The sequence below is a fragment of the Aulostomus chinensis genome, chromosome 9, assembly GCF_037954235.1.
Source record: "Aulostomus chinensis isolate RoL2024-O1b breed Wild chromosome 9, RoL_Achi_v1.0, whole genome shotgun sequence".
In the NCBI taxonomy this organism is placed as follows: domain Eukaryota; kingdom Metazoa; phylum Chordata; class Actinopteri; order Syngnathiformes; family Aulostomidae; genus Aulostomus; species Aulostomus chinensis.
The window spans coordinates 11,049,043-11,183,680 of record NC_141328.1 but is presented as its reverse complement, the minus strand read 5'-3'; the positions used below and the strand labels follow the sequence as shown (position 1 = coordinate 11,183,680).

The following is a 134,638-nucleotide window of genomic DNA, read 5'->3' as shown; positions in this document are numbered from 1 at the left end:
AGCATAAGACATTTGTTTTGGCCATGAAACACAAGGAATGGACACCAAACCAGTGGAAACCTGTGCCTTGTTCAGATGAGTCCAAAATTGGGATTTTTGGTTGCACATGCCATGTCTTGTGACAAAGAAAAGGTGAACGGTTGGTCTGGTTTCCACCATGAAGCATGGAGGAGCAGGTGTGATGGTGTGGGGGTGCTTTGCTGGTGACACTGTTGAAGATTTATTCAAATTGAAGGCACTCTGAACCAGCATGGCTATCACAGCATCCTGCAGTGACATGCCATCCCATCCAGGTTTGCATTTAGCGGGACCATCATTTATTTTTCAACAGGACAATGACCCCAAACACATCTCTAGGCTATGTAAGGGCTATTTGACCAAAAAGGAGAGTGATGGAGTGCTGCACCAGATGACCTGACCTTCACAGTCACCTGTCACCAAACAAGATGGTTTGGGATGAGATGGACTGCACAGTGAAGGAAAAAGGGCTAACAAGTGCTCACCATCTCTGGGAACTCCTTCAAGAGTGGCCTTCAGAGTTGCAGGGCCAACACATATAGACAGACAACCATTCACTCTCATAGCCACACCTATGGTCAATTTAGAGTATTGGATTAACCTAGTCCCCTCTTGCATGTCTTTGGACTGTGGGAGGAAGCCGGAGTACCCTGAGAGAACCCACTAAGGCACAGGGAGAACATGCAAATTCGACACAGAATGATCCCGTGCTCAAGCCGGGACTCAAACCCGGAACCTTGATGCTGATTTCTAAAAATGTCATTGTGTTGATGTCAATGTTCAGATTTAGTGGAGCCTTTCACATGGGCCTCCTCAGATCTCTGGTGGAGAACCTGTGAGTTGACTTTCCCCTTACTTCTCGCTGAACAACCAGTGTTTGTTTTCCTATTGATATGTTTCCCCTTACCTTATCCTGCACCAAAGTCTGACCTTAACATCACAACCCTTTCCCTGATGAACCTGACGCCAACTTTACCCTAACCTCAACCAGAAATCTCAGCTGCATGCAAACCAACCCCCAACAGATATCTAAAATGTGTTTTTAGTGATGCTAAAGTCATGCGCCCATGTTGCTGTGTGTTAGCTTGCTACTAGCTTTTTCTGCTAGTGATTGCACTTACACTTAAAAAATCTCAAAAATAGATTTGCGACATCAGACACCCATCAGACACAGACACCCTCTGTGCATATAAGAATAGGCTTAAAAGTGTACTTTTTAAAAATAATAATAGCAATAATAGGGTCTTCACCTGAAGTACCTTCAGGCTCAGGCCCTAATAATAAAAGGTTACAGTCAGGGCAGGCCCATACTAACCCCTACCTATACTGCTATAGATTCTCTCTCCTCTTCTCTCTTTCTGTTCTCATTCATATCCCACAAATGCATATTATTAATTTCCCCGGAGTCTTTGTGCTTTCTTACCTCACAGATTGCTAACTGATGATGCTGTTGGAAGAGGCTGCAGACCTGCAGTGGCTCAGACTGCCAGCCTTATAATCAATATTAGTCGAAGCACTATTAGTATTCATATCAACCTTCTTAGAACAGTGCTAGCATTAATATCATCATCATGTTTGAATAAGTTTTAGGACTACCACATTATGAATACTCTTACTTTAATGCTCGTAATATGTTCAAGTTTGTTGCTAGTAGATGTGATAATTTATAGCAATTTTTCTATTCTTACTGCTTTCATTATTGTTTGTTATATCTCCCCATGCCCCTACCCTCTGTCTCTCTGTCCTTGTCTATCAGCTGCTGTTTCTTGGTCCCAGTTTATCTGTTTGTCAGTCTTTCTCCCTCTCTGTGTCTCTCTGTCTTTGTCCCTGTCCCATCTCTCTCTCCTGCTCTCTTTCCCCCAATGGATCAAAGCAGATGGCTGCCCCCATAGAGCGTAAGTCTGCTGAATGTTTCTGCTTGTTGAAAGGAAGTTTTTTTGTTGTTTTTTTTTTTGTCTCTGCTGCAGATGTGCTTGCTCAGGGGAATTGTTGGATGTAAATAAATTGAAAGATTATGGTTCTTCACCTACTCTATCTGGAAAGTAAATGAGATAACTTCTGTTCTGATTTAGTGCAACGCAGTTAAAAGTAACTTCACTTGACGGGATCATCCTTCTGAACAAGACATGTAAGTATCATGTTATTACTTTCTGCTATTATCCAAAATTCAGTGTAAAAACCCTATTGATTGGCTTTGGGTTGAGAGAACCCATGACACATTAATTTCTGTGTTAGTCTAAACAAGATGAGGGGAACCTTGCATATTGCTAGATGCATGGTGAGGACGCCAAAATGTAGACATATTGTTGCACAGATAAGTTTGGAGGTGGGTCCACTATGTGTATTCCTGGATACTATATGTTCATCTGTTATTTGTAGTGGTTCATTAGCATTGGTCTTTGAAAAGAAGCAGTAAAACACATAACATGGTTTAATTAAAGGAGTTGTAAATGTTGTTTTGATGTGTATATTAAAGTTGGGTTATAACTATGTATCATGAAATCATGACATACAGTGCTTATAATAATGTTTCTCAGAGAGTAGAGAGCTTTTAAATAAACCTGTCAGAGGGTACCACAGGAGGCTGAAAGATGACAGGTACACCGCTGGGTACCAAAATATCAGTCACAGAATAGATTGGGGGCTGCACGGTGATGCAGTCGTTAGCACTGTGGCCTCACAGCAAGAAGGTTCCGGGTTCGAGTCCCGGCTTGGACACGGGATCTTTCTGTGTGGAGTTTGCATGTTCTCCCTGTGCCTGCGTGGGTTCTCTCCGAGTACTCCGGCTTCCTCCCACAGTCCAAAGACATGCAATTTGGGGACGAGGCTGATTGATTCTCTAAATTGACCGTAGGTATGAATGTGAGTGTGAATGGTTGTTTGTTTCTCTATGTTGGCCCTGCGATGGACTGGTGACCTGTCCAGGGTGAACCCTGCCTCTCAGCCGTTGACGCAGGGATAGGCTCCAGCCCCCCCCCCCCCCCCCGCGACCCTTAATGTAGGAATAAGCGGAAGACAATGGATGGATGGATGGAATAGATTGGAATAATATACCCTTTGTAACATATAGCACAGAATGGTAGTCTTAAATGAGAATGTTTTATGGTAGGATTACATTATATTCTGCTTTCATGTCCAATAATGAATTTATTTTTTCATGGACAACAAGTTATTTTTCATTTGTTCCATATTTGAAATGATGCAAATAGTAATGAAACCAAAGAAAATAGAAAGAAGGTCAAAGGATTTTCAGCAATCACTTTGCCTACATAAATCACAGGTGAATTGACATTCATTTGATGCTTTCTATTCATTTTTAATGACTGGTACATAATTTTTACTAAAAGCAACCCTTTCCCCAAAATACTGCAAAGACAAAACACATTAATACCAACCGCCTCAATCTCTTGGTTCACTCTCCATCCTTGTTTGTCAGTCACCCCAGTGCCCTAAAAATGTCTGAAATAACTTAATCTAGTGGGTGACAGTCCTCTTGAGTCACTGGTGAGTGAGGACAGTCTCTGTGTGCTGTAAGGGGATTGCAGTAATTACTGGGATCTGTGCACCGTATTTATCTTTTCAAGGGATGGGTGATCCTGCCATAAAAAGCCCAACATTTGGCAGTTAACTAATGCACACCATTAGATTGATTGTGCTGGATTTGTGTGTAAGCATGTGTTTGTTTGTGTGTGTGTGTGTGTGTGTGTGTGTGTGTGTGTCCCATATTTCCCAAGTGCAGTCATTCTCTGTGACGTCTGTTAAATTATGCTTGGTTGTTCGCTGTAATCCTGATTAAATAGGGGTTAATGTGTGTCTGTAATACTTTTTTCACAGACTCTCCCACAATGACCTTTTACATCAAACACTTTGCATAAATGAACTAGCCTTTGAGACATGATTATATGGAAAGATAAGCACAGGCTTCAGGTAGCATCAAAGTGTTGGTTTGCTGTGTCTATGTTGCACATCATGGGAACTAGAGAGAAAATGAATGTCATTTGAATGCAGAATCAATTAAAATAAATAATGTGATATTCTCTTTTCTTGAACATAAACTCCAGAAGCTTTCAATGTCTGACATTAGGAGTAAAATATAAGGACAGAAATAATGAAAGAAAATGAAATTATCACTCTTCTTGGATGTGGCAGAGAAACAAACAGATTGACCACACTCCTCTTTCCAAAATCCTCCCCCATGCAGGCAACATGTTCGTCACGTCCATCTTGGCTGTTTTTTCAGATATTTGGTGTCAGTGAGTGTGTCTGAGTCCGTCTGTGTGTATGTATGTGTAAATGCGTGCTTGGCTTTGTGTGTGTGTGTGTGTGTGTGTGTGTGTGTGTGTGTGTGTGTGTATGTGTGTGTGTGTGTGTGTGCGCGCGCGTGTGTGCGCGTGTGAGTGTGTGTGAGTGTGCGGGTTGTGAAGACGGAGGCTGCACCAGGCTGTCCAGCCTACACACAAACCGTCCCGTCGTTAAATCACCTTACTGTTCCATCCACCATCAAATGCCCTGAGCATGTTTTTCATTTGTCTGTTTTGTTTGAAATGAAAGACACTGGGAGAGGAGAATGAACATAAAAATGAAGCAGTATTGAGGGAGGATGCATAAACATTGGATGTCAAAGTAACTTAAGACAGTGTTCTCTTCACTTCATTAAAACCAACTTTTGCCATCTTTGTCGCTTCAAACACACACATTCACTCTCATTTAATCTCTTTTCTCTGTCCTCTTTCTCCCTCTTGTTCCTTATTAATTTTTATGTTTCTGACCTCAGAAGTGGACATGAGTACACAGATATATTACAGTAATTATCTAATTTTACAGTGCCATTAAATGTCATACTAATTCAGAGTTATGACATTAATACAATAAAGAGGGTTCGGGCCAGAAGGATGATAACTTAGTACTGGACCAAGCTGTGACAAACTGTCTTCTGTGGATCTTTGCCAGTTCTATTCAGTATCTTAAGGAGTTAAATTGGCACTACATGCATGATGAAAATATTTATTTATTGCACTGAGAGGAAGCCTCACTTTTACAGGAATGCCCCGAAGACAATTTTGATCTGTTTGGCTCCTAGCAGCTCAATTGGCGCATTTCAGTGTAAGGGCCTTGCTAAGGGCAGTCAGTGGTGGTAATGAGGATGGGGCTGCTTCTTCACATTTCCCACTGAAATACAGGTATAACATTAGGTCTTGTGTATGAACTATTATCCATTAAAAAGGGCACAATTGGATTTTGGCGATTTTGTACTGTTCTGAAGTAGATTGGGCATTGTACAGAACACCCAGTGTGAGTTGGTCCGAATAGGCTAAGTAAGCTCATAAATCATTCAGATAAATCTATGTTTAACTGTTTGAATTAGATAGAAGGACTGAATGAATTAAAGAAAAAACAAGATACAGCATAAAATGGCGGAACCCCATTTAAGCGTCCATGTCCAGCTCCATACGATTGACGTCACACACATGTGCCTGACACCGCACATGGTAGCCAACAATAAAATGTGTGCAGCCTAAGCAAACATTCCTCAATCCATTCATTTTCTACAGCTTATCCTGTTAAGGGCCGCGGGGGGGCTGGAGCCTGTCCCAGCTGCTTTCAGCATCACAGGGCCAACACATATAGAAAGACAACCATTCGCTCTCACAGCCATACCTATGATCAATTTAGAGTATCCAAGTAACCTAGTCTCCTCTTGCATGTCTTTGGACTGTGGGAGGGAGCCAGAGTATCCAGAGGGGGCTCGTACCTGGAACCTTCTTGCTGTGAGGCAACTGTGCTACCTACTGCACCACCGTCCTGCCCGCCTGAGCTAACAGCAAAGATTAAATACACATTTGGCTCCTAAATCTAATAGGGAGTTCAACCTAATATCTGCAAATAATAGGTTAAAATATCTGAAAATAATATTTAATATTTGTCCAGCATTTTTTGAGACATTTTTTTTCAAAAATGTTTTTATTATGTTATGATCATAGTTTAGAATTTTCATTCCTGAATTCAGGCAACTGAGTTTTCCACAAGAATTATGATTAATAGCAGATTATATTTAGATTCTCATCATTTTCCAGGATTCTGGTCGGCAGTCATGTTATTTACTGTGGCTCTGACTGAGGCACTTTTGGGTGTAGTTCAAATTCAAAGCTGTGCCAATCTACTTGATATTTTTTGTCTTTTTTTCACCACCACCCCCCTCCATGTTCAACTAGTCTTCTCACTCACTTTCCACTCATTTCTGTGTATCTCTGTCCCAATAGATGGAGATGTGAAATATTCAAACACACTTTGTTGTTTGGGGACAATACACCTCAGCAGATGGGCCATCACTGCACAGACCCCAATGTATGCAAATCTCCATACAAAGCAGCCCAGGATGTTTTCAATATAACACAAGTGCCTCAGGCCCTGTTTTAATCCCTCTTTACCCGCAGCCAATGCACTGTTTCATCCAGTCAAACGCCTTAAGCACTATGTCAACTTGGACATCTGGCCACGTAACTGAAACAAAAAAGCGCGCATGTGTGTTTGGGTGACAGCATGTTTATTGAGGGTTACTGAGAGAAATAAAGGTGATACAGTGCATGCTGCTGGACTAGATATATGCAGAGATAAGCTGACCAGTGATGTCATTAGTAGCAGAATAAATCAAAGAGCAAGGAATAATAGAGGTGGATGCTTTGCACTGCACATCAGGGGAAACAGGTGCCAGTGTTGCTTTCTTCATTTTCTCTTAACTTGCTCTGCTGTTTTCTCACTTGTTTTTCTCACCCCCACCCTCTAGGAATGAGCACCCACAAGTACACGTATACACACACAAACATGCACAGATGCACTAACACACACATATTCATTTACACAAACATGGCACTGTAGTGCACACATGCTGCCTGCAGACTTTGTGGTCAGAACACTGATTTCTTCCGTTGTGACATCTGTAGGGTGCTAGAGCACAGCCAGACACCTGGATACACATGGCATCATTCACCACTGTGTGTCAAAGTCTGCGTGTGTGTGTGTGTGTGTGTGTGTGTGTGTGTGTGTGCGTGCGTGCGTGTGTGTGTGTGTGTGTGTGTGTGTGTGTGTGTGTGTGTGTGTGTGTGTGTGTTTGCGTGTGCCTGTTGGGGGAGGGGGGGTGCCATAGAAAGCTAAAACTCCTGAGGGTACCTCATCAGCTTTTCCTGGATGGACCACAAGTTCAGTTGCTTGTGGCAATGTTGCATGTCCTCACTGACCCACATGATACACAATAAACATGCTTGGAGATAGTGTTTGCTGCCATGCAAACATACATGCACTCTCATATTGATTTAATCATACATATCTATGTCTTCATTTGTGAAGGTCAAACTATTTCAAGAGGTTCTTTCCAATTACATTTACCTGAATTACTGGTCAATAAAGACTAAAGGAAAAAAGACCCCATCTAGAAAAAAAAGTTTATTATTACAAATTAGCATGAAGATGTGTCTGTCTTTCAAAAAAAAAAACATAGAATGAAAGATCAATTTTAATAACTACTATAAATGTAAACATGTTGCAAAATTACCTTTTCTTCTTCTCATAATTTTTTTTTATAAAACATGTTAGAAAAAAGCTTTTACAAAGACACATACAAAGAAAGAGCAGGACACCTGAAATGCCTTTGAACATAATGTAATTTTCATGTTTGTTTGTTTGTTTGTTGGAATTTATTTCTATGTCATCCGGTAACTATGAAAAATATCTAATTACCTCTATTTAGCTTTTTACAGATTAATAAGGAGTAGCAGCATGATTCAGAGGTCGAGTGGCTGTCTAGCAACTGAATGGTAGCTGGTTCAATTCTCACTGCCCCAGTGACCATGTTGAAGAATCCTTGAGCAAGATACTGAGCCCCTAATTGCTCCTGATGGCCCTATGACCGACTGCCAACCTGTCCAGTGTGTACCCCGCCTCTCACCCAATGTCAGCTGCGATAGACTCCAGCCCCCCCTCATGATAAGCAGTATAGAAAATGGATGGACAGAGTAATAAGACAGCATGGTTTACTGACTCAATTAGGAATTTTGATGGAAAAAGTAAATTCAAGCAGGTTGTACTTCAGCATCCTCTGTTTGTGTTTTCTTATCTCCATCAAACCGTACAAAATGTGTTAAGGTTATGAGTAGCCATCATATATTGGAGTTCTGTAAGCATATTCCTTTTGCAGCATGTTTGTAGCTGGCATGAGAGAGACTGCCTGCAGCTTGTGTGATGGTCTGTGGATATGTGTGTGTGGGGGGGGGGGGGGGGTGGAGGGGGCCAGTTTTGTGTGTTCATGTGTGCTTAAACCTCAGGCCATGATAGTGTGTGTCTGTATGTGTGCCTGTTTTTGTGTATGTGTTTGCATGTATCATTGTGTTTGTGTGTTTGAATGTATTATTGTGTGTGTGTGTGTGTGTGTGTGCGTGTGTGTGTGTGTGTGTGTGTGTGTGTGTGTGTGTGTGTGTGTGTGTGCGTGCACACGCACACACAGTGGAAGAAAGAGTGTAGGTGAGTGCAGAAGACAAACCTGTCAGTTTCACAGCTGGTTACTCTGGCTGCAGGGCTCTGGCTGGAGCAGGGTGACACTCGGCATCACAGCACAGCAGCACAGGGCCTGAGGTAAACACACTATCATATACTGTGGGTTGACATACACGCATAAATGCACTTTCACACACACATACCTTACATGGCTGCTCTCACCCAAAAGACCAAGAGACCAGTGAAACAGACAACCTGGACAAGTCATCATATCTTTTCAAAGATTTTTTTTTCTTTTTTGGCTCAGTCGTGGTGTGAACAACATCACAGACCAGATTGCCTGGCAATGTACTGACCATCATGTTGTAAGGAAAGGGTGGGGGTGGGGGTTGAGAGGAACACAGAGGAAAAGAAATAACAAGAGAAAAGTATAATGGAAGACAAGAACTGCTTTTTTATCAACTTAACTGAGGATGGAGCTGACTTATCTCCTTGCATCATGAACTACAGTTGTGCGACTGGGACTATTACGGTCACTCTTGACACATTATTGATGATGAAATTTGACGTGGACTATTAGCTAGATGGTCCCCTCCTGCATCAAGAAGAGATGCTGTCCCCATCCTTTGGTCTCATTTCGGGATTCACTTCATGGTGTGGTGTGTTCCTGAGTGGAAAGGACTCCGTGGAGCTAAGAGCCTCAGGCAGTCCACCCCCCTGCCCACCTTCATCACAAACCCTCCCTATCCCCACACATTTCCATTTCTACTAAGATGGAAGTGATGGCAATTTCTTCAGGCTATCCAGAGGATGATGGCCTTTTTAGCGATATGTAATAAGCGCTGTTAATATACACATCAAGGTAAGACATAAAAAGAGCAGTTTTAACACTGAGGTTAGGAAACACATTGTGTGTAATATTCAAGGTGACAGCTCAGGTTCTATAGAGAGCTCATGAGTAATATAAAATCAGGTATAGTCAGAAAAATAAACATTCATGCCATGAGTGTAGTTGACATTTGGGGGAGAAAGAGTGAATTCAATTATAAACACAAAGTTAACATGTTGACAGGAGAAATGAAACTGAGTTGTGACTGTTGCTGTCAAGAGAGGTTCCCATGTCCAAAGTTTACACAGCAAATAATTATGCCTCAGTGATTCTGCCCTAAATGTGTATGAGTATGTGTGTGTGTGTGTGTGTGTGTGTGTGTGTGTGTGTGTGTGTGTATGTGTGTGTGTGTGCACTCAGTGATCAACTTCTGCTAAATACTAATTACTGAATACTTAGTGTGGATGCCCTTTCTATTGGGTCCCTTTAGTATAAACATTCATTATTGCTCTTTTTCTCCTTTGTAGCTCTGTCATCATTATTCCAGCGCATCCCCCGAGGAGTGAGACAGAGCTGAGGCCGGGGCCGGGGCCGGACCAGGCTGGGGGAGAAAACACTGTAGAACCAGAGCGCCAGGACCTGGGAATGCACACAAGTGATATTTGTGTGATGAGATCAAAAGCATTTACCTTTAGATGTTTCCTGATATGAATATTCAACATCCTTATTGAAATCTAATTTGGGTCTCCTTGTCTCAGGGGTCTTTTCATCAGTGCCTGTTGCCTGAGGCTATGGCTGATTGACAGCCAAACTTTTGTAAAGAGCAAGCAGGAAAAAGGGGAGATCTGGTGGTGTTGGAGATGTGAGCAATGTGAAGCTGGGGAGAGCTCGAGCAGATGAGTGGAGGGGTACTGTGGGGGGATGGTGGTTATAGGGGTGACGGGGGAGGGGTATGCTATTTAACCTCCTCACATGCATGCAAAAACATAATGCTGCAGAATATAACGAGCTTCTGGCTAACATAAGTATGATTTAAATGTGTTTCATGATTTCCGACAATTTCCTCTGCAAATCTAAATAGTTTAAAAAAGACAATCAATTATTTTTTCCTTATTTACATGAATTAGGGAATAGCATGTACCTCTTGTTCACCAGGTGGAAGGTTTTTTTAATAGTTTAATTTCAATTTAGCCACAGTCTTTTAGGCATTATCAAATTCAATGGGTTTATAGTCAAATAGAACACATCCATCCATCCATCCATTTTCTATACTGCTTATCTGTTAAGGATTGTGGGGGGGCTGGAGCTTATTGGGTGAGAGGCGAGGTACACCCAGGGAACAGGTCGCCAGTCCATCATATATCAGGAGCAATTAGGGGTTCAGCATCTTGCTCAGGAAACTTTGACATGGTCACTAGGGGAAGTGATGATCGAAACAGTGACCCATCAGTTGCTCAATGGCCACTCTACCTCTCTGACCCATGCCACCCCTCCTTTTAACTCTGTAAAAAGCCCCACCCCTTCAAACAACACACATAGGAGTTTAATATAGTTTTGCTTGAAATGGCATTTGAAATAGTCCTCTTGAAAACAGTGCAGGAACTTCTAACAACAGCGTGTTCACCAAGATAAAACACAATTCTTTCATTTTAGACGGAATTGAAAAGATTTACGGTTTTTACCCAGTTTTGAGACTTATTTGTCTCTTCGTTTTACCAAGTGTCTGATGCTCCCTGCCAGGGGCATTTCTCTGTAATGTTTTCTAAAATTGGAAAAAAGAGTATTTCCTTGCTTACACACATACATGTGTGTGTGTGTGTGTGTGTGTGTGTGTGTGTGTGTGAGTGTGTGTGTGTGTGTGTGTATGTGTGTGTATGTGTGTGTATGTGTATACATACATATATATATATATATATATATATATATATATATATATATATATATATATATATATATATATATAAGCAAGGAAATGCTTACAATGAGTAGCACTTCTCCTGGTGCTGTACTGAATTAAGAACATGTTTGTTGTATCACAAAAACAAAAACAAAAGCAAAAAAACATACCAGTACAGCCCATGTCATCAGATTGGATATCACTTCAGTCTTAAGACCATATTCCTATCCCTGATGAGCTTACATAGAAAAAATACTGGGTGCACATACACACACACACAAACATACACTTGAAGTACAACTCTGTCCTCATCTGGCCAGTGGGTTGAGCATGTTTTAATGTTATTATTGCACAGGTGTGGGTCCTGTCCCTCAGGGTTCCATTAAAACGATGCCCCTCTCAATGCTGGCTCCAATTGGCTCTTTCGATTTAACATAGGCCATATGTCTAGCAGGAGGCAAACAGCTGATAGGGTTTAATTGACAGAAATCAACATATTTGTGTTTGTGTGTATGCTGGTGTGCTAATATTCGATGTGCTTTGGCATTAGGGAACCCTATATATCGTCAATTATATATCAGAAAAGGGCTTGAAAGAAAAAGGTGCCCAGTTGAGGCAGAGAAAAATGTTGATACGAAAGAAGAGGAAATCAAAATGAATACACAGAAAACTGACACGGACTGCCTGGTCCCATCATTAATATGAACATTAGCCTTACTCAAATTAATGAACAATGAAATACTATGTTTAAAGAATAAAAGTTCAAATAGAAGTTAGACAAACATAAATGTTCATGAAATGTTTGGTAAACACCAAGGACTTCAGAAAAGCATGGTAATCAGCTGATCTGGATCAGCTTGGGGTTTAGCTTGCACTGAAGAGTCAAGGCTGAGACAGAGCTATCAAATTCTGGATTATTATGGGAAAAAAAATCCTAGAGACAAGAGGATGTGGTTACAAAAATGTGGGAAATATAGCTAGCTAAGTCATTGTGACAATGAAGAAACAAAAATCTTTGAGATAAGCTTCACACTCTAGTCGTGATTGTGCAGTGTAGATCAGGGTAGATGCAGATTGTGCATGCTATGACATTAACAAAGAAATATAAGCTTTGTAAATAAGCTCCAACCATATAGCTTGATGAAGGCGATCTGTTATAGAACATATTTAGGCTTAGGAGGGGATGCAAATGAAGTGATTGCAGCCACTGCTGGGCCCCAAAACTCAATGATACCATGCAAAGACAGTGAGGTAATGACATTTAACATGCAAAACTATTGTTTGATACATTTTGAAAAAGAGAATGATTTAAAGTAGGTTTAAGTCACAAGGGATATCCGAACACTAAGCTAACAGGCACAGCGCAATTAGCACATAAAGCCTGTCAATGGCCCTCACCATCACAGCACTCTAAGGACTGGCAAGCGTATAAAGCCTCCTGATCTATTACTACAAAGTGATTAATCCTCCCTACACAATGACCACTCTTAAATAGGCCTCTATATTATTAGGTGGCCCTATATGGCAGTTTAGCATTGCACTAATTAGCATTCAGATCAGGGAGTGGAGAGACAGCCCCTCTACCAGAGAAAGGACATAGGATGAGATGGCAACACAGTGAAATGTCATTAACTTGATGTTAATTACTAATTAATGGGCCTATTTCATTTACATGTATCTCTGGCTCTGTGATGAGGCCTGCCTTTACTGGGTTACAACTTGAACCAGCCGTCAAGTAGGGGGAGGGTTTATCTCTTCTCTCCTCTGCACTCTCCTTACAGTGTTTCATCTCTGCTAATTAAATAGTGTGCCGCTCATCATCATTATGTCTGCTTTTACAACACCATTTTCTGCCAGGAAGATCAGTCCAGTAAGTGATCAACCACCTCTTATCACCTAGGTTGGTTTTGTGTGTACTGTACATCAAAAGCCAAATTCACTGCACCTCTGACTTCTATCTGACTTGTTACTTTCAGTCAGTTATGACTCTTCCTTGCCTTTTTCTTGCCACGCGGCTGTCACAAGCCACCTGTTTCCATGGCAACCTGAGCCATTCAGTCCCATGAGAAGGGGTGGGTTGGGTTTACTAGCGTCTGGCCATTCACACATGGGCAGTGCCAGCTAGCCAACATGGCACACAGCATCCTGCCATATGGTGCCACCACATACGTCCTGCTGGCCCTGTCTCGGGATTTGGGCTTTCAGTGAGCCACTAGTGTGAACAGGACTTCCTCTGGAACCTGTTCTGCAGCTGATCCAAATGCAAAATTGGCAATAGTTGAACAAGAAAAAAGTTACATCTCATGGTGGGGAAAAATTCTCTGTCTTCTAAGTCATGTCAGAGAAAACTTCATGAGTGCATTATGTAGCTGTAGAAAAGGCCCCCATTCTTGATCACAGACAATGTTTGTAATGTGTTTGTCTCTGGAGGATCATTGTGGAACCATGTATGTGCCAAATCCCTGGCACTGTGCTGCCTCTCTGTGGTAATACACAGAAAATACATCCACCACTGCAGACAAACAACTTAACAGCGTTGACAAAATATATTTTTATTCAAGGTTAATATATGCTTTTAAATACAACATATTTTAAAAGCATTAGAATGCTGCATTTTCTTGCAGAAATATGTTGTTTTATAATACATATTTTACATGTGAAAAACAGTCTTTCAGGAACCTACACTGAGATACATTACTTTAGTTATAAGTTTAACATGTTGCGGGATGTCATTTCAGTAATGGAACTGGACAAACAAATAAATTAAATATATCAGGTGCAAAATCTCATGAATATGGAGCTCTTGTTTGACAGAAAGAAATATCATTTTGTATTTTAAACACTGGTCTTATGTAAATAATATTTTATGTATGATAAGTAAAAACCCAAAACTACAGATTCACAATAATGTTTGGAGTAAATTTCATGGCATATATCAAAATAATTATTCTATATTGTCAGTACATAGGTTTATGTGACATTGCAACACACAACTACCCTAATGTACTTGATTAAAAACAAAATTAATCATCACCTTGAAAGACAGTGCAATGGTCTCAATTAATCCCAATAATTTCTTGTTCCCCCATTTCCATAACATCATTATAGTATAAGCAACATTTCTACAAATGGACAATACATCTATAAAAATGATACATTTCAAAGTGTCTATGCAATTTCTGATTAAACATACTGTGTGCTGATATGTTGTGTGACATAACAAGTGACACTGTTATCGATGACACTGTGAACATCATATCAAACAAGAAAGTATTTTCTTCTATTGTTTCAATCGGGTACAAAAATAATAAGTGCATAGATTTTAAACACAAGTGAGCATCTAGAATGGTTATGAGATCTAAATGTAAAACAAAAACTGTAAACTTTGCTGTGAAAGCTGAAGATAAATGCTGACATTTTAACATTCAACCAAAAGTATGCTGCTACATTTGCAGTAATAAAATTACATTAAATGTTTTCCAGTTCTAAAATAAACCCAAAAATGATCTTACATCCTCTCCCATATCCTGCAACATTCATTATGCCAGTGTGTACATGTGTGTTACACATTAAAAGAGGAGATGTTATAATAAATTGTCTTGTTGAGACAGAAGAGAGACGGACTACATTTCCTGTTTGTTGCCTCATTGATATGTGTGTGTGTGATATTGCAGGTAAATCTGTAAACATAAATTGTTGATCTCCTTGTCTGTCAGTGCAGGTTTCACCACTACTAAAATAAAGACTACTTATAACCAATTCTGGTCCAGGAGAAAATATGTCATGAGAGAAGACTGGGGAGGGAAATCTGCAAAAATGTCAATCAGATTTACTTCATCATACTTTTGTAATTTAAAATTATTTCCAGTCATCAAACCTAATATACTTCTTCAAATCTATTCAACTTGATATGTTTATTTTATCTTGAAAATATTGCAAAACAATAAGCCATATAAATATATAAGTACTCAAAATATTGAGGTATTCATATTACAGTCACAAAAAGAAAAATAACCTTTGGTCTTCCAACTCAATCACAGCAGACAGCAAAGAGATCTAATCTGGGGCCTCATTTATAAATATGTACGCACAGAAGAAGGAATTTGCTGCTTTCTACGCAAACTTTTAAGATTTATAAAAAAAAACATGTGATGGCAAAATAGAGTCCTCCACTGAAGCTCTGACTCATGCGCAAGAACATTTTGGAGACAAGGGAATTCAGCAATACTGACTGATGGCGTGAACTTACGACAGATAATAAAATTGACCTAACAGATTTAATTTCATTTAACATCATTCATATATGTGTTGGGCACATGCACTATTTAGTTGGCTGTAGAGAACTGCTCCATTAAACACTGTTGGATTTGAAATATGTAGAGCATCTAGCTCTTAGTTAAAGTCTGCACTTGTTATTTTGGGCTGTTAAATCCAGTAGAGGTATCAAAATCATATTAAAGCACTAAAGAACATATCTTCACTTTTTAATACTACTGTCTAATATTGTGGGCATAACCAAGTAATATTGTAGTTTTCATGTAGTTTTAATGTGTAAAATAGCTGCAGTGAACATGAGCTGTCAAGACACACCGCATCAACACTGCACACTCACTCATCACACACATATGAATTGTGTTAACTACAAAGTGTGTAGATAAAGCCAGTAACAGATCTTTATCTTGACACTCATCATCTTCTTATCAGTGCAGCCAAGTTCACCATTACAAAACTTTGGTGTAAAAATTAAATGCCTTCAAACTTCCATTTTTAAACACTGCGACTGATGTGTTACTGTTGTAAAGTGTGATGTCATCAGTCTGGTTGGTTACACTCATGCACACTGATGCATGATCCATTTTTCTGTTTTTTCCTTGCGGTTGCTGCTGTGATTTACCATGAAAAAACACTGATCAGCTGGCTTGTTTCATTCATTCAGTAATCACCAGCTGCTTTTTGTCGACCATTTATGGTTGAATATTGTCGTGTTGATAGCAGGATGTGAAGCAGATTTCACAAACAAATACTTCCAGGTAGACCGTGTTTTATAAAGGCAATCAGTTGTAGGACATGCGTGCACTGTATTATAAATATGGATATTTTTGTGTGCACGCAGTTTCAGTGTTTTATCCATACCCCATCCATAGTCAGCTTTCCTGAGTACGGTTTTATAAATGGGGCCCCTGAACTGTAACAATAAGAGGAACTCGTTACCATGGTGATAGGGACTAAGGACGCTAAATTGTACAGGGCAATAGATCAACTGCCATGTTATTGGCATCTGGGTAATGGTGTTTCATTTAGGTGATGATTGAGTGGGGCATACAGTTAAAAAAAAATTTTAGAGACTGGCTTGTCCTAGTGATGTACACAGTTCAACATTGCCTCCCACCATCATAGCAGTGTATTAACAAACCCTCCAGGCTCTATCAAAGCTGTCAGAACACCAGAATAGTAACCACAAGCTCTGACATATCACATTTTGTAATCAATGGAAAGTGTAAGATCAGGCCAGCAACAAGTAGTACACTTTTTTCCTCCTGATATCTTTTACTTGTCTATATCCTCGCTTAACAAAAAAAAAACAAAAAAAACAAAACCTGAATCCTGCAGTGGTATTTTAGGATCAAGGCTGGAGATCCACAAGATGTTTCAGTAACCATCCACCAACTCTGGTGTGCTTTTCAGTAACTATTGCAGTACTTCTTCAATCTGACACAGAGTATCAAGAGTATTATCAGTGGACCACCTGCTATTTGTAGCAAGATGTCCAGTGTGGATAAGTCCTAGCTGCTGTTGCCCAAAGTGGCATCGCCACTGGGTTACGGTCCCATTTATGTCTGATCATTTAGATATGGTTGTGGATGTTATGATGGCGGAGCTTGCTTTCAATGTCCATGCGGTGAGCCTCAGCAAAGGCCAGGAATGTGCAGAGGCCAAGCAGATTGACAGTGGTGATGAGGGCAAACATGGAGGCCCATGAGCCAGTGGTCTCGATGAGATAACCCGAGAAGTACACCATCAGGACCCCTGCACAGAAACACACGTAGACAGTGTCACCATGAATAAGATATTATCTCCATAAAGTTCACATCCCACGCAGGATCACCCTGTCTGTCACCCTCTGTTCCGTCTATTATTCATCTAACACAGACTCCATTATGTTGTCTTGATGAAATATGCATCACAAATGGGAGCCAACATGACTGGCAGGAGATATGTGAGCTGAGATTTTTGATCATAGGTTGTTAAAAGCAAAAAGAATAAATTTAGCAACTGTTGGTGAAAGATTCATCACAGATATTTTCTTAATGACTCAAAGGACAGAAACTCACCTGAGAAAGCGCCGCAGGTATTCATGACACCTGTGTAGAAAATGTAGATATACGCATGTAAAATTTAAGGGTTTATTAAAATTTCAAAATAAAGGACTTGTATGGATGATAATTTTTGTATGTTTTCAGATATACTGAACTTTTTTTTTTTACACTTACCAAACAATGCTCCAGCACAGGATGGAGCAAGATCTTGAACATTGACAGACACACCACTGTAAAAACAGTGTCTGCAGTTATTTCATTATGTAAAAAAGTAGCCCACTGAAATTTTGTATCCTGCATGAAAACTGATCAATGAAAATTCAGCCATAAAATGATTAGAATCATATGAGAAGGTTAAAATATACTGATCAATTTGAGCTTAAAAGAGGACAAACCCTAAAAAAAAATGCTACTGCAACCTACTCAATGTAAAACTGAGGGTTCTATTGTCTGATAACAAAGGAATGTAAGTAGCCGTGTGGGCCATAGATATTCCATCGATTTATGCTCTTTGTAAATTGATTTCTTGGTATAAATGGGCAGAGCAAATAGGATTTTTTTTTTTTCTTCTTTCTGTTCCCTTTCATTCAAGTTTTGGAAATTTTTTGTGTTCATATTATATTGTTCTTTTTTTCTTTTGCAAATAAATGAAATAACTATTAAACAGCTCAGGTAACTTGGCACAGCGTAAAACAGGAGTTAGTACTAGATTCAAACCAAAGCAGTGTTCATTTTTTTTCTCAGCGCCCACGTTGTCCAAATTTCAAAAGTACTTGTGCTCTTAAAAAGAAATGCAGTCAGGTGCACTACTATCTTAGTGCAGTACAGAGTTTTTTCTCACTACAGAAAAATCCAGTATTAAAGTCACCTGTACAGTATTTTTCCTGCTGTTCAAAGGGTGCATTATTCAGCACCTACTGTATAAAGATAGGCACACCACACGACTTCACACTTGGACACAGGGAGAAGCACAGCAGCACAACATTCAGATGATCACAACTAAAATGCTGTTTTATTATGTGGATCAAGTTCGCTTCACCTCAGGGAGTTTTGGTGAATTCCTGCTGGTCTCTTGGATGGTCTGCATACTGCTTTCACGTCAGCAGTGACCTCCCCACAGCCTATGTTTCATTAAGAGATACTGCATATTCCCGCACGAGACACACTGGGTAGCTTCACTGATTACTTACATCTCTGACAGATTAGGTATGTCAGAAGTCTTTCTTCTCAGATGATTATTTTGAAGTATAGTTATTTAATAATTTATTTCAAAAGATTTGAGAGGCTGCTTTCAGTCATTGTAAACTTTTTTATGAGCACTATAATAGCTCACCAGAGATGCCACCTTGATAGAAATGGACCAAGGTGGAGGCATACCCAGCTCTTAAAGGTAATGGAAGACACTTGTTACATTAACGTTCACGCCACGCAATGTTATGTTATATTACATTACATATTATCATATCAAACACACAGAATATGAGAAAAAAAACATGATGGAAAATATGCCATATCCCAAAAAATATTATTAAAAGAAACTAAATAAGAAATATTACATACACAATATCTACATTCTAAAAGGCACAAGAAAGCAAGGAAAAAAACACCAAATGAGAACATCATAAGTTAAGAAATTGATGCAATGAGTTTATCATTTCCTATATTTTGATACCTTCTCAAGTTTTGTGGGCTCATCCTCACCTGTTCCCCTCAACATTCTAATTATTTAGTCCTACATTTGTCTTGGCATTATGTTAATAACACTCTTGTTGGTCTAGTGTTCTGTATATTTTTTTGTAAACAAAATAACATGGAAAGACCAACAATGATTTGAACACACACACACGCACGCATACACACACATGCTTGACACAAAACTGACAATGGACCCTTCAGAGGGCCAGAGATAGAGTGGGGGAACACTGCGGGTGCCACTACCTGTGACTGAAGGTGGTGAGGCCCATGGTGGCAGACACAAATGCTACAGCCCAGGGGAACGTGGTTTTACCACACAGAAGAAGGGTAAACACACTGGAAACACCCATGGAAAAAAACTAAGAGGGATGAATGCACACATAAACAAATAAATCAAAAAAATCTTACAGAGTCATTATATGCAACTGACTGACATAATATTCATAACGATGACTTATGTGACAACACACTTAGAAGGGTTTACCTGCATTAACTTCCTCACTGAGACCGTTTCAAAGCCTGTTCAGAGCAGTGGAGAAAGTAGGCTAAACATTTACAATGCTTTTTATCAAAGACAGAGTGATTTTTGGGGAAAAAAAACAAAAACATTTAAATGTAAGACTAGAGGTTTGTCCTATCTACCTTGACTGATGAGGTGGTCAGATAACATGCCACTGAAGAGGGACATGGGAATGGCCACCAACCAGGGAATGACATTGAACACCCAACCCTACAGGGGTACATATTTTGAGGGTATGAATGAACTTACAAGGACAGACAGTCTAAGATCAAGGATGAAATATCTACCAACAAGTGGATGAATTGCTGAATGTTAAATATTTGCAAATTAGCATTGTCAAGCCCTGCCTAGCAGAAATTATATCATACCTGTAAATTCTTGTTAAATGATGTGATAAATGCCCCCCCCTCCGCACATTACAATTATGATAACTGTTTTAAAATAACAATAGGATTAACAAAGGTGGCGAGGTTACCTTGGCTTCAGGGAAAGTGTCTTTGAAGAATGTTGGCAGCCATGACAAAAGCGTGAAGAAGGTGCTCGCTGTGCAAAGGTGTGTGACGATCACAGCACTGGTTAGAGAGCAGCAAGAGAGAGACAGACAGACAGATCTGAATAAAATGATACATGCACATTTCTTCAGGTTACACAATGTTACTCTATGTCTTAATTTGAAATGGCACTAAATTGCAACTTGCATGCCAACGATTTGTTTTCTTTTTGAAATCATGCAGCAGTCACATAGCTTGTGATGGTAAGTATTGCAAATCCAAGAATATTTTAAGCTTCTAACCAGTAAAAAAAAATCTGATTTATTGCTCCAAGATAAATCGGATAATAAAATAAAACAACAGAGGTTCCTCCGATCAACAAAAATGGAGCTCATCCGTTTAGTTTAATGTGTGTATATGTCACACCTCTGCCTCAGGTATGGGTAGTGGAAGGCCACTGACCCAGGTTAACATTAAGAGGATGGCAAAACACGCTTAAGGTTTACAACATTTATTCACCCAAGTGGTTCAGTGAACATTAACAAAGGATACCAACATATTCTCCTCAGAGATAGTCGTGGGCCCACTTCTGAGCACCTCAACGGACTGGCAGCGCAGAGAGAGTCGAGCCTCAGCTCATCCCCTTTTAACCACTTGGCCCCTCCCACTAAATGGGCCACTTCACTGACGGGGGGGACGGGGATTGCAAACAATCCCTGTCTTTAAATATTTGTTATGCAAACACGATAGCAACAGCATGACTTTAAATACAGCATATGAAGTTCTCTTAATGTCTTGTGTAGTGTTTTCTTGACATCTTTTGCACTTCCTTAGCAAAAATAGAAGTACACAGGGTGGCACAACCAGTCTCAGGTGTGTCCCCTTACCCCTGTGTGGTGACTGTGAAGCAGGTGGAGAGGACACCTTTGTTGCTCATGTTCTCCTCACAAGTGTGCACCCTTGTTAGGAGTCATAGGTCAACAAAGTCCTTCCAGTGACAGTGAGGGCTCACACTGTAACAGTGTATCAATATACAGTGAGGGGAGACATGGGGAAAGAGGTTGAATCTTTGGGGAAAAAACTATCTCACACACACGCTTTAGATCAAGAGTACAATTTTTGGTTGTGAATTTCTAAATGCTTTTATTCAAAATTATATTCTCCTGAATTTCTTGCTTCAATATCAGCCCCTTAGAGTCTGGGACATAAGGTCAAACAGTCAACCTAGTCCACTGTTGCAGCTAAAAAAAAAAAAGCAGATTAATTGTTTTGAGTGTCACACAACCCCCTCAAAATGACTTGTTTCATTTTGAGAACTGAATCCATTTGGTTTGATAACATTTGGAAACTCTAGAGGAGATTAAAATATTTATCCACATACAGTTTAGCAGAGGGTCAGACAGAAGAAGCAATCTTGCCCAAAGTCTCTTATATTTGCCCTCCTGTAATCTTGGGATTGTTGGAACTCCATATACTGTGAAAAGCAGAGGTTTATTGAGTGTTGTTGACCTTAATGGGCATGAACACTCATTGGACTGCTAAAAATATGATGACTTTAACTGTTACTTCCAATGCTGCAAAACATAAAATGTCATTTGACACTCAAGAATGTGGACATTGCAGTATTACATACAGGATTATCGCAGAAATTCCTGACTAAATGTCTGCAGCATCTGCAAAATTACTGCTGCTCATTCATCTGAATATGAAAATATGGCAGAATGAGCTACACAGGGCTCAAAAGGCATGCATACACACATAATTGCACAAACTCTCAGCCACATGCTCTCTCCCTTTATCTTTGCTTTACCAGACTGCAGGTTGTTTAAAGAGCCGCAACCAATGTCTTTTGGTCAGTTTGGACTGGGGCCCACTATTTCCCAGGGACTCTAGGGTGATGACAGGCCCTGAGAGCACAGAAGAACACAAGCACAAGGAGGAAACAAACTCCAATTACAGAACTAAACAGCTACAAGAAGGAAATTGCAGACTATGGAAACAGTGAGAACCTTCCTGACCTTCTCCTTTGAGTAGGTATTTCCACATGCAGTAAGCCCACAAGACTGAAAGGAGACCTGCTGCATAGAAAACACTCTCCCAGCCATACCAGTCCAACATTAGGGAGCCAGCCCCTCCAATCACCAGCGTACTAAAAAAGGTCACAAAAACAACACAAGTCACACATCATGGGATGTTTAAAGAAAATAGGTACTTATTTAGGCACATAAATGTATTCCGCCTAATAATAAACAAATATCCCTCATAACTATGGAACCCTAGATTGGTTGTAGAGATACAGTTTTTTTTGCCATGAGATATAACCCACAACCTCAAGTGATTTATTATGAGGCCACAAGATAAATTATTGCATTTATTGATTTTTTTAGGTCTCCCAAGTTATAGCTTACTTTAATTCCAATTAATTCAAGGCCACAAGATAGAACTATTTCCTCAATTTGGTTCTTGTATATTTTTGAAAAGGTTACATCTTGTAACCACAAATTAATTCAATTGAGGGAACAACCTATATCTTGTGGCCTTAAAATGTCCTCTTCTCCCTCAGTGCTCACATAATTAAATAAATAAATGTCTCTGTGGCCAATCCAGGGCTCAGTACATTTTCAACAATTTCACCTTTATTACATAGAACTTGACTCACCCCAGATAGGAGCCACTACCCACAGTGCTCATGAGGAAGCCTCTCTCACTCTCCACAACTTTTTGAGAGCATAGACTGGCTAGAGAAGGGTAGTGAACTCCTAAAATCAAGAAAAAAAAATTAATCACCACTTTAAAAGAAATTCCACAAATAAAAGAGAGGGAACCAAAGTATATTCTTTCCTTTTCTACTCCCTTAATAAGATTTGATACCATCAAGCTTTGTTTTGAAAGTGAAAGCAATAAAAACATATTTAGTGTTCTGGAGAGAATACCTTTGGAGCTATCCCCATTCAAAGAGCACCTCAAACAACCTATATTCAAGAGTCCAGGGAGACATTAGAGAGGCACTCCTACCCAAACATTATACAAACAATTACTGTTAGTTACTGTACCACTTCCTAATGCAAAGCAAACGTCAGGGTATATTTTAGCAGGTTTTGGTTCATTAAAAATCTTGAAACATAAGTAACTGTCTTTTATAGTATGTGGCTGCATCCAAGTGTAATTTCAAGACACTCCTGCATCACCCCACTTTTGGCAAATATTAGTTTTTATTCTGAACTCCTGCATTCAGTCATAGGTTTAACAGTCATCAATTTCTTTTGAGGGTAAGATACAAAATAAAATAAAATTTTTTTCTTGGTTAGGACTGCAACACTACATTAAACTATACTGTTACCAAATCAGACTTCACTGTAAAATCAGACTAGCCAGGTGTGAGCATTAAAAAAGTACCTTAAACTTATATTCTGTGTAATGCCCAAATTTCTTGCCCAGCAAGAAAATAACTCTCATTCAATTTATTTAAGCAAACAATTTCTTAAAATATCTCAACTGCCAGTTTCAAGTCTTCTTCAAAACAGTGTGATGTTCTTTATGCAAAAGATATGGTCCCTTTTAGAATATAAGAGATGATAATGCAGGGTATGCTAAAGGTATGCTATCACCGTGACGTGTAAGACCATGGCACATAGAAGCAAATCACTATCTGAACGCTGACCAACAAAATACCATACTCAAGGTTTTCACATCAGTACTTTACAAACCAACAAATGAGCTCACAGTGTCAATGTTTTCACCTCAACTACAATTACATCTCATTTTACACACACTGTTACCTTGCAAGAGGCCCATAAGGAACCGGGCCAGTGTCATGGAGAGAATGGGCTGGGAGCAGAAGTGGGCCAGGAGGGGAGTGAAGGCTGTCATTGATCCCCAGGCAGCTGCAGATAGCAGGAGGACCCTCTCACCTCCCACCCTGTGAATGCACAATACAAGCTGTGTGAACTTGTGACTTGGCAAAACGTGGATGTCTTGGTTGACTTCTGAACTCCTAAACATTAATTTTATAAATGTATCACAGCAGCTCTGAGCCATGGATTAGAACTGATACTGACAAACTTTTGAGGAATCACTTTGGGCTAATCATTTTGAGACTGCAAACGAGCAGCAGCAGGACACTAGGACCCTTCAATAGCAAACAAAATAGTAATACAGAGCTTCTAGCTTCAGTACCACAGAGTAAAAAAAATACTTAAGTGAGTGCCACACAGGCAGGATCTAAAAAATGTTGAAACCTATACAGCTGACACAGAGGTATATAATGGGGACTAAATGTTGCATATGTCTTCTATTATAGATAAATAGATCTATCTTCTATTATAGATAGATAGATCTATGTCACAAAGAAGTCCACAGGATTGCCCACCGGTCACTGACGTAGCCTCCGAGTACTTGAGTGAAGCAGTAACCCCAGAAGAAACTACCCAGAACCATGCCGGACTCCCTTTTACTCCACTCAAACTTCTCTGCCATACTAACAGCACAGATGGGCATTGCAACACGGGCACAGTAGAGCAGGCATGTCCCAAGGAGCAGCACCACTGTCCATATCCTTGCCACCGGCCTGCAGGGAGGGAAACAGGTATTTCAACATCTGGGGTCAAACTTTGGACGTAGTTATCTAAAAAGGGGAGGGATTTGGATTTATTATTATTTAAAATAGGCTGAAATGAACAACAAATGTGATGGAGTCAGCTGAGCTAATGGTTTTGATTATACTGCAAAGTAAAGACAGTAAAATACATCAAGGGGTTTCAGACAATATGATTGTTTATGAAAGGAGCAGAACGAATTACTTCCGCCTTTCGAGACCATTTCATCTGTGTGGCAAAACGATTAAGCTAGCTGAATTTTGAACTATTAAACGTTTAGAAACAAAGGATAAAATAATGAAGCCAGAGAGAGAGCTCAAATAGCCTGGATACTGAGGCTTGTGGAAGATTTACATTCCTACTTAAGTTCATATTGAGCTAGCTGATGGGTAAACTTAGCTAATACATGAGTGAACACATTCGCGCTGTTATTAAACATCTCTGGAAAGGTTTAAAATGTTACCTTGACCAGTTGGAGTTCTGTTCAGGCCACTTCTTGTGACATCCAGGCACTCCGACCTTACCGGGTGAATGGTTTTCCTTGATACAGACCAAATCTGGACCACAGCTCTTGCCATATTTTTGAATAACTGCCATTCAACGCGAGGTAAAGGCAGCCTCCTCTCTAAACCGCCTCGGCTATTTATCGTACTCTAGGCCCGGTCGATCGCAAGGAAAAGTAAACGTTTTGAAAAGACTATTCAATCATTCAGTGGGAGTTGAACCAAGTCTTAAAATATAAACCTGAAAAACGAGACTAGCAAGAGGTAATGATCAGAAATCTGAATGGGGGGGGGGGGGCGTCTGTTTTTCCTGATGCTTTAAGGAGGAGGAATCCACGTGTCATTTTTTTTTCTCCCCAGCCTCCTCCGGCCACGCACTTCTTATGCTAGAATCAGGAAGTGGTGTGAAACCAGCTTCGACTGTCTAGTCAGCTGGTTACGTTGTATTACAACACACCAGAGGTAACTGGCTCCGGTACAGCTTCAGTCATGACGATGCAATACAGAAAATGTCACGATGGGAGCGCTAGCATGCGCAGCTTTCCTTTAGCTTAGTTCAGGCTCGCTGGTCAAATTATAATAGCTCGTTATAAGTAAAGAACTTTAAAACAAAAAAAATAACCCAAGTAAACGTGCTTAAGTGTTTCAGCATGATGTTAAAGAACAGTAACAGAATGGGGGTTGAGGAGGTTAGGGTTAGGGTTAGTATTTACGGAGAAGTATTTGATAACGAGTTTACCAAAGAATCAACAATTAAGAAATAAATATTTTCACGATATTGTTGGCAAACCATTGACCTCTATGTTGAATTAGTGTGTTGCAGAAATGCCGTTATTCTTGTGTTCTCTTAAAATGCACTGTCTTGAAAATCTAAAGAAAATAATTGCCATCAAATTATGCAAAATCTTTTCCTTCAGAGTTAATAGTAATCAAGGAGTTCTGATAAATGTAGTGTAGTCATAAGTGTAACCGTGCCTTTGAAAAGCATAAAATACTCAAAAAAGTTTTTTTAACCACACTAAATGTACAGGCTTTAACCATTTTTACACTGTCCATAAGTTTGTTTTATTGATGTTTGAAAAGCATTTACTGAACAGTAACACAAATGAAAATATGTTACATAGAACCCAAAGGTAATTTTTGTTTTTAGGTTTTATTTAATGTTTCTATCTACATATGCAGAGAAATAAAGGATTTATTAGTTAAGTGGCAGTGAGGTGGAGGGGAGGAAATGATTCAAAAAAACACACAAGCAACTCATTCTTCTATGTTCATTTGCTGCGACTGAACTTCAAACATATTGTGAAAAATCTAAACAACTGGGAGAGGGATTGTCTGGGAGCTTTTGCAACATCCTGTATCAGTAATAATCCAGAGTATAACAATCACAGGACACACAACTGTGTTTTTTTGCATCACAGATATGTACACATTTTTGAGTTAACCCATGGCCCAATTAAATATTATGTCCATTTAATCCTGCTTATGTTTATAAAAGTATGAAATAAAACATATATTCAAATTTAAGACCAGGAAGGCTGCATGAAACTCCTTGGAGTTACAAATAGCCAGGCTTTGCTTCCTTTTTTTATATATTTACATTACAGGATATACAGCATCCTAGCATTTATGGTAATTTCTTGAATAAGACTCATTTTGAGTAACATAAATATGTGATATGAAAAAATATGTCACTGTGATTGACTTCAATGCAAAACATGTGTTGCAAGTATTTCATATTTGTCCATGGGTGCAAATGGTATAAAATGTGTTTACTTTCAACTTCTGCTTAAAATATTTGTAGAATTAAAGAGATTCCCAAGGTCATTTATGACTTGCAAACTTTAAAATTCAGTTTTAATGTAAAGTTATATTCTAGCAGAAAAAAAAGCACAACAAATTTTGCCAAACACCTGCTTACAAGTAGATAATCTATCCAAGAGTTCCGATGCCTAGACAAAATGACAATAAAGGCTTCACCTTCTATTGAATTCATATCTGTTCATATAACTTGCAATATTGCTTCCTTTCAACTTGAACACTCACAGTATATTTAGCTGTCAAGGAATCTTGCCTCATCTCATTTGTGAATAATTACCATCACATTCCAATTTAAAGTGATATCTTTGTCACCTTTCAAGCTCTAATACGGTAAGATGAATTTAACTTTCACAGTAATTTGTAACATGCCGAGTGGATTGTTTTAGCTATGAATGTCACACAGTCTACCAGTTGAAATGTGTATGCTTTTTGTGAAGAAAAAATATGTTTATTTGTGGCAGTGCACACTAAGCCAATGATGTTCTCTGGACATCAAAGTTAGTCTCTTCTAAGTGGTCACACACAAAGTGAAAGCCTAATTTAGGCTTTATCCACACCATCTTATGTCAAATTTCCCTGCCAACAGACAGAAAAAAAACTCATATATTTGAAATATGAAAACCTGTACTACTTTACATTCACAACTACATAAATCATAACTAAAATGGTCAACAAGTCTATTGAATATGAGAGGTCATTTTTAAATGCCATAAATCCAGTTTGCACATTATAAGTTAATAAAGTATCAAAACGCAACCCTTACAAAAAAAGGTTACTATAGATGAATCAGCTTGTTGGGGTATAAATAGATAAAGGAAACGTGTCCATTTTGTAATGCTCTGCTATGCTGTCGCCCTTGGAATTATTTTGGGTCTTCAATAGTTCCCTTACTGAGGTCTGTCATTTTGGGGTACTTCACTTTCTTCTGATCAAGTTCATTTTGAGCCCACAGCAGTAGCTTCAGGAGCTTGGCCAACTTGGGGGTTGACTCTCTGTTTTCATAGTCCAACACAGATTGATTGACCTCACTCCATACCTAGAAGATCAAGAAATAGGTGAAATTCTGACATCCAAACCATTCATTACCAATATGTTGCCCAATAGTGAGGAAGGACTCACATGAAAGTGCCAGACAAGATTTACCCTACCTTTTGTCTCTGCATCATATTAAGAAGATCTCCGAAAGGTGACTCTTCAGGGTTGTCAAATGCAAGTAACGCCAGTGTCCTCTCCATCTCAATCAGACATTCTCGGCTCTCCTCCCCCTGCTCTGCTAACTGAGACTGGGCAAATTCAAGCGCAGCTTCTGTCTCCCTCAAACGTATCAGCTCAATGAGATGCTGTTGCTGCAAGCGCAAAACACATGGATACAAAAGGGAATGACAAGTCAGGGTATGAAATTAAGAAAATATTTTGGGGACAATTTTGGTCCCCACGGTCTAAAAAAATGGGTCATTTTTAAAATGATTCAGGGCCATGGAAAATATTGTAGTTAGAGCCTGTTTATTTTTAGGGCCCGATCCATTTATCGGCTCGCCGATTTAATCAGCCGATGATAGCCATTACAGCATAATCGGTAATCGGCCAACTTCTTGTCAATTGACGTCGATTTTAACACGTAATTTTCAGTAATAAAATGCCGTTAAGATGTTTTTTCTTAGAAATGATGTCCTTGTGTATCCAGTAGAGGGCGCTCCGACTCCAAGGGAAGTCAGGCTCCACAACAACCCCACAGAGTGAAGCAGTGTACAGTACTGACAAGCCAACCGCGCACACTAGACTAAAACAGAGCAGTTTGCCTCAATGGTGAGTTTATAATTACTAGTTTGTGAAATAAAATAAGAACTAAGTTTCCAATTTCCCATGACGTCCCTCGGGGCAAATTAGTATAACTTCGGCGTGGGGCCAGTCGAGTTTCCAGTTCAAAATCGTTGTTGGCAGGGTACATCTCTTCGTCGATGTGTTTAAGGGAGTTTCGGGACAATCTGGTGGAGGAACTGTGACTGGTTCATTTTGGTGGGTAGGTGGCTTATTGGCTTAACGGAGTAGCGGTCCATGATCTACCGCAGCACGGCAGTTTCAGGTAGTGTATATATAGTGAGGAGCATTGTCTGTGTGTGAGGCAGGGGCGCGCACTCTCGCGTTCACGCAATCAGCGCAACATTGTAAATAACGCCCGAAGAATAAGAAGTTGTTTGCAAAAAACAACAACAACAAAAAACTTTGGGCAATTTTGGCCTCTGGAACGTGGTTTTTGGAAGCATTCTTGGCTAAATCGGGGGGCCAAATGGCCAGTGGCTCTCGCTAATTTCCGATACTGAAAGTAGTAACTCTGTAAAATGCTGGGATGCTTGAATGAACATGATTTACCTGTAGGTGAAAGTAGAGGTAACGGTTAGTATCCAGCAGTTCTGGATGCAGACTGTTAATCAGTGCAATGGCATCCTGGATCTGTCCCTTCAGGATCATTTCTCGTATTTTAATTCTCTCATCGAGTGAATCCAAATCCACACTGGGCTCTATTCCAGACTCCATCCTGAACTTCTCTGCTGCTTCCTTGAAGCCCTCTGTTAAACATAAACTGCTGTGACATCCCACACCTTCAGAAACATGAGGTTTACATGCCAGCAAAAACACATTTGTGTAAAAGACAAGCAACTCACCTGTCACCAAGTAGTTCATAATGAGCCTGTTCATATCAGCTCTCTGAATGTGGACATTGTTGAGTTTGTCCATCCACTCTTCCCTTGTTATGTCGTCCGGCTTCTCTGCATAACTCATTATGATAATATCCTAAAGGCAGAGGAAATACATAACTGGTATTAGTGTTGACATAAGGACGTCTCGAACAGAGATATTAAACGTTACAATTATTTGAATGATAAGCTCCTCAGTTAAACTACAGGATTACACTGGAACTTCAGTCACAACAGTTCGGGCCTTTCATGAAAACAACATTCATGCCTGATTTTCGTCGCCACGAATCAAAACAAACAGGACTTCCGCCTTTAGATGCATTCGAATCAGTCACACCCGTCTAGAACGATAGTTATTGTATTTCATTGCCTTCTGTAAAAAATATACAGTCCTTTGCGAATATCATGTTTACTTTATTGACAATACCTGGAAAATATGTCGCTACTTCCCAGCAGTAGCTAGTTGGCTAACGGCTGGCGGCGAAGGGAAGCTTCTTCTTCTACGTTTGCTTTCTACTTCCGGGACGGTCATCTGCTCACTTCACTCACTGCGTTTTCTTTCTTTCTTTCTTTCTTTCTTTCTTTCTTTCTTTCTTTCTTTCTTTCTTTCTTTCTTTCTTTCTTAACCTTTTACACATCTGCTTGATTTAATGACGTAACACATACATTGGCACGTCTTTTAACATCTAATAATAAATACTGCACAACTTCTCATATTAAAAAAAAAGATGACATTAAAAAGAAAAAAAACAACAATATATATAGCACATATTTATCAATTTCCCTAGGGGAATAATCAAGTGTTCCTGATTCTGATGTAGACTACGGGAACTTGATAGGCCCCGCCTACCCATTGTTTAGCTCTACTGTTTCTATGGAAACGACACTGTAAACTTTAAGTTACTCCGCCCGAAAGCCTGAAAAGCCTAATAATGTAACTTTAAATTAATCTCAAAGGAATCCCGAGGATGTCGTATGAACGAGCAGGCAAGTGATAGTGATATTTAGTTAAATTTGTGATAACATTATATTAAACGGACTGTGATTAGCTCGTGTTATTTGTAGCAGTGACTTTTTTAGCAAGATATGGCCACTTTTGGAATTTCTAAAAGCGAGTCAGAGTTGCCAGGTCTGCCCCCGATTGTAGAAACACAGCGTCACGGAGGAGAGGATCGGCAAACCGAAGCTGCAAAACTGCGCAGGATGATTCCCGAGAAACTGCTGAAGCATCAGCGGAGCAAAGACATTTATGTAAACCCGCTCAGGTTGAGGTAAATTTAAGAAATATTAACCATTGCCATATTGAATGGAAGTTTGTTTTGCATTCACGTACCATTTTTGAGCTTCAAATTTGTTTGTTTTTCAGTGTCTATTTGCCAGACATGGTGCCCTCTCCTGGAGTTTCCACAGTTAAAAGCCCATCAAAGTGCCATGTTCTGCCTCCAATTGATGCAAGAAAGGTGGTCAGTGAGGTTGGCAAGAAACTCCTGAAGCACAAACAGAGTAAAAAGCAACAATGGCAACTCAATAAAGTCTTGAGGTAATTGTTCTTTATTTGAATATTTATGTTGTAAGTGAATTTGTACCTTTAATCAACTACATTCCAGAGGAAATGTTGTGCTTTTTACTTCACTGTATTTATATAAACTTGGATTGCAGTAACTTTAATATTTAGAGTAAGATTTTGTCAAAAAAACATGGCAAAGCAGGATAAAAATGATAAACATTAACATTTGCACCCTGCCAACCTCAAGAGGACATAACCAGATCAGTACAACTGGAACTCACACTACTTTAACATAACCTTTAAAGGTTATTTGTTCAAGGAGTGAATGCTTCCAAGCACTGAAAAAAAATGGAATATGTAGTTATTTTTTAAGCTAAAGTAAAAAAAATAAGAAATAACCCTCTACTATTGCTTATTTTAAATGGAGAATTTTACTTCTTCCAGAGTACTATTTTATCTAAATATTTCTTCTTCAGCTTAGGTACAGGAATGTCTACTTCTGCCACTGAGTGCTAATGTTACAGCTTGTTGACTGGATTGTTGCAGGATGTCTCAAACAATGAGGGCTTATCAACAGAGCAAAGAGAGGAGAGGACTGAAAAGCTCATCACCAGAGCCACAGTATCCACTTTCTGTATGACATCTATCTATGCACACATCTATGCACTAACGCTCTTCCCAGTAGAATTATGTTATGTCTAAGTATATAATGCATTATGGTATAATTCCTGCTTTACAGATATGTAGTGAGAAGAGGAAGCGAAAGGTGAGTTTACTTTTTCAGTGAGTTTGTTTAACTCAACCCTGTTCATGAAATGCCTCACCAGATTTATTTGTCTCCTTCCGCAGTTGAACTACATGTTCATGAAGCAGTGCATTGAAAGTCAGCCCTTTGCTTCAATGCAGCAGCAGTGGACAGACTCAATTGTTAACCGAGTCCCCTCTTACCTTAAAGATAGCCCTGAGAAAATAAAACTTCTCCAAAATCTGTGCATAGAAGTCAGGGACAACTTCCACAGTGTGACTGTCAAGCATGCAGGTACACACACACACACACACACACACACACACACACACACACACACACATATATATATATTGCATGGAGACCACAGGTCAACTGTGTCTTATGGCAAATCTACCTTCTTTTCTCAAGTGGGCACATTTCTAAGGAACCCAGATACCGAGGGAACAATCTCAAAAGAACAGATAGCTACCCAATTGAAGTGAGTTTCTAATGTAAATGTACACATAGCACATTGTGTATTTGTTATTTTGTAAAATACATTCCCTTTTCTTTTGAAGAATTTTTGATTTTCCCCAAGCATGGCATGATCACTTTATCAGAAACCGGAAGAGGATGGAAACAAAGTTGCACATTCTTCATCCGGTAATGCAAACTATCTTGGATATTTGCTACATGACCTTTTCTCCATTGGTTATGGTTGATATTTCAGGATACAGGTAAGGGAAGCCACTTTGAACAGAACACGGTACTGCAAAAATAGGTATTCTATGTACGGATTTCCGAAGGTTGTTTTTGATATAATCTTGGCTTCTGTTTTTTTAGGGCTTTAGGACCTGTTGACTGTAAGAGCCTACAGAACAAAATAGCTGTGGAGTGTAAGAGGACAGAAGACCGTATCATGAACTCCTGGTTTCCCAAAGTCATACATCTATTAACAAGTCAAAAAATATTGAAGGAAGTTAAAGAGGAGAAATTGGGTGCTTTCTATGCCTGTGCATCCACCCTCATCTCCAGTCAGGTGGGATTACGCTCTTGTTATTAACTTGAGAGTGAATATTCACAAACATGCTGGCAACTGAAACTGCTCATAAAGTAAATAGAATTTGTCAAAGAGGATGATTTTTAAGATTAAAATCTCATTTATGTATGCAAATGCTGTGAGGACAATTATAATGTGCTGCATTAAGGTCATATTTCTGTGTGTCGTTACGACGGGCTGTAGGCAACGGAGGAGGTGCAGCAAAACTTAGTAGTGGCAAATCACATTTATTAAAGTAAATAATCAGCCATATGAGGTGTGGAAGTCAGTATCAGTAGTGGAGGTGAGTGTGTGGATGTGACTGTCATTGTGTGCTGCATGTTATTAGTGTAAAACAAGGAAAACAAAAAGGAAAACAACAGCATGCTGGCTGCGTGCAAAAGGGAGAGAGAAGTGCAGAGAGAGAGAAGGTTAAATAGTGCTCCAGTCAACCTAATGACCTGGCTGCTTCAGACCTGCAAAGACACACACACACCAACAGTACCCTGCACACAGAACACAACATAGGACCCAGTCCTGGGGTGGTCACAGTGATCAGTTCAATTAACTCAACAACTGTTCCATCCATCCATCTATCCATTTTCCACTGCTTATCCTGTTAAGGGTCACAGGGGGGGAATGGAGCCTTGCCGGGGTACACCCTGGATGGGTTGCCAGTCCATCTCAGGGCCAACATATATAGAAAGACAACCATTCACAGTCACAGTCACGCTACACATTATGGTCAATGTTGATTATCCAGTCAGCCCAGTCCCCTCTTGCTTGTTTTTGGACTGTGGGAGGAAGCCGGAATCCCGGGAGAGAACCCACTCAGGCAGGACAGGAAGAACATGAAAACTCCACACGGAAGGATCCTGTGCTCGAGCCGTGGCTTGAACCCGGAACCATCTTGCTGTGAGGTGACAGCACTAACCACTGCACCACCGTGCCGCCCTCAACAGCTGTTCATTGAAAGTGAACAGTGGAGAGCACATTGCTGGTGCCCCAGTTTTTGTCATGTACTGTGGCATTCTATGTTTCAATGTTCATTCACTGCAAGTTGAGGCTCATGGACATTTTTGCTTTCTACATCCCCAGTTGAAATGCTTGCTTCAGAGAAGTGTGGAGGAGTTTGTCACCCTGTTTGAACCAAGCAATCACCTCCGCTTGCCTATCTTTCGAATGGCCTTGACATTTGATGACGAAAAGATGGAAATTTACCCCACCTTTAAAGATCTGGAAGCAGCTGTTTTTGAAATGCTGAATTCTATCACAAATACACTACAGGTGAGCTCATATGTAACAGCAACTTATAGAAAATTAAATCATCAGTAAACTCTGGGACATCAGAAATTATTTTAAAAGTTGTTACCCCAAGTGAGCGAGTGGCCTTACCATTGCAAAAAACCTTTGCCCTGTTTATCTACCGTGCTCACAATATCTTGAGTCACCAGCCCTTCATCAGGTAGAATTATGGTTTGAAATTAGCACAAATGTCACATTTGGCAGGTGCATGTCAAAGGACTGATGTGTGTTCTGCACTCATTGGTTATGTTATAGTTTTTAAGTGTATTTTGAGATGATATTGACATGATCCAATTGGCATTGATCCACAGAAAGTGCAGACAGTCATGTCATGGCTGGCACAAGCCCCATCTTCATTTGTGGATGCCAAGGTCCCTGTTCACATCCTTGCTTGGGCTCAAGTCACTGTGAAGGCTGCTGTATGCACAAATCTAGAAGAACCTGACAAACATTTCCAAAATTATGGTGATGCTATTTTAAGCCAAAAAAAATCTTCATCAACCCCTTTCATTTTAATGCTGTTTATTGCTGACTTTTCTGCTTTATTTGCAGTGGAAAACTATGACTGGTTAATCAATGGAGCAGCGCAAGCCCAAGTACAGAAGTTCATGGAAGAAAATCACTCATTTGATGAATATGCTGAGGTGACAATTTATTTGTGTTATAAATTTCTCATGGCCTGTGTTCCTGTTAACTGGCAGTATGGAATCTATTTTTTAAGCATGTGGAGGGGTTTCGTGCACTGTCAAAGGAGATTCTCAACCTCCCTGCCAAAGCCCACTTCATGATGATCCATCTAGACTGTGAGGAACTGAAACAGGGGCTGTTTAACAAAGCCAAAAACTATGCTGAAATACTTCTTAAGAAACTGATTATCAGCCACCGTCAGGAAAATCTACAGTGAGTCACATGTATTAAATTGAACTGTCCCACCCTCTTTAAAATTCTCACATTTTATATGATTTCATTTTTTGTTCATTAAAAGGATCTGCTCTGAATTTGAAACTATCAGAGAGAAAGCTCTGAAAGAACCAACAAATACAGAGGACATGATCCAGATGATTGATTTCATAGATTTCACGAAGAGAAAGAGTATTGCACATCTTCATGAAAAAATAAAGGTGAATAGTTGGATGATTATTGCATTTTATGTTGTATTTTACAGATAAATGCATTTTAATCAGTTACCTTCAGATGTAGCTTCTTTTTTTCTATGACACCAACAGGAAACTTGCTGCAGACTGATGTACCTCTTGGATGTCCACATCTTTGAGCCTGAAGATATCAAGCTGAATTCAGCTGTGTTTCTCTGGCCACAGAAAATCCTTCATGTCTTGGAACTCAATGATGAGGTGACACCCCTGAGTGGTCTTAAAATAGTATATGATGGTTGATTTTTTAAGGATGAGCTTGATAGCTGTTATTTTTCAGGTTATGCAGAGGGCCAAGCGGAAAGCGGAGGAGAACTTGGTTGCTAAAAGAGAAAGAGTAATGGTACAGCTTGTGAAGTTGGAATGTAGGACTGCAGAGTTCTCATATTGTTCTGAGCTTGACATGATGCAGCAGGTACTTTGTTGTGTGCTTTCAGAGAAAAAAAAATGTTTTTCCTCCCCTTCTTGAACAAGTTTTGTGGCTATAGACAGGTCAAAAAAAGGGCAGCCGTGAGGGACTAAACACAGAGAATAACGCACAACAAAATGGAGTTCTACTACTGGGATCCATACTTAAAGATTTATTCTCCCTCCACTGAGCAAAACCATATTAACAAACATATCAGATATCAGTTTCCGAAAATGGGTATTTTTTGCATGTATAAATATCCATGATCACCACCTCTCTTTGTGTGAATGCCAAAAAACAGTTGAGCATTTGAAGAATGGTATATATAACCACTCCTGTTATGCACGAAAACCCCAGTGAACTATAACATAATTAGTACATTATTATTATTAACCACGACCTACAATAGTGCAGTCAATAATATTGGACCATGAAAATTAAATAGACAATACAAGGGGCTTACATATTGCTCCCTCATTCCAGCCCCTTAGTTACTACTAAATAGTTGAATAACTGCACATTATGTAGGAGAGAAACTATACAATTTTAAGAATTAAAAAGAGTCCCCTTTTTCCTTAGGCCTAAAGAAAGTTCCTTAGAGTGATGTTTACTGTCCCTCAGTCATTCAGGAAGAAACAAAATTAACATGGAAGTCCTCGTGTCAAAGTCTATAAAGTTCCAATTTCAGCTTAGCACAATGTCCTCTTGGCTCCTCATCTTCCTGTACGAGGCAGACCATTGTAATAGGTCTATCCAGACATGGTCTATATTTTGATTCCCAGCTGACGCTTGAGTCCTCTTCTGTCTGGGATAGTTAGTATGTTCTTTACTGTAATTCGTGAGTTGTGAGGGGCTGTATCATCCACTATTATCACAGTATTGCTAGGAACAATGTTGGCTGGACTCTTGACCAATTCTGACCCTCCTGCATCAGAGATAGGTATGCTTTGATCGATTGTTTCCATAACAAGTTAGACATACTGCATACCAAACTTGTTTCCATCCGCGCCGAGCATGAGTGTCCTCCTTTTTAAACTGTCCTGGTTGTAAACATAGTGTAGTTTTAAACAGCAAGAGATTGTTTGGCATTAGGGCTTCTCAAAGAAGGATGTGAAGACCCTCCTCATTAAGGTTTTGCAACTTGAAGATGGAATTAAGGACTTTCTCACAGACTTTTTCATCCTTTCATGTCTTGCTTTTTGATTTGGGCAAGATTTACAAGATAACCTTCCATGAAGTCACACTCTGCTTCCACAAAGTTGGTGGCATTATAGGGTGTAACTCCAATACTTGTTCAGGCCTGGTTATGAAGCATTGAAGAGCATTCATACGGGAATCTACGTCCAAAGAAACACTGACAGTGTGAGCCCAGAAAACTTTGCATCTTTCTTTTCACTTTTCTTTCCTGTTGCCCCTTATCCAAATTGGACCGGGCAAGTTCCTCAATCAATTGCTCCCTCCTCCAACTAAGATTCAGTTGCAGGCTCATTAATCTAAGGTTCCAATCAACCACCCTCTTCAGAGGGGACCAAGTGATTGATTAGACAGAATACTGCATCAGTGTACTGTTCAGCCTGCATAGCATTCACCATCAAGCATGTTGTGACCTTAGTATCATCAGAGAGACATCTTCACAGAGCCATCAAGATCCACCAGTCACTCATCTCCAGGCACCATGAGGGACTAAGGTCTTGACAACCATTTGCCATCTTTTAGAAAGAATGCCCCTTTCACTCCTCTTGAAGCAGGACTGCTTGTGAAATTGATAAATTGCCACTGAGATGGATCCAACACCCTGAGCATCTATGAGACCCGGTGAGCCACAAAAGTTCTAAATCTTACAGTCTCATTCCTGATGTACGTTAATACAGAGGTACTATCTGTCCAAAAAAGTTGCATCTGCAGCACCTTTCTCCACATCTCATCCATCTGACCTTCAACCATGGCAGCTGTCAGCTCCATACAAGGTAGGGTAATTGGTTTCAATGAGGTGACTATGGCTTTTCCCTTTATGAAGGCAGAGTGCACTTGTCCATGAATGTTGTGCAATCACAAGTAAGTCACTATTCCACTTTCACTGGCATCTACAAAATGCTACTGACATCTACAAAATGCTGCTTCCCCCAAATCCTCTGGTTTCAATCATCTGTTACCTTAAAGAAACCTCACGCTGACAGAGCTCCTTCAGCCAACTTGTCCATTCTTTTGCAACTGAGGCTGGTACAGCATCTTGCCAGCCAAGTTCCTTTCTGCATAAGTCTTGGAGGATCCTTTTGGCAAATAGAACTGTAGGTGCAAAGATTCATAAGGTGTCTAAGATCAAACTGACTGTGAATAGGATTCCTCCTCTGGTCAAGGGTCTGTCTTTGATCATGATCTTAACACACCACTATATATATATATATATATATATATATATGTGTGTGTGTGTGTGTGTGTGTGTGTGTGTGTGTGTGTATATCTCCGATAGTCTTTACACCGGAAGTATGTCATTGTTCAAGTCCAGATCCCTTACCTCCTCAGCTCAGAGACACCTTTTGCAGTCTTTACTTGTGGCCAATGCATTCTCTTAAGAATGAAATATTCTCGTTATGCGCTTTTCTCTATTTTCAATCCACGTTCTGTTTTTCTTTCTACTGTTCCAATGTTGGTAGCACAAATGCTGTCCTTTGCCGTGGAATGAAGTCGAAACTTTGAATTCCTCACACCCTTTGTTGTTGCAACTGAGGGAGCATCCTGTATATTGCTGAACAATGAACCACTTGCGATCTTCACTTGTCTTTAAGTGAAATCAACAATATCAGTAAACATTGCTCTCCAGCAACATCTTGCCTACAACTCAGAGGTCAAAGTTCTCAAACTGGCTCTGTGTCTGTAAGGTACCTCTTTGATGACAGTTAGCATGTTGGTGGACATATCCAACTCATTCAACCTCTCCCATGGTGTTGCAACACATGCTCAAAAAGAGACTGTATGCCTGAAAAGATCTTAAACCTTTTGCTTTTATTGGCTGTCATGAAAGAGCCTTTTCCATGTTGTTATGGCACTAACACAACTGTTGTCTCGTTTTGTTTTTCCAAGACTGTAATAATGTGACTCAGATCATTGCTGCTTAGCTCCACTGCTGCACCATGCTCTGGTTGTTGCTGAAACTGGAGAGGACTGAACTGTTAGGGCTTTGATGACTCTTGTCCTCAAAGCATCTTGATAAGCCAAGTTGTGGTGAAAATCCCAGTCTGTATGTTTCACTTTAGGTTTTGCTCCAAAGGTACAGTATGTGGGCCCTGCTGATTGGACTTGTTATCCTCCTCTCTCAACATGAGTACATGCCATCCAATTTAGCAGATGTATCACTTGCTACACAAGATCCTTCAGTGCCTGTATTTCCACTTCATGTTCAAGATGCTTCTTCCTTTTCCTTAGTTGTTCCTCTTGTTCTTTCTTTTTGTCAATCAGAGCAGCCATGTCTGCTTCAGCTTTGATATGTGCTGAAATGATTGTAGAGAGACTGGGCCTGGTTCTAGCAGAGCAACACCCACCAGACCCTCTGTTTCTGATGTTTGATACACTATCACTCAGTTGACTTAATCTTGTATTACAGAAGAGTCAACATTTTTCTAGAGTGCTCTGAGACATTGGGTTTCCATTTCATCATGTAAATTAAGTATGTGAGATGATCCTGGTCATGTTATGGGGATGATATCATCATGATGAGCAGTGGTATGCATTTTTCTTCAAGTTTCAGATACCCATTGCTTTATATTCTCAATAAATCCATTGTTGCGTTTGAGAGCATTTGTGAACCAATGGTTTTAATTATCTTGTTTGTCTTCAGGAAGAATATGAGTCACAGATTCATTCAACCATTTGAATGAAGTTATCCAATTGAGCTTGTGCTTGTGGGGCATTGTCATGACATTGCATGTGCTCCTGGACCTAGAATCGTTTTAATTGTTTGGCTGCCGCTCTCTCTGCATTTTCAATTTTATTCACCAAAGACTTTGTCCAATCATTTGAGAGCTACTGACATCAAATTGCCATTTCTTGTGGGGAAAAGAATGCATCAGATCATAGAACACACAATTAGCCATCAAACAACTAACCATCAAACATCCAGAACAGCTTGGCAGGCTACAGCCAGCAACCCCAACGCCAGCAAACAAGCCGCACATAACCAATAGACCAGCAGTGGCAACAGTGTTACACTGTGTTCCATGTCATAAGCAATGTCCACAACTTATTAATAATGTGTAAAAACAAATCTTACACAGCACCCACAAAGTTACTACATACCACTGCCGCTGCTGCTGTTGCTGTGTGATTGCATCCTGCTCTTCCTTTTGTAGCAGAAATGAATGAACCGCTGTCTCACCTACAATAGTGCAGTCATTAATATAAGCTCAGAAACATTCAGAAAATACAGGAGTCTTACTTATTACTCCAACACCCAGATTAAACAAAGTTAGAATTAAGAATTAAATTGGCTTACAGGAGGATTTTGTAAAGAAGGATTTACGAGGCACTATGTTGTTATGGATAAGAACAAGAGTACTCTGATGCATTTATGTTTTGGGTATACACTTGAGAGGTAATTGTCTTGTTATTTCTTTTTCGGCAGTATGTGTCAGATGTCAGAGCTGTTCAAAAAATCCTCCAAGAGACAGAGGAGGCAATCATTGACATTAACAAAGAAGAGGCCTTTTATAAACTGGACCAGACATGTTATCCAGAAGCTGCAGTTGTAAGAGCAAGTGTTGAGCCATACCAGAAGCTGTTTGGACTTGTATTGAATTGGCAGCGCACAGAGAGCAGGTCTGATTTCAGTTTGATTGGAACTGTGAATGAATTAAAAAAAGGTCTGGTGATAACCTTATATTTTCTTTGTGTAAAGATGGATGGATGGTTCCTTCCAGGATCTTAATAGTGAGAGCATGGATGTAAAAGTGGATGAGTTCTTTAGGGAGATCTCCAAGATGCAGAAGCTTCTCCAACAGAAACAGAGCAAGGTTGAGCATGAGATGGAGACCTTTGCTGGGAGGATGAGTCTGCAACATGGAGAGGAAAGCAAGCAGGAGAGTCCCACAACAATTTTGTGTTCCACCATAATGGATCAAATAAACATGTTCAAGGTATTGTGTAAATATTATTTGAAAAGATGCTCATGAATTTCGGTCTTGTGTTATCATTCATTACCATTATGTGGCTTGGATTTGTGTCAACAGGACTATATCCCTGTAGTGTCCATCTTGTGCAATCCAGGAATCAGAGCTCGCCACTGGGACCAGATGTCAGAGATTGTTGGGTATGATCTCACCCCTGACTCTGACACGACACTACGCAAAGTTCTCAAGCAAAATCTGGAGCCTTACCTGGAAGCATTTGTGTCCATCAGCACGGCTTCTAATAAAGTGAGGACTTTAGATATAGTGTTTCATCAGTTTCAGTATTAAATCTCTGTTTAAAACTATAGTCCCCCATTATGTGTCTCTATAGGAATTTTCCCTGGAGAAGGCCATGCAAACTATGGTGAAAGTTTGGGATGGTGTTTCTTTTAACCATCAAACATACAGGGAGACTGGGGTGTCAATTCTGACAGCTCTTGATGAGATTCAAACAATGCTGGATGACCAGATAGTGAAGACGCAGACTATGAGGGGCTCACCGTTCATTCAACCCTTTGAAAATGAGATCAAAGTCAGTTTAAATTTTTTATACTTCATGATAACAAAAACTTTTAATGGATAGTTGCTCTTTTAGCTGCCTGCATAAAGTGTTACAGAGATTTAAGTATTTGTTCTGTAATTTAGCAATGGGAGGAGCGTCTGCTTCTCATCCAGGAAATTATCGATGAGTGGCTAAAGGTGCAGGCTCAGTGGCTCTACCTAGAGCCCATCTTCTCCTCTCCAGACATCATGCAGCAGATCCCAGAAGAGGGGCGTCTCTTCCAAACCGTTGACAGAAATTGGAGGGAGGTCATGAAGCACTGTGTTAAGGACGCCAAGGTAGTTGTCAACAAAAAAAAACTCATTCACCTTTGGGGGAAATTTGTTTGGAAATATAGAAAATCTGGCGGCATGGTGGCGCCATGGTTAGCACTGTCACCTCACAGCAAGAAGGTTTGAGTCCCAGCTCGGGCACAGGATCTTTCTGTGTGGAGTTTGCATGTTCTCCCTGTGCCTGTGTGGGTTCTTTCCGAGTATTCTGGCTTCTTCCCACCGTCCAAAGACAAGCAATTGGGGACTAGGCTGATTGGATGCTCTAAATTGACTGTAGGTATGACTGTGAGTGTGAATGGTTGTCAGTCTATTTGTGTTGGCCCTGCAATGGGCTGGCGACCTGTCCAGGGTGAACCCCACCTCTTGCCCGAAAGCCAGTGATATAGGCTCCAGCCCTCCCGCAACCCTTAACAGGAATAAGCGGAAGAAAATGGAATGGAATGGAATATTGAAAATCTGACTGAAACACATTTTGGATTAACTGTGGTGGCTTGTAACTGTAGGTTCTGCCAGCTACCTCACTGCCTGGTTTGCTAGAGAAACTTCAAGATTCCAACAGCCTCCTGGATAGCATCATGAAAGGACTGAATGCTTATCTCGAGACAAAGCGTTTATTTTTTCCAAGGTAAATTGAATGATTTAGCAGTGTTCATATTCTCCAATTAGATGTTAAGATCATTTTGATGCTACTGGTAGGTTCTTCTTTTTGTCCAATGATGAAATGTTGGAGATTTTGTGTGAGACCAAGGACCCACTGCGAGTTCAACCCCATCTCAAGAAGTGCTTTGAGGGTATTTCCAAACTAGATTTCCTGCCCAATCTTGACATCCAGGTAAGAGCCACACATATTCTATTTTTTACTCATCTTAAAGGTAGATGACTCAACTAAATTGCATCCATTCCTTGCTAGGCTATGTATAGTAGTGAAGGGGAGCGTGTTGAGCTAATCCAGCATATTCCCACCTCTGATGCCCAAGGAGCTGTGGAGAAGTGGCTGGTGCAGGTGGAAAATACAATGCTTCGCAGTGTCAGAGATGTAGTGTTTTGTTCCAGGAAGGTGAGATCACTTTTTTTCACAGAACTGTGATTTCTTAACTTATACTAATACATACAGTATATTTTCCATTGATAATGGATAATTTAAGGTTTTTAAACTCAACACTCAAAAATGGATGTACGAGACATGAACAGTTCTGTACTAATGGGAATACTTGAAAAATGTTCCTTTAAAGGTACATTGTATCTCCGAGGTACAATAATAGTCTTCAGATGGCAAGAAGTGCACCTTTTGATGAACATAAAGGGCCCTATCTTACACCAGTGCAAAGCAAAACACAATATTTCACAATTGGGACACAGTAGGCAAAACTATCTCATACCTAAGCTGCCATTTTTGACAGATCTGCAAGATGACTGATGCAAAGGACCTTGGTCTCGGGGGGGACTTTCTTATTGGTTAGCTGCATGTTCACCGAAAACACACCTATGAATTAATGAAGGCACATATAGTATACACAGCTTATAGGTGAATCCCTCAGCATCACCAGCAGTGCAGCTGGTATCCCCCATGCACCTGTCACAGGAAACACAAGGTGCAATTGGATCTGCCTTGAGTGTATTAAAGCCATTTTATCTTGTGCTTCCCATCTGCACTCAGATGAGTTTAAGATCTGCCCTAAGTGTAAAAAGTGAATTGTTGTTACACAATTGCCTTCAAAAGAAAGCTGAACATGGTTGTACTGAAAGGCATATGCTGAGACCCCGCGGAGCCAGTGGGTGATGGAGTGGCCGGGACAGGTGGTACTCTGTACCTCCCAAATGTTCTGGACCTTTGAAGTGCATAAAGCCATCAGAACAGGGGCCCATGTAAGTTTTATGTTTTTTGTTTCAAAATTTTGCAATACTTTCCCCCTGAAAATGTAAATTATTACATAGAGATACAGAGAGGTAATCTGTATGGGCTGTGTTAGGCATGACACCTTGACAGTTTCACTTTGGGAACAAAAAATAAAATCTATGTTCTGCCTTTGTTTTCTTTAGGGATTAAATATCTATCACCAGCAACTCAACAATCAGCTGAATAACATTGTGGTGCTTGTGAGAGGGAAACTGTCCAAACAAACACGGATCACTTTAGGTGCACTGGTTACAATTGATGTCCACGCCAGGGATGTAGTCATGGAGCTAATTGAAAAAGGTACAGTACACCACGGTGTTCAATATAATAGAGAATTTTTATCACTACAGATGCAGAAAGTAATGCTTGTAAAGTAAAATAAATTTCCATGTATAATAGGTGTATCAGATGAAACAGACTTCCATTGGCTAGCTCAGCTTCGATACTACTGGAGCGATGACAATGTCTGTGTTCAAATAATAAATTGTGATATTAAGTATGCCTATGAGTACCTGGGGAACTCTCCACGTCTGGTCATCACCCCACTTACAGACAGATGCTACAGAACCCTGGTAAAAAAATAGATTGAAAAAAAAAACCCTACTTAAACATGAATGTGACTTTTTTTATTGCAGTAATGCTGAGTAATCTGACATTTAACCATCAAATTCCAATGCCCTCCCTCTGGTATAGATTGGGGCTTTCAACCTAAATTTGGGAGGTGCACCTGAGGGTCCAGCTGGGACAGGAAAGACAGAGACCATCAAAGATCTAGCCAAAGCTCTAGCTGTGCAGTGTGTGGTCTTCAACTGTTCTGATGGACTGGATTACCTCGCAATGGGCAAAGTAAAGCAAGCATGAAATGTCAAACCTCTATTCATATTTCTAACATTACTGTTAAATTACAAAATGTATTCAATATTAACATGTACACTGGTGCAATCTCATAGTTTTTCAAAGGTTTGGCTTCATCTGGTGCCTGGGCGTGCTTCGATGAGTTCAACCGTATTGAGCTTGAGGTGCTGTCTGTGGTGGCCCAGCAGTTACTCTGTATCCAGAGGGCCATTGAGAGGAAGTTGGAGTACTTTGACTTTGAAGGGACCCTGCTCAAACTCAACCCCAACTGTTTTGTGTCTATAACTATGAACCCAGGCTATGCAGGACGCTCAGAACTCCCAGACAACCTAAAGGTCCTTGAATTTTTTTTATCAGATAATGTGAATTGACATTTGATTGATTTGATATTGATTTGATGGATTAAAAACATATTCATGTGACACTGATCCTTCAAGTGTCCTTTCTAATATCTGATTATCCAAAATTTGACACACACTGTGCTTTTATATACCTTCTTTATGATGTAACACACTAAAAAGCAATGTGTCAATGTTCATTAACTTAAGATTTTCTTAAATTTGTTAATTTGTCTGTGTTCTTCAGGTGTTGTTCCGCTCAGTAGCGATGATGGTCCCAAACTATACATTAATAGCAGAGATCTCACTGTATTCATATGGATTCCTCAATGCCAAGCCTCTTTCAGTAAAGATCATCATGACCTACAGGCTCTGTTCAGAACAACTTTCATCTCAGTTCCATTATGATTATGGCATGAGGGCTGTCAAAGCTGTTCTTGTGGCTGCAGGAAACCTCAAACTCAAGTATCCTGATGAGAATGAGGATATACTGGTATTTCAACTGAAATGAATGTTTTTGCACAATGTTGTGGACTTCTTTGGTTTGTTAGCCTGAAGTTTTTTTCTGTCACCTTTTTCCCAGCTTCTGAGGTCCATAAAAGATGTTAATGAGCCCAAGTTTCTTCCACATGATCTTCCGCTGTTCAATGGAATCGTCAGCGATTTGTTCCCCGGAATTTCACTTCCTGAGGCAGACTATCAGGTCAGATCTAACAATGTACACATATTAATATTAAATATTTCACTGGAGACTACAATCTGTGTTTTATGCATTTCTTCTGCAGTTGTTTCTGAAAGCTGCTGCAGAGTGCTGTAAAAATCACAATGTACAGCCAACAAAGTTCTTCTCACATAAGATGATCCAAACATATGAGATGATGATTGTCAGGCACGGGTATGTTTTATCTAAATAAACATGTAGCCAAAAAAATTGGGATAACGTGTGAAGATTTTTTTTTTTTATATTAGGTTCATGCTGGTGGGAGACCCATTCGCAGGAAAGACGAAAGTGTTGCATGTTCTAGCTGACACACTGACAACCATGAATGAGAGAGGATATGGTGATGAACAGAAGGTCATCTTCAGGACATTGAATCCAAAATCTATTACCATGGGACAGCTCTTTGGACAGTTTGACCCAGTTTCACACGAGGTAGTACTGTGCTTCTGATCCTGATGTTTCTATACTCATTGTATCACAAGTTGGGTTTGAATCCAAATATAAAACATGCTTTAACCACATTGCTGTAAAACTGTTAAAAAGAAAATGCTATGTCTATCCTCTCTCCTGTGCTCATGCCCATTTCCCTTTTAGTGTGCAATATATGTGCAATACTTAAACTGTATAATACTCTTGTTACAACTACTGTGCTTTGTAAATAGTGAATTATTTCTCAATGTGCATAAAAATGCTTGATGGATCCTCTGAAGGAGTTATGTCAACAGGTACCCATGTCTTCCTCTCCTATTCTGTTCTCATTATTTCCCCATAATTAGTGGACAGATGGGCTTGTGGCCAACACATTTCGTGAGTTTGCATCGGCTAATACGCCAGACCGTAAATGGGTGGTGTTTGATGGTCCCATAGATACACTGTGGATTGAGAGCATGAACACTGTGCTAGATGACAACAAAAAGGTACATAACAGACAGTAAAGATATTTGATATTTTCCGATTTCAGAGTTTGGTGCAACATTAATACATTTTTTTCCTCATTCTAAAAAAGATTTTTATTGTTTTGCACCTCCTCCACAGTTATGTCTGATGAGTGGTGAAATTATTCAGATGTCCAGTGAGATGAGTCTGATTTTTGAAGCAATGGACCTATCACAAGCCTCTGTAAGTTAAGTTTTTGGAGTCAAATGCAATGTTTGTTTGATTAATAATTGCTCGTATGTTAATTATGTTTAGACTATTAGACAACTTAAACCTGAACAGCTTAACTGTGCTTGATATGATCTTGAATGTTTGAGATATTTGGTTATTTTGTGCCACTGTAGCCTGCCACAGTCAGTCGATGTGGTATGATCTACATGGACCCATCCTTGCTGGGCTGGGAGCCCTTAGTGATCTCCTGGATGAACAGTCTTCCCAATGTGATGCAGAGCCCAGAAACCCGCACCTTACTTCTTGAGCTCTTCCACTGGGTGCTGCCTCCTGCCTTCAGGTTGCTACGTAAACACTGCAGAGTGAGTGTTGCTTGAATGAACCACAGTCAGATATCAGTAAAACAGTAATTGCTGATGTTGACACTCATTTATATATAAAAAAAACATGTTTTGTCAGCCTGGATCACACTTTTGTTTACAGGAGGTTGTTGCCACCAGCAACTGCAATATAGTGGTGTCCTTATGTCGATTGTTTGGAATGCTGCTCGCTGAACCCTTAAAAATGGATCGTGGTGATAGAAATGTTCGCACTTGGATCATGGTAAAAGGACTTCACTTACTTTGCTATAAATTTAAATCCTTTTCAAGACTTTTGTTTAGAGCTGCACTTATTTGTGTTTTATATTTGCACTTTGCATTTGACATTATTTTTGTATGACACTTCCTCTTCTCTGTTATTCTCAATGCAGGCAGCCTTTACCTTCTCCCTGGTGTGGTCTCTGGGTGGCATCTTGGATGCAAACAGCAGAGAGACGTTTAGTGAGTTCATCAAGGTGATTTTGTCTGGAAAGAACGAAGATCATCCAGTTCCTGCTACTGTGGGGAAATGGGAGTGTCCGATAGATGAGAAAGGCCCGGTGTATGACTTCTTCTATGAGGTACCTAGTCATCACATGACTATGATGGGTTTCGCTTGAGTTTAAGTGTGAAAATCATGCTTACATTTCTGGTACAGTTTAAAGGAAAAGGCAAATGGATTCACTGGAATGATGCCATCAAAGATGTCAACCTGGGTGACAAAAATACTAAAGTCCAGGAGATCATTGTTCACACCATTGACACAGTTCGCTATAGTTACCTCATGGACCTTTGTATCAGATATGGAGTGTGAGTATTCCAGTTGGTCACAGTGGCATAGATAAACAAATGCCACATTTCATATGTGACAAAAATATTGTCTGACTTAAGCCTGTGCCACATATAAATGATTTGTATTTATTTAAACAAAACTTATTCTCTCATCAGGCCCTTTCTGCTTGCGGGTCCTACTGGCACTGGAAAGTCAGTCTATGTAAAGGAGAAACTAATGAATGATCTGGACAAAGAGCACTATCTACCTTTCTTCCTTAATTTTTCAGCCCAAACTAGTGCCAACCAAACGCAGGTCAGCATCTGACTAGAATTTTCACAAAAGAAAAAAATGACATGATTTATCTTAGCTGTGAAAAAAATGCAAAATTATGCATGTTTTTTTTTGTTTGTTTTTTTTGGTTTTTTTTACATCCTCTAGAATATCATTATGTCCAGGTTAGATAAGAGAAGAAAGGGGGTGTTTGGACCACCTATGGGAAAGAAATGTATCCTCTTTGTGGATGATCTCAATATGCCAGCACTGGAACAGTTTGGAGCACAGCCTCCTGTGGAGCTTCTTCGGCAGTACATCGACCATGGACACTGGTAATAAATCTGACACCATTAGTTGACAGATTGATACTAAAACAAGAGAGGGAAGATGTTGGAAAGGACAAAATGAACTGACATAAGCTTAAGCATTGTCACTGATCTGAGTTTATCTGCTCTGGCAGGTATGGCTTGAAGCTTACTTCGAAGATCACGCTTGTCGACCTCCAGCTCATCTCAGCTATGTGTCCTCCTGGTGGTGGAAGGAATGCTGTGACATCTCGCTTCCTTCGGCACTTCAACATTTTTTGTATAAATGCCTTTAGTGATGACACCATGGTTCGCATCTTCTCCACTGTGGTAGCGTTCTATCTCAAAATCAATGAATTTCCATCTGAATATTTCACCGTTGGTACCCAAATAGTGACAGCAACAATGGAAGTGAGTTCTCATGAGAGATACATGCATTTATCCATGTGTCAGATGCTTATCTATCATTTATTTTCTTCTCCAATGCTGCTGTTTTAAAATTGTGTGCTTTTGATTCTTCAAGGTTTATAAGAAAGCCATGGAAAACTTGCTCCCTACTCCAGCCAAGTCTCACTACACCTTCAACCTGCGAGATTTCTCACGCGTTATTCAGGGCTGTCTTTTGTTGAGGAAGGAAACTGTGGAGAACAAGAACACTCTGATTCGCTTATTTGTCCATGAAGTCTTCCGCGTCTACTACGACCGTCTTGTAGATGACGAAGATCGAGCATGGCTCTACCAGCTGATGAACAGTATCCTCAAAGAGCACTTTAAAGAGTCTTTTGATCAGGTGTTTGATGACTTGAAAAAAGGCAAGAATGTAAGTTGTGATTTGGTTATGTTTACTATGCAGTTATTTGATTTATTATTTAAGACAGCAGATTTACAGTATAGACACAGGAAAGAGGAGCTGGTTTGGCCTTTTTATTTATTGCTGCCCAAGATATTTTTTTGGCTTCTGTTTTATTCTAGGTTCAGAAAAACTTACAGGAAACTCACTTCATTTAACATGTGCTTGCATTTTCAGCTGGTTGAAGAAGACATGCAGAAATTACTGTTTGGTGATTACATGAGCCTCGACCTGGAGGATGAGGAACGCTTGTATGCTGAAGTGCCCTCCATGGAGCAATTTGCTGAGGTGGTGGAGTCACGTCTTCATGAATACAACCAGATTCACAAGAATCATATGAATCTTGTCATCTTCGGGTAAATTGCTTGGGTATCAATAGAGCTGATTCAATGACATGAGCTGCACAAATAGCATTTTCATGAAATTAATTATTAAGTAGAATGGCACTTAAAGTCTGAATTTATATCCAGTGGCAAGACATTTTCTTATCTTGAGAAAGATAAGATAAGATATATGGAATGCACATTTATGTACACAGTTTTTACCTGGAAATGTTCTGACATTGTAGCTATGTCTTGGAGCACCTGTCCCGAATCAGCCGTGTGTTGAAGCAACCTGGAGGGAATGCCCTGCTAGTAGGCGTGGGAGGGAGTGGACGCCAGTCCATCACACGTCTGGCCACATTCATGGCTCACATGACCATTTTCCAGCCTGAGGTCTCGAAGAGCTATGGCTTGACTGAATGGAGAAATGACCTTAAGGTCTGCTTTACAATTCACAGCCATCTGTCCTCCAAATATATAGTATTCTTTTCATATTATTTTCATCTCTGGCTGTGATTCCTTCACAATGTCTTCATAACTTACTAAGTTCTAATACCCTGTCTCCTTCCCTTTTCTGATATTGTAGATGCTGCTGAAAAATACAGGGGTGAAAGGTCAAAAAACTGTATTCTTGCTAACTGATGCTCAGATCAAAGATGAGGCTTTTCTAGCAGACCTGGACAGTGTCTTGAATACAGGGGAAGTGCCCAATCTGTTTGCCATTGATGAGAAACAAGAGATCATGGAGGTAGGATATTAGATATTGTGACCTTGTGTAAAGCCCATATCCATATATAGTTAGCATTAATCATACTTTGTCTTCTTTCTCCAGTCAGTACGACCCATTGCCCAGGCTAGTAATAAAAATGTGGAGTTGAGCCCTTTGACACTGTTTGCCTTCTTTGTGGCACGCTGTAAGCAGAACTTGCACATAGTTGTGGCCTTCAGTCCAATTGGGGATGCTTTTCGAAATCGGCTGCGTCAGTTCCCGTCTCTTATCAACTGCTGCACCATTGACTGGTTCCAGGTACTTAGCAAGCATGATAACTTGTGTTGTGTATTCTTCCATAGGACAACTAAATACACTCTACATGTCTTTGTGTCATTCAGTAAGCCACCTGGACACACGGGTTAGCTCATAGAAACTATTCCTGGCAGTGTCAGTAGTGTCAGATTGCATGCTCCTATGTTTGTTTCTATACTCACTTTTATGTTCATCTCTCTCTGACCTGACAGCCCTGGCCAAAGGAGGCTCTTGAGCGTGTTGCCCATTCTCTCCTGAAAACACTGGAAATGCATGCAATTGAGAGGCAGGAGGTCATACCCATCTGCATAACATTCCATACCTCTGCCAAACAGCTCTCACAGAGGTATAACATGAGAACACATAAAACATGTATTATCAAAGGAAATGTACACTTAGACGCTATTAATTAGATTGTTCTTGTGTACTCAGATTCCTCTCTGAGCTAGGTCGGCACAATTATGTTACACCCACATCCTATCTGGAGCTGATTGCAGCTTTCCGTCTGCTCCTCACTCAAAAAAGAGACGCTGTCATGAGGGCTAAACAGAGGTACACTAATGGTCTGGACAAACTAGCATTTGCTGAATCTCAGGTATACAGAGCACATTTCCCCTTAAGTTTCTAATTATTACAGTTGTGTTCAAAATAATAGCAATGTGTTTGAAAATGTGAGAAAAGCTCAAAATCCTTATAATAATATTTATTTCCATGCACTGGCAACACTGCAAATTATGTTCAAAATCAAAACATGAAGAAAAATGTATAAATTTTTTAAATTACTTTTCAGAAAATTAAGAAAAGTGAATGATTGCTATATGAGTGTTCAAAAAATGGCAGTGTCTGCCTTTATCCTTGCAAACTCAAATATTTACTGTATGAACTGCAAAGTTTTTAGGATTTAGTCTTCCTATGAATCACTGACCTAATATTTAGTTGTATAACCACTGTTTCTGGGCACTGCTTCACATCTGTGTTGCATGGAGTTAACGAACTTTCTGTGAACAGGTATTCCAGCCCAGGATGATTTGACATCATTCCACAATTCCTCTGCATTTCTTGGTTTTGCCTCAGAAACAGTATTTTTGATGTCATGCCACATGTTTTCTATCAGATTAAGGTCCAGGGATTGGGCTGGCTTTTGTTTGTTGGTCTGTAACCAAGATACTGCTTGCTTACTGGTGTGTTGTGGTTGTTGTCTTGTTGAAACACCCATTTCAAGAGCATTTCCTTTTCAGCATAAGGCAACATGACCTTTTCAAGTATTTTGATATATGCAAATTGATCCGTGATCCCTCTATTTTTTTCACAGAATGAATGATCTCACTAATTGAACTCCACACTGCTATTATTTTGAACATGACCCTTTCAATTAAGTATTCAGTTACACGGACTCAGGAACATGCATTTCATAAATGTTGTGTCTGTTGGTTTTCTATGATTCTACTACATATTCTGATAAATTGTTTGACATGTAATAATATAATTTCTACCAAAAACAGTGATTGATCTGGTTAGTCATGTTGGACTGCGATTATTTTGAACACAACTGTATGTATTTTTTAATCAACAAATGTAAATATGAAATACCTTTGCCAAACCTATTATAAGAATATCTCTCTAGGTTAGTGAGATGAAGAAGGAACAAGTACAATTACAGCCCAAACTGGAACAAGCAAAAATTGACAACATCAAAATGATGAAGGTGAATATATCTTACCTGTCAAAACGTAAACATGGTGTAAGAATAATCTATGTAAATAGTAATTAAGTAAAATTTGTTTATACAGCACCTTTCACAGACACAAAATCATAAAGTGCTTCACAGCAATAAATAAAAACATGAAATAAACACAATAAAAACATAACTGCTGGCAGGCAACAGCAGCAACAGTCCCTTTTAGGCAAAGTGCCAAAATTAACACAGGGCAGCCTATTTAGGGACTGTCAGAACCAAAAGCCTAATTAAGAGTACACCATATACTCTATATATGAATTGATGTGATGACTTTCAGGTTATTGAAGAGGAGTCTGTAGAGGTGGAAGCCAAAAGTAATGTTGTGCGAGTAGATGAGAAAGCAGCATCTATCAAAGCTGATGAAGCTCAAACTCTAAAGAATGAGTGTGAGAGGGAGTTGGCTGAGGCCACCCCTGCCCTGGAGGAGGCCCTATCAGCTTTGGACACTTTGAAGGTGAGTACCATCTGAAATCAGATCACTGCAGTTCAGAAAGCTGAGTAAGTTGTGCTTTCTTCTTCATTGAAGCCCTCTGATGTCACAATTATGAAGTCGATGAAAAACCCACCACCCGGAGTGAAGCTGGTGATGGAAGCTTTGTGTGTAATGAAGGGTATAAAGCCTGATAAGAAAACCAGTCCTGCTGGAACTGGACAAAAGGTTGGTTTTTAAATAAATTATATCTACTACTTATTTTTGTGTCTAAAACACTAATTAAATGTTATAATAAAAACAAAAATCCCAGTATTTTGTTTTAATGCATAGGTTCTGGACTACTGGGGTCCGAGTAAGAAGCTACTGGGTGACATGAACTTTTTAAGAGATCTTAGTGATTATGACAAGGACAATATTCCTGTGAGTGTCAAAAAACATAATTTTTAATATATTCAGAGGAGAGAACTGTAGTTTATCTTTTTTATTTCTCCATTACAGGTTCCTGTGATGCAAAAAATACGCAGTGAGTACATGACTAATTCTGACTTTGACCCTAGTGTCGTGGCCAAGGCCTCTACAGCAGCAGAGGGCCTTTGTAAGTGGATTAAAGCAATGGAGGTGTATGACAGGGTGGCAAAGGTGCATGGGCTTTTTTTCTCTTGACATGCCCTCCGAATATACATGCTTGCTTCCATTTATACTTTGATCTGTGTATATAGGTTGTTGCTCCTAAAAAAGCTGATCTAATTGAGGCCCAGAAGTGTTTGGCTGAAACCATGTCCCTGCTGGATCAGAAGAGATCTGAGCTAAGGGAGGTTGAGGACCGTTTGGCATCCCTTCAGAAAAACTTTGAAGAGAAGACAGAAAAGAAATCCAAATTGGAGCTCCAGGTTGATGTGTGCTCTAGGAAGTTGGAGAGAGCTGAGAAACTCATTGGTGGTCTGGGTGGAGAGAAGGCCAGGTGATATATAAGACACAGGTCCTAATTTTCTGTAATTAAAAGGATTACAATGTGCCATTAACAAAAAAAACAAAATGTCTGCTTAGATGGCAAAAGGCAGCTGATGATCTGCAGAACACGTTTGACAACTTGACTGGGGATGTTCTTATCTCTGCTGGTGTCATCACCTACCTTGGGGCTTTCACTGCTGCTTTCAGACAGGACTGCACCAAATTATGGACCAAACTGTGTCAAGTAACCATCCTCTTTTTCTTATTTAAATTCTTTTCCCTGCTCTATTTGAATTTAGTCATATTCATTGGCTTCAAATCTTTGTTTTTACCTGCCCTTACGTATATCTCTAGTCTAAGAATATTCCAACATCAGACAGCTTCTCTCTGAGTAAGACCCTGGGAGATCCCATTATGATTAGGACCTGGAACATTGCCGGCCTTCCCAGTGACACCTTCTCGATCGACAATGGTGTTATTGTCAGTAATTCACGTAGATGGTGAGTCTGTATTGTGGAAATGTCTTGATACCAGAGTTGCTTAAGTTGTGTTCTTCATTTTAAGATCCACCTAATGTATTTATGTTTTCTTTTAGGCCCCTGATGATAGACCCTCAGGGTCAGGCCAACAGGTGGATAAGGACTTTAGAGAAAGACAACAACTTGAGTGTAGTCAAACTAACAGATGGGGACTATATGAGAGTGTTAGAAAACTGCATTCAATTTGGAACACCCTTGCTGCTGGAAAATGTAGGAGAAGAGTTGGATCCTTCACTGGAACCTTTGCTTCTCAAACAAATTTTCAAACAAGGTGCTGGGAAAGTGAGAGGGATGCCAAAGAGCCGTCTCAGATTTAAATAAGGTTACTTGGGAAAATCTAAATTTTTATTTTTTTCCACTAAGGTGGAGTGGATTGCATCCGGCTGGGGGAGAGTGTGGTTGAGTACTCATGTGATTTCTGGTTCTACATCACCACTAAGCTGAGGAACCCCCACTATTTACCAGAGCTCGCCACCAAGGTGTCCTTGCTCAATTTTATGATAACTCCAGAGGGTTTGGAGGACCAACTGCTGGGGATTGTGGTTGCCAAGGAGAGGTAGCTCTCATAAAAAAAGTTTTTATAGGTTTCCTCAGAAATGTATGATGGATTACAAAGAATTTCTTTTTTACTAAAGCCTGTTCTAAAGTACAATTTCCCTAATTGGGCATTTTGTAGGGGTAGTAATATGTATTGTTTGATATGTTCTCAAAAGATTCACTTTAATTCAAAATGTCAAGTTTATTCTCAGAATTTTGTCTTACTCTTGAAATGCTCAATGAAAACAAATTTTTCCTCAACTGAATTAGTTTGACTTTATTTCTGGCATTTCATTTTTTTTTCCTCAACATCTGCTCTTTTGTCTTCAAGTGCATAATGGAAAAAAGTCTGTCTGATTTAAAACTTGTGGCATTTTGTTTTTTTACTCAGCATTTTTACTTCTTTCTTTAAGTTAATAATGAAAAACCATCCTAATTTCCCTGGTTCTAATATTCCTTGTACATGCATTTTCACTTCAGTAAAACATTATTTAAACTTCGTCTGCTTCATAGGCCAGAGCTAGAAGAGGAGAGAAATGCACTAATTTTGCAGTCAGCGGGAAATGTCAGGCAGCTGAAAGAAATTGAGGACAAGATCCTTGAGACACTGCAGTCATCTGAAGGAAATATCTTGGAGGATGAGAGTGCCATTCAGATTCTAGACTCAGCAAAGATCATGTCCAATGAGATAACTAAGAAACAACAGGTATGCATTGTCACAATATGTAATTTAGATGGTGAATAAGATAGGTGTTATATATGATTTTCTTCTGGTTATGTGTTTCCCAGATTGCAGAGAAGACGGAGATCAAGATAGCAGAGTCTAGAGAAGGTTACAGAGTCATTGCTGAGCACTCCTCTATCTTGTTCTTCAGCATTGCTGACCTGACAAACATAGACCCTATGTACCAGTACTCCCTCAGCTGGTTTGTCAACCTCTTTGTAAAATCTATCCAAGACAGGTTAGTGATTACCATGATTTAAACTGTCAACCAAAAAAACAATGAAATATTTTCACAGACAATGTAATCGGATATTGGAACAGGAAGCACAAACAAACTGCAACTTTCTTGATTATATTACGTGTTATTTGTTCTGCTTGTCTTTGTAATACTCTCCCTGACCCTCAAAGACACTAAAGATTATTTGCACTTTTAAAAAAGGATTGAAACCTTCCTCTTTAACAGAGCTTTCTCCCTTCAGCCTTGGTTCTATTGCTCTATGGCAGGGATTTGCAAGCTTCCACTAGAGGGTGTGCAAGATAAGAAATGTGATGGCGGTTTGGAGGGTTTTTAAGTGGAATTTTCCCACATAATAAAGACTTAAATAAACATTTCCTTTGTAAAATTCCAAACCAGGGCAGCACAGTGACACAGGAAGAAGGTTCCGGGTTCAAGCCCCGATCGAGCACGGGATCTGTCTGTGTGGAGTTTGCATGTTCTGGGGTGTGCAGCCAAAAACTTATGGGAACTGCTGCTCGATGGGATATTTTTTGTTGTTATCGTCTTTTTTAACTGTGCTATTGTGTGTATGTTTATTAATTGTTGTGCTTATGCTGCTGTTTTACCCTGTGGCACTATGACATTTAGTTCAATTGCAAAGTTTTTTACAAATAATATGTTCTTATTCTTCATACAAGAAGCCATTGTAAACACTCAGTATAGTCTTCACCCTTTGCCTTAAGCACTGTGGCTGGTCGAGGGTAGAAACTGAACTCTTTATTTAGTCTGTAATCTTTCTTTTAGATTTGGGATATCCTGAGTAAAAGACTAATGCAGCACTGTGACATTTAATGTAAAACTTAAGCATGTGCCAATGTTCATTTTGTGACTTGGTCTGTGTTAATTTGAAACTTCTGTTGTTTTGTCTTTCATGTAGTAACAAGTCCAAGATCCTAGGAAAGAGACTTAGTTACCTCATTGATCGCTTCACATATAACCTGTACAGCAATGTCTGTCGGTCTCTGTTTGAAAAAGATAAACTCCTCTTCTCCTTTCTTTTGTGCTGCAATCTACTTCTGTAAGTTATACTCACTTGGATATAGTGATTAATCTAATTAGGTTTGTAGCAATAGATACCATCTTTTGTACATATACATTTTTTAGAGATGAATTTTATGTTCTTTTATATTCTATTGATATTTTGATTCAGGGGGAAAAAGGAGATTCAATACTCTGAGTTCATGTTCTTGTTGACTGGAGGAGTGGGATTGCAGAATACTATTGCTAACCCTGATCCTAGCTGGCTGCAGGACAAGAGCTGGGATGAGCTTTGTAGAGCCAGTAATCTGGCTGGTTTACAAGGAATCAAGTAACAAAAATTCAAATATTTTTCATCATTGTCTCTTGTATAATGCTATACTTTGTTCTCTTTGAGTAATAATATTTTTGACCAAAGTGTAATTTCTTCCACAGAGATGCTTTGATCAAAAGCCCAGGAGACTTCAAGCCTATTTATGACAGCAAAGAGCCATGGAAAACTCCTCTGCCCTCACCTTGGAGTGAAAAACTCAATGGACTGCAGAAGATGATCATTGTTCGTTGTCTTAGACCTGATAAGATAGTGCCAGCTATGAATAAATATGTAAGTGATGAACTGGGGAAGAGATATGTACAGCCCCCTCCCTTTGACCTGAGGAAGAGCTACCTGGACTCCAGTGCCACCATCCCACTGGTGTTTGTGTTGTCTCCCGGAGCTGATCCCATGACCAGTAAGTCCCACTGTCCCAATATTACACTTTCAAGGCTTATATAATTCTCACTGTGACAATATGTATGAATAACTATATTGCTCAACAGGCTTAATGAAGTTTGCAAAGGACAACAACATGATAGGTGACAAATTCCAGTCCATCTCACTGGGGCAGGGCCAAGGTCCCATCGCTGCAAAAATGATATCCTCAGCCATGGCCAAAGGGACATGGTTGTGTTTGCAGAACTGTCACTTGGCTGTTTCCTGGATGAACACCCTTGAGAAGATCTGTGAGGAACTCAGTTTTCAAACATGCAACACAGACTTTCGCCTTTGGCTCACAAGCTACCCTTCACCCAAGGTAAAACACGACAGGTTTAGTCTGAACCTAAAAGTTTGAGCTTTCATCTAATTATTGACCCTAAACTATCTTTCTGATATCAGTTTCCAGTGGCCATTCTGCAAAATGGTGTTAAAATGACTAACGAGCCACCTACTGGACTTCGACTAAACATACTAAAGTCTTATTCATCAGATCCTATTTCAGACCCAGGCTTCTTTAGTAACTGCCCCAAGAAGGAGTTGGTAAGCTGGGGGGGCAGCCAAAATATTATATCTTTAATTGATAAATCCAAGGTCTCTACATAATGCAGACTCTCTGATTTCTCCATTAGGTTTGGGAGAAGCTCTTGTATGGCTTGTGCTTCTTCCATGCTCTTATTCAGGAGAGGAAGAAGTATGGTCCTCTGGGCTGGAATATTCCATATGGCTTCAATGAGTCTGACCTGCATATAAGCATCAAGCAGCTACAGGTATTAAATTTCTACAGAGACAGAGTGCAATGTGCCATATTTTGAAAACCACGGTCACCAGAAGGGAAAACAACCCAAGCTATATTATGCAACCAAGGGCTGAAACTAGGAGCACTCAGATTGATCTCAGCGCTGATCATAATTAGATCAGCCTTATTGAAACAGCCGGTCAGATGATACTAAATATAAGAGACAACTGTGTTGTGACAGCTGAGTCTCCTTTGAGTTTATTAAAGGTGTTTAAAAAGTGACATTGCTATTTGCAAGGTGTGTTCAAGGGAAAAGGAAAGATAACACCAAAAACCTCATTAGACTTTTAAAGGTTGGTCTCATTAATGAACTTAAGAGAGTGATGTTATGCTACAGCACTGTTGAAATCTGTCCCAAGCATAGCCCACTGGAAGTATTTCAGATGTGTTTTACTCCCATGTTACCATAACTTGCTCAGAGCTGTTAATTTGGGCCTTTTTCTTTTGGTGTATGTGTTTATATCATGTTTACTTAAAGTAGTTACATTGTGTTTTTTTCTGTCTGATTCAGCAATTAGGAGTCTGCACATGGTGTTTTATTTCAAAGATTGACTGAATTCACTATATCATTCATGTAGGGAATTCCTGTCTAGCTCAATAGGGTCTGTGCAGCTTGCTGTGCCCTCTGTTTAAGTTAGACTTGCTGCTTTTTCTACACAGAACCGATGAGTACAGATGTGTCAAGCCAATGCACCTTGTTGCACTTCTCATGTAATCAGATGTGTTGTCAAGAGTAACTGCATTTTTTAGAGAGTTAGAGTTAGAGTCTGTTCTGAAAGACATTAAAATCAATCAGCTTCACAAGTGACACTTACAGTATGGTTGTCCAAAAGTGTTGGAAGCCTTTAGGGCTTACTTCAAACAATAATTTGGATAGCCTTTTGTTGTTAATGCAGTATTAATATCTGCTGTAGTTGGAGTAAATGGAAAAATGTTCTATCTATGGAAATTGATCTTTTTTTATTTGGTAAATCTAAGTTGTGCTTTGCACATTTAGCATTTTCCTTCAATTTACTCTGTCCTGTGATTTAATTTGTTTAATTCCCCAGGAAAACTAACTTTGCTGACTAAGCTGTAAAATATTAACCAAGCATAGGCTTAGGCATAGGCTAGAGAAAGAGAGAGAGAGAGAGAGAGAGAGAGAGAGAGAGAGAGAGAGAGAGAGAGAGGAGGTGCTGCAATGCCTGCCATTAAAAAACAGTTGTCAGTTTCTCATTTATTAATTTCAATACTTAAACCACAATGTGAAGAACATTAAAACATTAAATATTACTTAATGATAAAAAAAATTATAACAAACCTAGTGATTAGCATTGGCAGGTATTGCTTTCTGTGATCTGTGATCGGCTGCAAAAATCCTGATTGGAGCTCCTTTAACTGAAAAGCCCAATATGATAAATGAAAGATCCAATTATCAAGCTGAAAACATCAGATTTCACCATATCACTAGAATATTAAGGTTATCAGCTGTTTGAAAGCTAAATGCACTGTATTAATACAGTGGTTTTGTACGTTAATTGCAAAGTGTATAATAATGTTGTCAATCATTAGCAGTTACACAGACCGAGTTCATCATTCAGCTGTGTGTTAGCCAACATACAGCTTGAAATTTTATTCATTAATGACAAAATGCTCATTGCTCACATTGGTTTACTGAGTGTCATGTTAATGTAGTCCTGCTGAATTGACAATGATAGACCTCCATGCAATAAAAAGTCAGTGTACAGCAACTCACTCTTTTCCCCTCCCCTTAGGGCTGGATATAAATATACTCTGTCTATGGCCATCTCGTTCCTTTAATGTCTAAAGTGCAATTCATTTTTATTTTCCTCTGTAGTTATTTGTGAATGAATATGAGGAGGTGCCCTTTGAAGCTATGACTTACCTGACTGGTGAGTGCAACTATGGTGGCCGTGTAACTGATGACTGGGATAGGAGACTCCTCCTGACCTTGTTGGCGGACTTCTACAACAAGGACGTCATTGAGAAATATCCCTACCAGTTCTCACCAAGTGGTGAATACAATGCCCCTCCTAAAACTGTGTATGAGGATTACATTGAATTTATCAAGGTGAGGCCATTTTAAATTTTCCATCCATCCATCCATCCAATTTCTTTCGCTTATCCTGTTAAGGGTCACGGGGGGGCTAGAGCCTATCCCAGCGGCTTTCAGGCGAGGCAAAGCAAGGCAAGGCAAGGCAATTTTATTTGTATAGCCCGTTTTCACAAACAGTTTGTCTCAAAGGGCTTCACATGGCATCATAACAACATCCTCAGCCCTTAGACCCTCACATCGACTGAGGAAAAACTCCATAGAAAACCCTTTTAACAGGGAAAAATCTGAGAAACCTCAGGGTGAGCAACAGAGGAGGGATCCCTCACCCAGGACGGACAGACGTGCAGTAGATGTTGTTACAGACAAGAAAACAGTTTACAATGCAGAATGTGAGAAACACGGAAATGTTAATAACAGCTGAAGAAGGAAGCATCTGGAAGGGGAGGCAGGGAGAGCAAGCCAGCTTGATGGGGGACTGGATGGCAGACTGGTTCATGGAAGGGGAGCGCAGGCCGGTGTAACAGTAGGGACTGGGGGGGGGGGGTGATGCAGGCGTCGGTTGGGGCTCTGGTGGATCTGTGGAAACACAGAGAGACTGCGAGACACCAAGGCCAAACTACAAAGTGCAACAAGTAGTGGTAATGACAGTTCCAAAAATGTGCAGGGAGGAGAGGAGGGGGGGGGGGGGGGGCGAGAAGCAGGGTTCACCCTGGAAAGGTCGCCAGTCCATCGCAGGGCCAACACATATAGACAGACAACCATTCACACTCACAGTCATACCTAGGGTCAATTTAGAGTATCCAATTAGCTTAGTCCCTATTTGCATGCCTTTGGACTGTGGGAGGAAGCCAGAGTACCAGGAGAGAACCCACACAGGAACAGGGAGAACATGCAGACTCCACACAGAAAGATCCCGTGCCTGAGCCGGGACTGAAACCCGGAACCTTCTTGCTGTGAGGCGACAGTGCGAACCACTGCACCACTGTGCTGCCCATTTGAGATTATATACACCACAATTGTATTTTTTTTTTCTAATGACTTCCAACTGAGTAGCAATACTTTTCTTGCATTGTAGGGACTTCCTCTGAGCCAGGACCCAGAGGTTTTTGGAATGCATGAAAATGTAGACATCACTAAAGATCTTCAGCAGACTAAACTGATGTTTGATTCACTGCTGTCCACTAATGGAGGAGGTGTTAAGGGAGGGGCTAGCTCTGGGAGTGACAACGCCCTGTCCGACATAGTGAACGACATCCTTTCTAAGGTATAATCATTTTTTTATTTTTTTATTTTAATGACTTAAACTGAACTACATTTTTATTTCAGGTGATTTTAAGAAGGTTTCGCCATCTATTAAATTTTCTGTGTGAATGTTAGTTTATTATAGTTAATAACTGAGGCAGTATTATTATTAATTGTGTTTTTAGAATACATTTATGAAAGACTGGGGTAATTCTTTAGAAGAGAACACATGTGGTACCAGTACAAATGCATCCCTCTTCTTGTGTCAATTTTTATCTTTACCTTGATCATAGTCTGTTTTGTGCATTATTAATTTATTAATAGTTTTGTGTATGTCCCCTAGCTTCCAACTAATTTTGACACAGAAGCAGCTCTCTTGAAGTTCCCTGTGCTGAATGAGGAAAGTATGAACACTGTGCTTGTCCAAGAGATGGAGCGCTACAACACGTATGTGCAAACAAGCTCAACATAGACAACACATTATAACCTGTCCTATTTAAACAATTCAAACCCTCAACACCTTTTTCCCCACTCTTACAGATTGTGTACTGTGATACGTGTAAGTCTACAGAACCTGCTGAAGGCCCTCAAGGGTTTGGTGGTAATGGATACTGAGCTGGAGGCAATTGCAGGGAGTCTGATGGTGGGGAAGTTTCCAGAGAAATGGGCAAAGCGTTCGTACCCAAGCCTCAAGCCCTTGGGAAGCTACATTACTAACTTAATCTCCAGGTTCAAGTTTTTACAGGTGAGACCAGCTTACACTTATATTCTATTTGTTTGAAAATAGGAGTTTCCCCTGTTTTAAGTTTGAAAGAATATTGTGTTTATGATTATGATTCCTTTTGAGTTTTTTTGTATTGTTACTCCACCTATATTTTACTTGGATTCTGTGTGCCTTTAGGGTTGGTTTGATGGCAGTCAACCCTGCGTGTTTTGGGTCTCTGGCTTCTTCTTCCCCCAAGCCTTTCTTACTGGGGCTATGCAGAATTATGCCAGGAAATATCGTGTCCCAATTGACCTGCTAAGCTTTGATTTTGAGGTTAATAGACCCACTATTTCCACCTCAAAAAATGTCTTAAAGCTGTAAGAGTATAATGATTGTGATTTTGGGATGTTTTTCCCATAGGTTCTTCCTATTGATGAATCAGACACACAACCTGAAGATGGGGTTTACATAAATGGATTGTTTCTTGATGGAGCTCAATGGGACAAAGAAAGGTACTGTCATTTATACTAGCGCTACTTTCGCATAAAGATATTATTATAGTGAAGTGCATGAAGAATTGATAATCCTGACAGTGATCGGTAACAGTTAGGTTAGATGCTTTTCCTTCCTGCATTACTTCTTTGTGACTCCAGAACACATGGCTTCAAGCTAATGGAGACCAACTGCAATAGTACTGACCAGTACTATGTATTCAGGTGTATGCTAATAATCCTGGAGGTGTTTGTTTTAGTTCAAATTAAAGCATTTGTGGAGTGTTGGGCATCCATCCATCCATCCATCCATTTTCTACCGCTTACCCTGATAAGGGTCACGGGGTGCTGGAGCATCTCCCAGCAGCCTTCAGGCAAGAGGTGGGGTTCACCCTGGATTGGCCGTCTGTCCATCACAGGGCCAACACATATAGACAGACAACCATTCACACTGTCATGACCTGGCTCAACGGTCACAACAAAAAGGGAGACCACACCATGGTAACATTACAAACAAAGGTATTTATTAAACCAAATTACACCAAATCAAGCCAAATTACAATTACAAAGGAATTATTTATAAAATGAGATGGAAAATCAGCAGGATCAGTAGTGTAGTGTGTGTGGATGGGTGTGTAGAGTGCATGTGTGCTGGTGTTGTCTGTGTGAACAAAACAAAATGGAAATCAAACCATCATAACCAAACAAACCAACAGAACCCACACAGTGTGCCTGGAGGAGAAGAGAGAGAAGCTGAGTGACTGCAGGGGCCTTAAATCACCTCAGCCACACAGAGCCCAGGTATGCTGAGGAAATCACTGCACCTGCAGGAGAGATACCCACCAGCCAACACACATGCGCTGCGTCCGAATTGCCAAGTAGGTCAGATTGTAGGTCGCAGAGTAGGTCTTAGGCTGTCCGAAACCACAACTGGTGCGAGTAGCAACCTACTTCACAACTTAAATTCCAGCCTAAACACGCCCACATTGTAGGTTGGTTCAGGTGCATCCTATGGAGCAACCTATGGCCCACAATGCACCGCGGACTTCTTCTTCATTCCTTAAAAACGTGTGGACTCACAAGCCAAGTTTGCGCCACCAACAGTTTCCCATTCTTATGCAACACGACCATTTATAGTCATTGTTGATGACTAAAGGCGTGTTCACACCAAACGCGACGTGTGTGAACACACCTTGACAGGTGCGTTAATGAGCTTAATTATAGAGAATTAATGAAGGGTGCGCTCAGAGTGGAGTGCAGTACCACAGTCAGGCCAGCAGGTGGGGCTTTCGTTGGTGCTGTCTGACTAATTGCGGTATCTGTGCTCTGCCAGCAGAGGTCGTGCTTCACCACCAATCTTCTAGGGTGTCTGAATGGTGCCGCCGTGTTTAGGTTGTAGAAGTAGGCTGTAGCAGTAGGTTGTAGCAGTAGGACGTAGGTTGCCACTTGGCAATTCGGACGCAGCCACAGACAGACACAGATGACACAGGCCCTATAAATGTTCGTGTTGCATAAGAATGGGAGACTGTTGGTGGCGCAAACTTGGCTTGTGAGTCCACACGTTTTTAAGGAATGAAGAAGAAGTCCGCGGTGCATTGTGGGCCATAGGTTGCTCCGTAGGATGCACCTGAACCGACCTACAATGTGGACGTGTTTAGGCTGGAATTTAGTTTGTGAAGTAGGTCGCTACTCGCACCAGTTGTGGTTTCGGACAGCCTACGACCTACTCTGCGACCTATGATCCGACCTACTTGGCAATTTGGACGCAGCGACAGACAAGGGACCTGGGGCATCATAACACTCACAGCCACGCCTACCATCAATTAGGAGTATTCAATTGGCCTAGTCCCCTCTTGCATGTCTTTGGACTGTGGGGGGAAGCTGGAGTACCCAGAGAGAACCCATGATAAAAATATGTGACTGGCCTTGTTTCTGTTCTGGAGTCTCAAAGATGTTATGTAGGATTTGAACATGTCTTCGTAAGTCAAGTAACCTAAATGGGAGTACTTGGCTTATGATGCTTTTCAGGTGAAGAATCACTTCAATTGTTGTTTTTGTGTCTTATCATAAGTGGTGTTCTGGCTGAGCAGAAATCCAAAGTCCTCTTTGACTTGATGCCCATCATCTGGATAAAACCCAGTAAGTATTAATCTGTATTAACTGATCTGTAGACAAGAGTACCGTACAACCAATTACATAACATTTATGATTCTATGACTAAATTTTCTCTAATCAATATTTCACCCCCTTTTGTTTGGCTCATTACGACTTTGTTTTTGCCTCCTTTTTGCCTTGCAGCTAAAAAGGAGGACGTTAATCAGAATGCAGAGAAAATCTATGTTTGTCCTGTCTACAAGACCAGTGAGAGGAGAGGCACTCTGTCAACTACAGGACACTCCACCAATTTTGTCATTTCCATGATGTTACCCACTGACCGGCAGCCTCAACACTGGATCAAGCGTGGCGTTGCCCTGCTTTTTCAGCTAGATGACTGATTTTCTCACTCATCTGTGATTACTCAAGTACTCATTTGGAGTATAAAGGTGTCTCATCCTTTATTTTACATTTGCATCATTTGAAGACTCCTTTCCTTCCCAAATGTTCTCTGTTATTTGGTTCCACAAGGAAAGAAAAGTTATTTTGTTTTTATATGTCCCCTGTGTGTAAAATACTTTCTAGCAATGACTTGTAAGCACCAGCCTCACTGAAAAAGTGTAGCAGAGTACAGAGTACAAGCATCACTACAGTAGCAAATAAACTCAATCAATCCCTAGTGCCCATTCTTAGAGGTACCAATTTGTAGGCAGAGCAGTCACTTGTGACATTATATAAAAAATAATAACACTGTATATTAAGATACAATAATAAAATAAAAATGAAATATATGTGTATAATTTTGTCCGAAACCACAACTGGTGCGAGTAGCGACCTACTTCACAAACTAAATTCCAGCCTAAACACGCCCACATTGTAGGTCGGTTCAGGTGCATCCTACGGAGCAACCTATGGCCCACAATGCACCGCGGACTTCTTCTTCGTCCCTTAAAAACGTGTGGACCCACAAGCCAAGTTTGTGCCACCAACAGTCTCCCATTCTTATGCAATCCTATGTCCTCATTACCATAGTTTAGGTTGCAGTATGTACACCTTAGTTAGTCTTGGGTTTCAGAAATTATACAGCATACAAATAATAGCAGGTTGAAACATATTTATTTAAAAGAATTTAACACGGTTATACACACACACACACACACACACACACACACACACACACACACACACACACTTACCTCCTGTACTGGTCTGATCTTCTTGATCTTCTTAAGAGGGTCACACCTGACTGCAGGGCTCATTTTATAGTAAGGGGAAGGTAATTGGAACCCACCATTTGGACAGGGGAGTTTGTTTAGGGGTTTAGTTCTTAGGTTGCACACACAAAGAGTTCTATTGCTAAAAACATGTAGAATACTTACCTTGTATGTGTTAATGATATACCTGAGATTTTTAAATATTTTTACATGGAGTGAGGTCACTTGGATGTTAGGTGAGTTTGTGTGACAGTCCTACAATAGGGAGAGTTGGTTTGGTCCAGCGCAGAAAAGGCTCTGGCGAGAGAGCTTCTGGTTGGATTTTGCTTGATGAAAGTGGAGAGTGAGGTTGGGCACCAGGCCGCCAAGAGCTCTGCCCACATATGGCATGAGAGTCAGAGTATTCTCTTATGTTGTTTGCTTGAGTTGAAGCATATGTGATTGTTATTTTCATTTTTGAATATCCATTTTTTTATAATTTTTAATTTTTTTTTCACCTTGCAAGAAGACATATAAAATTGCTTAACTGCAGCTTTTGGTTTGCCTGTTCTGCACACCCAGCCCTCATTCAAGGGAACTCTTTTACAAGCTCCAACTTTGAACCCCTCGTCGGTGCTACCATCTTCACCAAGTTGGACCTTTGAAATGCTTGCCACCTTGTGCATATCCATGAGGGGGATGAGTGGACGACTGTTTTCAAGACCCCCGTGGACACTATGAATACTTGGTCATGCCCTTCGGTCTCACCAATGGTGCATTGGTCTTCCAGGCTCTCATGAATGATGTGCTCAGGGAAATGTTCGGGGTATTTGTCGTCCTCTAACTTGATGACATCCTGGTGTTCTCCTGGGGCCTCCAGGAGCATATACAGCATGTCTGTATGGTCATCCAACGCCTCTTGGAGAATCCCCTTTTCATTAAGTCTGAGAAGTACGTTTTTCATTTGTCTTCTGTTGAGTTCCTAGGACTCATTGTAGAGGATGGCTGCATTTGTCCTGACCCCGCAAGATCCAAGCTGTTGTTGACTGGCCTCAACCCACCACTCGCAGACAGCTCCAAGGTTTCTTAGGATTTGAGAACTATCGCCATTTCATTTGGAACTACAGCCGCATAGCTGCCCCCCTCACTCAACTCACCTCCACTCATTCATGTGGACACCTTCTGCTGATGCCGCCTTCGCTGCCCTCAAGAAGCACTTCACCAAAGCCCCGGTCCTCCACCATCCTGACCCTTCCAAGCCGTTCATAGTGGAGGCAGATGCTTCAGAAGTAGGCCTCCGCTGCATCTCTGCTCTCCATCCCACCTCCTGAAGCAAGGATCTACCCTGGGTGGAATACTCCATCAACACCCTGACCTGCTCCTCTCCATTTGAAGCGTCGCTGGGTTACCAACCCCCACTCTTCTCTCTCTAGGACTCCAAGGCCTCTGTCCCCTCTATCCACACCAACTTCTGGCGATGTTGGCAGGTCTTGAAGGAGGTCCACGTGGCCTTGTTACACTCCAGTAAGTGCTCCTGCTGTGGGGCCAACTGTCGCTGCATTCCAGCACCAGTGTACCATGATGGACAACAGGTCTATCTCTCCTCTGCTGATCTGCCACTCCAAGAAACTGGCTCCATGGTATGCCGGTCCCTTCGAGATTGACCACGTCCTGATTCCAGCAGCGGTACATCTCAGGCTTCCTGCCTCCATGCAGCACGTGCTTCCTGTGTTGTTTCATGTATCCAAGGTGGAGCCTGTCTCCTCTAGCCCTCTCGTGCCTCCCGCCCCAGCCCCTCCGCCTCCCCAGATGGTTGACCGTCATCCCCAGTGGACAGTCAGGCGGCTGCTGAAGGTGCGGTGCCAGGAGGCACCCCTCAGAGGCGGGGTCCTGTTACAACTCACTCCTCCTCACCTTCACATACACCCCTCCCCCTCACTGACTACTCCATGGCTCAGCTCAGCACACCTTTTCTCCCTCACCAATTTCCACACCTGGCTTCCATTCTACAATCAACTGTTGCTACTACAAAAGCCCAGTCTGCAACTCACTCCACGCCAGAGCTTCACCTGTCAACACATTTGTCTCTGGATATCCAAGCTCAGCTGAGCCAACTGCGGAGCCACCAACACTCACCAACCCCATCTCCTTTCCTAAAAGACTTTCAATAAATACGCCCATGGGCTTCCCCTAAACTTATGTCTCCTCGTTGCTGTGCACATGGGTCACACTCACCAGCTATAACAAGATTGTCAGATTGAGGATTATTTTGGAGCAGTCTGCTGAATGGAACTCACCTTTGTATGCCAACTTTGACTTTGAGAAGGCTTTCGACAGCTTGGATACAGAATCCCTTGAGAAACTTCTCAAACACTTTGGTGTACCAACATTGTCAGGATGATCCATAAATCTGTCCTTCTGTATGGAGCAGCGACATGTAGGCAATGGAGGCAACAATGCAGAAGGTACAAGGATTCATCAACACTTGCCTCAGACAAATTCTCCGCATCCACTGGCCAGAAGTTATCAGTTACAAAGACCTCTGGCAACAGACCCAAAGACAGCCTGTTAAAACAATATCAGATGAAGGCGCTGGAAGTGGATCAGCCATATGTTCTATAAGGATAGAAGAAATGTGACAAGGTGGGCGCTGAATTGGAACCCACAAGGACAAAAGAGAAGGAGTAGGCCAAGTAGCACTTGGCAGAGGGACGTGGAGGCAGATAAATTGGATCTGGGTCTTTCATGGGGAGAGCTGGAGACAAAGGCCCAGGACCAAGCAGTCTGGAGGGATCTTGTTGATGGCCTATGCCCCACAAGAGGTGAACAAGGCTGATGATGATGAATTTCATTTTGGTGTGATGTGTTCTTTATTTTTTGTGTTTTCCTTTTTGCACTCATTTGACATTTATCTTGTCGCAAACTAAATGTGATGAAAAAAATCCTACTTTGTAGATCACAAATGGAGGGCAGATGATGTGTCTGAATGGGGAACCTTGGTCATTCAACACCAAATTATTCAGAGGTGTGTTTCGGGTGTGACATGGGTCAAACCAACCAGAGTGCCTTGTGTTATTCCCTTTAAAGCACAGGTTGCACCAAACTTGGCTTGTTGCTTTTTTAGTGGTGCAAACATTTCAACCCAGGAGAAGTGAGTACTTGTCATCTGGAGAGTGGACCTCCTCGTCCTCCAGGTGAAGGTGCATGGTCAAGTCAAGTCAATTTTATTTATATAGCGCCAAATAACAACAAAAGTTATCTCATGACACTTTACAAGTAGAGCAGGTCTAGTATCACACTCCTACTATGAGTTTACACCCAACAATTGTCCTTGAGCAAGCACATCCTGCAACAGCGGTGATGAAAATCTTTCTTTTAACAGGCAGGAACATCAAGCAGATCCAGGCTCAATGGGGACGGCCTTCTGCTTTGGCCAGTTGGGGGGAAAGAGAGCAGGACAGCGGGGCAGAGACAAAGGCAGATCATGGAGAGAGACAGATATACAGAAAGAAAGAAATTGACAGAGATAAAGAGAGAGAGAAAGGACTGTGGAACTGTTGATCAGCTCTTCACCCTTGCTGGGGTGCTGGAAGGGGCATTGGCCAACCAGTCCACATGTGCTTTGTGGATTTGGAGAAAGCTTATGACAGTGTTCCCTGTGGGGGGTACTCTGGGAGTATGGGGTATGGGGTGAATGGCCCCTTACAAAGGGCCGTTCAGTTTCTCTACCGGAGAAGTGAGAGTCTGGTTTGCGTTGACGGCAGTAAGTTGAACTTATTCCCAGTGAGGGTTGGATTCTGCCAAGCAGCCTCAGCAAGGAAGTCCAGACTGTCCTCTCCAGCGCCAGCGGATATACTCTGAGTCCCTCCTGAATGACTGCGCTTCTCACCTTATCTCTAAGGGAGAGCCCAGCCACCCTGCGGAGGAAACCCATTTCGACCACCTGAATTGGCGATCTTCTCTCCGGGTACTCCGGCTTCTTCCCACCGTCCAAAGACTAGGCTAATTGGATACTCTAAATTGACCGTAGGTATGAATGTGAGTGCGAATGGTTGTTTGTCTCTATATGTTAGCCCTGCAATGGACTGGAGACCTGTCCAGGGTGTACCCCGCCTCTCAACCTTAGCTGCTGGGATTGCCCCCCGCAACCCTTAATAGGAACAAGCGGAAGACAATGGATGGATGGATAGATGGTATTTGCGATCTTGTTCCTTAGGTCATTACCCAAAGTTCATGACCATAAGTGAGGGTTGGAACGTGGATTGACCAGTAAATCGAGAGCCTCACCTTTTGGCTAAACTCCCTCTTTACCACAACGGAAAAAAAAGTTTTAAAAAAAGTTATTAACAGAACCGGTGAAAAAGGGCAGCCTTGGGGGAGTCCAACCCTTACCAGGAACAGGTCTAACTTACTGCCAGCAGCACGAACCAGACTCTCACTCCTCCAGTACAGAGACTGAATGGCCCTTTGTAAGGGGTACTCCGGAGTACCCCCCACAGGGTGCTCCTGGGAACATGGTCATAAGCCTTGTCCAAATCCAGAAAGCACATGTGGACTGGTTGGGCACACTTCCATACCCCCTCCAGCTCCCTAGCAAGGGTGAAGAGCTAATTCACGTTTCCACGGCAGGGACAAAAACCACATTGCTCCTCTTTGATCTGAGAAGGTCTTAAGTGTCTCATTTAATCATTTAATTATTCACTCTGGCTTACTTCCAATTAATAGCTTTCGAATTACAAATTTTGCACTGACCCTAAAGGATTAGAAAATCGGAACTGACTATTGAAAATTTATATTTTTATTAACAACTCAAAAAAAAAGTTTAACCATCAAGGATTCTTCATTAAGTATGTTTTTTACCTTAAAATGTTTGTGGATTACTGATCATACAGCTTGATAAAGAAGATGTGGATTACAACTAAAGATGCACTTGAGAAACATATTGGTCAGTTATTCTGTTATTATCAATCGCTATTATCCTCAAGACAAATATGTGTAGTTGGCGCATTCTGCATTATGGAGTTGCAAAGAAGTGATTCATGAGAAAAAGAAAATCTTTGTGTAATCAAGATACATATTTGTGAATACTTGAAAGGCAAAATATACTTTTTGGGTGAAGTATTGTTCTAATAATGACTGTTTAATTTTGTGTCACCTCTGCCTCCATGTCGTGAACATTACTTGATAAAATTTTCTATGGAAGATGAATGTACTGTAGCTTATTTAATTTAATTACAGATAACAAAATAAATCCCCAAACATTTCTTAAATGTTTGATTTGATCAACTAATTCATAGGAACCCTACGTTACAAAAAATAATACATGTGGTACAAAATTGGATCGTAAAAGCATTTCCAATATATTGCTTCATCTTGAGACTTTAAAAACATTTTTTATAATCCTTATCTACGTGAGTAAATGGATCGTCAAGTGATAACAAAAAGTCACCACAGTGTTTATGAAGTGTTTATTAAGTCTCATTGGCATTTCATATCATAATACAGTAACTTTAAGACATGATTTAACGACAGCCCAAATATGGATATCACTATAAAAAAGTGAATGTTCTTCTAAAGAGTGAATTATTGAAAAGAAAAATTAATGTGTTGCTGACCACATTTAACTTCAACACAAAGTGACAATGAATGTAATATTCAGCACAAGGCAAAAAGTAAACAAATGACTTTTGGCTAATCAGTGCAGTTGCATTGTGTAGGTTACAAAGAGATATATGTGAAGACAGAGAAAAAAACGTTGTCGTGATTCCGCTAGTTAATTGTTTTCTGCTTTAATTGTACAATCTGTCAAGAGTCTCCACTGTCTTGATGAGAATGGGATTTGACCTTCGTGTCTGTTGAGTGCTGACCACAGTGGCTGTTGGAAGACAAAGAGAAGTAGACATTACAAATGCATAATAACAGTTTGGGGGTAATAGTATTATGTACATTTGAAACATGCTTACTTTCTTGAGGCTTAGTTGGCACAGTTTGGATGTTGATAATAGAGTCCTGCCCAAGTCTGTGTGTCAGGAAATACATGTGAGCACTGATGCACTTGCGCCAACTCAAGTGCTAAGATATATCAGGACAATTCACCTTTCCTCCTCCCCTTCAAGAAGTTTCCTGTAGGTGGAGATCTCTATGTCCAGAGCCAGCTTGACATTCATGAGATCCTGGTATTCTCTGAGCTGGTGAGCCATATCCTGCTTGGCCCTCTGTAGAGCTAGCTCCAGCTTTCTGATGTGATCCCTGGCATCCTGAATGGCTACTTCTCCCTGCTGCTCAGCTTCAGCTATCTGGAACTCAGTGTTATTACACTGAAACACGCAAAGGGATTGATGGTTTAGAGGTTTTAAGTAACTTCTGAGATCAAATGATGACAAGAGACAAACTGAATGTTTCAGAATAATCATAAGTCAATGTCACTGTTGTAAAACTTTTGTAAAGATTCCAAGTTTAATGTTGAGAAAATTCTCAGTGCAGCCTGCATATCCAAAGTAGGTAGGAGAGTAAGATGAACAGTGTTAACAATGCTTTATATATATATTCCCTACTCAAAATAAATTCCACAGTTGACATCATAGTTGGATACATGTCTAAATATTTCTTGGGAAGGTCCCCAACATCCTGGGACCAGGAAAAAGAAAAAAAATAGAAAAAAACATCTTATCTCCTGCTGCCACCGCATTGCACAATCAATAGCTTCCCCCAAATCTAATTCATTCTTCCTTGGCCCATACTACACCCTTCCAACAAGTTTGGTGAAAATCAGCCTCAAAGTTCCTTCATAATCCTGTTGATTGTCAACACCAACACACCTACCAACAAATAAACTTGTTTCAGTCCTTGGCTTCCATTGTGCATTAAGCTTGAAGATGCTTCATGATTCATTGTTTAAACTGATTAAAACCTTTTTTTTTTTTTCGATAAATCTGTCATTTACCTGTCCTTTTATAAGGTGGATCTCACTCTGCAGACGGTTGATCAATCGATTGAGCTCAGCTATTTCCCCCTTGGAGTCACGTAGCTCGTTGCCATACTGGTCAGCCTCTGCAGTCATCTGGTTGAACTGGTGTTGTCAGGTGAATAAAGATGTGGAACCAGTTAATATCTGGTTTTACAAGATCAGGTAGTCTCAAAAATTCTGGGAGATTTAGGGGGCAAGATAACTTGACCCCACTACTTATTTTAACACAAATACTTAATTCATCCAGGGACAGGTATTTTAATTTCCGACCTTGGTCTTGTACCAGCTTTCAGCGTCCTCACGGCTGCGTGCAGCAATGTCCTCATACTGAGCCTTCACATCAGACACGATATAATCCATGTTCAAGTCACGGGAGTTGTCCATCTCCACCACCACAGAGGTATCCTTGAGGCTCTCCTGCAGCTCACGAAGCTCCTTTTCACCAGAAAATACATATAGTAAAAGTGCCAAAACATATACAAGGTCACTTTCATTCTTTTTGACTTAACATGTTTAGTGTATCTACTATGATTAGCTGTTCAAAGTGGATACCATGTCATAGAGAGCCTTGAGGAAGTTGCATTCATCCATGAGGCCAGCCAACCTGTTGTCTAGATCCACCTTAGATAGATAGCCTGCATCCACATCCTGGAGGCAGTAAAGTACAATAATATTGTTTTTTGCTAACACACATATTTTAGTCAAAGATGATCTCATCATAGCTGTAACAACCGGGAACACTATTTTAGCCCATCAATTTGATTTATGTGTGTCCAGAACATAATGTGGCTTGTCTCTTAATCAGCTTCTACACATACAGTATACAGATAAATGTAGTATGTATGATTGCTGCAATTACTGAATACTGCACCTTTTTGAGCTTTACAAACTCATTCTTTGCATCATTCTTCTTGATCATCTCTTTTTCATACCTGAAACAGCCCACAGTTGCAGATGTTATCACTTGATTAGTATGCTGACTTCCTGGCTGTTTCTCTTTCTTTCACAAGCAATTTGGAGCATTATTTTTATATTTGGACAACTATATTTGGAGATTTACTTTGTCTTGTAGTCATCCAAATTTTTGTGAATGAGACTGTTCTCATTGTCCAGCCTTAGCTTGTTGTTGTTAAGAAACTCCAGTTGTTGTTGAAGGTTAGTGATATATGCCTTCAGCATGGGCTCCACAGTGGAGGTGGCAGCAGTTTGTCCCCCAAGCAGCTTCCACTTTGTCTCAAGCATTTTGTTCTGCTGCTCCAGGTGTCTCACCTGGGATATAGAAATATTAACCTTAAAATCAAAATGATTTTACACAAAGCTTTCATCGGCATTGCCAGAATTTTAGTATTTCATACTTACCTTATCAATGAATGAGGCAAAGCGGTCATTAAGCGTCTTGATCTGGTTTTTCTCTTGGGTGCGAACAGCTTGGATGACAGGGTCAATGTCTATCTTCAGCGGGGTGAGCAGGTTCTTGTTGACGGTCACAGGTGTAATCGGTGCATGCAGAGCCCCAGTGCTCATCTGGGGGATGTTGTAGCATCCCAAGGACATGCTTTTTAAACCTCCTAATGTCAAGTGCAAGTCTGGGTGGCTTATTTGTTTGCTTCTCAGACTCATAGTGTTGCTGTGTTGAGTTTTCACTGATGGGTAGGCCAGTCAGAGGTTCAGCTCTGCTGAGCATCTTCATCTTTTGGCTGCCAGTTTATAAAGGCGAAACTGGGTGTGGCGTGATAGTGAAGTTATGTGGCTCCCCAATGTGGGTAAACCAGTCGGACACATACCACTTGTTTTCCCCACCTACTCCTCTCTTTAAAGGTAACATTGTTTGCTATGTTTGCTGGAATCTGGGTCAACTTCACTGCTCTGTAGAGGTCCACTTGAACAAGATAAGACTTTCCAGATTCATGTCACAAAAGACTCACTCTTTAGCTTTAGCATAAATAGAAGTAGAAGAACAATAAGATCATCAGGAGCTAGAATCTCATGATAAATTAGTTCAAGTATGAAAAGAAATATTTCTAGCGATTTTAGGCCCAATGGGATTTCAGTGTCATGGTGTGGGAGTTTCAGTGAAGGTTTGAGATTTCCACTGTTTTTTTCTTGTAACAAGGTTTGTTTTTTTGTTTTTAGATAATACTAGGGATGTAGCCAAATGAAAATCTTATTATTAATAACGTTGCTGTTATGGCTAAAAGCTGATATTACCCATATATGTTATGATATGATCTGTATAAGAACAAGTTTTGATTGTAGCTACATTTTGTTCATACTGACACGTAAACAAAGAGGTTTTAACCTTTTCATTTAGTTCCAAAACATTTTGAAATACTCATAAATCACACTCCTTTTAAAACGGAGATAACTGTTAACCTCACATCTGTGAAAAGTATAGTATATGAAGTATAAGAAAAGTAAGAACTGTTAAAGTGCAAAGTGTTGATGTCTGTTTCAACTTACATTAATGTAACATGCTGAATCAAAAATATTAAAACATGAGAACAAATCTGAGAGAATTTATTAAAAAAAAACACACCATAAACCCAACCCACAGTGATGTTGGACAAAAAACTTTCAGGATATCTTTAAAGATATTTCTTCATGGCATTCCTGAAATATTATGTTAATTTGAGGTGACAGTGACCTATGACCACTAAAATTGTATCTACTTTCAGTCCCAGTAGATAGTTGAGGCTATGGAGGAGAAATTTGCCTCAAGGTGTTGGAAAGATATTACATTTAGGTGGTGAAGGTGAGGTGATAGTCACATTGGCCTTTGATTTATTTCTAAAAAAATTCTTTCTGTTCATTCTTGTGTCCCTCTGAACATTTGATATTGTGTTAACCAGAATGGGATGAATGATCCAAAAACATAATTGCTCTGTGACAGCTTTCATTTGTCTGAAGACTTAATAAAAGTAAATGAAACCAGAAGGCACACAGAGAGCACATAAGGGATAGGATGTCATTAGTCATATTTCCTAAATATAATCCATCCATTTTCTATTGCTTACCCTGTTAAGGATCATGGGGGAAATAAAAAAAAAAATCCCTGTGTTATGGGAAAGTAATTTCTATAATGACCTCAGAGAATGAAAAATCTGCATCCTCAAGTGTTCAGTTTTAATGTAACTGAATGTTTGGTATGCATTACTGTTTCCTTCCGCAGGTTGTTTCTCGATATGACCGCATAGTCATTCTGGAAGTGGTAGATGTGAGCGGCACTTCTGTTAAACTCTTCTTGAAAGAACTGAACAGGTGTAAGTTTAGGATTTTGCTTTTTGAATAAACAAAATCTGGCTGCTGCTTACTTCCTCAAGACTGATTGTCCTGTGCTCAACAGAGTCAACACAACACATCAATATGCTTGCCAGCTCAGTTCAAGAATGGGCAGGAACAGATACAAGAAACAGTTTCTTTTCCGTGACAGGTAAGTATTTTAGTAGTAAAACCATTACAAACAGCTGCACTGAAGATTCACAAAGTCATTTTGGGATGATGTGATTGACCTCATTGGCTGATATCAATATGAAGACAACCAAGTGAATGAAGTGGATTCTTTTGCAAGACAGCCGTACATTTTGCACATCAAACACACTAAACAGGCCTGTCTCTGTTTTTCGAAATGACATTAAGCCAGGAAGTCTCAAACATGTTAATGTTACGGCCTACATTTAAAGGTCATATCTGTGAGACTCAGATTGGGTCAGATTTGCATTAACTGACACACAAGGAAAGGAAAAGCAGTAGTTGTGTAGTTCTTAATAGCCATTGAAAAAACATTATTATTGTAGTTTGTCTCAATCTGTACAATGATCTGTTTGTTTTTTCAAGGTGAATGAGTAATATCTCAAAGGAGCAACAGGCAGGTGTATCATATTCAAACTATAAGGATTTTCTCTGTGCACAATGTATGTCATGATGAGACAGGTTATGGGAGAGGAGTGTTTGTTGTTTACCAAGTCTGTCTTTTGTTGCAGCGCCGAAGAATATCATACTGACTCTGGTTTGAAGCATACTGTGGGACACTGAGAGAGGGCTGGATGAGTTGAATGAAGTCTTCCTGAATATCAAGATAAATGGAAAACTGATGTGAGTTGCATCATCCTGCAGTCACAGCACCGCCTGTCAACTAATGATGTGCATTAAAAGGTACTTCAAGTGTCATTTGCCTATCAGTGATTCATTGTTAGGTGGCTTGAACCCATTAAAACGTTTCTTCCTCCTGCATGGCTTTATAGAAAATCCAGAATGCAATATGAAGGCGGCCACATATGTTAACAAACAAATGGTATCATGACTTTACTTGACTGGTTATACCCAACATTGAAAATAGAACTTGGCTTGGACTGTTTTCAAAATGAATTTTTTTAAAAACTTAAATACATACCATCCATCGATCCATCCATTTTTTACAGCTTATCCTGTCGCGGGGGGTGGGGGGCTGGAGCCTATCCCAGCTGCCATCCAGCGAGAGGCAGGGTTCACCCTGGATAGGTCGCCAGCCCATTACAGGGCCAACACATACAGACAAATAACCATTCACACTCACAGTCACACCTACAGTCAATTTAGAGTATCCAATTAGCCTAGTCCTCTCTTGATGTCTTTGGACTGTGGGAGGAAGCCGGAGTACCAGAGAGAACCCACGCAGGCAAAGGAAGAACATGCAAACTCCTCACTGAAAGATCCCATGCTCAAGCCAGGGTTTGAAACCTAGAACCTTCTTGCTGTGAGGCGACACTCATCTCTTCACAAACAATGGATGACAGTGACATCTTTTTTTCTGCAGGATTGTTGTGCATGGAGATGACATGTTGACAGCCATTGGGCCTCACTCAGCTGAACCATTCAGTTTTTTACAAAGAGTTTTACAGGTAAAGTTTACTCTAATCTTTGACAGGGAGCTATGATTGCCAGGCATGTCTGACCTACTTGATCTTGACGTAACGCTTTTCTAACATGTAATTTACAGTCCAGAGTTGCCTGGGGAGGCAGGGTGCAAAGGATAAGAGGGAATGCTTGTAATGTGGGACTTTTTCTTCTAAATCAGTTCTGCTGCTCAACTTGAAGGTTTCACAAATGTCTAAGCTTTGTTTTTAGTACTTTAAGTTAAAAACTTGCTACTTCTGCAAGTCAGCAACCCTACCTTATGGTGGTTATCTGAATCATTGCAGTCAAGACATGAGTCTCTAGTAAAAATGAAGACCAAAACCAAATATAAGTAAGTATAAACAATATCTGTACTTAAAGCATATTTCTTTGTGACCTTGAAATAACAAACATACACATAAAAGTCATTAGACTTGACAATAACAGACATGAACTGGAGAATAATACCAAATTGGAGTCTAATTAAATATTATGGAAAGGTTTATATTTGAGTGAACTGTTCCATTTGTGACATAAGGCATGATCAATTGTATATCTTTTTTCATTTCAGAGTTTATAGCTGGATGTTTTGAGGTTGCAGAGGAAAAACCTCATCTCCAGATCTACTTAGTAAAACAGCAGCTTGCCTCAATCAGCAAATGACCAGAAAATCACTGTCAACTCTCTCAAGCTGTTTAGTATTTCATCATTTTTGTTAGGGCCTGAGCCAGTACTTCTGGCAAAGACCCTATTATGTTTGCTCGGCACATTCGTTTCATTTAGAGTTTGTAATGCAAACAATGAATTGATTCCATAAACATATGGTGCCCTTTAATAATGCAATTTTTTCCCTTTCCCAATAAGCAAAGGAAAATGTATGGCAGCTTTTAAAGTGTGTCATGTTGAGAGGATAAGTCTCCCTCTGCTTGTCTTGAGAAAAAATGCACCTTACTCTTACTGGGGTCTTCAATTTTACAGATATCTTTTCTACTCCATAGTTAGCAAGCTAGCTAGATTTATTTGACAAAAATCGTACCTGGAACATGTTTTTTGGACAATGCCATTATTAAATGTTATTATATAGCAATTTGAAGATGCAAACTATCGAATAAAACATCGAATTTTCAATCAATAATTAATATTCACCTGAATGGACAAAAATGAAAAATACAACACTGGCTGTATATAAAATATTTGTACTGACATCAAATTCGAAGCAAAGAAATTATTCTAACAATTTATTTAACGACTAACACGTCGATGTTCAAACAAGTTAAGAAGCGGTCTTTCAATTCGTGAACAAAGTAATTTGAAAATAAATCATTTGAGCTGTACATTTTGAAGAATTAAGATGGCTACACTAAAATAAAACTATATTTTTGTTCCGTTTAATCAAATTTGATGCGTTGTTGTGCAAACAAGTAAACAAGCTATGGCGACACATACGCTGCCTTTACGGGATCTCCGTTTGTGTAGTTTGCTCGTTACAAAAACGTGCCTATGATATGGAAATCACAAAAATAATAATATATATTAAAAGAGAGTTTAATGTCCGATGTATTTCATAAAGACTTGCTTTTAGGTGTTTGAGGATCGTAAACTTATGCGTGTCCGTTTCGATGTTACGAACAGTCATCTAGAACGTGAAGGGGACGCTCTTGAGTCACATGACTTCTGAACCTTTTCGACCAAAACATTAGGGCCCAAGAAGCTTGTCAACAACTCACCCGTAAGGTGTGGCAGTTACATTCTCTTCGTCGACCGAGAACTTGAAACTGTACCAAATCATCATATACCTGTCCGGCAGACAGGCCGTCTCAATGCATTTCAGAGGACCGAAAAAGCCGAGGGGATCATGGATGTGTCCGATTTATTTAGCAGTTGTAGAAAGGGCGACATATGCAGAGTCAGGTAACCAGATGCTATCTATTTACTTGGTTGCTTGTGGGCATGTCATTGCTAAGAAACTAACAAACAATCAAAAACAAATACAATATTATGTTCACGGTTGCAGATTACATTAGCTTGTCCAGTTAAAACTAACTATCGTTTTGACCTGAGGTAAACGCAGTTACCACAGTTAGAAGCTGGCATTTGTAGCTAACCATCGCGGGCTACACCTAAGTTTCCACATTCATCCTAGGTAAGGTATTATAGTACAGCTTTCAGAATCGGATGCCTAACATGTAGTTATATGTATTAAAATTTTCAGCAGTTAGTAGTGACGCTGTTATTTTGAGAGATGTAAGGTTAAGACCACACAACACAATGACAACGTGCCTATTACTGTGTGGGTAATATTTTACTAGGTCATTACTTTAGAGGGCAGTTACATTTATTCATCCTGTTATTAATACAGACTATGCTTCAGATGTATTAAAATATAGTCTATATTTGTGATATAAAAGTTAAAGATAAAACAGTCAGTTCCAAATTTATTATGTATGTATGCATTTTTGCAAATAATCTACCACTGCAAAATTAATAGAAGCTCCTTGCTCTCCCTGTGCCTGCGTGGGTTCTCTCCCTCAATCCAAAGACATGCAAGAGGGGACTAAATTAATCTGACACTAAATTGACCATAGGTGTGGCTGTGAGTGTGAATGGTTGTCTGTTAACATGTGTTGACCCAGCGATGGACTGGTGACCCATCCAGGGTGAACCCTGCCTCTCGCTGGAAGGCAGCTGGGATAGGATGCAGCACCCCCCCCCCCCCCCCATGACCCTTAACAGGAGAAGCAGTAGAAAATGGATGGATGGTCTTTATTTGAGTTGAAAAAATTGTCATTTTGAAAACAGTACAAGCCAATTTTTATATCCTATGTTGGGTATAACCAGACAAGTAAAGTCATGTTACCATTTGTTTGTTACATCCATCCATCCATTTTCTACCACTTATCCTGTTAAGGCTCGTGGGGGTGGGGTGGGGGGTGGGGGGGGCTAGTGCCGGTCCCAGCAGCCATCGGGTGAGATTTGGGGTACATCCTGAACAGGTTGTCAGTCCATCGCAGGGCCAACACATACAGACAGACAACCATTCACACTTTACAGCCACACCCATGGTCAATTTAGAGTATCCAATCAGCCTAGTCCCCTCTTGCATGTCTTTGGACTGTGTGAGTAAGCCGACAGCCCATGCAGGCACCGGGAGAACGAGCAAACTCCATACAGAAAGACTCCATGCTCAAGCCAGGGCTTGAACCCGGAACCTTCTTGCTGCGTGGTGACAGTGTTAACCACTGCACCAATGTGCTGCCTTGTTTGTTATATCATAAATCATAGTATTGACAATCACTCCAGGTGTTTTTCTCCAAATTGTGCAGCACTAAGCTCACCTTATTTTGCCACATTATGTAGCGCAAATATGCCAAAGTGCAATGCTTCAAATTTCACTGGGGATGCATGATATTAACACTGTTGTGTCAACTGTTGACTAACTTGACTGTGTTGATTAATCAAAGATAAAAAGCCGATTTTTAATGTTTTCAATAATTGCAGATATAGCAACTGGTGCTTGACTATTTCGAAAAGTATTGGTTGTGTGTCATTAACAAGGTATCAATAATTCTTTTTCTGTCTATATATTCCTGTATGTCACCATTATTTTCTGTCTCTTAGGTACCTTGTTGAACAACGGGATGTGGACCTCAATGTAAGAGATAAATGGGATAGCACACCCTTGTAAGTATAATGTAGAAAAGGAGCCAATTTCTTTGGTAACAATGGATCAGTATTGTAAAGCTTGAAATGACAACATTTTTGCTCTTTAGGTATTATGCTTGTCTTTGTGGTCACGAGGAGCTTGTCCAGTACCTGTTGGCAAGCGGTAAGGCTTAGTGGAGAACTTTGACCTTTTGTCTGAAAAGCATAACTTTAAAATAACTATGTATGTATGTTGATACGATTTGCTTTCAGGTGCCAAGTGTGAAGCCAACACATTTGATGGTGAGCGGTGCATGTACGGTTCGCTGAGTGACTCTGTTCGACGCCTTCTCAAAGACTATAAGTGTGTCAGTGTGCGTGCCATGCAGCGGGATGACTTTAACTACTTTCTGCACATGTACGTGTCAAGTTTATGTTTGCTCTCTTACTATAAATGCAAGAAATCTCTGTATTTATGTGTGCCTGCGTGCATTCCAATGACTCGATTATTTTAATAAATTTAGATGCAATTGTTTTTTGACTTAGATTATTAGACAAAGCCGTTCGTTCTCCTCAGGAGTTGGGGAAGATAAATAGCAAGACATGCAAGATAAAAGTATTGAGACTTTTGGTTTAAACAAATATATTCATGTAATCTAAGTATTTGTTTTCCATTAGGTTACTGGAGCAGGGTCAACACAGTGATGTCCAGTTCCTTGTCCATGGACAAACATTTACGGCACACCGGTGTGTTCTCGGTGCACACTCAGAGTACTTCACTGAAATGTTTGGGACCAAATGGAAAGGGAAAACCTTGATCAATCTTAAACACCCACTGGTGGGTGAAAATGTATACTGCTTGATGAATTGCTGTTCATTTTGTGATACGTCGTGCTGATACAGCAATACTTATATCTCTCTATATTGATTAAAAAAAAAGTTTTAATTTCAGATCAATCCAGCTGCCTTTGGAGCCATTCTGCAATATTTCTATACTGGTAGGTGATTTTTGTTGTTGTTGTTGTTTTTTCAAGAAAGAACAGTTCTGGGAATGATATTTTACGATATAGTGGTCATGCACTAACAATATTGAGTTTATTTGTGGGATGTCTTGTAAACTATATTTTATTGAGATTTAGGCTTTTGTTTCACTAAGCAACCATCCAGTAATATTTAGGAAAAAAACTGCATATTTTCTTAAACAGTCAGTCATTTGAGTTAAAATCACCCTCTAAAGTTGTGATCATTAATGATGGTATGGGATATTAAGTTATCTGCCTACATTGTAGGCATAATGTATTCGGACTTGGCACAGTTAACAGATACGCATTCCCATGGTTGGTTTCATGATATTCTGCTGATTAACTGTACTATTTGGAAAAAGTTTAGCAAAAGCAAGTTAAGTAGCAAATATGATTTAAATATCATCTTTGTGAATTTTTAATAATGGAAAGAATGTTTTTGTTTTCCTGAAAACCCTTCAAGAAATGAGGAATGTTAGCCAGACTCTGAAACATCCTGACGGGTTTTGACTGTGTGATTCAATTGCAGCCATGTTATATATTTTTTCCATTACATACAATAAATTATTTCTTCATGTGAAAAAAGAAATAGAAAGTGAGTGTGACTGAATGGTTAACTGGTCCATTTCTCTCTCAGGACGTATGGATGTAGATGTAAGCCTTGTGGAAGACTGCAAGCGCATTGCAAAACAGTGCAAAATGGCAGATCTCATAGAAGAGCTGGAGCATAAATGTAAACAGGTCTATGAATTCGGTAAGGCCCTTCTCATAATCACGCAGCATATCATTTAGGTTATATCAGGCAAGTAAGATCATTTTTTTCTGTTGCGTTTAAGTTTGCAGGATTCTACCAGCTGAAATATTGCATCCATTCATCCATCTAACCAGGATAAGCGGTAGAAAATGGATGGATGGATGTAACAAACAAATGGTATCATGACTTTACTTGTCTGGTTATACCCAACATAGGATATAAAAATTGGCTTGTACTGTTTTCAAAATGACAATTTTTTCAACGCAAATAAATACTATCCATCCATCCATTTTCTTCCGTTTATTCCTATTAAGGGTTGCGGGGGAGCTGGAGCCTATCCCAGCAGCTGCTGCTTCAGTACTTTTTAGAGACAAATATCACTGAACTACCACAGAAAACACATTAAAATCTAATATCTATGAATACAAAATATGGATCCACCTACAAAAGAGATACCTGGTTTAACCAAGTGCCTTTAACTTGCACATCATATCTTATTTTTGTTGCTGTAACTAATTTTTGCATGTTTTTATTATCTCTTTATGTGCTGTTGCCTTGTTAAGTGCTCTGTAACTGCTGTAAAGCTTTACTTACTTGCTCATTATCATCTATATCAATGGTTTTACTAGTCTGATTTTAATTTGTAATGGTTTTAATTGATGTCTCAGTAAGATTTACTGGTCAATGGATTTTTTTTCCTAATTGTGTTCACGTTTGGCTACTATTTTATTTTATACTACTTTTGTACCACTGAACTCTTGGGACAGCTCACGCTCTGTGAAGCACAATTTGCCCCTTTCATGAAATGTTATTATGCACAAACTTATTCTCACTGACAGTCTGATGCACCTTGCCCCTGACATCTATTATGTACTTCTTTTAAAGTTAAATCTGTGTCTATGTGATTGCCAGTTAAGTTGTAAACAGTACAGTTGATCCAGGGTCTGGATCAAGCAAGCCATCAAGTTTTGCTTCCTGTCTGAAAGACTAAATTGAGGGCTAAAGTCCTTTCGTAAACCTAAAATATATTTGCATAAAAATTGTCATGTCTCCATGTCTGTATTTCCCATTTTTCTTTCTTTTTTCATACCAAAGTATCCAACAAGCCAGGAATCTGTGTGAAAGTGATCAGCCTGGAGCCTCACAGCTGTCAGCTCCAGGAAGATCTGGCCCAGTTAGCAGACTGTGCACTACCCACTCAGTTGAGAGTAAGTACATGATAGCAAGAATATGTTTTTTAATAACACATGGCTTCTGCTTTATTGTAATCCCCCCTGTTGATTCTCCTCAGGTTGGATTTGGAGAACTTCCCTTTGACAAAATTGACCATTTACCTACTTATCCAGATGTCTGCTTCAGAGTCGATGGTTACAGTTTCTTGTGTCATAAGGTGAAAGTGTCATCACAACTCCTGCCATTATACCCATATGCATTCATTTATTTCCCTTTTGGAGTTTTACAGTTTTTGTTGGTGTGTCCAGGCATTTTTCTGTGGACGCAGTGATTACTTTAAAGCCTTACTGGAGGATCACTTCAGTGAGGGAGAGCAGCTACAGTCCCAGCCCAGTACCCCAGTCATCACTCTACACAATATCTCCTATGAAATCTTCATCCTTGTCATGTATTACATATACAGTGATGACACAGAGGTTTGTGCACAGTTTCTGTATTCAGCTGTAAGTTAAATGCATTTTTTCAATTGTCAGGGTGTAACTTTGTACCTTTGGGAATAAATGTGAAGCTTTACTGTCACTCAACCAGCTAAGAAGTCAAAAATACAAAAGGAAAACCCCACACCCCCTTTGCAGACTAATGTACGGCTGAAAAACTGGTTTACTGCTGAGAAAAAAGAAGCGTACTGATACAAAGGTGTTTAATGCTAAGTGTTATAAATAAGTACTAACAGAAAAGTGTTGATGCCTTAAAATAATTTTTAAGGTGTTTTGAGAGCTCATATCTTTGCCAAGGTGAGCCATATTCAGTCTAAAACAACTACTATGTTAGGCCCTTACACCACCACCCACTTTTTATTGTGTGGCTGTTCCACTCTGTGATAACATTTTGATTTTGTGGAGAGGAACAGTGAAATCATGTTCTATAGTGCAGCTATGAGCACTAGGTGGCACCAGAGAACATGTATCACACATCAGAGGAAGACAGCCAAGTAACCTGTAACCTATTTAACTCAACTTGTGAATGTGCAGTGAAGTTAGGAAAAGATGTGGCAGTGTGGAGTTGCAACACTAGTGTGTTCAATTGCAAAATTGACTGCCTCACCACGGTAATTGCTAAACAATATAACAGTCTTCACAGGAACTTTTTACAAAGTTTTTCAGGTGTTTTTGACCAAATTTGAGGTGGACCTGTTCAACCACCTAAGAGGTGCAGAACAAAATGTAAAAACAAAATATTTCCTTGTTACCACCAGGTGGCATTATGTATATCTGTCCCACAATTCAAAGGAGTCTTCCTTGGCCTATACTATATCCCTAAACCAGGTTTAATGAAAATTTGCCTTATAACATTTGTGATAACCTGCTGTTAGGCAAACAATCAAACAAACAATCTCTACAAAAAACAAGACCTCCCTGGCAGAGGTAACAATACTTACTTGACTTTATATAACCTTCCCCTCCCATGGCATGTTTTACACACTCACCACCGAAATAACATGCGAAATATTGTAACAATATTTTGGCTAGGAGCATCTGTCAAAGAGTGTAGCAACATTTCTCTTAGCTATACAGCTTTAGAATATGTTGTCACTAGTTTCTGTTTAGTGGATGTTAAGCTGCTTTCAAAGCATGATAGGGATTCATAGCTGTAAAAAAGAATAAGCAGTTAATTTAAGTGTTGTAATAGATCCTACACTGTCAGCTTTATGTTAATAAGATTGTATGATGCTTCTTGAACCCTCATTGTTAATATCTGACAACTCACTGGGTCTTCCTGATGTACAGTTAACAACGGAGAACGTGTTCGATGTCCTGTGTGTGGCAGACATGTATTTGCTGCCAGGGCTGAAACGTCTGTGTGGGAAGACGCTTGCAAAGACGATTTGTGAAGACAATGTTCTGTATATGTGGAAGATGGCTAAGCTTTTCCGTCTGTCCCGGCTGGAGGACCAGTGCAAGGAGTTCATGGCCAAAATAATTGAGCGGGTGAGTGTATAATTGTTGTCATTTATGATGTTGGTGGTGCCAGAAAATTACATACATTCACATTTCTCTACAGGAGTAAATTAATCTTTTGAAAAGTATGTCAGATAGATTTCTAGGTGAGAGTTTGCTAAAAAGGTCAATACCTCTATTGTACCTGCTAAATTCAAACTTCATTGATTTTTTTTAGATGCACACAGTTAATGGTGTGCACACTTGTCCCTATAAGATTTTCTTACTTTTTGGACAGGCAGGTTTTGTGTTTAAAATTGTTATTCAAAGGAGGGGAAGGTTTGGGATTCAGGTGTAGTTGAGATGGTTTCCCCAGGGTTCATTTCTCTTCTTTGATGAAGTTCTTGTGGAAATGTGCATATTGTGTAAATTTTCAAAATGATTAACAAATTTATTTCTGGAAAGTCACTGTTTAGTTGTCATATTTTTCATTCCTTAATATTGTACTGGCTGAAATTTCAGATCGATAACTGAATGTGGCCAGCTTACTTTTTGATAGTATATTAAGTACACGTAACAATATGATTATACCCCAAAATCATGCAGACCTGTTCTCCCCGTGCCTGCATGGATTCTCTCCGGGTACTCCGGCTTCTTCCCACCGTCCAAAGACATGCAAATGCAGACCAAGCTAATTGGATACTCTAAATTGACCATAGGTGTTACTGTGAGTGTGAATGTTTGTCTGTCTACATATGTTGGCCCTGCAATGGACTGGTGACCTGTCCAGGGTGAACCCTGCCTCACGCCCGAAAGCCGCTGGGATAGGCTCCAGCCCCCCGCCACCCTTAACAGGATAAGCGGAAGAAAATGGATGGATGGATGGATCATGCAGACCTAACTGTAATTAAGCCTCAACAACCTCCAGCAGCATATATGCCTCTATGTAACTTGAGATGTCTTGTTTGCCACACTTTTTTCTGCTGCTTCATAAGATTATGCTGCTATGATGAATTAGTATGAATCTTCAAATTAAAGGGGGGCAAAAATTCCAACAAAGACACACACACACACACACACACACACACACACACACACACACACACACACAAGTTTCTTAAGATGAAAAATGTTTGTTTCATGAAAAACACAGCAACACTGAGATACTGAATGTGCAATTTAACACTTCATGAATATTCTGACCTCCAATGGGGTGTCAAGTGCCACATGGATGCACTCCAGGACACAACTAGATAATTCTTCATCAGCGACACGAGGCACTCACCAGGCTGCACAAATGTTTGGAGGAATTGGCCCCTCCTTACTCAGCCTTTTCTTCCTTCCAGTTTCTATCGCTATGGTAATGGAGGCTGAGAAAGGCAGTACTTCTCTGTCTCATCTCATGATGTTTGATCAGTGATCTCGTTCTCTTGATCATATTCTCTTAACATGTTTTAACAAGCTTCATTATCACATTGTAATTAGATACAGAAATAAGCCCTCTTGCGACAGCCAGATAAATTGTTTGAAAGAGATAATGCAACCAAAAAGGAATTTAAAAGTGTGGTATTTCTTAGCTTCCACAGGTCTGGATGAACTAGTTCAGATATTAATTCTGAGACTGCTGAATTACTGAAACTATAATTCATATCATGATTATATGTTTTTTTTGTCTGTTTTGGTGCACAGTGAATTAACTTTGGTTGAAGCTGTTTCAAAATATTTACACTTTCTTGCCCAGAAGTTTTTTTTTTTTTCAGCCTTCTCAAATCAACTTAGCCCAATTGTACTTGCTTCTTCCCTTAACATTGTTCTGATGAAGGTCCTACAGGGTCACTTCCTGTGGTCAGAATTGCCATCCATCAGTGGTGTTGCAGTATTGACACATTATACTCGAGTAACTGTAGCCCTTGTCTGTCACAGCTGGTGGAGCGTGCTGAGTTTGCTGAAATCATAAAAGAGGATGCTGCGTCGCTGGAGGAGCGGCATGAGACAGACTCTGTCCCCCTGGTGGATGACATCCGCTACCACATCACCAGTAACGTCCAGACATACAGTGCAATCGGGGAGGCCAATCAGAAACTGGCAGCCTTGGAGTATCTGCTGTCAAGCATCAACATTGACTGCTGAGGGGTTTGATGCCGCATCTGTAGTGAGAAACAAACATCTGCTTCCATATGTTTGTACAGTTACTTAATTCACAGTATGTTATGCAGAATATACATTTTCTTGTGAGCTGATGTTAAAGGAACATAAGCACAGACATCTGCTTTTGTTTGAATGTTAATTTGTCTGACAAATGATCTCAGGCGTCAAGTGAATCGTTTGTGAAGTTTCTGCCAGATTGATTTGCATGTGATGTACTTACAACATAATATTTTTGAACGGCAGATGCATGAAATTTTTTGTTGTCATTTATTGGTACAAGACATAACATTAGCTTATTGAAACATTCTTGAGCAGATGGATGATGACATTTTGTTTTTATGCTTAAAGAATTTCAAATACAATAATAGTTTAGGTCCTTCAGCTAAAATATGTTTAAACACAACTATTTGTTTGAGGCCACAGTATATAGTTTTATGATGAATTTAAATTTTTATTTCTGATCTATCAGGGTTTGCTGGCTGGTTTTTGTCTAGTGTAATTACTTACCCCTAAAACTTTGCTGAAACGTATTATAAACCTTACCTGATGAATACTTTTTCCTCAGCAGACCTGTCATTGTGTCCACAAGAATATATTGTTGGTATTTAAATAGCATTTTGAATATAGGTTTCATCAAAGTATTTTTTTTTAAATGGTGGTATTTTCCTTTCCTTGTCTTGCTTGTGATTTAAGTAACGAATAGTTTCTCTTGGTTTTGACAATTAAATGTGCAGTATTACAAGCACAAGCAGTCGGGTGTTAAATGAGCATATCTCATTAATATGCAAGTATGTCACAATGGCTTCATTGTAAATTGCTTTTACATATATAATTCCTTCATATTTTCATTTCTCAGCTATTTTTATTGCCTAAGCTTATATTAGCTTATGGCTATCACAATGCATAAATAGTTTTCTATGAAAACAGTTGGAGCTGTAGTTTAAGAAGACAGCTATAGATGATGCCATTTCTCAGGTTTTCATCGTGGCCTACCATATTCAGCTGTAACAGTAAGCTGCTTTTAAAGAAAAACATCTCTTCATACATTGTTGGACACATTGCTTCTTCACCAACTCCATTCATGGAACATTACTTGAATGGGGCTTTTTGACAGTGATCCATTTTTCAAATCACCAATTCATCACAAGGTCACAAAGTTGAAGAAAGGAGAAAGCAATAGTACAGTCTTACGTGCTAGCAATAACTTAACTCTGAATGGTAGTGTGTGTGTATGTGTGGGAGTGGGGGGGTGGGCTGTAGCGTACTCTTGGTGTTCCTGTGGGTTCTATCAGTCTCATTTCAAATAGTCTTCACGGTGAACACAATGCTGAATGTCACATTAATGGAGCCCTTGAAGTTCATCACAGTGGGTAAACAAATCCCAACAGCGAATAAGATGTGGAGCAAAACTGTTCTTAGAGCACATTAAGTGCAGTTCAACAGAAAAACTTAGGCCATCCTTTTGAAAACAAAACACTTGGCTTGGAGCCCGGTCTCTTGAAGGCTTACATGGTGCAAAAGACGAGATAAACAACACAATTAGTTATTACCCCAGAAAGCTTCTTGCAAATGTTTAATGGTTGTTGCTAAGCAACTTTGTACAGTTTTGATCAGGACTGGGAAAGTCCAGTTTATTTAGGGTTCATGTCTAAATAACCCAGCTTGGAGAAATTTCTGCACTGTTATACACAATTTATATACTGCACAGGAAGAACTTTTGGTTTTGGTTTTTTGTTTGTCATTGTTTTGTTACTTTCTTTAATTTCAAGGGAAACTGTGATAAAAAGTCAGATCAGACTTTTATGATAAAAAACAGCTCACATTCAGTCACACCCGGATAGACAGAGTGAATGATGAAGATATTGACTGTCTATTTCTTTTCACAGTAAAAAAAGACATTATTCACAGCTTTTCAAGCAATTATTTTAATCATTTTTCCTTACCATGATACTTTTTATTCATCAGCTGATGTCACTGTGCATTATTTTTTAATGTTAATTATCACCCATTCATCTTATCCGTTTAAGGGTCAAGGGGGGGCTGGAGCCTATCCCAACACTGTTAATCAATGTCTCAGACCCAGAGCAGGCAGGTATATAATAGCATCTTTGCATCTGGCGCAAACCAAATTACAATTGCATTAAACACACTTTTGAGCAAGCTTGAATATGCAGCCAGATTTTTCCTCTTTTCAAGTTGTGACTCATGTTTATCTCCTCTGTCCTGTGTAGTCCTACATTTTCCATGTGCTTTTGCATGAAAAAAACAAAACAAAACAAACCTTTCATAAGGCAGGCAAGCATAAAGTCTCCTGGCTCTTTGGTCAAATTAGTCATTCACTCATGGGACCTCACTGAGTGGAAACAGCTCGTCTGTGTAATCTTTTAACAGTAAAGTTTATTATTTGCACAGATGTCAGATAGGCTCCTAGGTGTGTGTAGTTTCATTATAACACAGATACACTGGGTTCCAAATTATTATGCAAATGATATTTTTCTCTGATTTTGCTAAATAGTCAATACAAATGACAGGTGTCACATTTTTCAAGTCATCAAACTTTAGAGTATAATTCAAATGTTAGTGAACAAACCTCCCAATGATAACAGTATTTTGTTCAAAAATAAAATCTTAAAATGAACTGTTCCAAATTATTATGCACAACAGAGTTTCAAACCATGGTATTGTTGTAAAGTACTGAAAATGGTCATTTGTTAAATTAGAAGCATTGGCAGGTCATATTTAGTGAAAATCAAAAGCAATTTTAATCAAAACATCTTAACAGGTCAAGTTACATGTTAACATAGGAGCCCTTATTTGATAGGAGCTTCACAATTCTTGCATCCATTGAACTTGTGAGTTTGTGGAGAGTTTCTGCTGGAATTTCTTTGCAGGGTGTCAGAATAGGCTCCCAGAGCTGCTCTTTGGATGTGAATTGCCTCCCGCCCTCATAGATCTTTTGCTTGAGGATGCTCCAAAGGTTCTCAATATGGTTGAGGTCGGGGGAGGATGGGGGCCACACCATCAGTTTGTCTTCTTTTATGCCCATGGCAGCCACTGATTCAGAGGTATTCCTTGCAGCATGAGATGGTGCATTGTCATGCATGAAGATGATTTTGTTACAGAAAGCACAGTTCTTCTTTTTGTACCATGGAAGAAAGTGGTTGGTCAGAAACTCCATATATTTTACAGAGGTCATTGTCACACCTTCAGGGACCCTGAAGGGGCCAACCAGCTCTCTCCCCATGATTCCAGCCCAAAACATGACTCCATCACGTCCTTGCTGACGTCACTGCCTTGTTGGGACATGGTGGCCGTCCACCAGCCATCCACCACTCCATCCATCTGGACCATCCAGGGTTGCACGGCACTCATCAGTAAACAAGACTGTTTGAAAATTGGTCCTCATGTATTTCTTGGGCCCACTGGAGCCGTTTCTGCTTGTGGGAGTTGTTCAAGGGTGGCCGAATAGAGGGTTTATGCATAACTGCAAGTCTCTGAAGGATCCTACACCTTGATGTACGTGGGACTCCAGAGGTACCAGCAGTTTCAAATATCTGTCGGCTGTTTTGTCATGGCATTTTAGCAGCAGCTCTCTTAATCCGATGCATTTGTCTGGCAGAAACTTTCCTCACTTTGCCTTTATCAGCACAAATCCATGTGTGCTCTGAATCAGCAACAAATCTCTTAATTGTATGGTGATCACGCTTCAGTTTTCGCAAAATATCTAAAGTTTTCATACCTTGTCCAAGGCATTCCACAATTTTTTCCTTGTCGGCACTAGAAAGATCCTTCTTCTTCCCCATTTTGCTTGAAAATGGTTGTCTGGTTAATAATGTGGAACGTCCTTCTGAAGTAGTTTTTTGCTTAATTGGACTCACTGGGCAGTCTAATTGACACAGGTGTCTGAGATTGATTTCACTGACCCAAAGAGCCCTGAGACACAATACCATCCATGAGTTTCACTGGGTAACCCAAAAAAATTACCTTTCTGACACTTAAACACACTTTGCATAATAATTTGGAACGCATTGTAATTATCAAGAGGAGGTTTGTCTCACAACAGTGGACCATCATATTTTTCTGGTCATCACTTCTTCCAAGGAAGGATGTTTTCTTACTTACTTACGTACTGCCTTATATGCCGGCTGGCATGTAAGGCAGCAACAAAGGATCTCCACTCTTGTATGTTCTGGGCCAGAGTCTTGATGGAACCCCAGGTATGATGCAGGGTCTTCAGTTATCCCTCTACAGTCCTCCACCAGGTGTTCTTGGGTCGGCCTCTCTTGCGCTTGCCTTCTGATGTCCAGTGAAGAGCAGTTTGGGTGATGTTGCCCTGCTCTCTTCAGATTACATGTCCAATCCACTTCCACCACCTTCTCATAAGGATGTTTGCCATGTTGTCTTGTTTGCACATACTAAGAAGGTGTTGATTAGAGATGGTTTTGGGCCAGAATATCCACTGTATTTTCTGAAGGCTTTTGGTGTGAAAGGTTGACAGTCTGTGGAGATCAGTTTCCGTCGTCCGCCAACATTCAGCACCATATAGTAGGGTGGACAGGGCACAGCTCTGGTAGAGCCTCAGCTTGGTGTTAGTGCTGTATTGGGCCGACTTCCAGACATTTTTGAGCCTTATTCGGCTGTTTCTGGCCTTGCTGAGTCGGCTTGTGATGTCACTGTCCGCACCTCCATCAGGGCTGACAACACTGCCAAGGTATGTGAAAACACTGGTTGTAGGTACGTTTTTCTATTTGGATTGGTGAGGGGGTTGGGATATTCAGCAACATCAGCTCTGTCTTCTTCAGGTTTACTGTCAGACCTACTTGCTTTGCAAAGTTGTTCAGACGACAGGTTTTTTCTTGCATGTGTTGGTGTGTGTGAGAGAATAAGGCCAAGTCATCTGCAAAGTCAAGATCTTCCAATTGCGAGAAGAGAGTCCACCTGATGCCCCTGGGCTTGTCTTCGATGGTTCTTCTCATCACCCAGTCTATGACTAGGTTAAAGAGAAGTGCAGACATAACACAGCCTTGCCTTACCCCTGTTTTGACTGCAAAACTGTGCTGGCTGATTCCTGTTTGGCATTTGAAGTTGGTATAGAAACTTTTAATGATATGGACAATTTGGTTTGGAATTCCATAAGCGCGTAGTATTCTCCACAGACTGTCCCTATGGATACTGTCGAAGGCCTTCTCGAAATCTACAAAGTTTATGTACAGTTGCCTCTGCCACTCTGTACACTGCTCAATGATGTTACGCAAGGTAAATATGTGGTCAACACATCCTCTACCCTTTTTAAACCGTGCTTGTTCTTCTCTGAATTCTTTATCCAATGCATCTGCTATTCTTTATATGATGATTTTGGCAAGGATTTTGCTGGGAATGGACAAAAGGGTGATGCCATGCCAGTTGTTGCAGTTGCTGAGGGCACCTTTCTTTGGGATTTTCACAATGATGCCCTTTGTCCAGTCATCCGGTACCTTGTTCCCCTCCCATATGGCTGTAAAGAGTGGTTTGAGGGCTTTAGCTGCCAGGTCTGGGTCTGCCTTAAACAGCTCTGCATTTAAGTTGTCCAGCCCTGGAGCTTTACCATTCTTGAGGGATTTGATGGAGGAGATGATTTCTTCCATTCGTGGAGGTTCAATATCCACATCAAGATCAGCCTCTATTTCCTGTATATCAGCCTGTAGTGTTGGCGGTGGTGTGTTGACGCTTTCATTGAAGTGTTCTGCCCAACGGGTTTCTATTTCTGTTTCAGAAATGAGGAGTCGTCCCTGTTTGTCTGCAAGTGGTACATTGGTGTTCCTACGGTATTTTCCACAAACTGAATTGGTAATCCTGTATAAAGTTCCCTGTTCTCCTTTTCTGGCTGCAAGTTCTGCCTGGTTTACAAGATCATCCATGTACACCCTCTTGTCAGCTCTAACCCTTCTCTTTAATTGTAGGTCTGCTTCTCTGTACTGCACTTTATATCTGACCTGTAACCTCTCAGAAAACATACAGGTTACAAGGATGTTTTCTGTCTTGACTTAAATAAAAACTACTGGACAAAATTAGGAGCCCATAATATTTTTGAGCAGATCTAAATCATGTATCACAAATTATTTGGGAAACCCACCACACCACCCTCACACCAAACTTTAATATTTCCATGGTTAACATGCATTGAAAAGTGATGCTGTGTGACATTTACACCATTGACATTTTAATGATGGATTCTTTTTGGCTATATACTGTGTTTGAGTCATAGTTTGGCACCACAGGAAGCCTGTGTTTACATTTCATTAGACAGCCTTAGGACTTGGGCCAGTGTTGCATCTTTCCCGCCAGCCATTATGTAAGAAATGGCACTGTGAGGACAACACACACACTAAATTGAAATAAAGGTTGCCGCCAAGACAATCTTCTTAAGGGATTGTCTTGAAATGAGAGGGGTTGGGCAGCGAGTCACTTTCCCCCAATTTTTCCACTTTGATGTTAAGCTGAGATGCTTAAAACATCTATAAACATTTATTGCGATTCAAGCTTATCAACTAGAATTTCAGTTCATCTCCCTGCTTTGCATGGGGGCTGCTCCTGGCAGAGTGTGACAGTGGGATACTTACACTTAACATAGCCCTGGTAATATGGGATTAAGCCTTACATGCTTCCTTTAAGTATTAGCAGGCAGGACACAGTTGAGCAAGCAAGCAGTGGTCCTGTTAGTCAGCTTTATCAGTGACAGCAGGCGCTCTAACTAAGCCAAGTAAATATATCTGGCTTTTTTGAGTGCAAATCATTGGAACAATGCTGCTGTGAAGGTGATTTGGGGGTTATTTTCTGCTTTTCTGATACATATCTTATTGTGTTTTAGCCTCCATCTTTGTCTATCTCATGTGTTTGTGTCTAGTGAAATATAATGTTCCACTGGAGATAAGTTGCAAGGTCGCCAGCAGAAAAGAACATGGCCAGCTTTGCAGATAGACACAAACAGTGTCTGCATGTGAGACAGGATTATGTTGTCACCATGTGACTGGTCTGCCCTTAGACAGACCTCTAACAAAAGACAAGCTAAATCTATCCAGGGCAACAACCTCTGGCCCCAAACTCTTCTGTGTAAACAATCAAGTAGACCTCTGAATGAATGAATGAAACCTACTGTGAGGATGTCAAACTTTCCCTGAACATGATTTATTCTGTTCACAGATGTAAAAACTGAGTTACATTTCAGTTATGCTGTAAATAAGCCTTTCTTATAGGATTTTTTTTTTTTTTTACAATGCCTACAATTGTAACTTAATTCAAGTTAGAAAAAGCATTTCTCTCCCCACTGTGTCTTTAGCTACTTTAGATTCAAGGTATGTTTTTGTCACAGTTACCAAACAGTGAGCGTCCAAACTTGCTTTTTTTTTGCTCAGTCACTTTCCTGTTTCCTGGCCATTTTGCCTTTCGGCATTAGAAAGCAGTTGTCCTGCTGACAGGGCTTTTATTCTCTACAGGGGAAAACTATCACTGAAACCGAAGGGGACTGGGTGGCTTTGAAATCCAAATTTCAGTCTGTCTTTACAAGACTGACATGAGATGTTTCTAAGGCGAATGAAGAATTGTGCAAGTGAAAGGAGACAGGGAAATAAACAAATCTGTTCTGTCCTCTGATTTTAAATGAGTTTGGTACATTTCAAGATTAGTAAACATACCTCCGTTTTCTGTCTTTGCAAAGTAAAACAACAGTTTGAATGAAAAGGCTCTTGAAGGACTATTTGAACAGTAAAGAGACTCACTGTTAACAGTACATGAGGATTTATTTGCAAAGCCGCTTATTAAGGAGCTTCTGATAAACATGCTTGAATTTGTCAGAGGACATTATTTTGACACTCATTGAGACTCTCCTTACAGGTTCATGGCACTTGAACCAGAGGCTCTGCCATCTGTTTGGCATGGATAGTGCACTAGATTAAGACAATACGTTGCCGTTAACAATACAAGCTTTAGTGTAGTTTCGTTAAAACATTTAATCATTTTATCATACTTGCTGCATTGGTAAAGATTGGCAACATGTTTGTTGAACTATACCATGTAAATTAAGGGGGACATCTTAAAGTATTTAGTTTTATTGAGAAATGTTTGACCAAACTATTTCAATAATAGTTTTTTAAATAATGAATTTTAACATAAAGTTCATAGTTCATAAACTTATATTCATTTTTTGTAGATCAGTAATATTTAGGTTTCCAGATTTTGAGAACTCATTCTAAGAAAATAAATTCTTGAATTGAATTTTTCACAACTTAGAAAACATTTGTTCTTATTAATGGTTGCTAATTAATCAAAAATCATTAGAAACATGGTTATCAGCTGCGTCTGCCCTCCACCTGTTTTCTCAAATTTCTCAAATTAAACATTTCTCATCATTCCCACATTGTTTTTTACCAAAACATAGGGAATTTGAACTTTCACAAACTGTAACTATCAAACCAAAAACACTCGCAGATTTTGCAACATGACCCTCAAAGTGAAAGGAGCAAACAACTGTCCCATAGACACCACTGTTAAAAAGACCAACCTGACATTAAAATGGGAACTATATTCCCCACACTTTTGACACCACAAACAAAGATTTGTATCATTATTTGTAGCAGGGTCTTCAGTCTCTCTCAATTAAAAATAAATGAGGCGATAGTCATAGTCATGGGAGAGGTTTCCTCTCAGGTGGCATTCAGTACAAACTAATCAGTTAGCATGTTACTGTAGTTGGGTTGCCCAGCTGATTTATATCAGCTAATTAAATAGCTTGCATTATTTTTGTTTTCCAAACGCTTTAATCAATCAAACTTGTTTTTTTGTACCATCCTATTTTTAAACAATTGTTTAAACTCATTATTTCTTGAATATTTCCTGGTGGTAGGCTATTTTCAGCTTTGAACAGTATTTATGCAGTCTGAAACTTCACAGTATCTGTAAATTGCAATAGTTTTGACAGTAAGATTAATGAGTTCTGGTGATCCAGATAACATTGTGAATAAATAGTATTGTTCCTTTTGGAGAACAGAAAAGTTTACAACCTTCATATACAGCTTATTTATAAAAATGTAGAGAAATATGTCTTCTGTCAGTTTGCGTTGTCCTCATTGTGAACGGACTTAGTTTTTTACCATGTTAAACTCCCTTCTGCCTGTGCTTCTTTTTAAAATATTGTTTTTGCTTTCTACATCTTCACTTTGCAACTCGAGTAATTATGATATTAGTAGTAATTTATGTTTGATTTTGACCATTTTACCAGAACATCTGTATGGTTAGTATCAATTTTCCACAATTTTTTATAAAAACAAAAAACTGCTGAAACATGATGGAATCTGCTGCAACCTGGGAAACTACTACAACTTATACCTGTACTGCATTGACTATTTACTAAAAGCCTTCATTAGTAGAACATGTGATGATTACAAATATAATCATGGTGTGGGGCGGCAATGTTCAGAGGTAGAGTGGCTGTCTAGCAAACAAGGGGTCATTGGTTCGATCCTCACTTCCCCTGGTGACCATGTCAAAGTATCCTTGAGCAATATACGGGGCCCCTAATGGCTCCTGGTGGCCCTGCGGTGGACTGGTGACCCATCAAGGGTGTAACCTGCCTCATTCCCAGCTGGGATAGGCTCCAGCACCCGCAACCCTTAATGGATAAGCTGTATAGAAAATGGATGGATATTCATGGTGCTGTGTTTTGATGACACAATGGACTGGTTTCGCACCCGCATCACTTATCTCCAAAATTCTGGGGAAACCAGTTGCTAAACAGCTTTGTGACCTCCTTCACAGCATTAGTTTATTAGAGGATTTCCAGTCAGGTTTCAGGGTTCATCATAACACAGAAACAGCTCTAGTCAAAGTTATTAATGACCTCCTACTGGCATCAGATGAGGGACTCGTCGCTATGCTGGTCTTATTACTATCGACCATCATATCCTATTCCAAAGACTGGAACAGGCTATTGGCATTAAAAGAACTGCACCACCGTCATATTTACTAGCTTGATGTCAGTGTGTACTTGCTAATGGTTATTCCTCTGAAACCACTACAGTCAGCTATGGTGTTCCACAAGGATCAGTGGTTGGACCAGTCCTTTTTGATGCTATACCTGCTCTACTTGTTAAGTGTCATGAGATAACTTTTGTTGTGATTTGGCACCATGCAAATAAAAATGACTTGACTTACACTTATGTTGTTGGGTATTGTTTGTTTTTGCGTTACAAAAATCACATTAAAAAGAACTACAGAGCATACAGTATGAAATCTATACATAGAAAATTGTACTGGTTGTTAATGGTGTATAAATGATTACCTAATTATTCCTAACATTTACATGACAGGCTTCACCCTAAAGGGAGTTTGATGTCTGTGAAAACTTTAATGGGATTGACAATTACTCTTTATCATACTCTGTCACACATATGTATTTATGTTTGTGGTCAGATATTTGTTGCAGCGCATAAATCTAAAAGTTAGTTATGGGTGAAAATGAGATCTATAAGGAATGTGCTGGACCAATCATATGCCTTCCTCTCTGACAGAAAACGGGTTCCATCCACATTTGCAAACCTTATTTCGAACTGTTTCAAGTGTTCTCACCAACTTCAGCAGCTTGATGTCAGACTGCAGACAGATCTTCTGTTATACTTTTAGGTCAGACATTTTATCATTACCTATATATATTTTAATTTATATTATCCTTTCCTCTTCCCTCTGTAAATGCTGCTGAAACTTTTGAAATTTCCCGTCTATGGTAGTCTTATTCTTATTCTTCCCATATATATATATGGGAAGAATAAGAATAAGACTTCCCCATATATAAATGTATATATAACCTGTCTGATATTTGACTAAAAGTCAAGGAGCACTGTGTTTAATGGTAAGTAATTAAATCTTATTAACACATTATTTTTATTATAATGATTAACTTTATTATGAATAGACTTAGTCCCGGCTTGGGTGCGGGATCTTTCTGTGTGGAGTTTGCATGTTCTCCCCGTGCCTGGGTGGGTTCTCTCCGGGTACTCCGGCTTCCTCCCACAGTCCAAAGACATGCAATTTGGGGACTAGGCTGATTGGAATCTCTAAATTGACCGTAGGTATGAATGTGAGTGTGAATGGTTGTTTGTCTCTCGATGTTGGCCCTGCGATGGACTGGCGACCTGTCCAGGGTGAACCCCGCCTCTCGCCCGTAGATGCTGGGATAGGCTCCAGCCCCCCCGCGACCCTTACTAGTAAGGAATAAGCGGAAGACGACGATGGATGGATGGATGAATAGATGAATAGACTTATTTTAAATGTTTCCTCATTACTGTTACATATCAACTTTCAAAATAGATGCTATGAAAAAGGTCAGTTGCCTACCAACACTTTTTTTTTTTTAAATTGTCATGATTTAGGTTACACTTGCCTCTGATTTGAGGGGTGTACTACGAAGCGAGATTAGTGGGTTAGCGAGGTATGTTGAGACTAAAGCTACGGTTTTCACCATCATGAAGGTGGCTCTCTTTTAACCTGGCTAGATCACCATGGTAACTGATGCGGCAAACTTAACCTGGTGCTTAAATTGGCTATAAAAAGCGCAGCCCTTTCACTAACCACCTCTTTTGAAAATGGCATCATCATTTTTGAATTAGTGGACCTCGGTGCAATTATTGTGCAAGGTTCTCTTTGGAGGGAGAGAGTATGTAGAGACTGGAGTGATCTGCCATCTTTTCCTGACGTCATTCCTTATGAATGCTACAGATTTTCAGATGAGGGAATACATTATTTGTGCGAACTGCTGGAGCCGTATGTAACTCCACAAAAAGAAGCTATGCACTCACAGTCGCACAGACTGTGTACATATTGTGGTTATTTTGCCATGGGACATACATTCCTTCAGTTGGTGATGTGGAAAATCTGAGCAAGAATACTGTATGCCTCACTATTCGCAAAGTTGTACTTTCTCTCACTACTGAATATGTTTGTAGTGTTCCCTGGCCATTTACCTATAATGGCCATAAAATTGCAAGTAACATACATTTATAGTTCACTATATTAATAATCAATATTACGAATACTTGCATGTGAAATGTAATATATGATTCTAAGTCTTTCATAGGATTCCCTAGGGAGTTTAAGAGCTTTGGATGTGGGAGGCTTAGAGCGCACTAAGTGGTAAAATAAATATATAAACTTACAAATTTACACAATCAGCAATTTTCTGCCAGCATTCCTTTCTTGCCTTATGTGCAGCAACTGTGTTGCATTTTGCTGTCATGTTTCGATATTGTTCACAACCCTCCAATATAGTCACTTGTTCTTCTTGACTGAAGTAGGCAGCATGTGATCTATCCATTTCCAAAGAGACACGTTAAACACCCCTTTTTATAGGGACGTGCACAGAGCCTGAAGCAGCAAGCCTGAATTGACAAAAAAAATCATATCCACCGTCATGATGCCAGTTATCTCCGGTTGTATGTTTAGGGTATGTCGAGCCAGCTTATTGAAAGAAAGCCTGGCAATGTTGAACTTGTTTTGTAGTACACCCCTCTGATCTTTGTTTTCCATGAATAAGGACAATGCAGTTGAAAGGCGGTGGGAAATTTCCATACACTGCCTCATAGTGTATCTTCGAGTGAAGGAGAAGGATCTTTTCAAACAGTACAGCATGGGTAATTGAATTTGCTCTTAATTTCTAATTTTGTTTGAACTGCTTGTCTCTGTAGCCGTCCTATGTGGACATATGGCTGTTTCAATCCCGTGCAGTATCCTCCTGTGGGCTAGGTGTTGAAGTACATGGTCACCCTGCATTCCCTTATGCAAATCACCCTGAAGAGCTTGAGCCATGTATTTTATGCATCCTAACACTTTTTAATTTCTTCAAGGATGTGGAGGTGCTTGATGCAGACCTTGCGATGCAAGCGATGATGAGTGCCATCATGGTGATGAGAGTGGAACCACTGACATTGGGGAACCAAGATCCTGCAGGGGACTGATGTCGCCAGGTCCTGTGATTTGCTATGCTCTTAACTTTAGCTATCCCTAGTTGAAATTCACATTTGAGGCATTCCAGAAGCTATGCCTTGAGCCCGATGGACAAAAAGCCAGCTCTAAAGTAATGAATTTCATGTATGGCATTTTCTACAGTGGTCTTGAGTGATACTGCATGAGGGAGAAGCTCACATCACATAAACACAAATTTCACACTTGTTTTTCTGTGACAGTATGAATACTTTCTGTGTGAAAACCAAATCAGCAGAAGCTATTAGCATAGAAAATGATGACCTCTGTTCTCTGAGGGTATTGGTTTATTTTGAACTTTACAGTGCCTTCTTTTTGGTTGAGTTAGTCAAGAGTGTGAACAGTCAGATATTATGAGAGAACTGCCAAAGTTTATTGAAATAAGCTTTGCTCATTTGATGTTAAATTGGCTCCTTTAATGTACAGCCATGTCCATGTCTTTAATGTCCTTTGTTTTGAATCATTTTCATGTGTACACATCAAAGGATGGCGATTCATGCACTGGGTTTTCTTAATTTTATAAGACTGATACTCCTCATTAAGCTTCTGAGTGCATCTTGTTTTGTGTGTCAAGATAATGTAGGCTACAAATGCTGCTTTGTACTTCTAAAGAGTTAGTGCTACTGTTAATTTTAATAAATTTGTCTAATTAATATCTGAATTTCTGTTCTTTTTGAGCACCAGCAAATTGTCCTTTTCTAGGAAAGGGATCTAAGAACTCAGTGGCACCCAACAGTGGCACCGAAATCTTTTTGTGGATAATTTTCAGTCAGACGGTGAATCAGGTGAAAACATGGAGACTGTCGCTTTAAGAAGTTGTTGCATGAAGAAGCTAGTGATTTTCCACTCAAACTGATTTTAAACCCGAACCAGCTCCAACATGGTCTCTCAGCAAAATATATTAATTGCTTCCATCAGCGCTGAACGAAAGCTACGAAGCAAGGAACAGGAACAAGGAACTGCTTAGTCAAACTGGGTGGACAGGTAATCCCTTACTTTTTATTTATTAGCTCAGTACATTGAAATGAGTTTTTTTTTTATTGCAAGTCAAATGTGTGATAGAAATACTACGTCCACCTGAGGAAAGATGGTTGAATTTCTATCAATTCAATTCCACAGTATTGATTGTTTTTTAATGTTGGACAGAGCATGCAGATTAATTTTTGGTCTATAGAAATGCTGTTATTATTCACTGACGATGTGTGTGTGTGTGTGTGTGTGTGTGTGTGTGTGTGTGCGCGCGGTCGCGAGTATATATATATATATATATATATATATATATATATATATATATATATATGTATATGTATATATATATATATATATGTGTGTGCGTGTATATATGTATATATGTGTGTGTATATATGTATATATGTGTATGTATATATATGTATGTGTATATATATATGTGTGTATATATATATACATATATATACATATATTTATATATATATATACATATATATATATATATATATATATATATATATATATTCTGTTGGTTTTTGTTGTTATTTTGTGTAGTTTGTTTTTCGGAGGGCTGCTGTGATGCGTTCGGGTGCGCCCGAATTAGACATTCAACCCCCAGTGAATGATTGAATAAAATAAATGGATGGGTGTATGTGTGTCCAAAGACAAGAGCCTGCTGAAGCAGGTCTGATGCACTAAGACGTTTATATTTGTGCTTAGTGGCACATACTTAACCTACTTCCCTTGTCTCCAACCCTCCAGTGTATGATTGACTGACGTGTCCTTTGATAACCTCAATCTTCTTCCTCACCAGGATAAAACCTGTGGGGCCATTTTATCTTTATAGCCGGTGGCACTGCTGTAAATAAAATTCCCAAACTTCGGAACAGGTGCCTAGGAAGGGTTTCTGTAGGGTTTGCTTGTTATTAATAAATATTCCCTATCGTTTCAGGTAGTGCTGATCAACATCAACTGCTCGGTGAAACTGGGTCATCAGGACATCGATATTTATCGGTTTACTGAGAAAACCAGTAAAGATTGAGGTCTTGTTTGTAAGTCTCTGTGAAATTTAAAATATTTGTGTGCATGAATTAAGATAAATATCCATCTGTTGTATTTAAATAGAGCAGAATGTCTCTTCTTCCCCCACAATGTTGTTCTGGCTCATCATCTGACAGCTCAAATCAGCGTTGGTGGTGTCAAGACATTCCCTTGGGATTTCTACAGTCTTAAACACAGAATATATTGGGCATCATAAATTTGGCATAACACAGTTGAAAACAACTTTTAAATTTGGTTTACTTTATTTTTTTTTTTTACACAGGCTGTCATAACCGCTGAAGCAAAATGTGATCTGTGAGTTTGGGATATATAAATTTAGAAAAAAGAACTAATTGAGAAAACAGAGGAGTAGAAGCAGTTCTGGGTCTTTTTATGTGAATGTTACATTTAGGTGGTCCTTTGATTCTTAGGCAGTTCTTAAGTTTTCATGCAAAATTAAAATGCCTTTAATTCACATGGCAAATTTTATTCAAATCGACCAATATGTTGCGACCCACCCAAAAAAAAAACCTGAAAAAATATATTTGACTTTGAAAATGATTTGACTTTTCTTCTTATTAGCATTAAAATTTTCATTTAAAAAACAAACAAAACACTTACGTTCTGGAGGGGGCGGCATGGCTCAGTGGTAGAGTGGCTGTCTAGCAACAAAGGATAGCTGGCTCAATCTTCACTTCCGTGACTGGTGACCATGTTGAAGTATCCTTGAGCAAGATAGTGAACCCTTAATTGCTCCTGATGGCCCTGTGACAGACTTGCAATCCATCCAGGGTGTACTCCACCTCTCGCCCAATGTCAGCGGGGATAGGCTCCAGCCCCCTCCCACCATTAATGGATAAGCAGTGTAGAAAATGGATAGATGGATAGATTGGATAGATTGTTCATCTGTAACCCTTAAACTAATTATAATATTTATAATTAATAAAATGTTATACAGCTTTCCAAACACACAATTCCTCCCACTAATATACTCCTTTTACACAAGGTATCTTCTTGCTGCAGGTGGGCGTGAGCTCTTTATAAATGAAACTCAGATCTTATTAAGTGAAAATTATAATGGTTGCAGTATGCAGGTCAGTAAGGTACATTACATACTTTATTTATTGCCTCAATTTAACTCTGCAGATGCACTGTGAAAATTTGATGTTGCATTGAAACAATCATTTTCAATGAACAAACACCAGCAGGTTTTACTGTGTGAGACCTGATTACTCTCATGAAACAAGCAGCTAACAATGAAATATAAATCTTGTGGTCTCAGTAGGTTTTAGAAAAGCACCTTTCAATGAGCAAAATCGTACACAGAGCCTGACACTGTGATTACAGTGTCATCCAAAATTGTCAGGGATTTTTGTGTATGAATGTTCAGTGTTCCAGTGAGAGCTTGTTATCAGGTGATCCCTGTCCCCTATTTTTATGTGCAAATTCTGTCAAGGAATTCATCAGTTTTTATTTGACTGTTGGATACCAGCCTTTATCCAGCTATTGTGAGCTCTTGGAACAGTCAGTGGTATCTAAACAAACCATGAATAACCAGAACTACGTTACCATATAAGGCATTGTTAGACACTGTTACTGTACTTGTTTACATTTGCTAGATAATAAACCACATGTCATGAGAGAATGGAGGACAGTGATTCAAAAGGTCCTGCATACCGCAAGTGATCATTCCATGCTCAAGAATAAAAATAGCTTTTACACGAAGATGTAAAAATGGCATAAAATCACGCTAAATAATTTAGTGTCGTTTCACTGTGCTACTGTCAAAAGGAAAGTAAAACTGTCTTGTGCATTTGTTTATTTCATTTGTGCCTGATCACAATTTAAAACAACCTCTTGGTGTCAGAGAAGCCCACCCTTTCTCTTCCTCTGAGTTGTCCTCTGTGTCTCCAACATGAATAAGAAGTGTGTGTGTCACACACTCATCCCCTCTGCTCAGCCGTGTTTGTGTGTGTGTGTGTGTGTGTGTGTGTGTGTGTGTGTGTGTGTGTGTGTGTGTGTGTGTGTGTGTGTGTGTGTGTGTGCAGGGAGGGAGTAGTGGGAAGTGGAAATTTACAGTCTCCCACGTTGGTACCTGAGTTGTATGTCACAGCGAGGCTGCATCCAATCTCCACTGTGGATTTAATTGTCTTTAGCCGAGGGGCGGGCTCTGCTGTCAGCTCCACTTCTTATGACCCATGTTGGCATAAAGGCTTTCAGTACAGAGGAATGGTGACAGCTGAGAGAGAGGAACTCTATACATTGTTCTTGCCATGAAGGAAATGTAAGTTTTCTTGATTGCTTTGCTTAAAGGAAAACTTGATTTTTCAAGGGTCAGCGTTTGTGTAGACATGATTAAAAAAAATAGTTGAAAATAGCAATAAAAAAGCAGATAAGGCATTGGTTGATAGTGGATTAATCTTTTTGTATTTGAAAAGGTTCAGCAAGCAAACTGATCTTATTATGGTCATTTTGATCAACAGAAGTAGAAAGAAGCAGTGATTTAACCCACCAGTGAGTATTTTAGTAGTGTTCATGTTGTGCTTTTCATGAGATTATGGAACTTTGACTCCAGTATTAGTGGGTTAAATCCCAAGGACAGTTTGTATTAACTCTTATCTGGTGGGCAGATTGCATTCACGCACCATGCAGTCAGGTGAAAGCATACAGTATACTGAGCAGATGAGTGAAATGAGAGAAAGCTGGAGAGAGAATGACAGGATGAGAAATCGTGTGGGCAAGAACTGATCCAGTTATGTAATGAGGTTTGCGAATGGAAAGTGTTTCAAGTTGACTTGTCATGCACAAGGGGAAGAGAGAAGTCCTCGAAAATGATGTGACAGAATGTGGGATGGAAAGCTTTCTGGGTGAGAGGACAAATAGTTGCACGTTGGATTGAGATAGATTTCAGCAAAGGTCCTAATGTGGATGTTGGTAGAATTGACTGCTGACGGTGGAAGTTATTATCTTTTTTGTTGTTTCAAGAATTGTTTTTCTCCAATCACATCTTTCCTCTAATTGTTTTAATTTCTCCAGTTCTGTGTTGTTTTGTTCTCAACAAGAAAAAAAATGCAAATTAATACTGTGGAGGCTTTCATTCTTTGTTCACTCTAAGCTCTGATGAATTAATTTTGGGGCCCATATGAGTCCTCACTCACTAAGCACTTCAATTAATCTCATAGCTCACAATTAATTGTAGCTTTGTGAGTGTCTGTCTTTTGTTCAGAATCATTCATTATGTGCCAGCTTGGAATCTGAAGCCTTGAAATTCCTTACACTATTATTCCGGTCCTATTACGGTGTTCTCTCTCATCTTTGGCCCATTCAGAGAAATAGGATACATTGGTCAGTAACAACAAATCCTGTCTTACTTGGAAAGGCAGTTTACAGTGTAAATACTCAAGTGAACTTAAGCTGGTGTGTCCTTAGAGCAGCCTGGGCTTTGGGAATGCAAAGGGATATCTTCCTCTCTAAATTTGGATTACCGTGGACTGATTTGTTACTGAGACAGTAGCATAAGAGAAAGCTAAAAGAAAACTTTACGTCAGGTTCAGGCGTGGTCTTAAAGGCGCATATCTTGTCTAAACCTTCCCTTCCTTTTCCTCCAATGACAATGGGCTCCCCTGGGAGCAGCAGCATAAACCCAGAGACAGACATATAACAATCAAAAACACTTGATTATAATGCTCATGATAAAGCTCACCAAGGTGTTTGATTGAATGAGGTTATCTGCCTCATGCATATGACAAAGATACTTTCTTCCATATATTTATTGACCTGTAGACTGAGGCAGATAAGCCAATACAGAAGGCATTTTGCCCAAATTTTATGCCTGTATTTTATTTGATCACCAAACGCAGGTCACTAGTACGAGTAATCTACATGTATTAGCTGCTCAGATTAGCAAGATTAGCAACATAGCACTTTATATCATGTACTGTACCAGTGGTTATGCAGCATTCTATAACACAATCAGGAGACAGCATTGTCTCTCTCAATATGTCGCATGGTTTGAATAGCACTGACTCCTCTCAAATGATGGGTTTATCATCAAAATCATAACTGCTATCTGCCTCCTGAATGTAGTCATCTGGTCTCCGTAATGTGCCTCCTTACAGTATCTTTGTCTTATCCCATCTCTTTCCATCTACATGTCTTTTCGCTCTCATCTTCCACAGCATGGCACAAAAAGAGAAGCTACAATGCCTGAAGGACTTTCACAAGGACACCCTGAAACCTTCACCTGGGAAGAGCCCAGGCACGAGGCCCGAAGATGAAGCTGAAGGCAAAGCTCCACAGAGGGAGAAGTGGGCAAGCAAGCTCGACTTTGTCCTGTCTGTGGCTGGAGGATTTGTAGGATTAGGAAATGTTTGGCGCTTTCCTTACCTTTGTTATAAAAATGGTGGAGGTAGGCAGAAGATGCATAGTAGATGTAAAGGCAAATATGGCAAAATGGTGAGAAGATATCTAAGATGTTGCTTGTATCTGCTGCGCAGGTGCATTTCTCATCCCATACTTCATCTTCCTGTTCGGCGGTGGCCTGCCAGTGTTCTTCCTGGAAGTTGCACTGGGCCAGTACACCTCTGAAGGAGGGATCACCTGCTGGGGCAAACTTTGCCCTATCTTCACTGGTCAGTTCGAATGTAAAAATGATATTCACACACAGATAGACACACTGAAGCTCGATGGAACAGCTCAGATTCTTTTTGACAAGCTTTTCAGTTATTTCCTTCCTGTTCATTCTAATTTTCATCATGCAGAGACAACAGGTTGTGCTTAGGTGTCCCACTTTTCCTAAAGAGTTGGACCAGTCTTACCTCATGAGGCTGCTAAATGACTGTGATGTAAGAGAACATTCTGTGTCCTAAGGCCATGGAGGATGAATACCAGTATACTTCAGCAGAGCACATCAAGACCCAAACAATTGAAGGCCTTGCTGGTTATATGTATAATTTATCGATAGGTTCTTAGTTGCTGTGAGAACAGAAAAGGAATCTGAAATGTTGCAGGATAATGGATACAGCCCAATAATTTACCATAGCTAGTTTGTTTTAGCTTAAAATGTAAATGCTATATTTCCTTTGCAACAGTGTTGTCACAGATCAAGTCCTTGCCTTAAGATCACCATGTGGCTTGCTGATACATATACGACACTCAAGGGCCTCTAAGTGGTCTTAAATACAGCTCACTGCCTTTGAGTGACAGCTGTAGACAAGCAGTGAGGCTCCACAGCCTTACTCATATTCACATGAGACGTCACATGAAAAGAGAGGAAACTGTGCAGCACCGGATCTCTAGCAGCTGCTGACGGACTCTGCCATTCGAGGAACGCTGAGGCTGCTGTCTGTCCATCTGGCACAGCAGAGAAAGTCCCCAAGTGGCGACAAACTGGCCAATCACAAATCTCCATTGTCCTCCCCGCCTTAATGGGATTCTGTCACACAGAGAATTCACACACACATGCACACACACACACACACGCACACACATACCACACACACACTCACACCTGTCACATTTGGGTATGAGGAGGTGGGGGTGACAAAGATGATTAGTTTAAAAATACACATGAGCAGTGGCAGAGGGAGTGGGGATTTCTGTGTCTCGGTTCGTGGCAAAGTCATCTAAAAATAGCACAAAAACACTAAGGACATTATAACAGAAGATAACAGAGACACATGATGGGAAATATCCCTCTCCTCGAGTTAAGTAACTCAAGAGTCAGATATTATTTATGTTTGTAGAAGTTGTTCAAGCAGTTTAATAGTGTAAAAAGTCCCCATTTAAAATGGGTTCTGTCACACCGTCCAGTTGGGTTTCAAGTGTTTTGCCTATGCCCACTATTACTAATGGGTGTGGTTGGATGAGGTTAGAGGTGATGTCACAGTAATGTACTAACATACCCAATTGTACACTTATACATCAATACTGACCCTTTTACACAGCACTACAGTTTGCCCTCTGAAATGGCCATTGCTCTTTTCTCCTTAAGGCCCCCTTCTCTAAAAGAATTGCCAGCTTCTGGAAGCTGGATGGGTGGGTGGATGGGGGGGGGGGGGGCAATGCCTCATTCTCCTGCTATTGTGGAGGCTCAGAAAGTAAACTGTTAACCCAAATAATAACTTAAAACACAGTCACTTGAAAGATAGTCCTAAGGATAATTTCAAGCTGAATATTGCTCAGCTTGTCTTGAAATTATTGGCTTTTTGGTGGACAAAACCAATTAAAGTGATGGGTGAGTGATGATGACACACTGACAGTTTTAGGGCCATGAAATTCTCAAAAGGTCTAGTCCAAAAACTCAGTGTATGTTGATTTTTCCTGAAATTTTTTTCCACATTCATGGTGGTTGCAGCCTTGATGGGCTGGCCTCTGTGGCATTTGCTTTGTCTGTCTAGGCCTGGCCACAAGAATTCAAAAGATGCTTTAGTGGCATGTCCTGATAGAGTTATCTATCTGCTAATAATTCCTGTGTGTAGAAGAAAACAGCAACTTAACAGTTAGAGAGGAGGCGGTGGCAACAAAAAAACAAAGCATCCATTATCTTTCAAGAAAGATGTTTTCAAATGATAATGCTGCCCTGTATCTGCTTGATGTATAAATAGACAAGTGCATCCTTCGAGGTTCACCATATCAGTTCAGTTGTAACTCATTATCATGATCTTGCGTGATATGTTGAGCAGACTATGAATTCTTTCCATCTTGCTCGCAGGTATTGGCTATGCCTCTATCGTGATCGTGTCTCTACTGAATATCTACTACATTGTGATCTTGGCCTGGGGACTCTACTACCTGTTTCAGTGCTTCCAGCCTGAGCTCCCCTGGGCAAAATGCAAGCAGCCCTGGAACACAGAACACTGTGTAGAGGACACAGTCCGCAAGAACAAGTCCCTTTGGCTGGCAGCCAATGCTACCAACTTTACTTCTCCTGTCACTGAGTTCTGGGAGTGAGTATTCACCAACAGCATGCCTGACTTGACACACAAATTTACATGAAACATTAGCTCTTTGTGTTTCTTGTACAAATATTTTTGAACTGGCCTGATTCCAATGAAAGGCATAGTTTGCTGTAATTAAAGTAATACATTTTTCAATTTTTTCACTGCCAACTTATCATTAACATTATCTGTGCTCCACATTTAAAACATATTTTATACAGCATAGAGTTTATACAGTTGTGTAACTGAACTTCAATAGTGAGAAAATCTTTTTTTCATTTGCTGTAGCATGTTTAATTTTTGACAGCAAATCATCTGAAACAAATGGTTTTCAGGGTTTATGTAGCTTGAGAGACCTGAAAACTTCAGCTCGCCTTTACATCAGTTTTTACTGTGTTTGGTTCAAATACTTGACAGGAACATGATTAGATGACTGCTTTCACCCTTATAAACAGAAGTCACATCACACACTCTTTTTAGTGTGTCGTGTGAAATTATAAACCCATTCTATTTCAAGTCTGTGTATTGCCATTAACATGTTCTGTGCCTCTTTATTTTCTGCAGACGTAACGTCTTGAGCATCTCCTCTGGGATCGAGGACATTGGGCCACTGAAGTGGGACCTTGCCCTGTGTTTGTTAGCTGTGTGGGTTATCTGCTTCTTTTGCATCTGGAAGGGAGTCAAATCCACTGGGAAAGTGAGTGTTAAGATGTAGACACATGCTGTACTTATTTGGTTGCCTGGTTTTGTTCAGCCCATACTTTCACCCCAAGAAGTCAGTAGCAAAATAGTGTTACTCAGAGAAAGCTCACCTTCTTGGAAACCAAGTTCATTTAGCTGATTTAGAGACACCAGCCTCTGCGCTGTCCTAAATGTTACTTTTTGGCCAGACTCTCTGTCGGCTGTATACAGTTGACTGCCACTCCTCAGCCCTCACACTGTTTCTGCTAGTGTGACAGAAACTGCTCCAGAGCCAAAAGCAGGAACTCTTAGAGAAAAATCATTAACTCCGTTAGGGACATTTGTGGCTTTCTTTCTGTATTTAATGCTGGGTTCATTATAACAAGTGCGCCTTAAAGTTATTACCCTTATTTAATCACTTAGCTATTGAGAAAGTGGTTTGTTGCTTCAAGCCCTGTTGGAAAACCTTCAGTTGGTGCACTGCATTGCATTCTTTCTAATACAAACATACTTTTATCTTTGAAAACACCTAGGGACCAGAAAAGGAGATAAGAAAAAACAGTTGCTCAATAATTTTACAACTTAATAGCTAATATAACACCTGGAAATATAGGAATAAACACGAATTAGAGATGCAAGTTGTGATTATCTTTGTACATTGTACATTTAATGAATCATAAGAGTTTTACTATTGTGTAATATTATGTCTAATGGTAATTTACTTTTTAGGTGGTGTACATAACAGCAACTTTCCCATTTGTGATGCTGATTGTGCTGTTGGTGCGTGGGGTGACTCTGCCTGGGGCATCTGAGGGGATCAAATTTTATCTTTACCCTAACCTGACCCGCCTGCAGGATCCAGAGGTATGGATGAAAATAATTATGTTCCTCTTCTCTCTGCCATACTCTGACTCCATCTCCCTTTTTGTGAGTGGGAAAAATCTTTCTCAAGGTTGTAGGAATAAGTGCACTTCGAAATTACTGAAAAGCTGCACACGTAAAGGATTTTTTCCCTCTGGTTTATTTGTTTATACAACATGGTTACATAATTTCTCATGAGTGATTTCATTAAAATCTCAGATGTCCTGCAGTTGAATAGATTTAGATGTCTTGTACATTATTATCATGGGGTTTCAGGTAAAATTAAAGCTTATGAGAGATAACACAAGATAAATGTGTCATATAGTCTTCATTTTCAGTTTCCTATTTTCAAGTTTTGTGCTTTAGAGTTCATAGAGACATAGCTATGAATATTATTGCATTGCAGCTTCATTTGATTTATGGTTACAGTGTGCAGTCTCAATGTAATTGATTACTTTTGATTATTGACATAAAACAGCCATGATTGAAATTCCATTTGAAATTTATTAGATTTCAATACCTTTTAATTTTATATCAAATTGTTATTCTAACTGCGAAAATAACCAACTTCTCCCTTGTCAGGTGTGGATTGATGCGGGAACACAGATTTTCTTCTCCTATGCCATATGCTTGGGCGCCATGACATCACTGGGGAGCTACAATAAATACAAATACAACTGCTACAGGTGTGCTGTTTTTCTGCCAGGGTAGAGTGGAACTATCGTGGAATGTGTCAGAGACAGCTGCGTGACAGCCACCTGTGTTAATTAACAACTTCCATGACATATGTGTGACACAGGGACTGTTTGCTGCTGGGAGGCCTCAACAGCGGTACCAGTTTTGTGTCTGGCTTCGCAATATTTTCTGTCCTGGGCTTCATGGCACAAGAACAAGGGGTGGATATTGCCGATGTGGCAGAGTCAGGTATGAGAATCTAAGGTGATGGCAGCAGTTATAGTGGGCACTGCTGCCAAATATAGAAAAGACAATTGGAGACATATCAAAAAAAGTGTTAAAACAAAACCATGAAATGAGGGAAAAAAAGTCATTTAAATTTCTGAAATGATGCCGAAATGTAGACGTATCAGCAATTGCACACTCCTTGAAGAAAAGCCTCATACAAACAGAGTTGTGACTTGAGTGTGATTTATCTTTCTCTTCCTCTGAGGGCAGATGACATCATGTTGAAATGCTTTATGTTTAAGCCACTCCACATGCTTCAGGAGTGTCTTTATTTTTCCATCATCCTTATTACATGTGCAACGACACAGCTTCTGTTGCTCAATGGCACCATTTGTTGTTATGTCAACCTGCTCATGTCTTTTAAGTAGCTTTTGACCAGAGGAAATTGCTTTTCTGTGTGTGCAATCACTGGTGACAAGCTCATGGTTGTCCAGTGATGTTCCTGACCAGCAATGTAATCCTAGTTCTGTTAACACGCTGTGGACCTCCAGAGGTGGATGCCATTCTGTTTCTGGCCTCCTTCTTCATTCTTTTTGGACTTTGAAGGAGATGCATCTTCTTTCAGCATGCATGCTCTGTTCAGTTCATATTAAACTTGCTATTTTAAGACTGGAGTTGGAAAATAAAAATGTTTAATCGAATGGCGATTTGTACTATAAGGGAAATAATTGATGGCATGGAAATTTGTTCATATTCTTAGATTGCTGCAGTGCAGAAAAAGGCTCATGTGCAGGGTGATGTTATTCATTATATCTTATCTTGTAAAAATAATGCATAGCTTTTGTGTTATTTTTATGTGCTTTTTTGATATTCATCCTGCAGGTAAACAGGACTTGAGAGCTTGAAAAATCCCCCTCTTCACTGAAATTCTCAGGCTAACAAAGACTAGACATAATTTATCTCACTAGAAAGCACTTCCTCTAGACTATTGGGTGTTCCACTCACTTTCTATTATTGATTTTTTGACCTTCATATGTCATCCAAGCTGAAATCTGACTGAATATTAACTCTGTCCTTTGGCCCTTTCCATCCCCAATCTGTTCTCCCACCAGGTCCTGGCTTGGCCTTCATTGCCTACCCTAAAGCTGTGTCCATGATGCCGCTGCCCACCTTCTGGGCCATTCTCTTCTTCATTATGCTGCTGCTTCTGGGGCTCGACAGCCAGGTCAGTGTTCAAGTTTGCACAGAATAGTTGCCTGTTAATTTAACGTCCCATGGGCTCGTAGGCTCTTGTCAGCCCCAATGAGTAAAAAGCATTTGGTGTTTCCCAGATACACATCATATGTCTCAGAGGTATCACATAACTGACAGACAAGAAAAGCAATGCATTTCCACAAAAGTATTTTACACCCGCACTTGATTTTCAGTGTGAGGAGTAAAAATGCTTTAATGCCTAATAAAACCACAAATTAAGTTTTTAAAAGATCATTGAGGATTGTGATATGTTAAGCCAGTAGAATTTATGAAGATAGCTTGCATGCAAGTCATCCAGCTATGATGAGATGCAGAGCTTTGATTAAGTAAAGATAATCATAGGAGACAAAACACAAGTGTACACCCCAGGGATTCTATATCACATTTCCTGCTTCCAAGTGTAATTCTACTCCTTGCTAAGTAAGGAGAGCACATGGCCAGCACCTCGTCTCAGCCAACTGCTAGATCAGGCTGATGCACTAAATTTGAGCACATGTAAATACTCATGCAAGTGCATCTGTTTCCATGAGAGAAATTATGCCAGTGGGGGAGTGTGTGGGAGTGCGGTTTTTGACCATAAATTTCACGCAGATTTGTAGTTCTGAATGCAATGTATTGTTGACATCGCTCACACATACATGCCACTGTTATGTAAGGAGGTTTTGTTTTGGTTTCCATGCAACAAAAGAGCATGTTTCCAGTGAATAAAGACACTTGTATAATTTCATAGTTTTTTAGAATATTATGTAGCTTATGAGGCAATAAGGAGACACAGAAGAGCAAGACAGACAGGGAGAAAGTTGTTTTTACTCTGTTGTGTCCTGCTAGCAACAAACCAGTGTTGCAGAGAGAAGTCCTCTTTACCTTCTCATTACTGCCCGACAAAGACAGCTCTCATTCCCTAATCGCTGGTTTGTAGAGGCAAAACAAGAGTTACATGCATGCAAAAAGAGACTCTAAGAACTCTAAAAGCTGCTTTTGTCTCCACAGTTCGTTGAAGTGGAAGGACAAATAACCTCTATTGTGGACCTGTATCCATCACTCCTCAGGAAGGGTTACCGGCGAGAGATCTTTATTGCTGTGATGTGTTTCGTGAGCTATCTCCTGGGACTTGCCATGGTAACTAAAGTAAGTAACTTCACTGAGCCGCTCTCTGTTCCTTTTTCTTCTCTTATGCTGCTTAGAAAAAGAAAAGAAACTCTGTACTTGGATCAACAGCAGTGATAACGACACAGACTTTCCACTTGCTTGTTGGCTGCTGCATTATGACCGAATATGGCCTCTTACGCACACACCATTCGCATCCTGTGTGGCCAAATAGAACAATTTGGAATGCCGCTATTCTTTTAGCAGTTAACATGCTACATTGAGGTTTCAGCACCTGTTGAACTCTGCCTCTATTGGTAGAGTGCCAGCATTCTTGTTCTTTGCCTTCCACACTACCACCCACTCTCTGTTATAATGCCCCCTTCTATCTCTCTGACTCTTTTTCTTTTCCCACACATCAAAGAGATAATTAATGCAACTCTCCTTTTCTTTTTCCAGGGTGGCATGTATGTGTTTCAACTCTTTGACTACTATGCAGCCAGTGGTGTGTGCCTTTTGTGGGTTGCATTCTTTGAATGCATTGCTGTAGCCTGGGTTTATGGTAAGTGGAAACAACTGTGCAATAGGTTTCTGTGCATCGTTTTTCAAAGTAATGATCCCGAAGGGTGAAAAAGCAGGCATGACTGACCTCTATGGTGCTAAACAGCAGTGTCCTTGTGGTTCTTTCCACTTCAGTAGTAAATAACTTTAATTGCATGCAGGGGCAGGGCGAGGGGGGTTTAGTGTTCATTAACTTCCAGATTCTAATTGGTCATCCCTGTTTGCCACCCATCAGATCAGATCAGACTATCATTTAAGAAAAATGTAAAACCTGATGAGAAAAGGCCTTTATTGCAGCCATCTTTCAGCAGGTAACCAATTTATTCAACATTTTTAATTGCAATAAATCATGTATTGCACATTGTTTACTAAGCACTTCCACTCAATTAGTTGGCCCTTGAGTGGCTGTGGTCATGACCCATTGGTGGCCTTGCTCAGCACCGTACTACCACTCACTGTGACTTGTGAAATGCAGGCTGGCTAATAAGTGTTTCCCAACACAGGGGATTGGGGCTTTTAAAGGAATACTGTCAAACACACTAAACTCAATGAAAACAAAATTAATTATTTAAAAAAACACATTTTCTTTAGTTTGTATAGTCTGTGTCCCACATATCTTGCACAATGTTCAAAACCAAAGAAATTGCCAGTCAAAGATGCTATACTTCCTTTACCCATCTATAATGGCTCTGTAACAATGACTAGAAAATCTCCCATGATCCCACCCTATTTTATTACATCCTCAAGCTACATCTTAATGTAACTGCTCTGTTTTTCTGAGATCAGAAGATAAATCTAAGCCGTTTCAGATGATTTATCTTGTGATTTCTGAAAAACAGAGCAAAAACAGTAAGATGTAGCTGTACATTTGTATGGCACTGAATTCCAACAAAAGTTATTTAATGACACATCCAACAATTACTGATTCCCAAGTAATGGATTACAAAGTAAAAAAGTAGAAATTTTACTCCACAAAATAAAAGATTTATGCTGATTTTGGAAGAAATTCTTTAAAAATGACTCTTCTTCAAAGCACTTTTAATTAAAATGATTGTGAAAAAAAAGAGGGCTCTATACCTAAGGTTGAAGCACTTGTTCTCAATAGAATATGACCAGTTGTGATTATCATAGCTTTGTGATTGGGGCCTGTGTCCACTGGGTGCGTTTTTTAACCTGAACAAACAGCCAGGATCAGTTTTGCCTCAGCCATGATTGTTTTTGTCTTAAGTCCTATCTCTGCTTGATTTAGATTTTTCAGTTAGAGAAGTAACACTGACAACCTCAACCCTGTTCCAAAATTGAAACTGTTTTCAGTGATGAGGAATTTGAATGAGGAGCAGGGAATAAAAAGTTGTGAGCTCAAGTTTTTGTACTGAGGTCATTAAGCACTGCCAATTCTGGCCTTTGCAGGATTTTCATGGAAATAGCTGCTGCCAGTTATTTTTATGTGCTTATCATACATCTAGCCAGCATCACAATTATACCAACTGCTCTTGTTTGACAGGAACACAAAGCAACATAATGTTTCATCTTTTATCTGGTGTCCGGTATTACAAAGACACTGTTAACATACAACAGTGTACCATATAAAGCTAATATTAAAGGGTCATAATGATAAACTTAATTCACGTGACATACCAATAATTTGCAACTGTCAGTAAAAAACATTGAACTACTAATCTAGTTTTTCCCAAAGAATTGGTTTATGGTAAGGTACATGACATTGATAAGAGCTTGCAAGAACCACACTGACATATTCTTTATTATCTTTGTGTTGGGTAGGAGTTGATAATTTCTACGATGGAGTTGAGGATATGATTGGCTACAGACCAAACCCATGGATGAAATGGAGCTGGACCATAATCACTCCTGTTCTCTGCATGGTGAGAGATCAGCATATTGTTATAGAGGGTCTGGAGATAGTCTTGTTGATGTAGCAAATTTTCAAGCTGTTGAGGTCACAGAGCTGTGTATGATTTCTACTAACAGCAGCATATCTTTGTCTCCCAGGGTTGCTTTGTCTTCTCCCTGGTAAAGTACAAGCCCTTGACCTATAACAAGGTGTACGAGTACCCTGACTGGGCCATTGGCCTGGGCTGGTGTTTGGCCTTGGCCTCCATGATCTGCATCCCCATGGTGATGGTCATCAAGATATTACAGTCTGAGGGACCCCTGATTGAGGTGAGCAGAGAAAATGTCTTCCTGGGATGCACTAAATTTTAAACATTTTTCTGGTAATGATTAATTTTTAAGAATTTGGCTAAAGCTTAGATTGATGCCATCAATCAGTCAACCAATCAATCAATCAATCAATCAATCAAACAAACAAACAAACAAACTTTATTTAGACAGCACTTTTCATATGTAAAAAAATTCAGCACAAAGTTCTTCACAACTTAACAACCAAAAAAATGACACATTAGGACTTCAAATATTGAAAACCCCACCCTCCCGCTTATGTCCCAAAGTGGAAGTATATGTCAAACAGTATTTTCTCGTTTGTGTGTTTTATAGCTTCCTCTTTTGTGGCACAGAAACAAAGATATCTTCATTCAAAATGTTTTAAAGCTCAAATTCAATCATACCCATTTTTGATTTAACTGTATTTCACTTCACACAGGTAAACATAGGTCACTGCCATCGTTGAACATTATATTTGTGGATAAAGTAATGGCAGTCAATAGACAGATTTCTGCTGATAGGGATATAGTCACCTTAGCTGAATAGCAAAAAGTTTATTAGCTTAACATACAGGAAGGATATAGGAGGATAGAGGAACAGCGTTAAAAACAATATACCTCTAATCATCATTAATACCTATGTTATAGCTCTTTTAGTTTTATTTGTAGAAGTCTAAAAAGCAACACTTTTTTCTTTGAGGTTATGACCTGGACTGTTGTTCAAGGACAATAACAGCTGCCATCGCAGACAGTCCAGAAACAAGACAGCACATGCCCAGTCATTTCCTTTATCATGTGGATTTCCTCAATGGCCCGCCCCTCCGAATTTTTTTCTGTAAAAATAATTCAGTTTAGTATTTATAGCATTTTACCTTAACCCATGTGCAGTGGGTTTATTCAACTGAGAGATACCATAGGACTGGTATTGAACTTCTCCTCATACCAAAGCATGAACCAAAATAAGCATTTTCCCTAATATCAACAGTCCTAAAAAGTTTTGTATGGAACAATTTATTTTAAAATCAAATGACTGTATTTGATATGTTCAGCCCTCAGTTGCTGTTGATCATTAATCCAATCACTCATCTCTTTCCGTCAGAGGATCAAAGCCGTGGCAGCTCCAGCAAAGTCAGGCGTGAGCTCTCGCCCGAAGGAGTACAACTTGAAGGGCAGTGAGCTGACACAGCCCCTGGACCCAAATGGGAACAATGGCTTGATGAAGCCCACCCACACCATTGTTGAAACAATGATGTGAGCGCTCTCTGTGAGAGGAATACGATTGACGTGCTTTCTGTGTTATTATCATATTTGCTAACTTTGATAATGGTAGGTTTATGTCATCTGATATATTCACTCTAGAGATATTGTGGTTTGATTTATATGAAGAGAGTTATATATTGATGTAATTTTTTTCTTGTAATTTTTTTTATTTTTTACTATATCGATATTGTTGTTACAATTGTTGTTGCTGTAGTTGGCACTGATCTCAGATTAGGCAGTATTCTGAGAACATGTTCAATGTTTACTACCTTTCTGTTGATTCCGGAGTGATGAGGAATTTGGGTGTAAGAAGAAGTGATTCTCATTTCTCATAACGTCTGTTAACCTAACTAGTTTTTCACTATAAAAGGTAGACATTGTCTGAATATCCTGACGTGAGGCCATCGTTGGGCAAACTAACTTACTTGTTAAACTAACATGTTGTTATTCTTGTAATGAAATTGAATGTACCTCTGCTATTCGCGGAAGTGAGCCACCCACATCCTTTACAGTTCATATCCATAAAATAGAACATGTTTATTAAGTATACACACACACACACACACACACACACACACACATATACGTATATATATATATATATATATATATATATATATATATATATATATATATATATATATATATATATACGTATATATATATACGTATATGTGTGTGTGTATATATACATATATACACATATATATATGTATATGTATATATATGTATATGTATATATGTGTGTGTGTTTGTATATATATAATATATATATATAATATATATAATATATATATAAAATATATATATATATAAAATATATATATAATATATATATATATATATATATATATATATATATATATATATATATATATATATATATATATAATCTATCGACTCAATCATGCTTGACATCCTTTAAGTTACGGCCTTGGCCAAATACTGTGAAAAATGCATTCATATGAAGATCCGTCCTCAAAAACAGTTGAGCTAATAGGAGAAAAGCAACCAAGTACTGAGAAAAGTGAAGTGGCATTTTTAGAGTATTTGTACACTGCCTGTGCATTTTTTGAAACCTCTCTTTGCACTTTATATGTTGTTTCACCTTTATTGTAATGCTTTTACAACACATTCAAGGAGGAAATATTTTTAGCCTATAACTTTTTGATACTGTAAACTAAAATAACCTTATCTAGAGGATGACAACGCTCCTCTCCAAGACAATGACAAAATAGAGTAGAAATCTAAAATGAAATATCTTCATTCATAATCTCTGAGAACATTGCTTTACAAATACAGAGAAAATAATTTTCCTCTCTAACTTTCAATAGCAGGCATACCCTGCAGAACCTCTACTAGGTTCCAGTTTCTAATGTTCTGTTTAGGAAGTTGAATGTTAGAAGTTGAATTGTTTGTAAATCACATATGCCTTCCACAACAATTTTATACTGTACGTCAAACAAACACCATCATGAATTAATTATCTTTCTGAAAACAGAGATTTATTTTCTAAATATTGATCTGTGAGTCTGGATTACATTTTTGGTGCGCTATATTTGTTGAAGCAATGGCATTTTATTTTTTGCCCCTTCAAGATTAATTAGCAGAGTAAATATAATGTCTGTGTAATTGTAATTGGAGGTGTATCACATTTTCATTTTTACTAAGGCAACAGCTCATAAGAGTACAAAATCTGAAAAAAAAAAAATCTTCCTGAGGCATGTGCAGGGGTCACCATAGTACCATGCTGCTTTGTCCATCAAAAATCATGTACTACTTGTAAACTCAAGTGAACCAAAGTATATTTGTCCCACAGTTGTCCCTTTTAAGATGCACATTACAATATTTCTATGTGGTTACAAATAAACATTTTTTCTTTGGATTTGGATTTGGATTCCTTGGCTTGCAGAAAAGTCAGAAGCATTTGAAGTGATTACGTATGGGAATTCATTTGTCGCAAAGATCACTCCAACCTCACAGCCCTGCTTGAATTTAACAATTAATTGAAATTGAATTGCTCACAACTGCTTTGAATGAAGGAGGAAAACTCTTTCTCACTGACTCTTCCATAGCTTTTCTAAACTGCCCAGAGCACGTCATTTGGTTGCCGAACTGACCCGAAAGTACAAAAACTAAAAAGAGGAAAGTACACCTTTATAACTGTTTCTACCACTGGTTATTATTGCCCTCTCCATGTTCCATCTGAGGCTCCATATAAACCAAATATGAGCTTTTTTGATGCTGGCATAATAGCAATTTAAATGATCATGAAGGCATAAATAGAGGAGTTGCTAAAAGGACACCTGACATGTTATGTGGCACAGATGATTTAGAGACTAAATTTCAGCACAATATTAACTTACTTGCTTTTATAGATACACTCATCTTCAGGAACAACTCTGCAGCACTTAACTTTCCAAATGACAGGTTAATTACTTTTACTGGTCATGTGCTGCAGCTTCTCTGGTTTAAAAATGTATTGCTGTCCTTCTACACAAAGAATATGACTTGATGCTTTAATCACTCACTGCCAGGTTTTATTTTGTAACTGCTTCTACCATACAATTCTACAAATACAAGTTACCCATACAAATCACAAATGTTTCCACCCTTGACATTTTTTTATTTGGATACCCAATGAAACCCTAAGAGGATAGTCAACACTAAATTTGTGCCCATCCCAAATGAACATGTGCACGCACAGTGAACACGCAGGGAGCAAGAGTGGTTTAGGTGCCTGAGTCAAGGGAACTTTGGGAGGGCAAGACATTTTTCCTTTTGCAATTGGCAACCAAGCTCACTTCACATTGTCATTATTCATTTCCACCTGTCCAAAGTTTTTCAGGTTATCCATCATATGATCTAATTCCAGCCAGCAGCTGGGAATTTCACTGATATCTTACTTTGATTTGCATCCCAAACTGTATATGATCGAGCACTAGAAGATGTGAGGACATCGGATCACAGTTGGAGAGCACTTTGAAAAATCTTGCAGGGCTGTCAGATGCATCTGAAGGGCAGTGAAGTGTACTCATCATTCCATATCACAGATGAGCTCAATCTACCATTCTCGTATTGAACCGATGGGTGTGCTGGCTGATTGTGCCACAAAGACCCAATTGCACCTTTTCCAAAATGTGGAATAAAATCTGTTTGGGCCGCAATGTAGACTGGGGTCAATGATGCTTGAATTTGGCATAACAATCCAGGATTCAGTTGACCAACACTAACATGTTTACGACTGAGGTCAGTGGGTCCCGGTGGGTCTCTGTCATGCAAAGAAGAAAAAAATTATATTTATCTTCTTGCCTGGCTCTGTGGAAGATGGACAATAAGCTTATTTCCTCAAAAGTTGACGAGCTTATTGAAGATAAAATACAAACCATAGTCCAATATTGGATCTGGACTGATTACATGAAACCTGGTAGAGACAGATGCAAAGACACTGCTAGGTTGTTGACTATTTGCTGGAATGTGGTAGTCAGAAAGGCTCCAATGTTGAAACGTAAAGTGTGAGAGGTTACTTACCCATAGACCTTTTTACAGAAATAGCAGTTGAGGCAAAACAAAAGATAGACCAAAAAATTCTTTATGATTTTGAGCTGTGCAAGCTGCTCTCTGTGAGGCTGTACTTGAACACAACAGGAAATTTAACAGTATATGTCACTACATCATAATGTTCTGGTGATAAATGTAATCAACAGCTATCATGCCGATGTTAAATCACATTTGGGAGTCAGCAAGCATTTGGTATGAAATCAATAGTATAATCTGAAATATTACCCTAGTGATTGTGTGGGATGAAATTCAATTGATAAGATTATACAATTAATCTCAAATGCAAGTCTGCACCAAATTTCCTGTCAATGCCATCCAGTGTACCTATCTCATTAGATAAGGTGTTTCTTTGGTGTTTTCTTCCCTAGCACAATAACTTCAGATTTGACTAAATTTGGTCATAGGAACTTGTTGGCCATCCATGTTTTTATATCCATTAGACAGGCCTTAAATTTAGTCAGCTGATTGTTTTCATGTTAATGCATTGAAATGTCTTGATATCATCTGCATAACAATGCAAATTAAACAAACATTTTCTTATTATGAATCAGAAGCAGATTTAGGGTTAAGAGTATTGGTCCAAGCATAGACCCATGTGGAACACCATAGTTTACTGTAGTGGTCATAGAGGAATCTTCATTAACAAGTACAAACTGTGATCGACCTAGTAATTATGACCTAAGCCGACTTAGTGCGGTTCCTCTAATGCCAATTACATGTTCCAGTCTTTACAGTAGGAAGTGATGGTGAGTGGTATCAAAAGATGCACTAAGATCTAACAAGACAAGCACAGAGACTAGTCCCTTATCTGATACAAGTAGAAGGTCATAAGTAAGTTTGATTTCAGAGTTCATCATAGCACAGAAAACAGCATTTGTCAAACTGGAAGTCCTCAAATAAGCTATTCCTTTGAAGAAAATCACAAAGCTACTTAGCATCTGCCATCTCAAGAATCTTGGAGGGAAAAGGAAGATTTCATATTGGTCAGTAATTGGCCAAAACATCTGGATCAAGAGTCTTCTTTTTCCGAGAAAGGTTTTAATTACCACTATTTTGAAGGACTGTGTGAATGTGAATGTAACCAGATGATAGTGACAGATTGATCATATTTAAGAAAGATTTGTTAACTATGAATAAAGTGTCTTTAAGCAGCTTAGTTGGAATGGGGTCTAGGAGACAGGTAGATGGTTTAGAAAAATAAATTGTTGTACTGGGGCTGCACGGTGATGCAATGGTTAGCACTGTGGCCTCACAGCAAGAAGGTTCCGGGGTTTGAGTCCCGGCTCGGGCACGGGATCTTTCTGTGTGGAGTTTCCATGTTCTCCCCGAGCCTGCGTGGGTTCTCTCCGGGTACTCCGGCTTCTTCCCACCATCCAAAAACATTCAATTGGGGACTAGGCTAATTGATACTCTAAATTGACCGTAGGTATGAATGTGAGTGTGAATGGTTGTTTGTCTCTCTATGTTGGCCCTGCGATGGACTGGCGACCTGTCCAGGATGAACCCCGCCTCTCGCCCGTTGATGCTGGGATAGGCTCCAGACCCCCTGCAACCCTTAATGTAGGAATAAGCGGAAGACAATGGATGGATGGATGGAATAGTTGTACTGTTTGTGAAGGGCAAAGGGGCAATCATTAAAAAAGTTCATCAAGTCATTACTTCTCAACGAAACAGGAATGCTTGTCTCAGTAGAACTGTGGCTCTCAGTCAGTCTAGCTACCATACTGAGGAGAAAGGGTTGTTTCCTCTATTAATGCTGCGTAATAGGCTCTCCTCTCTAGTTTTTCAAAGGGCTTTCCGAAGTTTTAATGCTATCTTGCTGGATAACGTGAAGCCTCAGTTTGGAAGCACCTCTCAAGTTTTTGACTTGTTTGTTTGTGCTGTTTGGTTTCGGGATTGTACCGTGTTTGCTTGCTTGTTTTCTTTGTTTCTTGTTTTTTTTCCCATTTTTTAAAAGGGGCAATAGAGTTCAAAGTTGCTCATAAAGGGCGTGCTGCACTATGGGTAAAATCATAAATTTGGGAGGGCCAACTGTTAACAACAGGGTCCCCTGTAATAATGGGGCATGAAACTGAATTTAATGCCAGTTAGATCATTTCCTTATTTCAAGTTACAGCATGATCAGACAGACATCTGGAAAATACAGTTTTCCTTTGTGATGTGTCATTGAGTAGTACAAATTCAAGATGATTAACTGATATGTTAAACAGAGTTCTGCAAAAATACAATTTAATGTTAAACTTCAATGTCATATGACCGAATGAAGTGGGATGTGTGGTTATGACAGTGAGTGGGTTCATGTACAACCTGATGGAAGCCTGTTGAGACAAAAAGTGAGATAAAAGAGGTATCCAGACTGTCATTGTCCACATCCACTAGTAGTGAAATCGCCTACATTAATGACTTCATCCATTTTAAGTAAAACTGGATATATACTCTGAAGATTCAGTTACGAATTCAGGGTTAGGACCAGAAGGGTTGTACAGAAAAAAAAATCAGCAGCTGTAGAGTTTTCTAGGCTGGAGGAGAGAGACTGAGAAGAGGGCTTTCAAATAAATTACAACTTATTTGGGGTTTGGGATGTATTACTACATTTTTGTCAAAAAGGGCAGTTGAGCCAACTACTTTGCCAGAACCCTGAGGAATATGAGTGACAGATGCCCCTTTAATGAGATTGTCAACGTTAGTTAATCACTTCACCTGCCAGAGGTCATAATGTTATGTCTCATTGGTGTATGTCAAATCCATAGTCACATTAGAGGGAAAAACATCATGGAAGCCATAGATAGAAGTCCACCTCTGTGGCCATTGAATCCTTGTATAAAATTTCATTCTGAACCCAAGTGACAGATAGACTTAAGGGTGTTCCATATTTGTAGTTTGTTAGTTTTGGTCAGAATAATTTAAGCCCAACAATTTGGATTATTTCACCCTTGGAATTGTTTGTGAGCAAACCAAATGCTTTACCACAAACCACGGTAGGTGGCAGTAATGTACTTCTGAGGTTTGCCTCTTCTCCGAAAAAAAAAAAAATCTAAAAACCCAAAGAATGTTAGAAAGTTCCCTGTGTTTTTAATATTTTATTTCTGCTATGCATACCACCACTTTTCACATTATTCGTGCACATCCAAAAATGTGAAATATACCCGGTTACGGGAGCTGTTTAGGCTGAAAGATGCCAACTCGAAATTGCAGAAACTGGTATGTGTTGGATCAAGGTTGGATCACATTCTCACCACACCACAGTTCATTTATAAGAGTGTCAAGACCACCTCTTCAACAAAGCTTGGCTTATTTGGCCTACTTTAAGCGTGCACCAGGGTATGATTGCTGGGTTCACACCTACCCAACCAAACCACACTGAGATGGAAAACTGCTTCAGAGCTAACTAAACAAAGCAGGTGTAAGAGCAGCCTTCTTCTATATTCCACCTAAATGTTTACCCTTCTGATCCAGTGAAAGTTATAGCCAAAATAAAGAAGACACTTATCAAACTACAGCCAAGTGAAATATAGTTTTATAACTTTATTATTGTAAAAAGAAATACATTTTCATTGTTTGTAATAGATTAAAGAAAAATAAAAGTTAAAATCTTTCAAAGTCCTCTGAACTGATTCCTGACATATTCATGGATCCATCAGGGAGGTTGTGGAAATAAACCAAGAAATGTGCAGCCACATTCAGTATCACAGCTTAAGTAAAGACATAATACATGCATTTAATGAAAATAAAACACTGCACATATTATAGACATTATACAGAAACAGATACAAGACAGTCAAATAATATAAAACCTTAAAAATAGGCCACTACAAAATGACATTTGATGAAAGACAATTTTGAAACAAGATCCAAAACAGTTGCCAAACCAAGGATTTATCTGTCTGTAAGGCTGCTCTATATGAAACTATTATATAACATCATTACATCAGCTAACACATGAAACAAACGCTTTTAATGTCCATCGAGGCAGCAGATTAAGCAGGCCTGACTGAACACAAAAGTTTATAAAAACACCGTCATGATAGAAACACTCCTACAGAGACCATACTGGAGCAGAGAGAGATGACTCCAATATTTTCTATCATTAACTAGTTGCTGAGAACAAATACATAAATGCTTATAGTTCATGTTAAAAAAAATCAGCTACTGCAGGAAGGAACAAACCAATAAGTCACGCATATGTAGAGAACACAAGATGATCATTCATTGTTGAAATGTCCAAGGCATTTTATCCTGTTTTCACAAAGGATATTGATTCACATGAAGAGGCATCAGTTTCAGACAGACAACTAACCCAAAACTCATTCTGCAATGCCATGAACAGAGATTCAGTTTCAAAGGGGGAAAGTGAAACGTAAATATGTGAAAAGGAGATTTGACCTCTTGGAGTGTAATGGAGAAATCTGCAAACAAGGACCCATTTGCAGAGTGTGATACTGGAAACTTTGTCGTGCAACATCAGCACAGAACACTAGAATCTCTCTGGAACCATTCAGAAACTGTTAGGTGCTTTCAATCTAAAAAAGAAAGGGTAGAGCATCTTCATAAGCATCCATGGTATTAAGATATAGGGAGCTCTAAAATACAGTTCATAGTCCTTGGCAAGTGGCAGTGAGGATTCTGCCAATTTGGATGCACTGTTCTTTCTCTGGAATGGCCAATGTGAAGGAGAGACTGGAAACAAGGGCAGAGAGCCAAGAAAAACTAAACAAGCATGATGTGCCTTGAACTTTGTGTCTACTGACAACCTGTGTGTGTAAAAGCATATAAAGACCATGCATGTTCAGTGTGCAGAGAAAAACAAAACTGCATGTGTTTTTTCAGTGAGAATATGAATCCCATTAAAGCAGACAATGATACATTTATAAAAGTGCGTGAGTACAGTGTTTGACTCTCTCCAAAGCTGAGCTGTGTGTTGACATCCTGGTTCAAAAGCTATGTCTCCCTTGTTATATAACCCTGCATGTGCATGTGTCTTTGCCTGTTTTTTTTTTTGGGGTGGGGGGTGACTGTGACGTTAGGCTGCCCTTATGTATCATATGAACACAGTGACTAAAACTGACAATGGTTAACACTTCGTGAGTAAGATGCTTTCAGGTGATGAGTGTGTGTTTGTGCATCTGATTGGATGATTTTGCTGAATGTGAAAGATGGGGGGGGGGGGGTGCTGCTGCTGCAATGTGACAAACTGAAACATACATGATGCTTGTGTGTGGTCCCAGTGCAGCAAGGTCTTTAGAACTAGCTTTATGGTCACAGGGCAATGCTGTTGGTTCTGTGCTGAGAAAAGGAGAACATTGAGTTTGAGGGGCCATTACAGTCGTTTGGCAGCCCATTGTTTGTCATTTCCAGTGGACTCCTGCTGATGACCACATCCAAGCTGTCTCCTGCCTCCATAATTAGGGGCACAGTTAGACTGCAGTCTAAGTCCCTTGTCCGAACACGATTCACCTGGTAAGAATTTTAAAAGCAAAGTGAGTTTAAAAGATTTTATATTAAACATGACAACCACCTCCAAGCCTTGTATTAGATGTTCAGGCTTGTTGTGGTGTAATATAGGGGGTATTTTTCTTGGCAAATTGGGCCTGAAGCCCAGAGCGAGCATAATTTAAATGCCACAGCTGACTCAAGTGTTGTCGCTACGTCCATGTCCTTATAACCACAGTGTATCCATCTTCTAATGGCTACTTTCAAACAGACAATATGCCATGTCAAGTGTGTAATCTCAGGTTTCTTGAACATGAACACAGTGGACTCAAAGGGCCTAGGGATATGTTTTAACAGGAAATGTGCATTACGTAGGTGCTGATCACATCTGCAGCAAGTTCTTGATGATAACATGTACACACACAACAGAATACTAGTGATAGCACAGTTCTTTCGCGAGAGCTCACCTGGATAAAAAGTATGCATATGCATGCATGTGTTAGGAAGCTAAATATGAAGCTGGAAGGTGAAAGCTGTGAAACATTTTCTTGCTATTAGCTTAGCATTGCATCAACAAGAGCCTTGTAAAGATGTGTAACAAGTGAGCCTTCAACTTTGTTCATTGCTTCTGTACAAAGAAAACATTCTTTATGCTTTTGCAACACTAACAGAATGAACATTTCCCCTTGGATCTGTATGCTGAGCTGACTAGCTGTAGCTTCATATTTAGCTCAAAGAAAATAGTGGTATTAAGAGTCGAGAGTAGGATTAAGCTGTTTGTCTACAATCAATGACAAAATGGGCATTTTACAAAAATTTTAAACTACCTGAGTGACTTAGATTACTTTTACTGATAAATACACAGTACAGTACCTGAAGAATGCGGTCGAAAGGTTTTAACCCCGCCTGATCAGCTGGGCCATCTGGTCTGATCATGTTGACAAAAACCCCTTTTTCCAGAAGTCCATCAGATACACTGAACCCAAAGTCAAGGCTGTGGAGGTCCTTTCTTACAGTTACCTGCAAACACAGGGACCCATTGAGTTTGACAGCAATGCATTGCACATCCATGAATAATGAGAAGCTTTGAAGTGGTTTGCTTTAATATATGAGAATGTACTGTAGCAATTCCACCTCCTATAAAGCTGGACTCAAGAGAAACATTGAAATAAATGTAAATTTTTTTTTTTAAATTACAAATTGGAATCCAATGTCATCTAGTAATTTTGGAACCAAAATAATCTCTGATCTGATAATGTCATCAGAAGATGTGATAAAAGAGTTGTTCTATGCCAAGTGGCAATGTCTTCACCTAGACTCTTGTGAGCAGATTGATGTTAAATATATTAAGTTAAATCGCTTGAGGCCATTTTGATCATGACCCCCAAAAAATAATCAACTTGCTGTCAACAACCCCCAGCCCTGGCTGTGCCCTGCCCACACCTGCTCCCAGCACTTTTCCCCCACAGACTGAATAATAAATTCCATTGTCTATATTGTTTTAGATGTATTCTAAATACTGCACTGTCACAGTCAATATGCATACTTAATAACACTTGTTCTTTGTTCTGTTTTGTATTTTCATCTGTCAGTTGTATTGTGATGTTATTGTGTTTACAGTCCATGACTTGTATCTACAGAGGTGCCATATATCATTTATTCTGTTGGTATCTATACCCCAATTCTATAAGTAGATTTGGCTATAACAAAACAAACAACCAACAACTATAACTTAGGACTTCATATGATGAGTTAATATGACAAGATGACAAGCAAGATAAATCAACCCAAACCATGATTATTTTCCACAGTGCAGGACTGATCATTGGCCCAGTTTCACCCCAGTTAGTCAAACTGTGGGTTGAGACACAATGACATCAAACAAATGTCTTCAGGAGGATGCAGGAATAGTCAGGGGGTCAGAGCATGTGAGGGCAGTAATAGACACAGCAGGCACCTGCCCAGGAAATGCTATGAAATGACTGGTGTGTATTTTTGATATATACACACGCACACACAGCAAGCCCTAACTTGCCATGTCTCCACTGGGTCCAGTTACAGTGTACCAAGAGGGAAGCAAGGAGGCACATACTATACGTGTAAATTTAAAAATTGGAAGATTCTTTATGTACACTTATTTATGTCATGTTCATCAAGCTGTGGAAGCAGATGACTTATTAACTGGAGTAACTATGAACTATATGTAAATCTAAAGAAAAAAAAGGCACATTTAAGCCCATCCCATAATATAACTACCTTGTGTAGTGCCAGTGTTGTAGGACACAAAATATCAGTTGGGGTCTGTTTGGCCTGGGTGACATCTCTGGTGCTGGTAGACATGTTGAGGTTGATCTTGTTCTTAGATTTCACATGGATTCCCTCTCTTTTTTTGGGACTAATTTCAGACTGAAACACTGAGTCTTCATTGGTCTTGGTCTCCTCCAGGTATAGACTAAGAGCACTACCTGTCATGGATGCCTGCAATAGAACAAAATACAATTTAAAAAAAAGTGACAAGTTTTTTTGTCAGTGCTGTGTATGTTAAAGTAAACCTCCATTTGGACAAATAAAAAGACATATAATCTGCCCTGCAGCTTGCACAGATCCTGATTATACACAGAGTAAATAACTTCCTGGGTCAGTGTGGCAGCAGGTGCCCTGCCTATCTTGTCAGATTATATAACAGATAACAAACTCTAGCGATTATCATAATGCTTCATCTGGTCATTGAGGCCGACACTGGTCAAATGTACGTTGGAGGGGGACGAGGCCGCAGGCAGGCTTACCTCTAGCTCCCTTAGTATTTCTGACTGTCCACAGGTCTCCAGGTCCTGCAGAGCCTGGGACCAGAAGCTGTCTTCTGGGTTCAGGGTGCCATGGCAACGAGGAGGGCTGACGAATCTATGACAACGCAGGAACCATAACATAAGAGTGGCCCTGTAGTCTTGAAGTCGGTGCTGCATACAAAGGCAGCATGGGAAATGCAGTTTTTTTGGGGGGGGAGGGGGTTTGGGCTGCATGAAGGCAAGTCCTTTTGAAAATCTGTCAGGACCCTACTGAGGGGGTTATTCTCTCATATGCTGATTTAAAAAAAAAAAACCCATCAAAGAGGTTTTTTCCAACAAAAGTAACGTCACCCCAAAAAAGGCAGTAAATTGAAAGCATGTGACATAAAAGTTCAGGGGAAAAAGTCAAGTGTGAAGAGACAGACATAGCTGATGTATCCTTTGGGTGATGCTTTGGATGGTTTCTGGGGAAATGTTTTTGTGTGGACAGGGGGTGACAGAAAAATGTGAACACCAAAGAGCTTGTGGGCAGTTAGTAAAGCAGATGAGAGAGAGAATACCTGAGAAAGAAGAGAAAAGGACAGTTTGGAGGAGCAAACTAAACAAGGAAACCAACTGACAAGAAAATAATTCAGACAGTGTAATTTGCCTTTGAACCCAAAGATGGAAACAACAAAGGCAGGTTATATACAAATAAGAAATCAGTTAAAGAATATAGACCATTTAAATTGTTACTGATATAAAAAGGAAGGAAACTGCAATGGAGCAGTAGGTCTGTGGACCTACCCAGGAATCTTGTCCCAGTCATCTTCAGTGAACCTCCCATCATAGAGTGCTGAGTGGTGAAGGAAGCCTGCAGAGCTTGAAGTAGTGTGACTCCTGTGCCTAGTTTGCTTCCACTCATTGGGATTGAGCAAAATATCAGATGCTTTGTGTAGATATGTTGCTGAAAACCAAGAAAAGCCTTCATTAGATGAAAGAAAGAAAATAGCTCTTTCTGGAAAGTAAGATTCCCACTGGACCTCACCTTGGCTACTGTAACCTGCATCAAATCCCGAGCCATCCCAGGAGCTCATTGCAGAGTCTATACTTGGAACAGTGGCAGAGTAGATCTCAGAGTGTTTACCAGTCTTCTGGGTGTCTGTCAGGTCATCCTCCAGATCACTTAAAAACCCAGCTTCTTTGTCCAAAGGTTGCCTGCCATCAGACTCTAGAAACACAAAGCCAGCATTAAACAAAATATAATTTCCATTCCCTTTGGAGAGCCAAAACAATATTCCCAAACATCACTAATTGTCAGTTATTTTTACTTTACTTTTCTTTAAAATATTTATTACAATTTTCACAAAGGTGGTTCTTCATGAAGAACTAAAGTTTACCCATCAATTCTTATCCACCCTATACCTTCACCAGCCAGCCAGACAAAACTTCATTTAGAGAGGACTCAGTGTATTCCTCCACCAAGGATGTTGTGTAGATACAGAATATGAACATTGTATTGAAATACATCCATGTGGCCACTTTATAAAACTTAAGGACTCAAAATAACAAAATTGCGAGGACAAATTTTGTATAATGGCCTCAAAATATCACATTTTTCTCTCTATGCCCACACAAAAATCCCTGTGGCCACTCCAGAGGTTGGTAATTCAAATGTATTGACTCAACAAACGTCATCAAAATATACAAATGATTTCTGGGAGCCAAAAAGTTCATCTTCGACCATTTCATATGGACCCAAGGAGTTTGATGGAAATTCAGCTATGAAATCTCCTGAGAAATACTAATAACTTCAGTATATCTGCTCATAAACTGTAACCATCTTCAGGCTCCAATTTGATCCACACTGTCTCCTAATCACACCATTCAAATCTTCGTAACAATATCTGTTTTCCGTGGCTTTTTGAGATTAAAAACAAACAAACAAGTGGAACAAATTGGTATTACCCTAAAATATTCATATAAGAGGTAGGAGACATGCTCACACAGAGCCAAAACATTTTACATTTCTGTAATTCTCTGTTTTCTGTTGCTTTCTGACTTTCCCTTGTAAAACCACCTTCTAAAAAGTAAACAAAATACATGAGGGAAGTTTGCTTCCTTGCCAGGAAAAACAGAGGAAGCCAACATACGGTCAGTTTGTTTCTTGATCTTCAATGTAACGGACTCCCCAGCCATCTGCAGGAGGTGGATGGCTTCACTCAGTGGCTTCCCTTTCAGACTGACCCCATTGATGGCCAGTACACGATCTCCTATATGAATGGCTCCAGTCCTGCGGGGTTAGGAGGAGACAGAGATACCAGACAGTACTGACAGCCAGGAAAATTTTCCATCTGCCAGTGTACTGAGACAGAAACAATGAGGCTTCTTGTTATACAGAGGAATGAGTCAGCTATTGTTTACTGTCTGATTTAATTTAAAATAAATCCTGTAGTCACTGCTAATCCCAATTAGAGTTGCCTTCCTCTGAAATAACTACCTTGACCCCAGCCTGTCACAGCTCACCTCTCTGCAAGGCCTTTCTTGGTGAGGCCAGAAATGACAATGGGGTCAAAGGGCTCCTCAGTGCCAGAAATGGTGATACCCAGAGGTCCATTATATCTCTTCAGCTCAACTGTGTAGATTATAGAGCCTGACATCTCCAACTCATCTGCATTACATGAAGAAATAGTGAGATGACTCCAGTTTATTTGTTTATAAGAAATCATAAATCCTTTGACATTATTTCGCTTTTATTTAATTGTCAATGAACTACTTAAACTTCTGATGTTTGGTGTTTGGGGGGACTACTGTACCAATGTTGTCCTCATCTTTCTGAATTCGTAGTTTGACCATGTCCTCGGCCTGCTGCAGTACATGCATGGCATCTCCCATGGTACAGTTCTCCAGACGCACACTGTCGATGGCCAACAGCTTGTCTCCAGGCTCCAGAGTGCCTGTTCTAGAAAACACAATAGCAAGAGGATCAAAATTATTAAGTGGAACCAGGGAGCTGCTCCTGACTCACAATGAGAATCCTATTAACCGGGTGTCTCACTGGGTTGAGCTTGGGAGTGAATGTAACCTCTTCCCTAACTTAATCAAAGCTGAGCCCTTTCTGAAACGAGGCTGCCCTACTGAACCCATTTTGATAGCTCAATCCAATTAAGCTTGTAATAAACAATGGATTCCATTATTTTATTTTGATGAAAAATCCCATACGCTTAGAAAGTTTAGATCACCCATCAATTCAGTTTTGTGGAGTGCATCAGTATTTTCAAAACCA

The 134,638-nt window shown here is 39.7% G+C and overlaps 7 protein-coding genes across 22 annotated transcripts in view; 3 read left to right on the top strand and 4 right to left on the bottom strand.

Annotated features, from left to right (window-relative positions):
- Positions 1–13,768: 13,768 nt before the first annotated feature.
- slc17a9b (solute carrier family 17 member 9b) lies at positions 13,769–25,666 on the bottom strand. 2 transcript variants are annotated; one of them, XM_086213777.1, is made up of 13 exons: positions 25,313–25,666; positions 24,624–24,821; positions 24,034–24,173; positions 22,914–23,013; positions 22,273–22,403; positions 22,065–22,161; positions 20,239–20,335; positions 19,886–19,973; positions 19,728–19,762; positions 19,487–19,602; positions 17,723–17,778; positions 17,564–17,593; positions 13,769–17,258 (listed from the first exon to the last, which is right to left on the bottom strand). In XM_086213777.1, exons 1-13 carry the CDS (start codon positions 25,444–25,446, stop codon positions 17,077–17,079), a joined length of 1,404 nt encoding a protein of 467 aa, XP_086069903.1. In that variant the 5' UTR covers positions 25,447–25,666; the 3' UTR covers positions 13,769–17,076. The 2 variants fall into 2 exon arrangements, with proteins under 2 accessions (XP_086069903.1, XP_086069904.1); XM_086213778.1 differs by having other exon boundaries at positions 24,737–24,821.
- A 1,513-nt stretch (positions 25,667–27,179) lies between these two features.
- On the bottom strand, positions 27,180–30,682 carry LOC147255798 (glucose-induced degradation protein 8-B homolog). 2 transcript variants are annotated; one of them, XM_086213780.1, is made up of 5 exons: positions 30,297–30,682; positions 29,837–29,966; positions 29,544–29,740; positions 28,322–28,519; positions 27,180–28,209 (listed from the first exon to the last, which is right to left on the bottom strand). In XM_086213780.1, exons 2-5 carry the CDS (start codon positions 29,952–29,954, stop codon positions 28,036–28,038), a joined length of 687 nt encoding a protein of 228 aa, XP_086069906.1. In that variant the 5' UTR covers positions 29,955–29,966; positions 30,297–30,682; the 3' UTR covers positions 27,180–28,035. The 2 variants fall into 2 exon arrangements, with proteins under 2 accessions (XP_086069906.1, XP_086069905.1); XM_086213779.1 differs by lacking the exon at positions 30,297–30,682 and adding an exon at positions 30,138–30,160.
- A 43-nt stretch (positions 30,683–30,725) lies between these two features.
- Positions 30,726–66,112, top strand: dnah12 (dynein, axonemal, heavy chain 12). 10 transcript variants are annotated; one of them, XM_086213767.1, is made up of 75 exons: positions 30,726–30,856; positions 31,017–31,140; positions 31,236–31,409; positions 31,923–32,010; positions 32,116–32,142; positions 32,226–32,415; positions 32,533–32,602; positions 32,682–32,840; positions 32,947–33,142; positions 34,241–34,429; positions 34,759–34,912; positions 35,000–35,091; positions 35,169–35,347; positions 35,433–35,568; positions 35,674–35,799; positions 35,879–36,013; positions 40,626–40,819; positions 40,899–41,136; positions 41,230–41,415; positions 41,501–41,701; positions 41,815–42,009; positions 42,507–42,628; positions 42,700–42,835; positions 42,914–43,060; positions 43,750–43,869; positions 44,044–44,200; positions 44,300–44,472; positions 44,594–44,746; positions 44,851–45,090; positions 45,341–45,586; positions 45,677–45,796; positions 45,879–45,988; positions 46,063–46,246; positions 46,591–46,731; positions 46,850–46,933; positions 47,095–47,283; positions 47,405–47,524; positions 47,673–47,861; positions 47,939–48,090; positions 48,229–48,367; positions 48,494–48,660; positions 48,789–49,044; positions 49,157–49,453; positions 49,661–49,839; positions 50,052–50,244; positions 50,393–50,554; positions 50,639–50,833; positions 51,043–51,176; positions 51,263–51,425; positions 52,455–52,535; positions 52,846–53,022; positions 53,095–53,226; positions 53,332–53,421; positions 53,500–53,640; positions 53,721–53,962; positions 54,049–54,196; positions 54,307–54,452; positions 54,548–54,762; positions 54,855–55,047; positions 55,542–55,734; positions 55,818–55,990; positions 56,907–57,047; positions 57,180–57,338; positions 57,443–57,738; positions 57,827–58,080; positions 58,164–58,304; positions 58,394–58,531; positions 60,398–60,631; positions 61,692–61,880; positions 62,202–62,305; positions 62,399–62,603; positions 62,760–62,897; positions 62,985–63,076; positions 65,127–65,194; positions 65,354–66,112. In XM_086213767.1, exons 1-75 carry the CDS (start codon positions 30,838–30,840, stop codon positions 65,548–65,550), a joined length of 12,027 nt encoding a protein of 4,008 aa, XP_086069893.1. In that variant the 5' UTR covers positions 30,726–30,837; the 3' UTR covers positions 65,551–66,112. The 10 variants fall into 10 exon arrangements, with proteins under 10 accessions (XP_086069893.1, XP_086069892.1, XP_086069895.1 ...); XM_086213766.1 differs by having other exon boundaries at positions 30,729–31,140; XM_086213769.1 differs by lacking the exon at positions 35,879–36,013 and having other exon boundaries at positions 30,729–31,140.
- Positions 66,113–71,802: 5,690 nt separating this feature from the next.
- LOC147255796 (keratin, type II cytoskeletal 8-like) lies at positions 71,803–75,401 on the bottom strand. Its single transcript, XM_086213765.1, has 9 exons — positions 74,669–75,401; positions 74,370–74,578; positions 74,181–74,241; positions 73,862–73,957; positions 73,580–73,744; positions 73,286–73,411; positions 72,439–72,659; positions 72,306–72,361; positions 71,803–72,217 (listed from the first exon to the last, which is right to left on the bottom strand). The coding sequence occupies exons 1-9, from the start codon at positions 74,927–74,929 to the stop codon at positions 72,132–72,134; spliced, it is 1,281 nt and encodes a 426-aa protein (XP_086069891.1). The 5' UTR covers positions 74,930–75,401; the 3' UTR covers positions 71,803–72,131.
- A 4,460-nt stretch (positions 75,402–79,861) lies between these two features.
- Positions 79,862–89,410, top strand: abtb1 (ankyrin repeat and BTB (POZ) domain containing 1). Its single transcript, XM_086213764.1, has 12 exons — positions 79,862–80,092; positions 81,800–81,862; positions 81,952–82,007; positions 82,097–82,241; positions 82,502–82,661; positions 82,776–82,821; positions 83,483–83,599; positions 84,695–84,807; positions 84,891–84,989; positions 85,081–85,248; positions 86,560–86,760; positions 88,633–89,410. The coding sequence occupies exons 1-12, from the start codon at positions 80,037–80,039 to the stop codon at positions 88,837–88,839; spliced, it is 1,431 nt and encodes a 476-aa protein (XP_086069890.1). The 5' UTR covers positions 79,862–80,036; the 3' UTR covers positions 88,840–89,410.
- A 13,288-nt stretch (positions 89,411–102,698) lies between these two features.
- Positions 102,699–120,180, top strand: slc6a6b (solute carrier family 6 member 6b). 2 transcript variants are annotated; one of them, XM_086213763.1, is made up of 15 exons: positions 102,699–102,846; positions 103,784–103,883; positions 108,051–108,280; positions 108,369–108,503; positions 110,585–110,819; positions 111,375–111,507; positions 112,221–112,355; positions 112,935–113,038; positions 113,152–113,276; positions 114,368–114,480; positions 115,500–115,637; positions 116,055–116,157; positions 117,939–118,039; positions 118,167–118,337; positions 119,436–120,180. In XM_086213763.1, exons 3-15 carry the CDS (start codon positions 108,052–108,054, stop codon positions 119,589–119,591), a joined length of 1,878 nt encoding a protein of 625 aa, XP_086069889.1. In that variant the 5' UTR covers positions 102,699–102,846; positions 103,784–103,883; position 108,051; the 3' UTR covers positions 119,592–120,180. The 2 variants fall into 2 exon arrangements, with proteins under 2 accessions (XP_086069889.1, XP_086069888.1); XM_086213762.1 differs by lacking the exons at positions 102,699–102,846; positions 103,784–103,883 and adding an exon at positions 105,999–106,156.
- A 6,489-nt stretch (positions 120,181–126,669) lies between these two features.
- LOC147255793 (glutamate receptor-interacting protein 2-like) overlaps positions 126,670–134,638 on the bottom strand; it is a 28,525-nt gene continuing 20,556 nt past the window's right edge. For all 4 annotated transcript variants that reach the window (XM_086213758.1, XM_086213760.1, XM_086213759.1 and 1 more), the window contains exons 16-24: positions 134,169–134,314; positions 133,879–134,023; positions 133,506–133,645; positions 132,401–132,583; positions 132,160–132,319; positions 131,374–131,488; positions 130,844–131,065; positions 129,461–129,607; positions 126,670–128,611 (exon numbers count right to left, since the gene is read on the bottom strand). In XM_086213758.1, coding sequence (XP_086069884.1) covers positions 128,414–128,611; positions 129,461–129,607; positions 130,844–131,065; positions 131,374–131,488; positions 132,160–132,319; positions 132,401–132,583; positions 133,506–133,645; positions 133,879–134,023; positions 134,169–134,314 — 1,456 coding nt within the window. In that variant the 3' untranslated portion in view covers positions 126,670–128,413. The remainder of the gene's footprint in view (positions 128,612–129,460; positions 129,608–130,843; positions 131,066–131,373; positions 131,489–132,159; positions 132,320–132,400; positions 132,584–133,505; positions 133,646–133,878; positions 134,024–134,168; positions 134,315–134,638) is intronic.

Coding starts and splice junctions, on each gene's coding strand:
- slc6a6b (XM_086213762.1), top strand. Junction 108,281..108,368: donor TTGTTATAAAAATGGTGGAG/GTAGGCAGAAGA, acceptor TCTGCTGCGCAG/GTGCATTTCTCATCCCATAC. Junction 114,481..115,499: donor TTCTGGGGCTCGACAGCCAG/GTCAGTGTTCAA, acceptor TTGTCTCCACAG/TTCGTTGAAGTGGAAGGACA.
- LOC147255796 (XM_086213765.1), bottom strand. CDS start 74,929: ATGAGTCTGAGAAGCAAACAAATAAGCCACCCAGACTTGCACTTGACA. Junction 74,579..74,668: donor TTGCCTCATTCATTGATAAG/GTAAGTATGAAA, acceptor TCTATATCCCAG/GTGAGACACCTGGAGCAGCA. Junction 72,660..73,285: donor TCCACCTTATAAAAGGACAG/GTAAATGACAGA, acceptor TGCGTGTTTCAG/TGTAATAACACTGAGTTCCA.
- abtb1 (XM_086213764.1), top strand. CDS start 80,037: ATGGATGTGTCCGATTTATTTAGCAGTTGTAGAAAGGGCGACATATGC. Junction 82,008..82,096: donor CCAGTACCTGTTGGCAAGCG/GTAAGGCTTAGT, acceptor ATTTGCTTTCAG/GTGCCAAGTGTGAAGCCAAC. Junction 82,662..82,775: donor TCAATCTTAAACACCCACTG/GTGGGTGAAAAT, acceptor TTTTAATTTCAG/ATCAATCCAGCTGCCTTTGG.
- slc17a9b (XM_086213777.1), bottom strand. CDS start 25,446: ATGGCAGTTATTCAAAAATATGGCAAGAGCTGTGGTCCAGATTTGGTC. Junction 24,174..24,623: donor GGAGGCTACGTCAGTGACCG/GTGGGCAATCCT, acceptor GTGCATTCACAG/GGTGGGAGGTGAGAGGGTCC. Junction 20,336..22,064: donor TTTAAACAACCTGCAGTCTG/GTAAAGCAAAGA, acceptor CTCTCTAACCAG/TGCTGTGATCGTCACACACC.
- dnah12 (XM_086213766.1), top strand. CDS start 30,956: ATGGCCACTTTTGGAATTTCTAAAAGCGAGTCAGAGTTGCCAGGTCTG. Junction 41,137..41,229: donor ATCAAATAAACATGTTCAAG/GTATTGTGTAAA, acceptor TTGTGTCAACAG/GACTATATCCCTGTAGTGTC. Junction 42,629..42,699: donor AAGCGTTTATTTTTTCCAAG/GTAAATTGAATG, acceptor TGCTACTGGTAG/GTTCTTCTTTTTGTCCAATG.
- LOC147255798 (XM_086213780.1), bottom strand. CDS start 29,954: ATGAGTTATGCAGAGAAGCCGGACGACATAACAAGGGAAGAGTGGATG. Junction 29,741..29,836: donor TATGAACTACTTGGTGACAG/GTGAGTTGCTTG, acceptor TATGTTTAACAG/AGGGCTTCAAGGAAGCAGCA. Junction 28,520..29,543: donor ACCTCTACTTTCACCTACAG/GTAAATCATGTT, acceptor TTGCGCTTGCAG/CAACAGCATCTCATTGAGCT.